At 40.8% G+C, this 125,480-nt stretch overlaps 2 protein-coding genes, 1 non-coding gene and 1 pseudogene across 3 annotated transcripts in view; all 4 read left to right on the top strand.

Moving 5' to 3' along the window:
• Positions 1 to 12,587: 12,587 nt before the first annotated feature.
• LOC116510602 (acyl-CoA (8-3)-desaturase-like) lies at positions 12,588 to 49,017 on the top strand. Its single transcript, XM_032220215.1, has 12 exons — positions 12,588 to 12,809; positions 26,725 to 26,835; positions 28,045 to 28,242; positions 29,618 to 29,719; positions 39,533 to 39,661; positions 40,851 to 40,908; positions 41,584 to 41,660; positions 44,078 to 44,175; positions 45,298 to 45,394; positions 46,871 to 46,950; positions 47,122 to 47,247; positions 47,387 to 49,017. The coding sequence occupies exons 1-12, from the start codon at positions 12,588 to 12,590 to the stop codon at positions 47,475 to 47,477; spliced, it is 1,389 nt and encodes a 462-aa protein (XP_032076106.1). The 3' UTR covers positions 47,478 to 49,017.
• A 9,472-nt stretch (positions 49,018 to 58,489) lies between these two features.
• On the top strand, positions 58,490 to 98,415 carry LOC116505333 (annotated as a pseudogene).
• LOC116523775 lies at positions 94,943 to 95,045 on the top strand. Its single transcript, XR_004257135.1, has one exon. It is a non-coding gene; the product is annotated as a U6 spliceosomal RNA (small nuclear RNA).
• Positions 98,416 to 103,775: 5,360 nt separating the features above from the next.
• LOC116513729 (acyl-CoA (8-3)-desaturase-like) overlaps positions 103,776 to 125,480 on the top strand; it is a 24,345-nt gene continuing 2,640 nt past the window's right edge. Inside the window, exons 1-9 of the mRNA XM_032224915.1 lie at positions 103,776 to 103,997; positions 107,825 to 107,935; positions 111,217 to 111,414; positions 111,931 to 112,032; positions 113,156 to 113,284; positions 116,402 to 116,459; positions 117,054 to 117,130; positions 120,557 to 120,654; positions 121,341 to 121,437. Of these exons, the coding sequence (XP_032080806.1) occupies positions 103,776 to 103,997; positions 107,825 to 107,935; positions 111,217 to 111,414; positions 111,931 to 112,032; positions 113,156 to 113,284; positions 116,402 to 116,459; positions 117,054 to 117,130; positions 120,557 to 120,654; positions 121,341 to 121,437 (1,092 nt within the window). The remainder of the gene's footprint in view (positions 103,998 to 107,824; positions 107,936 to 111,216; positions 111,415 to 111,930; positions 112,033 to 113,155; positions 113,285 to 116,401; positions 116,460 to 117,053; positions 117,131 to 120,556; positions 120,655 to 121,340; positions 121,438 to 125,480) is intronic.

Raw genomic sequence — 125,480 nt, 5'->3', positions numbered from 1 at the left:
CCTTAGTTGGGTGAACATGATATGTCTGCTTAAGGAAAACATTTGATGTACTCAATTTGGGTATTGTAGGAAGTTATCACCCAGCCCTCTCCCATAAAATGAAATATCCTAGGAAATATTGAAAAGGCAGAACATTTCTCTGGATGTGAAAAGGAAGAAACATGTTTTATAAAGAGAGAATAGCTCCCTGCACCTTCCTGCTCCCATCCACTTTGTCAATGGGCCATTAAGAAGGCCAAGCCAGGCCCTTTACATAATAAAGAGTTCTCCCCTTCAGCTCTAGGGGGATGGGATTAAGGCATGATAATATTGGTCCTTTACGGTTTCCGGGTGGTGACGTCACTGTGCCTAATTCTAGAAGGGAAAAAGACATTACTTTCGGGAATTTATGCTCCTAATCAACAGCAAGACGGATTCTATAGAAATCTTCATGCCAAATTAGTACAGTGGGACTATAGGTCCTGTATACTATTGGGTGATTGGAATGGTGTGATCTTATCTCTAAGAGAGATAAGAAGACTTCTCACCCAAATACTAAGATGCGAGCAAAGCTACCCAAACCTTTTTTTGACATGATGGACGACTTTGAATTGAGAGATATTTGGCGAGAAAGAAACGCAGAGGAATATGATTTCACTTTCTTCTCTGATAGACATCAATCCCTTTCAAGGATTGATTTTATACTAATCACTAATGATTTGCTTTCTAGGGTCAAGAAGACAAAGATTGCGGCTAGGGTCCTTTCGGATCATAACCCAGTTTGGATGGAATTGGGAAGGGTAGTGCAGGCAAGAAGGTCTTGGAGATTGAATGAAAACCTATTTAGATATGAAAAGTATATTAATGATTGTAAAAAATTGTTAGGGTTAGGGTTATGAATAAGGGTACATCTATGGAATTCGTATGGGATGCAAGCAAAGCGTATATGAGAGGAGTGCTGATGAATATAAATAAAACACATAGATATAAACAAGGGCTAAAACGAACAGAATTGGAAGAGGAAATTAAGAGAAAAGAGTTGGAGTTAACAATGAATCCAGGCGACACAAAGGTTAAGGAAGCTATCACCATATTAAAATCTCAATTTGACATGTTGATCTCTGACCAGGTAGCCACTAATTTATTATATGCAAAACATAATACCTTTTGTAATGCAAACAAACCTGGCAGATGGTTAGCTTATCAGATTAGGAAAAAAAGGAAAAATCGAAATATATCTAAACCGATTTACAGAGGGAAGGAGGTGTTTCAACAGGAAGAGATTCAAAAGGCATTTCGGGAATTTTTTACAGAATTGTATAAAGGGGATAAAATTAATGGTCTAGATATAGACAAATATTTAGATAAAGAGAAAATACCCTCTGTTAGAGAAGAGCACAGGCAAAAATTGAATCAACCAATAACCTCGGGGGAAATTTTGCAGGTAATTAAGCAATTAAAGTTAGGGAAAGCACCAGGTACAGACGGTTTGACAGCGGTTTACTATAAAAATTTACAGTTAGAAATGGTAGAACCTCTTAGAGAATTATTTAATAAGATTCAAATGGAAGGTAAAGTGCCTCCATCTTGGAAGACAGCGTTTATATCTTTGATACCCAAAGAAGATCAAGATACTACCCAACCAAAAAATTACAGACCTATCTCATTACTTAATGTAGATTATAAAAAATTTACTAAAATACTAGCAAATAGGTTAATGCTGGTTATTCAACAATTGATACACACCGACCAAACAGGTTTTATACAGGGGAGACAGATGAAAAGTAATGTCAGATTAATTATCAATGCATTAGAATATTTGGGAAAGAACAACCAGATTCCTGCTGCGTTTATATTTTTGGATGCTGAGAAGGCCTTTGATCGAGTTAACTGGCAATTTTTGTTGAAGATATTGCAAAAAATGCAGATAGGAGATAATTTTTTACAGTCAATTAAAGCAATATACCAACAGCAAACAGCACAAATCATAGTCAATGGAAGTTTAACAGACTCTTTTTAAATTGGAAAAGGTACAAGACAGGGCTGTCCTTTGTCCCCGCTATTGTTTATTATAACTTTGGAAGTATTGTTGAATAAAATACGGGGCTTGGATGGTCTAAAAGGGATCAAGATTAGGCAGCAAGAATACAGAGTGCGTGCTTTTGCGGATGATTTGGTCATAATATTGGAACAACCGCAGGAATCCAGTATGGTTTTAATGAATACGATTAATCAATATGGTCAAGTATCTGGTTTTAAAATAAATTTAGGAAAAACCAAAATATTAGCTATAAATAGCAATAGCAATAGCAGTAGACTTATATACCGCTTCATAGGGCTTTCAGCCCTCTCTAAGCGGTTTACAGAGAGTCAGCATATTGCCCCCAACAATCCGGGTCCTCATTTTACCCACCTCGGAAGGATGGAAGGCTGAGTCAACCCTGAGCCGGTGAGATTTGAACCGCTGAACTGCTGATCTAGCAGTAGCCTGCAGTGCTGCATTTAACCACTGCGCCACCTCGGCTAAACAAAACAAAAGGAAGAACTAGGAGGGATGCTAGGATGTGAGGTAGTCAAAAAAGTCAAATATCTTGGAGTCAATATTTTAACCTCAAACGGGAAATTATATAAGCATAATTATGAACCACTTTGGCAGAGTATACAGATAGAGATGAAAAAATGGGAGAAATTGCACTTATCTTTGCTGGGCAGGATAGCGGCAGTGAAAATTAACATTTTACCAAAATTTTTATTTCTCTTCCAAATGTTACCTATACTTAAAAAAGATGCGAATCTTTTAGAATGGCAGAAGGGTATCAACAAATTTGTATGGGCAGGAAAGAAGCCGATGCTAAAGATGAAAATAATGCAAGATGTACGTGAGAGAGGAGGCTTGAAATTACCTAACCTAAAACTATATTACAATGCAGTGGCGCTATCTGTAATTAGTGATTGGACTCATTTAACTAATAATAGAATACTGAATATCGAGGGACACGATCTGGTATATGGTTGGCATGCTTACCTGTTATTCAACAAAAAATTGGATAAGAAGTTTAAAAGTCATATTTTAAGAAATGCTTTACTGCGGGTCTGGAAAAAATACCAATATAAATTAAATGACAAGATACCCATGTGGGCAATTCCTAGACATGCAATTGAAAATATGAACATAGCACAAAAACAGGATAAAACTACCTATAGACAGCTTCTCATTTTGGAAAGGGGGGTACTACAACTAAAATCTTTAGAGGTATTAAAAGAGAAGGTAGTTCAAACATGGTTCCAGTATGGGCAATTACAGGCGAGGTGGAAAATAGATCAAAAAATTGGTTTTATCCAAGCTGAAGATAATTTGTTTAAACAAATAAGAGATCAAAGCTTAATGCATATAAAGAGGATATATAATGTATTAATACAGATGGATTCGGAAATAGAATTAGTTAAAGATTGTATGATAAAGTGGGCTCAAAATATTGAAGAACCAATAATGTTGGATACATGGGAAAAAATATGGGTAACAAATGTGAAATTTACACAAGCTCAAAACCTGAGAGAAAATTTTTATAAGATGTTCTATAGATGGCATTTAGATCCTAAAAAGCTGGCTTCTATGTATCCGAATGTACAGCCTAAATGTTGGAGGTGTGGTTCTCTCGATGCTACATATTTTCATATATGGTGGACCTGCCCAAAGGTTAAGGCATTTTGGATAAAAATATGGTGGATTATGCAAAATATCTTTAAAAGAAGGATAAAGCTTACTCCTCAGTTATTCTTACTAGGTATATGTACTGACTTTACAGTGGTAGAGACTAACTTGATTCTGCACCTAATAACAGCAGCAAGACTGTTGGTGGCGCAATACTGGAAGAAGGAAGACTTGCCTACAATTCAAGAATGGACATTGAAAGTTACAAACTTAGCCGAGATGGCTAAAATATCGACATATCTTAAAGATCACTCAAATGAGAGATATAAACGAGACTGGAAAAAATGGATCGACTATATACAAAATAAATACGGGACCAAGAAATTCCAGATAGCCTATGCTTAAGATCAGAAATGATTTAAATTGTTTAAAGTTAGCTCAGCAAGAAGAAGCTAAGATCAATGTAGAGATGTCATTAATTTCTTTATTTCTTTTTTCTCAATAGATTTTAGACTGTGTTTGTTAAAAATCCATACCGTGTACGGGTTCTGGGAAGTCGGGGGTGAAGGAGGAGGGGGGTTGGGGGGGAGGGTGGAGGGAGGGAGGGGTATACATTAGGCTAGACAAGAATTTGGTGGTAAACTAGAACTATTTTGACACACACAAAAATTGTACTCTGATGTCTTAGTGATTGAGGAATGATGAAATGTTTGTTTTAAAAGAAAATAAAACTTTTGAACCCCCCTCCCCCCCAAATAAGAGCTTGGGCAGGTTCAAGAGCCATCCCTTCAAAATGGGCAGCCTGTAACTTAAAGGAAAAGCATGGCAGTGAAGAATTTTGGGACCTCTGTTTGTTTGAAACCTGTCTTGAAGCTCGCAGAAAGTGATATCTTATATTGATTGGCATGGAAAATTGGATACTGTACATTTTTTTCCAGAACTTGTGCCCTGGCTGCTAGATCTTCATGGTTGAAAGCTCTCTGGGAGCCACTGAAGAGCTTCTTCTGCTGTCTCTCTCAATGACTTTCCATCAGGAAAAAAAGTTAAGTCTCCCCATCTGACCAATTTTAATCTTTTGTCAAAAACAGGTGTTTTCCACTCACATGTTTTGAAAAAAAAGGAGGGACTGTAGGAAGTTATCACCCAGCCCTCTCCCAGAAAAATGAAATATCCTAGGAAATATTGAAAAGGCAGAACATTTCTCTGGATGTGAAAAGGAAGAAACATGTTTTATAAAGAGAGAATAGCTCCCTGCAGCTTCTTGCCCCCACCCACTTTGTCAATGGGCCATTAAGAAGGCCAAGCCAGGCCCTTTACATAATAAAGAGTTCTCCCCTTCAGCTCCAAGGGAGTGGGATTAAGGCATGATAATATTGGCCCTTTACCCAACTCACCACATGGCATCTGAGAACTCAACCAAACCTGGATTCAAAATGCAGCCTAGAGAGTTGCCCCTGCATGGCCCCATGGGAGTCTGACAACCAATCAGAATACAAGCTCAAGATCAAAGGCCAGAGAGAGCATAAAACCAGGGACTCAGCTTCTCTTCCCTTCCTTCTCTTTTTTCTCCACCAACATTGAAGCATGTGATCATCTTTTCTGTTCAGGACTCAAGCCATGTGGTCCTGTCCACCATTAAAACCATCTTTCCAAGCAGCCTCCATGTCTCCAGTGTCTTTTTCCCCACTTGAAGTCGAACCCAGAAGGACATTTCTTCCAACATTTAGTAATTAAACTGTACATCCAAATATAGATGCAATATATCTAGCAAAGATATAAGCAGTAAAAGATTATGAGTCCATCGTGAGAATGTTCTTGCAGCATTTTTCAAATCTTACTTTTGTTCAGATCTGGAATGATTAAAATCCTTCTAAAAGATGATGTCCTCCCCTTCTTTTTAAAAAAAATCTCCAAGTCCCCCCGCCAAAAAAATTTATTTTTTCTGGAAACATATAGACAAGGCAAGACAAAAAGTATAAACCAGTGAGAGCATTGAGCTAATGTGGTGTGGCACCTTGGATGTTAAATAGAGCTGTGGTGGTACAGTGGTTAGAATGCAGTACTGTAGACTGCTTCTGCTGACTGCAAGCTGCTAGCAGTTTGGCAGTTCAATTCTCACCAGGCTCAAGGTTGACTCAGCCTTCCCTCCTTTTGAGGTGGGTAAAATGAGGACCCAGTTTGTTGGGGGCAATATGCTGACTCTGTAAACCACTTAGAGGAGGCTATAAAACACTGCAAAGCTGTACATAAGTCTAAATGCTATTGATATTGCTTTGGGGAGGGGGTCGGGTTCAAGTTTAACTCTCAGCCATGGAAACTCACTGGGTGACTTTAGATCAGTCTTTTTTGCTTAGTGTATCTTGCTCACAAGGTAATTCTTGGGGTAAAATTGAAAGTTGAAAAGCTGCTTGGATATCTTGAGCTCTTGCAGAGGTGTGGGTTTCAACCGGTTCGCGGCAGTCCCTGCGAACCGGTTGGTCGCCGAACCCGGAAGTAAGTAACTTCCGGGAACGGCGAAGGGTGCGCCCGCCCGCCCGTGGTCCTTACCCGGTTTTGACGAGTTCTGCGCTTCCACGCATGCGCAGGACGCATACAGCGCCTGCGCAATCGTCCAGGAGCAGCTGGAGCGTCACGCAGATGCTAGTATGCATGCGTGCACCGCGCGCGTGCACGAGGACGCCGCCGGCCCCGTTCCAACCGAACCAGTTGGAACGGGGCGAGAAACCCACCCCTGTCTTGCAGGTACCCTATAAATCTAACAAAATATGTAACGGAATAAAACTCCCCGAAAGAACTGGCGATATTTGAAGAACTAAGAGAACTGAATGTATCAAAAAGTGAAGATCTTCCATAGGCAGTGATATGTTGTGATTTGAGGGGCAGCCCCACTCTTACTACTCTCACCAGACTGAATCCCAATCTATATACAGTCATACGTTGGTACTTAACTACTTTGAAATTCATCAAATTTAGTACATGGTGCATTTTGACATGAAAATTTTGTCTTAGTACTCATTGTTTGTTTAATAGTCAATGCACAAGCTAGAAGTTGGTGTCAGTTGCCTCATGACTCACTACCCTTTCCAGCCAAAACAAAGGGTCACATTTATGGGAAAAATTTGTTTGGTACTTATCATGCTTTCCAGAACCAATTAACAAGTATTGAGATACAACTGTATCTGCATTTAACTTCACCTTGTTTATTCTTGTCCAAGGAATGTTAAATTTGATTGGAATAACATAATCAACTTTCAATTCTTAACAATTTGAGATAAATATTAGGAGCTGCGGTGGTTCAATGATTAGAATGCAGTACTGCGGGCTACTTCTGCTGACTGCCAGCTGCCTGCAATTTGGCAGTTCAAGTCTCACAGGCTCAAGGCTGACTCAGCCTTCCATCCTTCCAAAGTCAGTAAAATGAGGACACAGATTGTTGGGGGTAATATGCTGACTCTGTAAACTGCTTAGAGAGGGCTGTAAAGTACTGTGAAGCGGTATATAATTCTCAGTGCTATTGCTAATATTAAATAGGAAGGAAAATTAAATGGAACCTTATGACTTAACAGCATTGGGCAACACTTGAGATGTCAAAGAGTAGTCCCTCAATTCCACCTTTAGGATCTATAGAAGGAAGAGGGAATGTCAGTTATCATGGTATAAGAACCACTGAGAGTTCCAAGAGAATGAGCACAACCATACTTCACAAGGAAGGACAACCATCATGACAATGCAGGCCAATTTAATCCCATATTCCAGCCTCAAATTCAATTGAAAGCAATCCAGATGGTATCTTCCAGGGTAGAATAGACTTGCATGGACTTGCTCAATCACCATGGGTAACGTGGACAATGGACAATTTACAGGTATCTTTAGCTTTCCCAGGTCAAAGGAATGTTCTTATAGCTTTCCTTCTTAAGAAAGGGAATCATGGCATGGCAAAGAATCATGGATTACTTAACCATGCAGCCAGTCCCAAAGTGGCTTATTTAACCAGCAAGTAGGACAATGCTTCAATATCAAACTGTTATTTGTTATTTAATGTTTCATGACTAGAAGGAATTTAACATAAAAGGACATACAGTTCCCGAAATTATGTCATCATATCTTATTCTGTTGTTGTACTAAAGTTAAATTTTAGATGGATCTGATTGATTTTACCAATAAAAAATGATGCAAATTCTTCACTGCAGGTCACCAACTCTTCTGGTTCTTCCTATCTGGGTGATAAACTCTCAAACAGTATAAAGCAATAACCATGATCTGCTCTATGAAAAGTAGAGGCAGAGAAATAGAGGTTTTGTCCTCATTCTGATTTGTTTTAAGATTTCCTCAAGTAATACTCAAATGATCATTCCGCCCACCTCATTGCTTTCAACTTCCTATTAAATCAAGATGCTGATTTGATTCTGTGAGTGCCAAAGAGGGCATTTAGGAGTAATGGTTTACCATCCAGGTTTGTGATGGTGAACCTATGGCATGTGTGCCACAGGTGGCACCAGAGCCTTCTCAGTGGGCACACGAGCTGTTGCCCAGTTCAGCTCCACCATGCATGCACACGTCCCGCCAGCCAGGTGATTTTCGGGTCTCTGCCGCACATGTGGGAAACATGTGTGCATGCATGAGGGGAGGTGGGAGGTTGTGCGCACATTCATGGGAGGAGCATGTGGGGTGTGTGGCAGCCCCCCTTTTTTGGTCCTGCTAGGTGCAAAATAGGTGGTTCCCCCATGACCCATTTTTGGTCCCAGGAAGCTTCAGGGAGGCCTGCTAGGCCCAAAAAGGGAAGCGGGGGGTTGTGCGCAGGTGTGTGGGGACCGTGAGGGGTTCACATGCATATGTGAGGGGGAGGAGAAGCACGAGGAGTGGGAGAAGCATGGGTGGTTTATGCGAGCATGTGCAGGGGGGCGGGGTGCATACGTGCTGTTGCCGATTTTGGCACGTGAGGAGAAAAAGATTTGCCATCACTTATCTAGGTAGTTTCTGTGTTGCATAATTTGAATATGATTTCAGAAATCTTACCAAAAGTAAGGCAACAGAATTTTTAAGTGTATTATAGAATCCATTCAGTTCTATTAAGAAATTGAGATAGACATTTTAACTGATCTCCCACCCCCACAGAGATTCATATTATCATCCCCATGGCTTATTTAAAGCTGATAAGTCAGTGTGACCTACTACTTGCATAAAGACAAATACTAGTTGGGACAGGTGCGAAATTCTCATCCTGACTAAGTAGTGAATGATGAAAACTTCCCATACAAAAAATTGCACCTAAGAGGAACCCACACTACCAGTGGTGGGTTTCAATTTTTTTTAGAACCTATTCTGTGGATGTGGCCTATTTGGTGGGTGTAGCTTGGCAGTCATGTGACCGGGCAGGTATGGACAACTTGACATCACTCATGCACACTCAGTCACATGACCACCACCCCCAAGCCATGTGGCAATTTTTTGGGGGACTCCTATGAATGGGGGGGGGGAAGAGAGGGAAAAACTTTCCAAAAATAGACAACAGGAGGATTAAGGGCTGAAATTAGGGAGATCAGAGAAGACAGGACAGAGGGGAATCCAGTAGAAAGCTATCACATGCTGGGGAAAGAACTTTGAGAGATTGGAGGAGGCAGGACAGAGGGGAATCCAGTAGAAAGCTATCACAGGCTGGAGAAAGAACTGTGGGAGATCAGAGGTGGTAAGACAGAGGGGAATCCAGGACAAAGCTATCACACGTTGGGGGAAGAACTTTGGGAAATCTGAAAAGGCAGGACAGAGGGGAATCCAGGAAAAAGCTATCACATGCTGGGGAAAGAACTTTGAGAGATTGGAGGAGGCAGGACAGAGGGGAATCCAGTAGAAAGCTATCACATGTTGGGAAAAGAACTTTGGGAGATCTGAGAAGGCAGGACAGAGGGGAATCCAGTAGAAAGCTATCACACACTGGGAAAAGAACTTTGGGAGATCAGAGGCAGCAAGATAGAGGGGAATCCAGGACAAAGCTATCACACGTTGGGGAAAGAACTTTGGGAGATTTGAAAAGGCAGGATAGAGGGGAATCCAGTAGAAAGCTATTGCACGCTGGGAAAAGAACTTTGGGAGATCAGAGGAGGCAGGACAGAGGGGAATCCAGTAAAAAGCTATCACATGCTGGGGAAATAACTTTGGGAGATCAGAGGAGGCAGGACAGAGAGGAATCCAGGAGAAAACTCCTGAGCTTGCCGCTGCTGTCTGGTGGATTGTGCCGCTGGACCTCTACATCCTTCTCCGTTCACCACCTCCACTCCCAGGTATGGAACGTGACACCGAATTGGGCTAGGATAGTGCAGATGGGTGGGGGGAGCAAGCGATGGAGCTGATTCCGGATGGGCAGGGGTGAGTGAGCGAGCAACAGGGCCGGGACAGGCGTTCCAGAAGTTACTTCCGGGTCCACCAGTCGAACCTCCTCTCACCAGATCAGTAAATTTCACCATCTGGTTCTCCCGAGCCAGTGTGAACTGGCAGAAACCCACCACTGCACACTACCATTGCTCCACCTAATTCAGGAAGGAAGATTATGTTAGGTAATATAGCAAGATAATCCCCACTGTTCCAATTACTCACAGTGGAGAGCAAATCTCTGTAATTCAGAACTGGTAGCATGAAACACTGAGGGAGTAGTTCTAGAATGTGGTGGATAACTCATGAAGCCAATCTACTCTGCGGTAGTCTTTTCCCTCATCACCTTTAGTATGCTTGTCAAGTTTTCTTAGGGTTTTCAAAAATAGAAAATTTACAAAACTATCACAGGATCTGTTCCCTACTTAGAGAAATTCCAGATGCAAGAAAAAGCTCTTTCTTCTAAACCTGGATCAAGTAAGATGTGATACATGTGTCTCTCCACATTTTTGTAATGGTTACATATACTTCAGATAGTGTTTAGGAATTTAGATTCCTTTGATCCTACAGTGCCACCTACAGGATCCAGGAAGCCTACCTTCTCTAGTATTGCACCTGCCTTCTGGAATGAAGTTCCCCCTGAGACCTGGTGGTTCCATCTGTGGCATTCCAAAGAGTTATAAAGACCAAGCTTTTGGAGACTACCAATAGAAGATCCTATCTATAAGCTCAAGATTGAATTGTGGAATATTTGGGGCTCAGATTCCACACTTTGGAGATTGCCAGGGATTGCATGTTTGTTTTAATGTTCTTTTATTTTTCAGCAAACCACACTGTTTTTATCAAACCAAATCGCAGGTTGTGAAATACATTTTAAAATCAGATAATATTAAACAATTTTTTGAAGAATTTTATATTTAACCCTTCATTTGTTACTCAGTCTTATAAATCTGAGTATATCTTTTTTGCCATTGCTTAAAAGGTGCATCATTTTTCAAAATGGATATTATTTGAAATAAAAACATCATTCTGTGTAATACAGTTATTTTACCACAGAGATTCTTCCAGCCAGTGATCATTGTAACTTTTTCATCTTAATAAAATTTTCTTAATTTGATCCCATAGTTTAATATAATATTTGAAATAACATATAATTCATATTAGTCATAGCAATAGATATTTTAATTTTTCTCAATCTGAAAATTGGTGCTAATAATTTTTTTAGAAAATAATAATTTCCAAATCGCTAGGGGTGTAAGTGAAATTCCAAGATTTCTAGCTGCTGGCTGTAGTCCAGGTAATTGCAGTACAATATTGTGACTAGTGGTTCTGGATCTATTGCTTCCAAAAGGTTGCAGAAGACCATTTGAATTTGTTCAAACGATTGCACGATGTAGATTTTAACTGGTCATCAATTTCATTGGGAGCTTCATCATCACTGCAGAACTGGAGGCAGCAGAGGTTCCTCATCGGCCATTACAATTTTCATCACAATCCGATTCCACTTCAATCAGATCATTCTCTGCTTCTCCATACCATTTTGGAACAGTTTCTTCTAAGTTTGGATCATCAAATCATACTCTTTTTGGTGGAAAACCTAGCCCCCATTATAAAAAAAACATTAACAAAGATCTGTGATCAAAATGACAGAAACTTAAATTCAAATGCTGCTACAGAAAACACCAAATAACTTATGCAAGCACGATGCTGCATACACTCTTATTGGTGGGAAAACAAAAGCTATTTGCAACCGGAATGGTCCATTTCTAAAAAATAGGGGTGTTCCAAACATATTGGAAAACTGTTGCGGTCACTATGACCGCAGGTCTGTGGTTATGGATTAAGACTGTTAGCAGTAAGAAAAAAAAGTCTAAAGTTGGTTTATTTGATCAAAGTTAAAATACATATGATGTATTCTCTGGTACTTCTTAGTAGACTTGCTGACATCAGGACTGAAATGATGGTGATTTATGGATTTGTTTATAGAAAAGGGATGGGATATGAGAAGAAGACATTATGCACTGTATTTTAAAAGAAGATAATAAGTTACTAAAATTGTTTATACTTTTGATGAAGGTGGGAAGACACTTCTTTGTGTATTTCCTTTATTTCTCTTTACTATATATTTACATTTCTTTTCTATTACTTTTGTTTTCTACTTTCATTTTATTCTATTTTTTTGTTTATATTAGTTTTTAACTGTTGTAATTATACTGTTTCTAATGATGTGTTTTTTGTGGAATGCTACTGTGGCTATATCTGTACTATATCTTACCCAATAAATGGAAATAAGAATAAAGATTTTATATACTGATATATTGTGTTGTTTATTTAAAAACTGCTGAAAACTATGCTTGTTTATGCTGTTTCAAATTTTAATCAAAATACACATTGTGCACAACAAAAGACTGTTATATCATCATGGAGAAATGCAATGGGAGGGAGAAGCAAGAGCTTATCTGGGGCAATAGAAAGATAAGTAAGTGTGGGTGGTTGCTGGAGTCTATATAAAATTGACTGCAACATCTATCAGAATGAAGAGTTAGAGCTGCCTCATCTTTCCACAGGATAAGCCAGCCAGCCAGCCAGGATGCCCCCTCAGTCAGGAGTCAGTGCGGGAAAGTCAGAGAGTCAGCCAGGGGTCCCCAGGCTTTTCACCTGGGAGGAAGTGGGGCTCTGCACAGGCAAGGGAGATTTCAAGGAAAAGAGATGGCTGGTCATCAACCGAAAAGTTTATGATGTTAGTCAGTTCTATTTGCGGCATCCAGGTGGGCCTCGTCTCATCAAACATTATTCTGGACAAGATGCTACGGTGAGTCCTTGCTGAGGGGAAAGACAGCCATGGAAAGACCTGAAGGCTACACAAAACACTCACTTTGCATGCACACATTCCAGATTGAGGTTGTGTCTCCACTAGCAGAATGAGGGGGAAAGTATCCATTTTATCTGAAGCCACAAGAATTTTCTGATATTATAGAATACAGTAGTCCTTGTTTTACAACTATTTGTTTACAATGGTTCTGAAAAAAGTGACTACAATCAGTCCTCACATTTATGACTATTGCAGAATCTCCATGGTCACATGAACAAAATTGGGTGCTTGGCAACTGGCATATATTTATGTTCTCGTTTTGATAACATACATATTAACTTGGCATTTATTTATGATAGTTACAGTGTCCTGAGGTCATGTGATCACCATTTGCAACCTTCCCAGCTGGCTTTCAACAAGCAATGTCAATGGGGGAATTTGGGTTTGCTTAATGACCATGTGATTCACTTAACTGAAGTTATTTGCTTAACAACTCTTCTCCCACCTCCCAAATGGGCATGACTCAACCAACTTAACCATTTTACTTTGCAACAGAAATTCTGGTCCCAATTGTGATTGTTATTTGAGGCTATCTGTAGTTGTTTTGGGTTGGACAGCCCAGTGCTTTGATGTAAGGAAGCTCCAGGTGGAGGCTGTATCACTTGGCAATTTTGTAGTAACAAGTGACAAAATCTGACCAAAATTTAGAAGCATCATTGGAAAGATGACATGGTGGGGATATGATAGCTGATCCCCAGACATACAAGTTGTTGTAATTTGCAGGCTTCCTTTTTTTCCAGTTTTGCATCAATGTTTGCCTGCAGTTAAGTTGTTTAACTTTATTGACTTCTAGACAATATGAACAAAATGCACCTTAGGTTTGAAGGCGTTTGTGCAAAAGCATGGGCCCAGCTTATATTTTGCCTAAGCAAAATTCAGTCAGGAAGACTTTCTCAGTGGAAAATATATGAGTAATATTGATAGAGAAGTGTGACCTCTATCAAGTATTGCAGGATTTTAGCTTTTTTTTTGCTTTTTTTTTTTGTGTAAATGCAGTGGAGACTTCTATGAGTGTACACAATACAATCATTTATATACTCGGAATTTATTTATAAGAAATATTTCTTTTTTTGTGGTTTCTCACTTTTATTTATTTACTGCAATATATTGCCCTCATGGATCACAAATTTCAATGATTTACAAAAAAGAAAATTTCTTTTTTTATATAAATTTTATTTTGTTTGTACAAACTTCACATCTTTGCAACACATTACATTTTTTTACCTTTCTGTTGTATCTGTTTTATCTATATCAATAAATCTTTTTTAACTATGACTTCATATATTTGTGCATTTACATTATTCCATACATTTTTTCATTCTATATATAATATTCTATATGTTCTATGTATAGCAGTTTTTACTACATTTATGTCATTTTGTAAAGTATATAATATATTAAATCTTTTATAACTATGACTATATATTTGTGCATTTACATTATTTCATACATTTTTTTCATTCTATATGTAATATTCTATATATTCTATGTGTAACAGTTTTTACTACATTTACGTCATTTTGTGTAATATTTATTTGCTATACTCTATCTCTTCTCAATCTTTTAATCCTTTTCTGGTTTTGTAGTTGTCTATTGTTTTGCTGATCTTTCTTCCTTTCTTTTTTACTTTCCTGCTTTTCCCCTCCTTTCCTCTAGCCAATTGTACAATAAATCCCATATGAAGTAGTATTCAGATTCTTCTTTCTCTTTTAGTTCTTTCGTGAGCCTATCCATCTCTGCACATTCCAATATTTTTTTAATTACATTTTCTTCTGTTGGTATATAATTATTTTTCCAGTTTTGTGCTAATATAATTCTCGCTGCCATAACGATGTGTAAAATTAAGTATTTAATTTTTTCCCCCATAATTTCCTTTTATAATCCCTAACAAAAATAATTCAGGTTTTAGTGCAATTTGATGTGTAGTAATCTCCTCTAGCCAATCTTTTATTTTTTTCTAATACTTTTGTGCAGCTGTGCACGTTCATAAGAAATATTTCAATTCAATGTTTAAATAAAGCAGTTTGAAGTAATCACATAATAGCAATAGGAGTTTATATACTACAGTTGGAGGGCTGAACTGTAGCTAACTTCATCAGATGTCTTTATTAAAGCCTTCTGAGGTAGCTTGAACCTCTCGATATATGTAGGTTTACTAGTTTCCAAGTAAGTTTAGAATCTGTAGCCTCTATTGTATACATCTAATTTTTAATATATTCTTATTAATATAATACAGAAAAAAAACCAACAAAACAATAACTAACAAGATATGAAAAAAGAGAAAACTATATACAAGAAATATAAGATTAGCCATAAACATAAGACCTCCACCATAGCTGAACGCTGATATCTGAATCTTACACAAATCAAATAGGTTAATCCCCTATATTAAACTTTAAAGCCCTCTGTGTTTATGTTTTTTATGTTTTATTGAACATTTATATGCCGCCCTTTTCCCTGAGGGGACTCAGGGCGGCTTACAACAATAGGGGAAGGGAGTGCAAGACAAGACTTAAGTAAGAAAAGAAACGTGAGTAAAAAAAAAAAAAAAAAAAAAAATTGACCATAAAAACACAACATTCACTCAACATTCGGGCAGGGTGAGAATAAATCCTATCCCCAGGCCTGACGGGATAGCCAGATCTTGAGGGCTGTGCGGAAGGCCTGGACTGTGGTGAGGGTACGGATCTCCACGGGGAGGGTGTTCCATAGCGTCGGAGCTGCAACTGAGAAGGCTCTCCTCTGCATAGTCGCCAGTCGGCACTGACTGGCGGATGGAATTCGGAGGAGGCCTACCCTGTGCGATCTGATGGGACGCAGGGAGGTAATTGGCAGAAGGCGGTCTCTCAGATAGCCAGATCCACTACCATGGAGCGCTTTATAGGTGGTAAGTAGGACCTTGAAGTGCACCCGACGATCAACAGGTAGCCAGCGCAGCTCACGGAGGATCGGTGTTATATGGGCGAACCGTGGTGCGCCCATGATCACTCGCGCGGCCGCGTTCTGGACTAGCTGAAGTCGTCGGATGCTCTTCAAGGGCAGCCCCATGTAGAGCACATTGCAGTATTCCAGCCTAGAGATCACAAGGGCTCGAGTGACTGTTGTGAAAGCCTCCCGGTTCAGGTAGGGCCGCAACTGGCGCACCAGGCGAACCTGGGTAAATGCCCCCCTGGTCACAGCTGACAGATGGTGGTCAAAACTCAGCTGTGGATCCAGGAGGACTCCCAAGTTGCGGACCCTGTCTGAGGGGTATAAATTTTGCCCCCCCAGCCTGATTGATGGAACGTTAGCCGAATTTTTGGGAGGAAAACACAACAGCCACTCGGTCTTTTCCGGGTTGAGCACCAGTTTGTTAGCTCTCATCCAGTCTTTAACAGCCTCAAGGCCCCGGTTCATCACGTCCACCGCTTCATTGAGTTGGCACGGGGCGGACAGATACAACTGTGTATCGTCCGCGTATTGATGGTACTTAATCCCGTGCCTCCGAATGATCTCGCCCAGCGGTTTCATGTAAATGTTAAATAGCAGGGGGGACAGAACCGAGCCCTGCGGCACCCCACAGGTTAGGGGCCTCGGGGACGATCTCTCCCTCCCCACCAACACCGACTGCGACCTGTCCGAGAGGTAGGATGAGAACCACTGTAAAACAGTGCCGCCCACCCCCACCTCCTGCAGTCGTCGCAGAAGGATACCATGGTCGATGGTATCGAAAGCCGCTGAGAGGTCAAGGAGAACCAGGATGGACGCATAGCCTCCATCTCTGGCTCTCCAGAGATCATCGGTCAATGCGACCAAAGCGGTTTCAGTGCTGTAACCGGGCCTGAAGCCAGACTGGAAGGGGTCAAGATAGTTAGCTTCCTCCAAGGTACGCTGAAGCTGTAAGGCCACCACCTTCTCGACAACCTTCCCCACAAAGGGGAGGTTGGAGACTGGACGATAGTTGTTAAGAACTGCTGGATCCAAGGACGGTTTCTTCAGGAGGGGCCTCACCACCGCCGCCTTAAGCGCGGTGGGGAGGTGTCCCTCCCGAAGAGAGGCGGTAACAACCGCCTGGATCCAGCCTCGTGTCACCTCTCTGCTGTTGGCAGTCAGCCAAGAGGGACACGGGTCCAGTATACAGGTGGAGGAACTCACAGCTCGCATAGCCTTGTCCACATCCCCGGAGGCAACATCCTGAAACTCAACCCAGAGATGGTCTACCAAGTCGTTCCCCTGTGTCTCGACTGGATCTGCGAGGGTGGAGTCCAGTTCCGATCGAAACCGAGCAACTTTGTCCGCCAAGAACTGACCATACTCCTCAGCCTTACCCTGCAGGGGGTTCCCCGTCTCCCTCCTATTTAGGAGGGAGCGGGTTATCCTAAACAGGGCGGCTGGGCGGGACTCGGCGGACGCTACCAAGGAGGCAATGTGTGATCTTTTGGCGGTTCTCAATGCCCAAATGTACTCCTTGGTGCAAGCTGTCAACAGTGCTCGGTTCGATACGGACCTATCGGACCTCCACAGGTGCTCTAGGCGTCTCCTCCGGCGCTTTATCTCACGGAGCTCCTCGGTGAACCAAGGCGGTCTCCGCGAGCCGCTGACCCGGAGGGGCCGTAGTGGCGCAATTCGGTCCAGAGACTCTGATGCTGCCGAGTGCCAGGCCGCAGCAAGAGTCTCCGCCGAACTGTGGGCGAGAGCATCTGGAATGACCCCAAGCTCCGTCTGGAACCTAGCAGGGTCCATCAGTCGCCTGGGGCGGAACCACCTGGTCGGTTCCTCCTCCCTACGGTGGGGGTTTGGCCTCCGGAAGTCTAGCCTCAGTAGGTAGTGGTCTGACCACGACAGGGGAATGATCTCATTTCCCCTCAGACCAAGATCATAACTCCACTGCTCCGAGAGGAATACGAGGTCGAGTGTGTGCCCCGCTGAGTGGGTAGGGCCTTGAATTACCTGGGTCAGGCCCATGGCTGTCATGGAAGCCATGAACTCCTGCGCTCCGTCAGAGTGTTCACCGAGCGAAGGCAGATTGAAGTCCCCCAGAACCATTAGTCTAGGGAACTCAATTGCTAGCTCGGCTACTGACTCGAGGAGCGCAGGGAGGGCTGCTGCAACGCAGTTGGGAGGCAGGTACGTTAGCAGCAAACCCGCTTGACCCTTGAGGTCCAACTTCACTAGTAGGGACTCACACCCGGCAAGCTCCGGAGCAGGGATCCTACGAGGAGCTAAAGACTCCCGGACTACAATAGCCACACCGCCACCCCTTCCCTGGGCTCTCGGCTGATGAAGCACCTGAAACCCGTCTGGGCACAGCTCTACGAGGGGGACTCCTCCCTCTGTGCCCAGCCATGTCTCAGTAATACATGCCAGGTCTGCCCCCTCGTCTACAATCAAGTCCCGGACGAGGGGAGCCTTATGAATGACAGACCTGGCATTTAGCGACAGCAGCCTGAGACCAGGGTCCTGATTGCTCACGCCATCTGACCTTGGAGTGGGACTCATAGGGCCGGAAGGAGGGATCTCTGCAATATAGCGAACCCTCCTTCCCCGGTAATGGCCAGCCCTAAAGTCCCCGCCGTATCTGCCCCTCCCTGTTATGACCGCAATGCTCCGACTCTCCCCCGTGGGTATAATTCCCCCGACCACCCCAATGGCCCCCGCTTGCCCCGCCAGGTCCTCCGAATCAGGCATACTCAAACACTCACACAAACAGTCCCCACAATATAATTAAAACACAAAAAAATACAGCAATAATAATACTAAAAGTGGGTCTTTCATACTAACACATTCAATCCCACGCACTCAACATACCCGTTTAAAATTGCGCAACACAGAGTGTAAAATTATGAGTTCCAGAAGAGCCAGTCTCCCTTCCTCCAGTTCCAGAGAGATCTGAGGCCAAAGTCCAAGGTCCGTATTTTGTAAAATAGTTGTAGATGGAGGGGGGGCAAAGCGCAAGCCCCAGGTATCAACAAGCACCAGCTTTGCGATCTCACACCCTCCAAGTCCAGATAAAGCATGGCATAATAAACAATAGCGGTCCATAGGAGATAAAAAGGTAGTATGCAGGGGGGTATCTTATCCTCCCCCTCTCCTAAAGTCCTGGAAAGGCCGGAGTCTGGGTGTCTAAAGTCTGCGAATGGCTGGAACCAGTTAAAAGGGGGAAGGGGGGGGTGCCAGCTTAGTGCCCATTATTATATTTAACTCACAGTGAACAGCCCATTATTATATTTAACTCACAGAAACTCAACAAATGACTTCCAGCCTCATAAGTGTACTCAAACCATTGTTTCTAATCAGCAGAATGAATTTTGCCATCTCTGCCAATTCCGTTGGTTTCAAAATCAATTTTTCACTATTGATATTCTTTTTTCTTTCCAATATTTAGCATATGCAATCTTTGCAGCTGTTATCATATGAAAACAAATAAGGTTACAAAATGTTTGTCTGTCAATTTATCCATAATACCTGGAAAAAAGGCTTTAGATTTGATTATGTTTGCATTTTAAGCATTTTTTGCATAACCATCATATTGATCCAATATCATTTAGCATGTTTACAAGGCCACCATGTGATAACATTGTATATTTTATAATACAGTTTCATTTATTTCATAATACAATAGTTTATAGACCCAGAATATATCTATAAGAATTATTTTGACTAGACTTCTGGATGGGCATGGTCTGAGAGGAGTTGTTGTTCCTTGGCTGCGTTAAGATGTCTAAACAGCATCCATCAACTGTTTGACAGTTTGATTACCACTTCCCTGGGCATAGGAGGAGGAGGCGAGCAAGCTGTGTTTTGGCAGAGTTCCATTTACCCCCCCCCCCCCAAGAACATAAATCTGGAGGTGGAAGGACGGAGCCGCCTGGTAACATAGTGAATCTCCACATCAAGGACTTCTTCTGCCTTTTTTGCAGAACAAAGGCATACGACCACCCTCAGCTCAAGGATTGATTTATTACTGATTCCAACTCGGGTAGACCTGATACTGGAGAACTTCTAATTGTATGTATTAAGTCTTTAACTCCATTTTTTAAAGAATCCCTTCTGACTTCTGAATTCCTTGCTAGAAATACACAGAAAATGGCGCCGAACAGCTTTGTAGGAGGGGTCAGGCTCTGAAGCCACAGATTTCTACGGAGCTCAGAACACTGAAAGATCACTAAATCAGTAGTGATTTATTACTAACTTAAATAGTAATTACTAGACAAGCGGTTTGCCTGGATTTAGTAATTGGGTGGAGAAGATTAAATGTGGAATGGCTTCTAAACAGCAAAAGATTGCCTCAAAGAGCACTGGTAATTCACCTGCTCCCGGAACTAAATTACAGTCACTACTCCCCCCCAATCCCTTCCTACCCCTGTAGGAGAGCCTTTGACCTGAGAAATACTGCAAAAAGATCTAAGCGTGGCCTTAGCTGAGGCCTTAAAAAATCATGCTGCTGCGATGGAAATTAAAATAAAGGAAGAGATATCTGCTGCTCATAAGGAATTATCGGAAGAACTTATGAATTCGGTCCAGATTCGGAATCAACAAATTAGAGACAATATTTTAGAGGCTTTTAAGTGCCTATCTGGTTATGTATCTGGAATTGAAGATAAATTGGAAGCTCTTAGTGATTCCAATATTAATCTGGTAACAAAAAATGGATGTGGTTGAACAAAAAGTTGGTGATGCAGATAATGAAATTCTAATGCTGCAGTATAGACAGATGGAATTTGCCTTAAGGACAAGAGGCCTCAAAGAGAAAAATCAATTTGAAGCAGATTTTCTCAGAAGCCTTTGATCAATTGATGGGACGGTCAGGAGGGAATTTTGATTGGCAGATTGATAAGATATATCATGTTAATTCCTGGCTCACCAGACAAAAGCAACTCCCAAGAGACATTGTGGTGTATTTTGCTACGAGAGATATGAGGAATTTGATAATGCAAGAGTCTTACAAAACTAAGCTTCAAATTGGGGTCAGGAGGTGACTATTTTGAAGGAAATACCACCCAAAATGTTGAGATCAAGGAAAGACTATGCATTCTTAGTCGATGAGCTCAAAAATTTCCAGCTACAGTTCAGATGGGAGGCCCCAGCCAGGCTAGCAGTTACTTACCAGGGGCAAAGATATCATCTTAACTCAGTATGGAAGGCTCAAGATTTTTATAATAATATACTGAAGGCTGGACATCCCCCCCTCCAGGACCCAGAGAAAGAGAACAACAAGGACAGGATAGACAGCAAGTTACGCAAGGATCACCAAGGCTGGACCAACTTCCTCTCTCAGAACTAGAAGGAGCGAAGGAGCAAAGACAAACTCTCATGATTATCAGGCGAATGGAACAAGAGTTAAAAAAGCAACAAACTTTACAACAAACACACGCTACCATCCAAGAATTCACAGGTTTTAGCTCAAAGCAGTGGGTGGAGCCAGGCCGAAAGCCAAATTACAGGATTTTGAGATGGCTCTTAAAAAGCTTCAGGGAGCTAAAGATGACAATTAAGTTTTTAACCTGGAATGTTAATGGTTTAAACTCCCCACAGAAAAGGAAGAAAATAAATCATTATTTGAAACAATTTAAGAATGATATAATTTGCCTGCAAGAGACTCATATTAGTTCAACTGACCAGAAATATTTGATTAATACAAGACTTGGACAACACTTTGTAGCTTCTGCTCCTGAGAAGAAAAATGGTATAGTTATTTACTTAAGAAAGGACATGAAAGCTGAATTAATTGAAGCAGACTCCCAAAGAAGATATATTGCAATAGAACTGGTATTAGAAGGGAAAAAGATACTTCTAATGGGAATATATGCTCCCAATCAACATCAAGATAAATTTTATAAAACGCTCCATACTAAGTTAGTACATTGGGACTATGGATCTTGCATATTATTGGGTGACTGGAACGGTGTTATGGATACCAAGAAAGACAAGAAGGGTCTCCGGCAAAATATCCAAATGCGAGCAAAATTACCCAAGTCCTTTTTCGATATGATGGATGATTTTGAACTGAGAGACATGTGGCGAGAAAGGAACACAGAAGAATATGACTTTATATTTTTTTCCGATAGACATCAATCCTTTTCTAAGATTGACTTTATACTAACAATCAATGATTTGCTTTCTAGGGTAAAGAAGACAAAGATATGCTCCAGAGCTTTATCTGATCATAATCCAGTTTGGATGGAGCTGGAATTTGGGATCCAAGCAAGAAGGACTTGGAGATTGAATGAAAACTTATTTAGATATGAGAAAAATATTAATGAATGTAAAAAATTGTTAAGATAATATTTTGTTTTTAATATGAATAAGGGTACATCTATGGAAATGGTTTGGGACGCAAGTAAAGGGTATATGTGAGGAGTTCTAATAAATTTAAATAGGTTACATAGACATAAGAGCCAAGGTGGCGCAGTGGTTAAATGCAGCACTGCAGGCTACTGCTAGATCAGCAGGTCAGCGGTTCAAATCTCACGGGCTCAGGGTTGACTCAGCCTTTCATCCTTCCGAGGTGGGTAAAATGAGGACCCAGATTGTTGGGGGCAATATGCTGACTCTCTGTAAACCGCTTAGAGAGGCCTGAAAGGCCTATGAAGCGGTATATAAGTCTACTGCTATTGCTATAAACAGGAGGAAAAAAGAATCGAACTAGAGGAAGAAATCAGGAAGAGAGAACAGTAGTTAATACTAAAACCAGGAGATAAGAAGATTAAAGAAGCAATTACCTTATTAAGAGAGCAATTTAATATGCTGATGTCAGACCAGGTGGCTACTAACTTGCTATACGCAAAACATAACACTTTTTGTAATGCAAATAAATCTGGTAGATGGCTAGCATATCTGATTAGGAAGAAACAGAAATCTCGCAATATATCAAAATTACATTATAAAGGGAAGGAAGTGTATCAACAGAATGAGATTCAAAAGATTTTTTGTGAATTTTTCACAGGATTGTACATGAATGACAAAATACAAGGTTTAGATATAGATAGATACCTGGATAAAGAAAAAATACCCATAGTTAAAGATGAGAAGAGGGAAAGATTGAACCAACCAATAACTTTGGGGAAATTCTCCAGGTAATTAAACAGCTAAAGGTAGGGAAAGCACCGGGTACAGACAGCCTGACATCGGCTTATTACAAAAATTTACAATTAGAAATGGTATAACCTCTTAAGGAAATATTTAATAAGATCCAAATGGAAGGGAAGGTACCCCCATCTTGGAAGACAGTTTTCATATCCTTGCTACCAAAAGAGGATCAAGATCTTAGTCAACCAAAAAATTACAGACCTATATCATTACTTAACATAGATTATAAAATTTTTACTAAAATACTAGTAATTTAGTTCCGGGAGCAGTGAAAATGAATATTCTACCTACATTTTTATTTCTTTTTCAAATGATACCAATACTTTAAAAAGATGCAAATTTGCTAGAGTGGCAGAAGGGCATTTATAAATTTGTATGGGCAGGGAAGAAGCTGAGAATAAAACTAAAAATAATGCAAGATGTGCGTGAGAGAGGAGGTTTGAAATTACCAAATTTAAAACTATATTATGAAGCAGTAGTTTTATCGGTAAATAGTGACTGGATTAATTTAACAGATGATAGAATACTTAATATCGAAGGGCATGATTTGGTATATGGTTGGCATGCTTACTTGCTATATGACAAAAAGGTAGATAAGAACTTTAAAAGTCATATTTTAAGGAATGCTCTACTGTGGGTCTGGAAAAAATATCAATACAAACTAAATGATAAGATACCCATGTGGGCAATTTCTAGACAAGCAATAGAAAACATAAATATAGTACAAAAACAGGATGTAATTACATACAGACAACTTCTTACCTTAGAAAGAGATGTATTACAATTAAAGCCCTTGAATGTACTAAAAGAGGAAAAGGCAATTCAAACATGGTTTCAGTATGGGCAGTTACAGGCCAGATGGAAAAAAGATCAAAAAATTGGTTTTATGCAAGACGAGGATAATTTACTAAAACAAATTAGAGATCAAAGTCCAATGCATATAAAGAGACTATATAATGCATTAATAGAAATGGATTCCGAAACAGAATTAGTTAAAGATTGTATGATAAAGTGGGCACAAAATTTTGAAGAACCAATAATGTTGGATACATGGGAAATATCTGTAAGGACTTTCAATCTTAGAAGCATCTGCAGCAGGTGAAAAAGGATAACACTTTCTACAGATATTCTGTCACTTCTAGACATAACTGATAAATAACTGATATTCTGCCCTCAAGTTAACCTCTGACTGAAGGTTCTTTTTAAATTAAGCCATCTATTATGGGACATCCAGGCAGTGATGGCATACTTGAGACCAAAACCAGCACTGAAATGATCAAAACTTCTACCTTGCCATTAAATCATAATGCTTCTGGCTATATGAAAGAGAATTATACTGAATGGAAGAATCCATATGCAGTCACTCTATGAATGTGAATATCTTCTTCAAGGATGAATCCTCCGCCAGTAACATTAATTACAGAAACATCAGAGTAATGCAATTCATATGAAGCAAAGCACATAATAGCAATAGGAGTTTATATGCTACAGTTGAACAATTGAGCTGGATTTATGTGCATGGAATGTGGCAAGGTTGTGGGGGGGAGATAATGGGAAATGAAAGGAGAAACTTGGGAATTAGCAGATGAGGGTTACTTGGGAACCAGGTTACATAATCATGATGGGTTAAAAACTCCACTATTTTTGTTAAGGCCTTCTGAAACCTCTTGATATATGTAAGTTCAGCTGTCTCACATTTTATTTTGCTAGTGAAGGTTTTTGTGTGTCAGTATTTCAGTAGGTCCTCTCTGGGAATCAGTCTGGCTCTATTGATCTCACTGAGTAGGAGTTTAGCCTCCTGAATGCCTGGTTTAACTCCACCAGTTGCGCGTATCTCTGTCTAGTGGGTCAAAACAAATTTACTTATAACATAAAGCCTGGATGTCCCAAAGGTGCTTTTTCAGGGACCAGACCAGAACTGAGGAAGCTTTTTGGATGAGAAGCAAAATGACTTCAAGGGAGAAAAAAGTCCAATTGCCTTTTCAAAAAGCACCTTTGGGGCCACTATGACATGGATGACTGAGAATCTTCATAGACATAAAGCCTGTACATACACTATGCATTTAATGGTATATTCTAGATGGAAACTGGAAGCATGTAGGTATGCATGGAGACTTATAAGCTTTCTGGTGTTTATGTGTCTTATATGTATTTGTGTATCCATCATAGCATGTTATCAGAAAAGTGGACTTGTTCTTGGATACATATTGGCTTAGGTCAGAGGTGGCTTCCTACTGGTTCGGACTAGTTCGGCCAAACTGGTATTGGTATGCCAGCCTGGGTCGCCAGAACTGGCAGCGACCTAGGCCTGCCATGCCTCTGAACTGGTTCCCCAGTCGGCATGTCATGGTTTTTTTTGCAATTTTTTAAGGTTCTGTGCATGCACAGACCTATTTATAGGCAATTGCGCATGCACACGCACCAAACCAGAAGTAATGCTGGCAGTAACCCACCCCTGGCTTGAATTATTGGAATTATTACTGGATTGAAGTATTGGAAGTCTTGAAGCTTTGATGGTATTTAATAAAGGATTGTTTTCATGGGTACAGATTTTGAAAATGTTGTCAATAAATTTCATATAAAGAAAGGTTTTGAAAAGAATTGAGAAGATTTAAAATCTTCCATGAACATGTTGGCATATTGAGAACCGTGTATATGCACATAGGTGTGCCATTGTTGTGCACATATATTTGTTGCCAATGTAACATTGTTTGGTGGGAAACTGAGCTATATTGTCATTGGCTATTGTTTTCTTGATATTTTGAAATCCATGTTTGTGACAGATGTTGTATATGGTGCCTTAGCATCCATGGTAGCTGAATGTGTTTTCAGGGATATTGCCAGTGAATTTCAAATTTGTTATGAAGTGGTCACTCTTGTATAGGTGGGACGGAAGCATTGGTAGCATAAAGTTCCTGAAACATAATCTTTCAGATGAAATGTTTCCAGTGCTTGAAACATGGGACAGAATTGCCTGTTTATGTATTTTGAGAAGAAGGTAGAAGATGCCTGATCAGGGTTACTGCAGGTTCTGAATATAGATTGAATCTTGTATGTCCTTGGGAAATTCTTTCATGTGATTGTGCAATTGTTTCTGATATCTCAGTTTGGTATCTGAGGTCAGAAGTTGGTACAACGTTGAAACATTGCCTTTAGCTTTGTTAATTTAATCACGCTCAGAATGGCAACTGCTCTTCTTTTGTTATCTTGTTCAATTACAAAATAATTGCTGTTTTGAAGGCCTTTGATGGCATCCCTGCTGATATTGTTACATATGGGCAATCAGTAGATGATTGTGGCTCTGATTGTGGCTCTGAGCCAACACTCCAGAAGATAGGCTAAAGATACAGAAGGATCTTGACAAACTTGAACATTGGGCACTATCTAATAAAATGAAATGTAGTAGATTTCATAGTATGTAGTAGTGTAGTATGTAGTAAATGTTGAGCAAGATCTTTCCAGTGGCCATTCAGAGAGGCAGGGTGAATCATGGCAAAGCCAGGAGAGAATCAGACCCAATATTGTAAGGGAGGAAAGTCTCTATCTCTTCCATCCTACAAACCAAAATAAGATTATATCAGCCCTCAAAATGAGTCATTGTTAGGAGCTGGTTTTCTCCAAAGCTTGTTGGGGGAAAATCACCTTTAGTCCCTATGGAGAGATCCTCAGGAAATTTCATCTTTTCACAAAAGAAACGCCACAGTTGGTTTTAAGATGGGTGAGTATACAAATGTCATAAATCAATACATTTTCCTTTATACACCTGCTTTCTTTCTGAATTTCTTAGGATGCCTTTACAGCTTTCCACAAGGATGAGGATCTGGTAAAAAAACACTTGAATTCCCTGTTAATTGGAGAACTAACACCGGATCAACCTAGCTGTGAACCCACCAAAAACGTGAGTATTCCCCAGCATTATCTTTAAACTTAAAGTGTGTCCATATGTGTCTGTCTCTGAGAGGGAATAAAATCAATATTCATACAGGAAAAATCCTGTAATACAATGAGAACATGGGTTAGACAGAACACATCTGCAAGTAGCTGCATTGAAAATTCCCTTAGCGATTTGTTTAGAGTTCTATCTCTTGCAGTACTAATTTCTGCCTGAACAACAACAAGCTATTTCTCTTCTGATAAATTAAACAATTTAAATGAAGAAACTCCTCCAAAATTAGCATTTGAATATCAAAGAAAATGTGCTTACCACAAACTCTAGTTCTGGCACTGAATACAAACTTCTAGGATGAAATGTATTCAGCAGTATTTTGAAGCTGGAATGTATGGAGGAGAAATAAATAAATATTAGCCCTGTGTGACCTATTAGCCTTTAATTTAGCAGCTGATTAGAATTGATGCATCTTGATAGGGCTGAAAATTTGCCAATTTTATATCAGATAAGTCCAAGCACATCAGGGCAACAATGACTTTATATGCAGAATTCCCTTTGTAGGACTAGAACCTTTATTGTTTTAGATAATTAAGACTTATTCTTTGTTTTATTTATTTACTCAATTTATACTTTACTTGTCTAATAAAGTTGAATGCACAAGGAAGTTTAAATCTGAAAATGTATTTGCAAGCATATGTATAGATATATGTTTATGTGTGTGTTAAATATGGCTCTGCATGATTGTTTAGGAGTAAAAAAGAATCATTTTACATTTTCACAAGTCAAACCATGTTCTGAGAATGTATAGCATTGAAGAATGACTAGTTTGTGGTAAGAACAGATGTTTATTATACATTTTAAATATGAGCTAAAACTCCTTTCTTAAACAGAGCAGCTTGACGTATGTCAAAAAATTGCAGTGAGCCTCATTCACCTTGTGATAATTGCTCATTCATCTTGTGCTAATTAGTGCATCTTCACTAATTTCTTTAAACTACCCCTTATACAATATTTGTTCTTGCTAACGTGAAGATAAGGAGGCAGCAGAAAGTATTTTTCAGATGTATCTGCTGAGTCATTGACTGAGATACAAATAAACAGCTAGATATAACTTTATTGCCTTTGTGATTTCATGGAAAGGTGAAAATGCAGCAGCTATTGTACATGCATGGGAAACCAGTTATTGGGGACATAATTACCTGGCATCATTTCTCATAGGAAATTCTGGTACATGATTTTCATGAATTACGGACGACAGTGAAGAAGATGGGACTCTTGAAGTCCAGTGTTCCTTTTTTTGCTTTCATATTTCTGCATGCCTTCTTGCTGGACGTGGCATCCTGGTTCACCATCTGGTACTTTGGAAAATCTTGGTTGCCTTTCCTTATTGCAGTAGCAATGTTCACTGTTGCACAGGTAACTTTTTGTGTTGCGGAGTATAACAGAGTAGTAGAACAGTCTTCAGCACACTTAATTTAGTAGTGTAGTAATATTCACCACAGGTAATCTATTAATGAGTTTCTATCTCTGACCATACAGACCAATTCCCATTGGCTCCATTCATTCAAAGTAAAGAGGGGAAGTCTCATTGTTAACAAAGTTTGTGGGCAGAAATATGCTTCGGCTACCATGGGGAAAGTCGGCAAATAGAATTCCCTCCTGTGTGATACATCTACACCAGTGGTGGGATTCATTTTTTTTTCTACCAGTTCTGTGGGCATGGCTTGGTAGGTGTGACTTGGTGGGTGTGGCAGGGGAAGGATACTGCAAAATCCCCATTTCCTCCCAATCAGCTGGGACTTGGGAGGCAGAGAATAGATGGGGGCAGGGCCAGTCAAAAGTGGTATTTACCGGTTCTCTGAACTACTCAAAATTTCTGCTACCAGTTTTCCTGAACTGGTCAGAACCTGCTAAAACCACCTCTGATCTATACCACACTAAATATTACAGTGCAGCTATTGGGAGATCTTTTTGTATAACTTCAACCTGCCTCACTGCTACAGATTGTAAAAGCTAACAACTATGCAGTGGGGCCAACTACCCCAACATTTATCATAAATGGAGGTCTTACTCTCTTGGAAATGGTTGCATTCATGCTAAAAATTTGAGGATCACATTCTGTTCATATGGCTGGAGCCTGAAATCAATACAGCAGCCCTGTGGGAGCTGATGGGAATTTATTTATTTTACTTTACTTATTTGTTAAACTTTTATGCTGCCCATCTCCCCTACAAGATGACTTTGGACAGAATGTTGCTCCCACCCTGTTCCCATTATGTTAAAAATTTTCATTTAAATGTGTAGTTGTCTTTGAAATGCAAAGCATTCTGCAAGACATGGCCTTACTGAGGAGTATAACTGTTCCTTCTTAAACTTCTAGCAATCAATAATGCTTAGGATAAATGTACTTACATTTCCATTTAACTTTGTTAACATTGGTACATAAACAACTGTTATTGCATTATAAATGTAAGTACTTCCCAAATGAATGCTTAAACAAAGCAACCAGGTCTTAGAAACCAAGATCTTGTTTGGGGGGGGGGGGGGGATCATATATTGGTGTTGCTTCTTGCTTTCCAGAACCAATATGGTTTTCTTCAGTAGGATGAGGATGCTTATATTTCCTTTGCCAATGTCATTATAGCTTCTACTGTGCTTGCCAATTTACCGTAAATTCTTCTCAAATAGATATTTGAGAATATGGTAGCTTATGCTGAGCAATGAGTCCTTAAAAACGGAAAACTTGGCCAAAGAAAAGTCTCATGCAATTCATGTTCTTCTTGCTTTCTAGATCCAATATGGTTTCTTTCAACATGATCTTGGACATGTTTCCGTCTTCCAGAAGCCTAAATGGAACAGATTGGCTCATATTTTTGTGATGGGAATCCTTAAGGTAAGAGTTTAAAACTGAAAGTGGGTTTTCTCAAATCAACTTTGTTGGAGTTAAATTGTTATTGGTCACCCAGAATTGTTAGGAGTGCATACATGTTTAATTCATTACTATGGTTGGTCACACAATCAGTCAGATGTTTAGGACTTGATGGTGTTAAAGATATTGTCACAGGATGTAAGGTGTTCCAAGTAAAGCTGCCTTTTGCAATTGATTGATTTTGTCAAGGATGATGGTGTTCAAATAGTGCTCTAGATGTTTTGGGACTGCATCAAAGGTGCCTGGTACTATTGACACTATTTTTGTTTTCTTTTACCACAATCATTCTCATTTTATTTGCAGGTCTTTGTATTGGGTAATTTCCCCCAAGTTCTTTCTCTTCTCTTCTGCTATTTCAAGGTACTGCAATCTCCACGGTTCAGATTTCTTTTTCTTTCTTTGGACAGTTGCTAAGTCTGAGATGTTATATGGCAGGTGTTTCTCTATTTGAATTCTAAAGTCCCAGAACGCTTTAGCTTCTTAATTTTCTATTACTTTTTCTGTTTCATGGTTCCACTAGTTGCTTTCCATTGCAAGCAAATGGTATTTCTTGTAAATATTCCAATGCACCATTGTTGCTATGTTTTCAGACTGTTCTCTATAGTCAGTCTGTGCAGTCTTCTTGTTGTAGATAACTAAGTGGTCTACTGTTTCTTCAGGTTTTTTTTTTTTTTTTTTTTTGCAGACAGTGGTTGTACTCTGTTGCTGTCTTCTCAATTCTCTCTTCGTATGTATTTGTTCTTAAGGTTTGGTGCAACCAAACTTAGCCATTTTATCTGTTTCTTCAACTTTCATGCTCTTGGAATTTCTAGGGCTTGTTGTCTGCTTTGGCTGCTAGGGTTGTGTGTGTGTGTGTGTGTACTGGCCATTAATACTTCATTTTGCCTCTTTTCTGCTCTTCGCTTGGTCTTTCTTGTAGGCCAGTTTGATCTCTCTGGTACTCAATAAGCCTAGACAGTATACTTGCATCCTCTTTACTAGACTTCAGTTATTCTTCCAATGGCTTTTCTTCTTCTTCAACTATCTACTATACTTGCAATACCCCATGCCCTTCGTAGGTAGAATCTGTCAGCTTTGCTATGTGGATGAAGGGCATGTTTCATTGTTATTATTTTTCTGACCTTCCTATTTTTGTGGTTGGATCCAGTCCATCATTGTTATTATAATTATCTGTTCATTATAATGTGACGTCACAATTGTCAGCTTTTTAGCTAGTGTGGGCTTTCATAAGCATCAAGTTCTTCCCAAGGACCTAGGATATCATAATGTATTGGAAATATGTGGATCCAAGCAGTGTGACCTTTTACAATTGTCAGATGGAAATATTGTCAATGTGCATATTTTCTAAGTGCCATCCAAATTTCACAATATTTTCACATGCTCATTTGCAACTACTTTTTCAATTGTATTATATGCCACCAGTTTTTCATTACTGGCACATGATAATTTTTACAGCTGTTCCAGTGAATCATTTTGGCAACTGTGTGGTTTTTAAAAATATATATATTTATTATATATATACATATATACATACATACATACACACACACACACATATCCATATTGTGTGTAAACAGAGTTGGTTCTGAATACCATTCATATTACTCCAATTCACAATAACAGTATTGGTAATCTCTATCACATTTATCAAATTTATATAATCCTCATTAAACATACATAAAAGGAGAATGTCTAACATCATCTCTTCTCCTCGTTTGTGCCTGAATTCTTATCCATTTTTCATACTAATCCAATTCACAATAACAATATTAGTAATCTCTATCACAGTTATCAAATTTAGGTAATTATCATTATATTGTTCAAACATACATAAACAAAAATGCATAACTTCTCATTTTTGTCTCTATCTTCATCTATATCTTTCTTGTTCACTCTAAACATTTCTATATTACATATGAACAAATTTAACTAGATATCATTTATATTGATTCAATTCTCATTAACATTGTTAATAATCTCTATCACATTAATCAAATAGTAATTCTCATTATATTATTTAAACGTACATAAAAGAAAAATGCCTAACACAGGTAAAAAAATTATGTTCTACTATTTCCCCTAGCTAATTTTATTTCTAACTCCTTAGCTTACACTCAGGCTACTTTAATATTTAAAGGGCAATTTTTCTATCATCTCTTCTTTATTGCTTCAATTTTTATCCATTTTTTAATTTGCCTCCCGCACTTTTCATCTTTATCTCTATTATCATCTATCTCTTTTTTGTTCAATCTAAACTTTCCTCCCAGTACAATCTTGTGTTGCCAATTTTCCCAGTTATCTGCCCATGTCCCAATCTCCTTATCAAAGGTATCTTCCTGTCTCTCCAATTGTTGATTCATCTGTTTTATTTTCTTCCGTCTTTCTTCCTTGGTCAGGTGATTTGTACTTTTTGCTCCAGTCCTTGATTTATTTGTTGATGTGACCAATCCATCTATTCTTTCCACTCCTTTTGCTTATCATTTATTTGGTCCTCCTCTTCGCGGGAACTTCAGGGTGAGCCATTACCGGGGAAGGAGGGTTCCCTACGTCAGAGGGATCCCTCCTTCCGACCCTGTTAGTTCCACTCCAAGGCCAGATGGCGTGAGTAGTCAGGACCCTGGTCTCAGGTTGTTGTTGCTAAATGCCAGGTCTGTGGTTCACAAGGCTCCCCTCGTCCAGGACCTAATTTCAGACGAGGGGACAGACCTGGCATGTATTACTGAAACCGGGCTGGGCCCGGAGGGAGGAGTCCCCCTCACTGAAATGTGCCCAGAGGGTTTTCAGGTGCTTCATCAACCGCGACCTCAGAAAAGGGATGGGGGAGTGGCCATTGTTATTCAAAAGTCTTTAGTTCCTCGTAGGATCCCTGCTCTGGAGCTTGTCGGGTGTGAGTCCTTGCTGGTGAAGATGGACCTTGCGGGTCAGGTGGGCTTGTTGTTAACGTACCTGCCTCCCAACAGCGTGACGACAGCCCTCCCCTCGCTCCTCGAGTCAGTAGCTGAGCTGGCAGTTGAGTTCCCCAGACTTATGATACTGGGGGACTTCAATATGCCTTCGCTTGGCGAACACTCTGATGGAGTGCAGGAGATCATGGCTTCCATGACAGCCATGGGCTTGACCCAAGTAATTCAGGGCCCGACTCACTCAGCGGGTCACACACTCGACCTCGTATTTCTCTTGGAGCAGTGGAGTTGTGATCTTGGTTTGAGGGGTAGTGAGATCTTGCCCCTGTCATGGTCGGACCACTTCCTACTGAGGCTCGACTTTCAGAGACCAATCCCCCGCTGTAGGGAGGAGGAACCGATTAGGTGGTTCCACCCCAGGCGTCTTATGGATCCTCAGGGTTTCCAGACGGCGCTTGGTGTTGTGCCTGATACTCTCACCCGCAGTCCAGTGGAGACTTTAGTTGCTGCTCGGAACTCAGCAGCATCTGAGGCTCTCCACTGGATTGCGCCTTTACAGCCGATCCGCAGCAGTGGATCCAGGAGGGCTCCTTGGTTTACTGAGGACCTCCGGGAGATGAAGCACCAAAAGAGACGCCTAGAACGCTGCTGGAGGTCCAGTAAATCCGAGTCAGACCGAGCACTATTAAAAGCTTGCATCGGAGCATACCTTTTGGCAATACGGACAGCTAAGAACACCTATACTGCCGCTCTGATAGCGTCCGCTGAGTCGCGCCCTGCCGCCTTGTTTAGGGTAACCCGCTCCCTCCTGAATGGGAGGGTTGTGGATAATCCTTTACGAGGTAGAGCGGAGGAGTATATGCAGTTCCTCGCAGACAAAGTTGCTCGGCTTCGGATGGACCTGGACTCCAATTGCGCAGAGCCAGCCGGGGTACCGGGGACTGACTTTCAACTTGTTACTCCTGATGAAGTAGACAAGGCCATGGGAGCGGTGAGTGCCACCACGTGTCCACTGGACCCGTGCCCCTCCTGGCTGGTCATGAACAGCAAGGAGGTGACACGGGGCTGGATCCAGGCCTCCCCTCGGGAGGGCTTCTTTCCTCCGCCATTGAAGACAGCAGTGGTGAGACCCCTCCTGAAGAAGCCATCTCTGGATCCAGCCATTTTGAATAACTACCGTCCAGTCTCCAACCTCCCCTTTGTTGGGAAGGTTGTTGAGAAAGTGATAGCCTTTCAGCTCCGACGGTCCTTGGATGAAGCCGATTATCTGGATCCCTTTTAGTCTGGATTCAGACCTGGCTTCAGCACGGAAATCGCTTTGGTCGCACTGACCGATGATCTCTGGAGAGCCAGGGATGGAGGTCATGCCTCCATCCTAGTGCTTCTTGACCTCTCAGCAGCCTTCGATACCATCGACCATGGTATCCTTCTGCGACGGTTACGAGAGGTGGGGGTGGGAGGCACCGTTCTTCGGTGGTTCTCCTCCTACCTCTCGGACAAGTCGCAGTCGGTGTTGGTCGGGGGGCAGAGGTCGAACCCTAGGCCCCTGAAATATGGGGTCCCACAGGGTTCGGTCCTGTCCCCCCTCCTGTTTAACATCTACATGAAGCCATTGGGTGAGATCATCCGGCGGCACGAGATAAAATACCATCAGTACGTGGACGATACCCAGTTGTATCTGTCCGCCCCGTGCCAACTCAATGAAGCGGTTGACGTGATGTGCCAGTGCCTGGAGGCTGTCAGGGTCTGGATGGGGGTTAACAAGCTTGCGCTCAATCCAGACAAGACCGAGTGGCTGTTGTGTTTCCCTCCCAAAAATTTGGCTAGTACTCCATCACTCAGGCTGGGGGCTGAAATTTTACGCCCCTCAGACAGGGTTCGCAATTTGGGAGTCCTCTTGGACCCACAGCTGACCTTAGAACATCATTTGTCGGCTGTGACCAGGGGGGGCATTTGCTCAGGTTCGCACCAATTGCGTCCCTACCTGAACCGGGAGGCACTCACAACAGTCACTCATGCCCTCGTGACCTCAAGACTGGACTACTGCAATGCGCTCTACATGGGGCAGCCCTTGAAGAGCATTCGGAGACTTCAGCTCGTCCAGAATGCAGCCGCGTGAGCGATTGTGGGTGCACCTTTGTACACCTATGTTACACCTATCCTCCGCAAGCTGCACTGGTTACTGATTGGTCTCCGGATACGCTTCAAGGTGCTAGTCGTCACTTATAAAGCCCTTCATGGTATTGGACCTGGGTACTTGAGAGATCGCCTGCTTCCAATTACCTCCCAAAGACCCATTAGATCACACAGATTAGGCCTCCTCCGGGTTCCGTCTACTAGCCAATGTCATCTGGCCACTACCCAGGGGAGGGCCTTCTCTGTGGCAGCTCCGGCCCTTTGGAACGAGCTCCCTGCAGAGATTCGGACCCTCACCTTTCTCCAGGCCTTCCAAAAAGCCGTTAAAACCTGGCTGTGTCGGCAGGCCTGGGGTCGATGGGTTCCCTTCCCCTCTCGAATTGTGTGGCTGTTGGTTGTTTTAAATGCCTTGTACTTTTTGTAGTTTTTTTTTTGTGTTTTTCCCTTTCTCCTCCTTGGGTTTGTGCGCCACCCTGAGTCCCGCCGGGAATAGGGCGGCATATAAATAAAATGAACCTCGAACCTTGAACCTTCATTGAGCTGTTGCTTCATTTGCTGATTTTTCTGATCCATATTTTTTCCCTGTTCATGTTCCATTTGTTGACTTAAATAGTCCACTACATCCAATCTTTCTGTTGCTTCCACCAGTTCATGGGCAGTTTGGTTTTTGTTCCTTGTTCTTTGCAAAATGCTTTCCACTTTCTGATCCATACCATTGACTAAATTCATAATATCTTGGAATAACAAAGTCATCTCATTAAGAAATTCTCTCATTTCCACAGCTCTTCCTTCAACTCCAGTCATAATAGTGATACAAGTGGAATAAACAATCATGCCTCAATTGAATTCAGAGAGTCCCAAATCCTAGAGAAGAGCTCCCCTCTCAAATGTCCATACTGTCTTTTTTCCAGCAGATATTTGCTTCACTCAATCTCTATTTCGTTCAAAACAAGGTAAATTGTTTAAATGGACACATTCCAGCATTTACTCAATACTCTGATAGTCCAAGATATTTTCCAAGTTCTTTAAGTCTACTCTACTCTGGTTTTGGTCTTTTATTGTAGCTTCCCTTTTATAAAATTTATTTCTTATTTCTGCTTCTGGTAAGCATAAAATAATAAACAGTTAAAAATCACAACCACCAAATGCAAGTATTTTCTCCTCTGTAAGTTTCCAGGAGTCACTTTTTCTTTCATCACTAGATGGCACTCTCAACTTACTTTTCAGCATAAATTGGTTTTAAAATATTTTCTTCCAGTCCTTTAAACAGTTATATTTTTAAAGTCTCTTCTCTAGGATTCCCCCACCCCTTGGGGTAATTTGTAAAGGAAAAAAAAATCTTACTCAGCAACACAGTCTCTGTTCACTGCTCTCTTCGCTTCTGCAATGTCTTAGGTATTCTGGCTGTCACCAACTTCATGGCAGCCATTTTGATTGCTGTCGCTCCTCTTCTTTGGATGGGGGGATTTTCCAAGTCAGGGAGGAGAGATGTAGCTCTGTACTGTAAATCATTTGATGATTTTTCACTTCTGGCCTCAATTGCATTAATTCAAATAGTCTTAAACAGTCAAAATCCAGCCTTCAGTTTCTTTTTTTTAAATGTTCCAGTTGATAAGCCATTGCTAGGTTTTATCTTTAGCCACCTTTCCCTCAATCTTTTGTAGTAATTAACCACGTAATACTTTTCCTTGCCAGCATTACATTTTGTCTTTATTATACTAGCTTGATATTCATGTTTTGTTTCCTGTACTCTCTATATAAGTTCCAATTTTTAACTTGCATCAATGCTTGTTCTTTGCTATCTTTTACATAACCAGCCATTACATAGTTTTCATCTTTGACAATTGTTTTTACTTGAAATAAACTTCTGCTTCCATTTCTGCAGGACAGATATAATATATATACTACGGGGGTATAATGCATAGTGAATAGTAACAGTTTTCTTGTTTTTCAAGCCCAACTGTGCAGTTCAGCTTACATCCAATTAATTCCAGTAGTGTATTGTATCACAGGGATGGCCCAGGTATCGATCGTTTTGATGGTGTTTTCACCATTCAATTTTGTCTTTAGTATTTTTCTCACTCTTTGGATATGATGCTAACTAATCACATTTTTAATTTGTCTGCTTATCCAATTGTAAATATTAAATACTGTGAAGATAGAGGAAGCATGGAACAGCTGAGGTATTTTTATTTTTGATTAAACAGACAAACACAACACAAAAAAAATCATCTTATTGTGGAAGTGTGTTGATTGGTTACAAATAACTTTCGTGCATCTCTTCCACAGTCATTACTTATAGTTCACATCACATTATATATTTTAAATCAAAAATCTTAATATATCTTACTATCAATTTATCACAATTCTCATTTCACTATAGTTGTTTTAACGTCCTTTTGCATGAAATAATCCAAAATTAAAAGCACAACAACATAATGACATTTCATTAATTATTTCTAATATCAGCCAATAACATTGCCATATATATATAGGTCTTTGGTTATTCAGGTTTTCTCCCGCATAAAATTGGAGGTGTCTTGGCGACGTTTCAACGAAGTCTCATTTGTCAACTTCAGACTTCGTGCTTCCAGGAGCAAAGCTTTGGTCGAAACGTCGCCAAGACACCTCCAATTTTACGCGGGAGAAAACCCGAATAACCAAAGACCTACATACTAACACCCGCGAAAACCTCAGAAAACAAATTATGTATGTATGTATGTATGTATGTATGTATGTATGTATGTATGTATACACCTTGTCATTTCATTGTTATTGTTACAATTATTATTTATTAATAGAAATTCATTCACTAATTATATCAGGTTTCCTCTCATCAAACCAATACATGTGTACGTTGTTATCGTTATCAGTTATTTATTTAACATAGCACTCTAAAAATTACTAAATTACTAATCACTAATCATATTATAGAAGTGTGTCGGCTGATTACAAATAGCTTTCATGCATCTCTTCCACAGTCATTACTTATTGTTCATATCACATTGTATATTTTAAATCGAAAATCTTTATATATCTTACTATCAACATACACAATTCTCATTTGACTATAATTATTTTAACATCCTTTTACGTAAAATAGTCCAAAATTAAAAACACAACCACATAATAGCATTTCATTAATTATTTCTACCATCCAATAACATTACCCCTTTATAACATGTTCTAAGTAAACATATGTACCAACACATGTATATACCTTATTATCATTATCAATTATTTATTTAACATAGCACTCTAGAGATTACTAAGAGTTCCTGTCCATCTAATTCCCTTTTCCATACTCCCCTTTTTCCACTTTCAACCACGTTCACTCCACTAGTAAAGTCATCAGTTGTCTTGTCTTTATAATCATTTTTCTCTTCAATTTTTGGGACTCTGACCCCATCATTTTTTGCTGTTATAAACTCTAGTTTTTCCATCTTCTTCTCAATTCTCTCTGTTGCTTCTAATAAATTTTGAATTCAAGCCATAATGTTTTGCAGAGTTAAGGTTTCTTTTGAATAATGTGCCATTTTAACAAACTGGTAGATAGTCCACTCTGGCTTTCAAAGCTTCTTATATTAAATTAGCTTAAACGCAAATTCATTTATGATCTTCAAAAAAGAAGGTTCTGTTTCTTTTTCTCTCCCACTGCCAGTAAGGCTCTCAGAACGCACCTGTATAAACAATTCGTGCTTTTGCTTCTTATCACTTTCTATAAACAAGTTGCAGAACCTTGAGTTACAAAGTCAGTGAGATCAAAAGGAAAAGGGAAAGTTCATTATTTCAAAAGCTCAAGCCTCCAGCCTCCAAGAGGCAGTATTGCTTCCCACTCTCTAATATTATTTCAAATTCAAAAGAAACAAAGTTCTTAAATGGAATTAATAGCAAGAAGTAAAAGTCTTTGTTAAAATAACAAAGAAGATTTTAATCCATAAATTAAGAAATAAAAATAGAAAAATACAAGAAGAAAAACTAATCCATTCTCTTAAAAAAAAAAGTTGCAAGCACTTCAATCCACAAAGTAGAATTACAAAGAAAAAGAAAAGAAAAACACACTATCCAAAGCAATCCAATATAGGTTAATTTCACCGCTTGTTTTCTTCTTTCGGATTTAACTTAAAAAAGATTTTTTGGGCAGTCTTTTCCAAAACAGTAAAGATTCCTCACTAGATGGACACACTTTCTTTTTCCGCTTCCCTTCCATTCCGGAGCTGTCCCAACTTCATCAGCCTGGGGCTGAGGTTTTTGTCACCAGCTTGAACAACTTCTTGGATAGATCAAGGACTTTGCAGTGTCCTTGAGATCAGCAAGATGTATTCTTCCTGTTCACCCTCTCTAAGGGACGGTTTAGGTCCAATTGGACCGTCCAGTGGCAAAAGTTCGCTGGCTGTCTTGGAGCAATTGAGACAGCACGTCCGTATTGTTGTGATGTTGGCTCCTCCTCCCCCTGATTATTTCTAACATAGTTTCATGCTGGAATTTTTAGTGGAAGATGTTGAATAACTGTGACCTTTGTCCCATTAGCCTAATGCCCTTGAAAATGGAAAGGATGGTTCCATCTATTTGCTCAGTTAGTTTTATATTTCTATTTTTTTTTCCTAATGTGCCAGCAAGTGGGGAAATGTGGGCAGGGGAAAGCAGCTAGATTAGGAATAACTTACGTGATAATAGCTCTTCCAAAGAACAAATGAAAACTGGAATGTATGTATGCATTTCAACATTTTCTATGCAGGGTGGGCCAAGGAATTGGTGGACTGACATGCATAACCAACATCATGCCAAACCCAACTGTTTCTTGAAGGATCCTGATCTCAATATGCACCCATTTCTCTTCACCTTAGGGAAGTCTCTCTCTGTGGAGGTGAGTACAGTTTAGGTAACCGTATTCAAAATATTATGACTGCCTGAACATCTTGCAATCAGACATAGGTAGCCAGGGGCTTGTGAGCTGCATGAAGTGCCTGATTCCCCTTACTCATTTACTTTTGAAGTTTCCCAACCTCCAGGTTTCCACCACTAAGATCCAGCAACATAGTGCAGTAGATATGCTGTGCCATTTGCTGCAGATTTTCAAAAGACAAATAAAAACTTCCTAAAGCTGCCTGGTCTGAAATTTCTCTGCTAAATGCAAAAACACTTGGAAAAAAAACCTTGGTTGTTGTAATCTGCATGGTATTATTATGTCATTCACAATATTTATGAGCTTCCAGAAACACAAAAACATTACTGCAAATATTACTGCACCCTTCATCTACTAGACATAATAAAGTTTCCTATCCCTGGTATCCACTTTTGTCCAGATGGGATCAATCAGGTCACTTCATATTTAAGGCCACAGAAACAAGCTAGGTAGAAATTTATAGAGAGAATCCATTTCACAGCAATTCCACAGTATTGCAAATAAGCACTCTTCACCCTCCAGGATAATAAAGCTGCTTATTCTATTTTCATTTTTGCCCAGATGGGATAAATCAGGTCACTTCATATGTAAAGTCATGGACAAAATCTGCCCTTAATGAGGAGAACCAGTCACTTTTTACACTTCTTGAGCTGAACTGTAAAGAAGAGAGGTTATTAAGTATATTGTCAGGGTTCCAAGAAACGACCCCATTTCATAACAGAACTCTGAGGCAGATTCTCAAAGAACAGTTTTTATTTTAGAGACATCATTTTGGCATCAACTGGTGGAAAGCCAACTCTGAGCTTTCCCGGGCTTTACACCTAGATAAAAGTGAAAGTTTCACTTTCTCCCAAAACAATAACTCACACTATCCAATCCGGGCACTGGCTGGTTACCTGGCAACTCCTTCCAACACCTCCAGCCAGCCAGTAGTTGGAATGTCCTTGACCTAGGAATGAACTAGTTTGTTTCAGATACAAATTACCCCACCCCCTCTCAGTTCCAAGCTTCGTCAAGCCTGAAGCTTGACCTTAATGGAATTACAGAAAAGGAAAAGGAAAATCTCCCACAGCTAGAACAGGTTTGGGGTTGACATCTATCCTGTAGAGTGATTTATTTTGTCCTTCACTAAACTGTGTTTTTGTTACAGCTTGGAAAAAAGAAAAAGAAATACATGCCTTACCAGCACCAGCACAAATATTTTAGCTGTGAGTACTTCTGCCATTTTGCACCAAAAATTTAGTCCAACTAGAAATACCAGGACCAGTTCTTCCATCAACCTTGGGGTTGGAGAGCCTTAAAGGAGGTTGTCTGAGATTAAACGGTAGTTATTCTGCTGGTTTGTGGATTTTTTTTTTCATTTTTGGTTTTATTCATATTTAATGTTTCATAAATGGTAATGACTGTGGAAGAGATGCACGAAAGTTATTTGTAATCAGTCAACACACTTCAACAATATGTAACGAAATATGATATTTTGGATTGTTACTATGTTTGTAGGCTACTCAGAATCACCTTTTCTGAGAGGAGCAATTATATAAATTGGCTAAATCAATTAATCAGTGGTAGCTTAGGAGAAAAATGGCTTAGGAGAATATCTGGGATCAAAGACTAAATTGCTTTGATAAAGTATTTAGCTCCCCCCCCCCCACCAAATGAATCACTCCGGATTCAAGACCAAAACTCCCAAAAAACTGGAATTGTAATTGTATGAAGTGTGGCAATGACATAGAGTGAACGGCCTAGCAGATAGAGGAAATCTGTAGTAATAATTCATTAGTCAGTAGGAAATAAGAAATAGGAGAGGAAGAAGGATCTCTCAGAAATGTTTATAATCTTGAGTGATTCACACATATTTGCATTTTTGCTTTTATTTTTTCCAGTATTGGCCCCCTTAACATTCGTCGCTTTTGTGCAGCTTATCATTTTTCGCTATGTTATTCGGAAGAAAATATGGAGTGTAAGTAATTGACGGACATGCAGAGACAATACCTTCTGCAATGGGTCAGTATGTACCCGGCAACAGGAACAGTGATTGCATCATCATTGCTCGCCAAAAGGGAAGATGCATTAAAAAGAATGAAGCATTGCCTTGATGATGGAGATGCCATTCCTATTTTTTCCAGACATTGGAGACACAAGATAGCATTAGAATTTTAGCTGTATACATTTCTACTATGCCCTCAAAACCAGCTCCCATCTGAAACAGCTGTTTCTTGGGCCACTCTGCTGCATAGCAGCTGTTTATGCAGTGAGGCCAAGAACTGGACAAGCCTCTGTGTGTGTGTGTGTGTGTGTGTGTGTGTGTGTGTGTTTGTGTGTGTGTGTGTGTCCGTTGCTCTTGCCTGGAGCAAGAGGGGCTGTCACCAGAACCTCCATTGGCTTTTGAGGGGCTACCACTCCTTAAAGGAGACAAAGTCTCTTAAAGTTGGTGAATGGGGCAGTAACACTACTATAAAGCACCTGGGCTGTGCCCAAGAAACCCTCCATTGAAGGGAACCTAAAAACCACTTCCCATCAGAACCAGATCTGAGACCAGGAAAAGGAGCAGTAGCTCCCTCATTGCCCACCTAGCTGTGGACAAGGGTCAGGAGACCCCAGAGGGAGCTCCCCCTTTGTGTGGGAGAGGGGGCAGGAGAATTTGGGCAGGAGCTGTGCTTGGCACCGGCTTGCAAAAGCTGGCATGGCTTGGCAAGTGGGCGTGGCCAGGGGCTGTGCTGCAGGGGAGGAAGGCACCCACCCAGATGAAAGAGAAGCAGGCAGGGCATGGAGCTTGCTTGGCTTTCCTCACCTGACACCGCTGCTGTCTCTCCATGCTGCTTTATAAAACCTGCTCCGCAAAGTGCTGTGAGCCTTGAATTTGGGAGTGAAGACTGATTCACTTGCACGAGCCTGGCTGGGTGGGTGGGCAAGGTGGGAGATCTGAGCTGGTTCTATGGGAGCTGATTTTGAGGCTCCCTTTAATGGGGAGTTTATTGAGAGGGCTCAACAGGAGTGTTGCTCCTCTGTGGCAGTTTTAAGAGGCATGGACTTCAATGTGGGCAGTGGTGGCTCCTTGAAAACCAATGGAAGTACTGGTAACAGCTCCTCTCACTCCAGACAAGCATCCTTGGAAAGGGTGTGCATACCTTCCGAGTGACCCCCAGCTTCTCCAGTTCCTGGCCTAGTGCCTCTTTGCAGAAGCAACTGCTGCACCATAACAAGAAACATTCCACCTCCCCACCCCACAAAGGAGGGATAGCAACCTTAAGCTCTGCCTTGTCTTGCAGCCGGGGTCATTTGGTGCCGTCAAGTGGGGGCACATGCTCCTGTGAGAGCCTCTGCACTATGCTGAGGGTGGGGCACAGGAAGGCTTTAGTGCAGTTCTCACTCAGCCTTCTTCCGGATGCAATTTGGGGCCTACAGCACTGGAACCTGGAGAAGAAGCAGCTGTGAGGGCAGATAGCCCGTTCCTGAGGCTGCTGCCTGCCCCACCTGGTGATCTCTTTGCATGCAGTGTCCAAAGGGACAGCAGAGGCCCACCCCTCAACATGCAGATTGGCCACCAGGATGTATGTCTAATTGTCCTGTGTTGTGAATTGGCCGTGACAATTTGTCCCTCAGCAAATTGCCTGGGTAAAGGAGGAGAGGAGCAAAAGGGGACAAGTCAGGGGGGATGAACACTGGGGAAGGGGCAGCTTGAAGGGGCGGTGGCATGAAGAAGATGTAGCCGGGCTACTGTGCCCAATTGTCATAGATCACTGCATACTCCCATTTGTAATATTCATTCCAGGACAGAACTGACCAATGGATTGTTCTGCTGTTGTGCTATGTTACAATGCAATGACTTAAATATTTTGACTTTCAGCAAAGCGTTTCCTTATGTGTTAAGCTAAGTCAGCGTTGTCAAAGTGGATATCATTGAGGGCCACATCAGGATTGTGTTTGTCCTTGGGGAGTGGGGGCCATGGCCAGGGTGGGCATGGCCAGTTTGACATCACTCGTGTTGGGGATGCCTGTGGTGGCCTCAGAGCTCTGCCAGCAAAAACAGGCTTCCAACCTCCATTTTCAGCTGCAACAGCCTCTTGCAACCCTCTGCCAGTGAAAATGGACTTTGGAAGGGACGTGTGCCGCCCTCCCAAGCTCCGTTTTTGCTGGCAGAGGCACCACAGGCCAGTCCTTTGCTGTTTCCAGGGCAGCCCCATAGGCCAGATCTAAGCACACTGTGGGCTGGATCTGGCCTGCAGGCCCTGAGCTTGACACCCCCCTAAGCTAAGTAATATGAATCATTAAACATAATGTATTTTAAAACCAACCTATTTGCATAAAGCAGTTAGGAAGCTGACAGAAGCTACATTTTCCCATCCATTTTACTCACTCCTCTCTCTTTTTGGCCAGGATCTTGCTCTTATTTTATTCTACAATCTCCGTATGTGCCTCATGTTCATTCCTTTAATGGGATTCAAGACCTTCATGGCATATTATTGGCTTTCCAGGTAGGAACTGTGGAGAATTCTTAACTGCACTGCTGCCTCCTGTGCATATAATTGATGTACAGAACATGTGCTTGGAATGAGGGAGATTTTATGTGTGGTGCTTCATGTCCCTCATGATCTTTCCAGTCTGAAGAAGGGCAACTGCTGCAATGTCTGAGTCACGAATCACAAGAAAAAGTGGTTAGGTCCTTGATCAGATATGTAATATATTACATATATGACCTTGACACTGCAATATTTTAATGCAACACCAATTACAGCAAAAGGCAGAAACTTATGAGGGCCAAATCCAATTAATAATTGAATGAGAGACCACCAAGAAATATCAGGCCCGAATACTAGAGTAGAAAGTTTTTTTTTAATTTTCTAAAGTGTTTAAAAAAGTATTTCAGAATAAGGTAGTGGGAAACCATGTCTGTATTCCCTCACCCTCCAAAGCACCTTTATGTTTATGGAGTCATCAGGAGTCAAGATTACCTAGAAGAGACTTTACATTCTCCCTTTCTTTTTAAAAAAACCCTGCCTTTCGGCACCAGCAAAATGGTGATCCATAGACTATTTGTCAACGAAGAGCCAGTTTGGGGCAATGGTGAAGGTTTTGGCCTAGAACACAAAAGGAAGTTCCAGGCCTACCTTAAGTATGCAAGCTGGCCAGGACTAGTCACAAACTCTCAATCCAACACACCCCCAAAGTAGTTATGAGGAAAATAGGAGCAAGGAGTATTAGGCAAGTTCTCCATCTTGAATTGAAATATAACAATAATAGAAGACTATAGCTGGTGAAGGGATGTGACATCAGGATTCCCATGGTGCTGATATCCCTGGGAATTATAGTTCTTTGTGCATTGGAAGGCCTTAGATATTTGAAGTATAATTAAATAAATATCTTCCTGGGTAACAGATATAATAAGTTATTCCCTTATCTTTAGTTACTTGCTTTCCACTGAAAGACAAACACTGAAAAAAATGGTGGATTTGTAAGATTGAAATCAATAGATCAAATCAGAAGATAAGAGAGGTTTGCCAGCAAAGACAATAACAATTTTAATGATGATAAAAACAATGAAAAAAATGTAAAAAAATTCTAATTATTTCATTTCTTGAAATTACTTACTTCCACAGGTTCCTAGAAAGCACCTGGTTTCTCTGGGTCTCTCAAATGAATCACATTCCAATGAACATCAATTATGACCAGAATCTGGACTGGGTCTCTTCCCAAGTAAGAACATTTCCATTCTAGTCATAACATTTGGGAAAGAACAGGAACTTAGGTTTTTCTATGTTGTTCTGTTTTTGCTACACTCTGTTTGCAGCTGGACATGCAGCTAAACTAATCTATCCTCCAATAAAACAAACCATGTGTGTAGATTTATTAAAGGGACAGGATGGCTGAAACAGGTAAAAATAGAAATACAAACAATAAGAACCCAAATACAAAATAAGCAGCATTGAGTTGCTGGTGAGCATAATAATTAATAAATAAAAATCTAAATCTCACCAGCAATACTGTGTGTATGGGATGTGGATTTTTGTCCTCAGATGAACATGTGCCACAGATAGGCTGTTTCTTCCTGCTGCTTCTGTTTCCTCTCCATGCTAAAGTCTGGTTTCCCAGGATGCACTTGTTTTTGGAGTGAGGATTGATGGATAGATAATCCTTAAAGGACAGGGTCAGCTTCCAAACAATACAGCCACTAGACGGTGCCAGAGAACAACAACAACATATACACAAATTATATGCCTGGGGCATAACATATGGATTGGCAGATAGGCATATATAGCAGAGATTCACATTGTTGGAGTTTGAGTTGAACAAAATCCATATTAAAGGATGTACTGAGCATATCCAAAATAATAAGTAGCAGACAGCTCCAATTAAAACTGTTCGATGTATTATTTTCTTGGATGTAGCATATAACTTCGACTCAGCTGTCAATACGCTATCAATCAAAATTTGTAATCAAAAAGAAAACCTGACTTGTATCTGAGCTACACCTTGGAGGGGGAGGGGGGAAGGGAGGGGAGAGAGAGAGAGAGAGGGAGAGAGAGAGAACACACAATTTTTAAATTAATCATGGGCCTTGTAACAAACAGACACAGAGGAAGCAGGTGAAAACCTTCTCCTCTATCTGTTGCCCTTTGCATTAACAGGTGGAAATGGAAAGTACAGTTGTCAACAACATTTCTTCAGGCTGAGAGAAAAAGACTGGCCCAAGATCATTCAGCTGGTTTTCTGGCTAAAGCAGGACTAGAACTCACAGTCTTCCAGTTTCTAGTCTGATGTCTTAATCACTACATCAAACTGGCTCTCACTTTCATTTCTATTTACTGTACTTAAAGCTAAAGGTAAATGTCTACTTTCCAGTCTTATATTTTAAAACGTTCTCTCCCTTTTTTTCTATCAAATTAAGATAACAATTGTTCTTGGACCCTCCACTAGTGCATGTCTGACGTGTAAGATTTCAGTGCCAGTCTCTTAGGCACAAGGTTACTGTACAAGGTACATTGTCTATTAGAGCTAGCCTGAGTCAAACATTTACATTCAAATGTTTAGAAAACAAAGAGAAACCAAACAGAAGTCCAGACCCACAAGCCAAGAATAAGAGTTCAGAGTCTCCCTATGATAAGAAGCACCAATGCCTGAAAAGAAAAGGGCCAATTGGAGGGCTTCACCCGCTGTCTCTTCCTCCCTTAGCTCTCAGCAACGTGTAATGTTGACCATTCCTGGTTCAATGACTGGTTCACTGGGCACCTGAACTTCCAGATTGAGCATCAGTGAGTATGAGCTAGAGAAGGAGCAAGGGCATAGAAATGTGTGTTTGTGGGAGTGGGAGACCTTTGGAGCAATCATACAACACACATGGTCAACGTTAAGCAGGGCTGCCATATTTTGGACCTAACAAAAGTTCTGGAATCATCACCTGACACCCTTTTCCCTTCTTGCAGCCTTTTCCCTACCATGCCTCGGCACAATTACTACAAGGTGGCTCCTATGGTGAAATCTCTATGTGCCAAGCATGGTGTTCACTACGAGTGCAAGCCCATCCTCACAGCTTTTGCAGATATATTGCAGTAAGTTCCTGGCTGAGGGAGGCTCCTCTTGGGCACGGGATTATCCAGAAGGGATTGCAGCCAGAAAGAGCACAAAAAAGATTGCCTGGTGAAGATGTTCTCACTGCCATCAATCCTCTTCTCCTTTCTCTTTCTGCAGCCGCCTGAAGGAATATGGGCAGGACTGGCAGAAAGCTTATCTCCATGAATTGGGAGTGGGAGATGTTCAGGCAGCAATAGAAATGCATTAACCTGGTAAGAAAGGATGACTTTTAATTATGGAGAACTTCTGATTTTGATCAACTCTTGGGATAATGAAGAAGCAGGAACAAAACCAGAGTCACTTTTGATAGGTGATGGATAGTATAAATAAATAAATAAAATTAAATTAAAATTAAAATGGTGGCTCAGTCATTTCTTTCATGCCAGCATGCCTAATTCTGCCTTACCCCATTTGCTAAGATGAATAACAGAGCTGTTTCCTTTTGGGGATATTCATCCCATTATTCTAACTCTTAATCATAGTGGAGGACATGAAATCTGCCAGGTGAGGCATTGCTGAGACTCAGAACCCATCCCAGAGAACATGTGCCTACCAGGGGCATCCACAACAGTTGGGGCTGGTGTGAAAACAGTAAAGATAATGCTTATGATCACATGCTCTGATAATTGCACAGACTTCAGCATAGGCACTGCTACCATCATGCTTTTTTAAATCCCATCTTCCCTTGCATTCACCCCTGCTGAAAAGGGTTGTTGAGAGTTGTAATTCAGCATTAGGGGGAGTGGAGAATATGGTCTTCTCAGTTTTATCACTAGTTAACTTCTCATCTTTTTGTTATGAGGAGAGGCAGTATAGCAAATTGTCTTTCTTATTGACCATGCATTGATCTTTCAGGGCTTTTCTCATCATTACCACAACTTTATTCTTCTGCCACATAAATTTCTTCTCTTCCAACAAAATTTGTGCTGTTCTAACAAATGAACCATTTTCTGCTGAGAAATAAAGCCTGTAAATAACTTGCATGCAATTGTTGGATTTTACTGGTTTTCTTCCTTTGTTGTACCAAATATCCCTATCTGGTCATCAAACATGGACAAATCCTTTTCCTTAAGATGGTCTGGAATTGAGGAGGCGGAAACATACAAAGAAAACAGTTTTGACTGGCCTCTATGAGGATGGGTTTTTTTTTAGAGCTGCCTGTTTTATTCAGGGTTTGTTCCATTCTCACTAGAGTAGTCCCCATTCTTTCCTTTTCCAAGAAGTTTGAAACATGAATACTCAATGCCTCCCTCTCCATATTGTCTCCTTACACTAACACAGTCCATTTCTCCACACCTAAACCCAATGAATGAAAGAAAACCAGGGCACTCTTAAGAAAACCTAATTATTTCTGAGACTATTACTTCCCATTCTTCCTGTTCTGTATCAAACCTTTGTGTAGGTTCAATGGATGGTCAATGCTAAAAGATTTTGTACTAGGCCTAGCATCAATCTGCAGCTGCTGTGGTGACTTAAACCTTCTGCTGGGAACACAAAGTGAGCCTTTTGCCCATAAAGGTTCTGTTATAAGATGGTGAGAATGTGCTCCTAAAAACTGGATCATTGTCTTGAAACTTGTCCTGGGAAAACTGTTTTCATTCCCCAAATCCTAAGAAACCATTTCATATCAAATGTGTTGCAGAATAACTGATGGGACAAACATACATTTGAAGTAACATCTGGTTGACCGTTCAACTCTCGAGTTTTTTTTTTACAAGGGGCTTCAATGGGTGAAAGGGCGAGGAACGCAATGGACCTGGAAAGGTAAGAGGCGTGCCTCACTTCTCGCCCCCCCACCTGCCACCCCTTGCTAAAGGGACGGCAGGGAAGGGAACTAGGCAGGCTGCTTTTACCATTGGGGTGGGCAGTGTTTTTTTGCGTGAGAAGGAACAGGCGGGAGGGGGTGATCGCATTGCTGGACTGCTGCTCTTTTTGCGTGGGAGGGAAGGGTGGTGGGTGGTGGAAGTACTTTGCTTTGCTTGCCACTGTTTTTGTGGTGGGCTCTTTTTGCGCGGGAGGGAAGGGGGGGTGGAAGCACTTTGCTTTGCTTGCCGCTGTCTTTGCGGTGGGTTCTTTTTGCGGGGGAGGGAAGAGCGGGAAGTGGAAGCACTTTGCTTCACCTGCCACTGTTTTTGCGGCAAGCCCTCTTTTTGCCCCGCAAGCTGTACCGGTAGGTGATACAGTGGTAATGGTGGGGACCGGTTGTACATGCGCTTAAATAGTTGGGGATGGGCTTATTTTTTGGGGAAGGCTTATTATGGTGCATGCTCTGAAAAGCACGATTGGGCTTATTAGCAGGGCATGTCTTATTTTTGGGAAAACACGGTACTAAGAGATGCTGCTAACCTGTTAAACCAAGAAGTGAATGACTTAGAGCCAAAAGGAAAAATCCTCCATTTTCACAAATAGACTTGGTTGAAATAATTAATTTTTGAACTGCTTCTTTTCTGAACAACTTATTGTTACAAATAAAATAAGATCCCTGTAGATTAAAGAAAAAAATATTGCCACATTTCCCCCTACATAGAATTGCAAAATGGGTGCTGGGGGTGGCAAATATGTTGCAGGTTATGGTTCCCTGGGCATGGATAGGTTAGAGCCTTCCAAGATAGCCTGTGCCTTATCTGAAGGAGGTCTGTAGGGCACACTCAGCATGTTACTTGATTATCTTCCCAGCCTGACATCAATAGCTGGGAAGATTCTGGAAAATATAAGCAATGAATCTGCAAACACCTAGAGGCACACAAATCATAGCTAGATGCCAACATGGGTTTGTCAAAAACAGATCATGCCAAACAAATTTTATTATATTCTTTGACATTGTGATAAAATTAGTGGACCAGAGAAATGCTATGGTTATGATTTACTTGGAGTTTAATAAGACATTTGATAAAGTAAACAAAAAACTACTACTTGGTAAGGTTAGCCAACATCACCACCAGAAAGATTTGTAACTGGTTGGAAACAGAAATCTTCAAATACTGATATAGCTCTCTTCACTTCAGTATCCAAATCCCTTAAAAATTGTATGCCATGTTATCTCTGAGACAACTCTCATAATGGTATGAATTCTGCTTTGGCTGTGGAAAGAGCAACTGAAGTGTATCATAAAATACATTCATCATAAATCATAAGATATAGCACCTACTAATAGTCATAGGATACTAAATAAGCAATCAACATAAATCATACTAGTAAACTAAACAAAACAATATAAATTGTAAAGATACAAGCAAAAAAGTTGTAGTTATAAGGAGAAAAGTAGATATAATATAATAGGAAAGATGAGAAGAATAATAGTAATACAACATCACTAAATTCTAATACTCTATTTACTTTCTTATGTCCCTTGGTCTTTGGTTGTCTCTTTTACATATATCCTTAACAATCTCTTTGATTTAATTCCATAGTTCCACTGGTTTCTATCAATAAGGAGGCTTAGGACTTCCAAGCAGTTTCTGATGTTATCCTTAAAAACGGTGATATATTCTCAAGAGATGACAGCAAATAGCTGTCTCCATTTTTCCTCTTTAACTTGACTTGGAAATTGAATAGAAGCATGAACTTGAAGTTCATGGTCTGTTTACCATTAGCCTCTAGTTATGTCTTTATTCTTATAACTAAGCTCTTCTTTGTGATACTAATTTAATCAATGTTACTTCTGTGTATTTCATCTGGTGATAGGCATGTATATAGGCATTACTTTGATCATTTGGAGATTGAGGAAATCCAGAGAAATAACTGGATTGGAACAAACTGATGAACCATTTTAGGATTTCATTTCTATTTTCTAGATGATATAGTTCAGTTATATTTCCCTCCTTATTGTTACACTTAGGGTTCTAGTTTCTGTCAGGACTGAAGTTCATCACAAAACTTGTCAGACATCTTTTCTGCATCAGGGGTTAGATCACAAACTGGATCTCTGTTAACCCCCTGTGTTGTTCTCATTGGAGGATACGCTGACAGGGGAAGCTGTCAGACCTGGGAGCCATCGTTTACATTTAGTCCTTCAGGCCTGCCACATTGTCTACTGTGGGAAAATGGGAGGAGGGATTGTATGGAGTGTGGGTGAGATATAGTCAAAATAATATTCTTTCTCAGATAGCAATAGCAATAGCAGTTAGACTTATATACCGCTTCATAGGGCTTTCAGCCCTCTCTAAGCGGTTTACAGAGTCAGCATATTGCCCCCAACAACAATCCGGGTCCTCATTTTACCCACCTCGGAAGGATGGAAAGCTGAGTCAACCCTGAGCCGGTGAGATTTGAACAGCCGAACTGCAGAACTGCAGTCAGCTGAAGTAGCCTGCAGTACTGTATTTAACCACTGCGCCACCTCGGCTCTGTGATAGTCAAGGCCATGTTGCGTTGAGGTGACTGGGAAGCATCTCCAGTTTTGGATGGTGCCTGATTGGATCGTGTGACGAACGTGACCCAGTCTACACTGGGTAAACACTTAAACTTTCTTTTAAAGGATGTTATTTTGACTATATCTCACCCACACTCCATACAACCCCCCTCCAATTTTCCTACAGTAGAAAATGTGGCAGGCCTGAAGGACCAAATATAAAAGATGGCTTCCAGGTCTGACAGATGGCTTTCTTTCATATTCCCATTGTAACTATCTTTGCATCTTTGGAATTTCTTCACTGCATGACAACAGTGGAAACTAAATATTTATAATCCTTTAATGTAGTTGCCTCATAAGCACTAAGTAGTCTGCAAGGTGAACACTCTGTCACCATATTATGTTCATTATCTGACTCGAGGTGCCCATTATCTATCATTATTTTCTCAATCACCATATATTATCTATCTATGTGATTTTCCATTGCATTCTCTAAATATGAAGTCATTACTTTTCCCTTGTTACTAAATGATAATCTACCTTCTGTATTTTACACAGTTCCCTGATATAGGTACCTCCTTGTTTAACTGGGCAGCTGAGATGACATTCATAACTTTTGTTGATTTTGGAAGGAGAATTTAATCCTATATACTCCCAGGATTCTTCATTCATTCATTTGAGAAACATTGGAGTCAGGCACCCCATTGTCACAATAAGGCAGCAGAACAGGACTGAGATGGGGAGATTGTGAGGATCTAAAATTAATCTTTCAGACATATTCACAGCATGTTAGCACTCTTCTAGAAATTTTAGACTATAACTCTTTAATCCCTAGCTATTAGCTCTGCTGGTTGGAATAAACATTCATAACACAAAGCTTCAAGGAGGCAGATTGTTGCAGGTTCTCCTCTCATTTGTATCTCTTTTCTACAGTTCGTATCTATGTTGACATAAGTATCATTACCATTTTGAAAATGCATTGATATCGGGAATGAAGTTAGAAGTGGTAACGTGCTTGAAAAAGTGAACGGTTGAAGCGATTCCATGCCTAGAATGATTTAGAGTTTTGGAAGCAGCTGTCAGCCTCTGCTTCGCTGCTGCTTTTCGGCTGCCAGTGAAACGGGGAGGGGGGGCATGGTATTTGGGAAGGGAATCATTCTGTACTGGAGGACTGTTTAATTAGGAAGTTATTCTCGCCATCTCTTTGCGCATGTGGAAGGAAGGGAGTTTCCCGCCAAGGCCAACTGCCCAGCATTCCATCCTGATGATGATTTTTGAAGATGTCTCCCACCTGACAGTTGGGTGAATTATGATTGGACTATGGACTGGGGTACCAAGGGGAGGGGATTGAATCTTGTATTGATATCTTTTATTCAGATTCAGCTTTGCTTTGCTTCTTTTTGTTTGTAGCCAGTAAAAGTACACTTAATTCTGAAATATGGAGTTGAGTGGTTTCTTTCTTGGCTATTAAATGAAGGGGCAGTGACATTAAGCTGAATCTCACCTCACATCCATCCTGGAGTGAAAACCTTCCGAGGGGGGTGCAACCAAAGAAAAAAAAATGTCCCTCCACGACAGTGATCAAGAGGAGGATATGGGAGCAGCTGCAGCTCCTACATTAACGGATTTATTGGCTGACCTGCAAGTGGAAGAACCGACTGTTCGACCCAGGTGGACTTGGGGAGTGGGACAGAAAGAGGAAACTGAAGAACTGTTAACTGGAATTACGGTGAGGAGAAAAACCGAAAAACCAGCAGCTGAATGGCAGGGTCCTGAAGAGGAGGATTTCATGATGGCCCAAGCCATGAAACTTCTCGAAGGAGCGTGGGAAAAATTCCGGACTTGAGAGAGTGGGGGTGACAAAGAACCGGAGGAAGAGCCGAAAAAAAGGTACACATTGCCTAATTTTAAGGAGGCTGGGGGAGCCGAAGGGGGATGTGCACAAGATGACCCAGAGCCGACCCCACCTCTGGCAGCTAGAGACATTCCAAGAAAAGGGGGGGCATTGCCGATGCTGAATGGCTAAGGTCCCTCTTCTAAGTGTGAAATACGCCCGGGACCCTAAAGAACTCAGGTTGTTTTTGATTCAGGTCTGGAATTATATGCAAATATATGGACCAGACCTGAACTCAAATGAAGCTAAAGTAAGAACCATGTTAATGGCTCTGAAGAAGAAGGCAGCTGACTGGATGGTTGAATTGCATAATAATGATTCCCCTCTCCAGAGCTTCTTGGGGTTTGCCAACTTCTATCATCAAATTATTCCTTCTTTTGCTAAGATCGCTCTGCCAATTACAAATCTCCTGAAGTCAAAAGGCGGGGCAAAGCCCAAACCTAGCAAACCTTTAAACTGGACTATGGAATGTCAGGCTGCTTTTGAGAAATTGAAACGTCTGTTCGCAGAGGAACTGGTCCTCAAACACACAGACATGGACACACCTTTTGTGGTCCAAGCTGATGCTAGTGATGTTGCAGTGGGGGTGGTACTGCTTCAAACAAATGCACAGGGGAAATTACAACCCTGTGCTTACACCTCTCGTAAACTAACTGACACTGAGAGATGCTGGGCTATTTGGGAGAAGGAAGCTTTTGCTGTTCGTTGGGGTTTGATGACCTGGCATCATTTTCTAGAGGGCGCAAAACAGCCTTTTGAGGTATGGACTGACCACAAGAACTTGGAGGCGTTAAAGACCCCCAGAAAACTGAAGGGGCACTACAATTAAAATCCTTAGAGGTATTAAAAGAGGAGAAGGCAATTCAAACATGGTTCCAGTATGGGCAATTATAGGCCAGGTGGAAAATAGATCAAAAAATTGGTTTTGTCCAAATTGAGGACAACTTATTTAAACAAATAAGAGATCAAAGTTTAATGCATATAAAGAGGATATATAATGTATTAATACAGATAGATTCGGAAACAGAGCTAGTTAAAGACCGTATGGTAAAGTGGGCTCAAAATATTGAAGAACCAATAATGTTGGATACATGGGAAAAAATTTGGGTAAGAAATGTGAAATTTACGAAAGCTCAAAACCTGAGAGAAAATTTTTACAAGATGTTCTATAGATGGCATTTAGATCCTAAAAAGTTGGCTTCTATGTATCCGAATTAACAACCCAAATGTTGGAGGTGTGGTTCTCTTGATGCTACCTATTTCCATATATGGTGGACTTGCCAAAAGGTTAAAAATTTTGGATAAAAATATGGTGGATTATGCAAAATATCTTTAAAAGAAGGATAAAGTTTACCCCTCAGTTATTTTTGCTAGGTATAAGTACTGACTTTACAGCGGTAGAGACTAACTTGATACTGCACTTAATAACGGCAGCAAGACTGTTGGTGGCGCAATACTGGAAGAAGGAAGACCTGCCTACAATTCAAGAATGGACATTGAAAGTTACAAATTTAGCCGAGATGGCTAAAATATCGGCATATCTTAAAGATCACTCAAATGAGAGATATAAACAAGACTGGAAAAAATGGATTGACTATATACAAAATAAATACAGGACCAAGAAATTCCAGTTAGCCTATGCTTAAGATCAGAATGATTTAAACTGTTTAAAGTTAGCTTAGCAAGAAGAAGCTAAGATCAATGTAGAGATGTTATTAATTTCATTATTTCTTTTTTCTCAATAGATTTTAGACTGTGTTTGTTAAAAATCTATACCGTGTACAGGTTCTGGGAAGTCGGGGGGAGGGGGAAGGAGGAGGGGGGTTGGGGGGAGGGTGGAGGGAGGGAGGGATATACATTAGGCTAGACACGATGTGTTAGATCTCAATGCAATGTGACTTCACATGTATACTGTTTTTCTCTAATTTTTCTTTAAAAATAGGATAAGCCAAATACATTAACATATAGTGGAAATACACCGAGGGGAGGAGGAGTAGGAAAGAAGAAAGATGGGTAGAGAGGGATGGGAGAGAGGGTGGGGGGAAAGGCGAAAGGGAAGGAGGGGAGCGGATCTGGAGAGAGGAGTGGTAGAGGGCGAGGGGAAGTAGGGTAGAGGGGGATGATGGAGGGAAGATAGAAAGTTGGAGGGTGGTGGAAGAAAGAGGTGTATGGAGAATGGAAGAGGTATATTGGGCTTTTATTTTCTGGGGCATTGTCGACAAGAGGAATTGATGCAATTACTGTTTAATACTGTATGGTGTATACATGTGAGTGTATGAAAATGAAAATGAAAATAAAATATACTAAAAGGGAAATAAAGACCTCCAGAAACTATCTACCAAACAAATGCGGTGGGCACAACATTTCAATAGATTCAATTTCACTTTGAAATATATCCCAGGTGGGAAAAGTTTTATGGCTGATGCTTTGTCCAAGCTTCCACAGTACAACAGTTCGAAACTCAGTGTTGTCCAGCCTGTCATACCTATGAGAAGTCTGGCCGCTCCTGTTGTCACCAGAAGTCAGGAAACCTCTAAGTTAGAGGTCACACAAGACCTCGTCACTAACCTCAAGGGGGCTCTTACAAATGATGACTGGTTCCAGCAACATACGAATGAGTGCACCATGAAAGATGGACTTGCTTGGATTGGTGCTAAGTTGTACGTTCCTACTTCCATTAGACCCATGGTGCTTCAACGTGCTCATGACTCTCGCATGGCCAGACACTTTGGGTTTGTTAAAACCCTACACCTCGTCAAGAGGCAGTTTTGGTGGCCTTCATTGAAAAAAGACATTGAATCTTATGTGGCTAGTTGCCCCACTTGTGCTGCAGCAAAATGCCCACCAGGTAAATCCTAGAGGTTGCTCCAGGCGGTAGCCCACCCAGAAGCCCCGTGGAAGGAGATCTCTATGGATTTCATTGTTGAACTTCTGGAGAGTCAGGGGAATACAGTGATTTGGGTTGTCACTGACTTATTCTCCAAGCAGGTTCATTTTATTCCTTGTTCCAAGATCCCGTCCGCCAAATCCCTGGCTAAGTTGTTCAACACGCATATCTATTGCTTGCATGGGGTTCTGGACCACATCATTTTGGATAGGGGGGGTCCAGTTCACCTCACTGTTTTGGAAAGAATTCCTGAAACTGATTGGCTCCATCCAGGGGTTAAGCTCCGCCCACCATCCTCAGACTAATGGCGCCTGCGAGAGGACCAACTCTGTGCTGGAACAATATCTTTGCTGCTTCATCAACTACCAGCAAGATAATTGGGTGGAATTGTTGCCTCATGCTGAGGTGGCATACAACAATTCAGTGCACAGTAGCACAGGTTTTACACCCTTCCGGGTGGTTTACAGACATGATTTTGTGCCTATCCCCGAGATTCCTTGCAAGAAACCACAGGTGTCGTCCGTCTCCGAGTGGAGTGATCGCCTTCGAGAGATGTGGCCTTTAACGCACCAGGCGCTGGAGGCTGCACACCGTGCACACAGAAACAAGCGGATAGGAAAAGGGCAAAATCTAATGACTATAAAGTTGGTGATCATGTCTATTTATCCACTAAGTTTCTTCAGACAACTCAAAAGTCTAAGAAATTGGGTCCCAAATACGTTGGCCCATTTCCAATTATCAAAGTATCAACCCTGTCTCCGTCCATCTCCAATTGCCTAAGTATCTCAACCGGGTTTATCCTGTTTTCCATGTTAATCTCCTGAAGCCGGAACGTGCTTCTCCATTGAGGGCTCCTTTACCGCCTCCACCTGCTCCACTTCTGGTTGAGGGTGAGCAACATTTTGAAGTTCGGGAGATTTTGGACTCTCGTAAATGGAGGAACCGTATTCAGTATCTTGTGGCTTGGAAACATTTTCCCCCTTCTCATACTGAATGGGTTGACAAATCCCATGTGCGGGCTCCTCGTCTGCTCTGCAAGTTCTACTCTACTTACCCAGACAAACCCTGACCTCACTTCGGATTTCTAATTTCCCCCTTCCCCTTTTTCTCTTCTGTGTCATGTTGTTCATTTGTTTGTCTGTGTTCTTTCGTTTCTGCAGGCGTGACCGTCCTTTTCTGGAGGAGGGCTGGATGTCAACCTCTGCTTCGCTGCTGCTTTTCGGCTGCCATTGAAACGGGGAGGAGGGGCATGGTATTTGGAAAGGGAATCATTCTGTACTGGACGGCTGTTTAATTAGGAAGTTATTCTCGCCATCTCTTTGCGCATGTCGAAGGAAGGGAGTTTCCCACCAAGGCCAACTGTCCAGCATTCCATCCTGATGATGATTTTTGAAGATGTCTCCCACCTGACAGTTGGGTGAATTATGATTGGTCTATGGACTGGGGTACCAAGGGGAGGGGATTGAATCTTGTATTGATATATATTGCTTTCACGCCTTTTATTCAGATTCAGCTTTGCTTTGCTTCTTTTCGTTTGTAGCCAGTAAAAGTACACTTAATTCTGAAATATGGAGTTGAGTGGTTTCTTTCTTGGTTATTAAATGAAGGGACAGTGACAGCAGCCTTATGCAATGCTTCTCTTCCTGAATAGGTTTCCCAATTCTGCTTTTCTGCTTTTAGTATTTACAGAAGGAAGCCCTTTAAAAGTAACCATGGTGATGAGGCTGCTAAACTCCTATAGAGAACTGCTATAGAATATTTTACACAGTTCTTTATTATTCTGTTTTTTATTCTTTTTTTAAAACCCTGAACAATAATATCTTCATTAATCTAACTTGATATCTAATACTATCCAGTTTTATGCTCTCTGAAAGAAGAGATGCCTTCTATAGAGGGAGGAGAAGAAAACCTTTCAAGATCTGGGGCGACAGAAGGTTAATGGCAGTGTGGGTGGCTAATAGAGGTGTGTATAACGTTGACTGCAATATTTAACTGAATGAAGAGATAGAGTCACTCCCACTTTCCACAGGTTAAAAAAAAACAGTCCAGGAGTTAATAGAGCAGCATCCCTCAGTGCTTCCAGCCAAGATGCCCACTCAGTTAGGAGCCAGTGCAGGGAAGCCAGAGATTGAGCCAGGGGTCCCCCGGCTCTTCACTTGGGAGGAAGTGGGGCTCTGCACAGGCAATGGAGACTTGAAGGAAGAGAGATGGCTGGTCATCAACTGAAAGGTTTATGATGTTAGTCAGTTCTATTTGCGACATCCAGGTGGCCCGCGTCTCATCAGACACTATTCTGGATAAGATGCCACTGTGAGTCCTTGCTGAGGGGAAAGATGGCTTTGGAATGATCTGAAGGCTGCACTAAACATTTGCTTTGTGTGCACACACTCCAGGCTGAGGCTGTGTCTTCCTCAGTATTTCTCCAAGGGTCTCAAATAACAGAATGAGGGGGAAGAATCTCTCTTGTCTGAAGCCATAGAGAATTCTGACATTACAGAACAGCCATTCCAGGTTGGGTCAATGTTTGACTGCAGTTAAGTTACATAACTTTATTGATTTCTAGACAATGTGAACAAAATGCAGCTTAGGTTTGAGGACCTGATCAGAAGGTGTTTGTGAAAAACGCAGCTTATATTTTGGCTGAGCAAAATTCAGTCAGGAAGACTTTTTCAGTGAAAATATATGAGTAATATTGGTAGCATAGAACTGTGACCTCTACCAGGTATTGAAGGATGTTAGCTTTTTAAAGTAAATACAGTGAGGACTGAATTCTAGGTAAGTTTGGAAGCTGTAGATTCTGTTGTATATTTCACAACACAATAGTTTATAGACCCAGAATGAGAATTATTTTGATACTCAATTTGCTACCAAGGGGCTTGTTTCCTCAAACCGAATAGGGAGAGCAGGCAGTCTGCAGGAGGGTGTCAAAACCTCAAGAGGGGAGGCATTGATGCTTACTTAAAAGGGCCAAAGTTTGAATGGTGATGCTATGCCTACAATCTTGTGGATTCTGACACCCCCACCCCCACAACTGAGCAGGGCAGTGGAAAAAATTATTTTAACTCTGCTAAGTTCACAGCTCATTTCATAGTAATTGTGATTGCAAGTCCTGCTTTGCCTATAGCTCCAGGTCTCCTATGAGCCAGAGAAGTGCTGCTATGGCACCTTTTAAATCTTCTCTTCCTCCTCCTCCTTTTTGGAGGAGAAAGTGAAAAGTGCTGCTTCTTCCAGAAGAAAGAATTCAAGTCTGAAAGGGAGGGTATTCCTCCGTGGGACTGGAGGGAAAAAGTCATTTTCCTTTACCATTTTCTGCATTCTTGCTTCTGATAGACAATCAGGTAGTTCCATTCCTTTTTTTATTCCTCCTCCTTTTTTCTTCTCACAGTCAGCCTTGAACCCCATTCTCTTTTCTTTCCAACCTTTGGACCTTGGAGAGCTCAAGAGGTAACCACACTACCAAACTACACACTACCAAAAACAAAAACTTTGTGTTTTTTTCCTCACACAAATGTTAGGCATGGCTCTGTTCTTTTCAAGGAAAAGGAATAACCATTAAGGGATTATTTGGTGTTGGCTCCCATAGAAAAATGCAGGTCTAGAAAGCAGTTTATGTAGGAGCCTCTTCATCAGGCTGCTTCATATATAACAACATAGCATTGCACCATGCTGAGGGACAAGGGACACAGACAAAGGCAGTAAAAATACACATCTCCACAAGTCCAACCATTGCAGGGGAATGAAGCAGAACACAGCTTCGGTCCTCAAAATAAATCAAGGTCATAGAGTTGACCTCCCAGAGAGTCAGTTGGGAAGCATCACCTACAGCACACTTTTCATTATTTCCAAAAAGAACACCTAGATAACTTAACTGGCATTTCCATCATGTTAGACTGATAGTCTTTTCAATATTCAACTTATTTGTTTGTGTTTGTATATTTAGAATGCCTTTTCAGCTTTCCACAAGGATGAGGATATGGTAAAGAGATATTTGAATTCCCTCCTAATTGGAGAGCTTGCCCCAGATCAACCATGCTGTGAGCCCACCAAAAATGTGAGTATTGGGTGATCTCAGCTGTTGGGTTTCTTTTGCAGAACCTTTATTTTAGATAGTTAGATGTACATGTGTATATGTATGTGTATGTATATATCCCCATCACACTGACCCTGTCAGGTGTGCCTCCATCAATAACCAAGAAAGAAAACTCACAATTCCATTGTTCGTGGAAATTAAAATACTTGTAATGGTTATGAAAAGATAGCAGCAAAAGAAAAGCAAGATCTGAGCCAGAAAGGCATGAACAAATACATATCAAATGATTACCCAGCCCCCTCCCTCCAACGACCCCGCCCCAATGTCCAATCTGCAACTCTCTAAGGTGTCATGTGGGTTGCATCTCCAAAAGGCATCATCAGGTTGGTAAGCAAGACGCTTGGCTTTGACCAGGCCCAAACACCGGCCACCAGCATGTGCAGAAGATGGTGAGAAGAAAACTCCATTTTTCATATCACTCCTGTACCATTTATTCCCATCCCAAATACCATGGCCCCACCCTCCACATTTCTATGGCAGCTGATAGCAAGCAAGCAAAGCAGAGGCTGACATCCAGCCCTTCTTCAGAAAGGATATCATCCCTGGGGAAATATAAAACAAAACAAAACAACAATAACAACCAATAGCATATAATAAAATCAAGGCTTATCAGGATATTTGGTATAGAACATCTGTAAAAGTTTGGGAGCCCTAACGTGGGATTTGTCCACCCATTCAGTCTGGGAAGGGGGAAAATGTTTCCAGGACACCAAATATTGGATGTGTCCTCTATGTTTCCTGGAATCTAAGATTTCTTTAACCTCAAAATGTTACTCTTCTTCAATAAGAAGAGGAACAGGGGGTGAGGGTTGGGGTGGACGAATGGAAGAAGTGTGTTCTGGTTTTAGTAAGTTCACATGAAACACAGGCTAATCCTCCTAAGGGTTTTTGGCAACTCCAATTTTACTGATACAGTATTTATGATTTTAAAAATGGGAAACGGACCTACATATTTCGGGCCCAGCTTCTTCGATTTCTGGGTGGTTTGCAGAAACGTAGTGGACAAAAATATCCTATCCCCAACTTGGTGCTCTCTTGGCTTGACCCTTTTTTTATCCACTTGTTTTTTGTGAGCTTGGTGAGCTGCTTCTAAGGCCTTGTGGGTCATTGGCCAAAACTGTTGAAGTTGATTACTCTACTTGGACAAGGATAAAATTTGCGGTTTCTCCTGATGCAATTCAGGAATTGGCACAAAATCCTGGCCAAACACAACTTTAAAAGGGGTCATTCTGGTACTGCTATGTACTGAATTATTGTATGCCACCTCTGCATGTGGCAAACGTTCAGCCCAAGTATCTTGTTGATAATCGATAAAACACCAGTTCTGCTCCAGAACTGAGTTAACCCATTCACAAGCCCCATTAGTCTGCGGATGATAGGCGGAGCTTAGTCCCTGGGTGAAGCCAATCAATTTCAGGAACTCTTTCCAAAAGTGGGGGGTGAATTGGACCCCCCTGTCCAAAATTATGCATTCGGGCATTCCATGTAATCTATACACGTGTAAAATAAAGGCACAAAATGGACCTGTTGGAGAACAGATTGGTGATCACCAAAATAACAGTATTTCCAAGACTTTCTGGTAACTCGACAATAAAATCCATCAATATCTCCTTCAACGGGGCCCCAGGATGGACAATACTTTGAAGGAGACCTTGGGGCTTCCCTAGTGGTCTCTTTGTGGCAGCACAGACAGGACAACTGGCTATGTAGGACTCTATGTCTTTTTTCAGGGAAGGCCACCAAAATTGCCTCTTAATCAAATGCAAAGTTTTTACAAATCCAAAATGGCCTGGGAGAAGTAAGTGCAGAACCACACAGAGGCAACGATGGGGGAGGAATCAAAATGGGAAACCTCTGTCTGGAGCCTCTGGCAGGTTAAAAAAAAAAGCAGCAGCTTCTCTTTTTGTTCACTCTGTTGCCTCCATGACTGATGAGGAGAGTGCAGTTCTGCTTCTCCCCCCACCCCCCAATGTATGCGTTCCCCTCACAGCCCCTGCGATCACACATTGCACCTGGCTGGTAGAAACCCCATGGCCTAACGGTCCCATTCCATCTCCTTGCCAACTTCTTCCTTCCTCCATGCTCAGGAAGGGATGAGGGCGGGGGGTGGGGTAGATTAGCAACAAGGCTTTCACATGCAGGGGCAGGACAGTCCCAGTGAAAGGCTGGTGAGAGAGGCACTGATCTGCAACCTGATGGTGGCCATCTGGCCAGACCGTGGCCAGTCTTAGATCTCCAGCACTGCCCCACGGGGATGTCCATAGGAGGCAGTGAGAGCATGAGGGCTAGTGCCCTAGATGAAAGGGAAGTGCTCAGCACGCAGTCCCCAGGCAGGGGGACAAGGCAGTGCTGCAGATCTAAAGCTGGATGCGGTCCAGTCCAGATGGCCACCATCAGGTTGCAGATCAGCACCCGGTCAGCCTGGGCCAGGCTCAGGTGCCACGGGTCAGTACTTCACTGTTTCCAGGACGGCCTCACAGACCAAATCTAACCACCGCACAGGCCAATTTGGCCCACGGACCTTGAGTTTGACACCACTGATCTATACTATCCATTTTATCTCTTCATATATTTTATAGAAATTGAAGGTGAGCGGCTACCGTAAATGTGAAAGACAGACAAGAAACATTCTTAAAACTATAATTGCTTCATCTATGTCTGTTTATCATTTCATTCATTATCTATTGCACTTTTAACTTCTCTCTCTCTCATTTTAAGGCTATTCAGTCACATTCTCAGTCTTCCTCTTGGCCAATTCACCTCTTAATAATTTGTTTTACATGTTGATTCTCATTCATTCTTTTTCACTGCCCAAACCACCTCAACGTATTTATTTCATACAATCACTCACTTTTGTATTTAATAAACTTCACTTAGGATCTTTTAACCCTATCTCTTTCTTTTACTGCTTCTTCAGTACCTCATTTCTATTAGAGATTTTTACTATTACTGCTATATTATTAATTCCAAATGTTGATGGCTTGGTTCTTTGTTTTAAGATCTGGATGTCATGTTTAGTGTAATGACAGAAGGGCAGTGGGAAGCATTTTCCAGATGAGACAATAACGTAGTCAGTGACCTAGATAATATTTTCTGGTCATCAAGTAGTACCATTGAAATAAAACTTTGGGTATTGACTTCATTCCCTTTGTTATTTCATTGAAAGGAGAATGCATAGTAATTTTTGAAAGCACTCTGGTTACCATTCTAAGGAGAAAGCATTAGGTCCCACATGTGAGAATCCAAAAACCTTTGGGCTGCGGAACCAAGATGATAAACCATTATTTAATTATGTATTGCATTTACATCATGCATTTTCTTTGAATCTCCAGGTTACATAAATGGAGGTCTCCTTAATTTATCCCAGATAAATTGTTGCAGCTTGGTCTGAGAGAGAGCAACTGGTCCTAAATCACCCAATAAGCTGAATGGTCAAGTGATTCATCCAGGTACAAATCCAACCTTAGGTTTAATACATAAAACTCAAGATGAGCTTTTGGTCTAGTCTACCAAAAGGGTTCTAATGTTCTGAAGCAAGTAAAAAAAACCTGTCATCGCTTCTTGTAAGAAATGCTGGTCAAGGAATTCCATGAACTGCGTGCAACAGTGAAGACGATGGGGCTCTTGAAGTCAAGATTCAGCTTTTTTGCTTTCACGTTTCTGCATGCTTTCATACTAGACATTGCATCTTGGTTTACTATCTGCTATTTTGGAAAATCCTGGATGCCTTTCCTTCTTGGAGTAGCAATGTTCACTGTTGGACAGGTAACCTCTTTGAGTTGCAGAGCCTAGCAGTGTTGTAGAACAGTCTTCAAAATATTTAGAACAATTTAACTACTTTCATTAGTAATTTAACACCTTGTACATTTATCTTGGTTTTCAATTTGAATTTGAATTTCATGAATTTGAATGTAACACACATATTAAGAAAAGTGCTATTCCTGTTGCTTCAGGACCTGAGGATATTATACTGCAGAATATGCATGATATTGCTTCATCTTTTTTGTCTGCTTAAATTAAAATATTTGGAAAGAATTCACTCTTTTCCAAGAATTGTATTTGCTGACTGCATATAGCATATACAGTGCTATGTACGTATGTATGTATGTGTGTATGTACATATACACATACCCCTACACATATAGTATATAAACAAACACTGTGGTTCTTTTTTATTAAGAACTGTGGTTCTTTTCAATTAATTAATGACAATTAATATTGTTCCTTTACCAATTACTCCGTACAGAAAAAAATGTGGAGAAATTACATATGTATGTATCACATTTGTTGATTTTTGCTTCCAGATCCAGTATGGTTTTCTCCAGCATGATCTTGGCCATGTGTCAGTCTTTGAAAAGGTCAAGTGGAACAAAATAGCTCACTTTGTGGTTCTTAGCATTCTTTATGTCAGAATCCATCAGAGAAAGGAAAATTTACCATAGTTTTTGGAGTAAAAGGCACACCAAGATTTTGATAAGGCAATTTTAAAAAAAGTTTTTGCACTCTGCAGACCTCCCCAAAATAGCCTGTTTTTTCAAAAATGGGCCCATTTTTTGCCAAAAAAAGCGCATGAATAGTCTTTAGGAGGCTTATAGAGTGCTCCTGGGGGCTGGGGATCCAAAAATGAGCAAAGAATAGCCCATTTTGTGCTCATTTTTGCCCTTCCCAGCCCTCATGAGCACTCTATTAGCCTCCTAAAGGCTATGCATGGCCATTTTTGCAAAGGGGGCAGAGTTTCAAAATGTCAAAAATGCTGAATTCAGTGTATAAGATGCACCCAGATTTTCCCTCTCTTTTTGAGGCAAAAGGATGCGTCTTATACTCTGAAAAATACAGTAGGCGATGATTTGTGATGATTTATATATTTGAAATTGGATTGTGCCAATCCATTGTTATTTTCTGTCTCCTGGGTTTTGAAAAATAGGATAAGGATAAGGCATTTATATAGCACTCTTTAAGCACTAAAGTGCTGAAAATATAATATCATATTTTTATAACATCTCAATGTTTCCGGCTTTGTAAACTGGCAGGGGTGAGAGTATGGTTCGCACAAGCGGCTGGCAAGTACACATACGCAGCTCCATTTGAGCAAGTGCCATGCACATGCACCTACCACTCACACAAATGGAATATATGCACACATGCTTGCATACTGCTCATGCAAGTGAGGATGTGTGTGCATGCACATATGTTTGCCGGCCATTTCCATGGTCCAGTTGCAAACCCCTCACAATCTACTAGTGGGACACAGTCCACAGATTGGGGACACCTGCTGTAAAGAATGATAGTATTAATAGTGCTTCCTTACAGAAAATGGAGATGACATTAAGAGAAACATAGCCAGTCTTCATTCCATAGCTATGAAGCATTTTTAAAAATACTGCACTATACTTGCTTTGCTTTTTTTTTTTACTACTGAAGAGAAAGTAGTGGAGTGTTTCCTGGTCTATTTTTGTTTCACACAAATGCATTTAGCAACAAAGCTGGAATTTTCAATGGTCAGTCTTGGAATGATACTTTTTCAGATGCTTAATAATAAGAAGAAATGAAGCTAGTTTACACAGAAATGATGGAGGTCAATGTGCTGTCATTATACACAATTCAATTCCGGCTAGAAGGAAGAAAGTGAAAATTAACAGGACTGCAGCTATGTAAGGACCTGCCTCAGCTATCTTCTCAGGAAAGTATGACGTGAAAGAAATTTGCATTTCAGAAGCAACTTTTACTGAAAGAAAGTGATTGCAGAAAAGTTACGCAATGAAACGCCCATGAAACATTAGGCTAACTTTCCCCTTCAAGCCCCGCCCCAAATGCCCCATGTCCTCCGGCAGCCAATAAAATGCTGCAAAGGTATTTTGAAAACTCCAAGGCTACATGGTGAGAAGAGGCTGTCCTTTGAACACTGTGATCTTGAGTAACAGTCTGGAACTAGCAGTGAGGGGGGTCTGTGCAGATGGCCCATCCTCCCCCCTGAAACTCCCAAGCAGTTACAGCAAAAGCAAAATCATGCAAAACGGCTGACCAGACCAGACCCTGTTCTTACAGGGTGAAGCTGGATGACGGCCAGGTATGGAGGCACCATTGCGACCAGATGCGGGCCAGGGGGGGCAATTAACATAGCAGCCTGACCAGTCCCAGTTGGAGGCCAGCACCATGGGCACAAACATAGCCCTCGCAGACGAGCCTGCAGCCTACCCAGAATTGCAGAACGGCGACTTACTGGGGGAGCCAGTCTGACCCCTGTTGTTCCCATGTCCAGTGGCGCTGTCATCCAGCGAGTCTGGGTCCTCGGAGAGTCAGCCATCCATTCTTGACATTGACATCAAGCTGCGCCGTTCAGGCCGGGTTAGGCAGCCCCTGGCCTACTTAGAAGACTATGCTTGCATGAACGTGGTGGGAAGGAGTGTCACATTCTGAGCATGCTCAGCATGTTATGTATTGGCGGGAGACAGCCGACAGCTGATTGGCTTACCATCTGACAGCCCTGAGTATAAAAGGGAGCTGTCAGATGGGAAGTCGCACTGTGCCTGTCTCAGAGCCGGTTTCCACTGTTAGCTTGTTACTGTTAAGGAATAAACTTGTTAGCCTTTATTCCTGTCTCCGCCTCAGTTACTTCGGCAATCACCCACCGTTCTCAGTACAGAACACTTATCTTTTCAGAGGTATTACTAGTATATAAGAACAAAAAGGGAAGGGCTAGCATGTAGTAGAGTTTAAAGTGTGGCTAAAGGAGTGGTGTAAAAGGGAAGGCTTTGGTTTTATTAGTTATGATATCTGCAGCTGGTCCAATGAAAAACTGTACAAAAGAAATGGTTTGGACCCATCCAAGAAAGGGACTGAGTTACTTGACATTAAATTCATAGATTTTCTGGATAAAGATTTAAACTGAACAGCGGGGACAGAGAATTAATTGATATACAGAACATTTCTATCCCAGCAATCTAAAATTCATAATTTTTTCAGTGCATGTAACATGCACGTTTGTGCAGGTAAGACTATCAGTCCTGCTGTCAAGCAAAACCAACATTTAATAATGAATGCCATACCATGTGCACGAATCATACAAATGGCAAGAAAATAGGGGCAGTCAGGCATAACACAGGTTATGTAGACAGTAAACACAGGATCAATCAAAATGGACTCAAATGTCTATACACCAATGCACAGAGTATGAGGAATAAACTAGGTGAATTAGAAATTCAAATAAATGAGGGCAGAAATGATATTGTTGCCATTACAGAAACTTGGTCGGATGAAACCCACAAATGGAACATACAGCTAGAAGGATTTAAATTATTTAAAAGAAATAGATCAAATAAAAGAGGAGGTGGAGTTGCACTATATATAAGAAATAACTACATCTCTACAGAAATAGAGCACAACAATGATGAGAACTATCTTGAATGCATTTGAGTCAATATTAAAGGTTGGGAGGGGGGGAAATGACATTGCCATAGGTCTATACTACAGGCCACCCAACCAAGCAGAGGAAATAGATGAACTTTTTGCTAGTCAGCTAACTAAGGTATGTAGGAAGCACACCACAATAGTAAAGGGAGATTTTAATTACCCTGACATCACCTGGGAAACAAACTCTGCACCAAGTGGAAGATCCAACAGGTTCCTAACAAACCTAACAGACAACTTTGTTTCCCAGAAAGTAGAGAAGGGAAGAAGGGGATCAGCCATATTGGACTTATCTCCCTAACAGAGAGGAAATGATAGAAGGTGTTGAACCTACAGGAATCTAGGGGACAAGTGATCATGAAATATTGGAATTAAATATTATGCAAAGCTTCTTCCAACATGTTTTTTTTTTTTAAGAGAACTTTTTTATTTTTCTTTAAAAAAAAAAAAAACACAAATATGTCATCATTTGTCAATCATTAAGACATTGAAATACAATTTTTTTTTGTTGTGTGTACCCCTCCCTCCCTCCACCCCCCCATCCCCCCTCCTCCTTCCCCCCCCGACTTCCCAGAACCCGTACACGGTATGGATTTTTAACTAACACAATCTAAAATCTATTGAGAAAAAAGAAATAAAGAAATTAATGACATTCTAGATTGAACTTAGCTTCTTCTTACTGAACTAACTTTTAACAGTTTAAATCATTTCTGATCTTAAGCATAGGCTAACTGGAATTTCTTAGTCCCGTATTTATTTTGTATATAGTCAATCCATTTTTTCCAGTCTCGTTTATATCTCTCATTTGAATGATCTTTGAGATATGCCGATATTTTAGCCATTTCAGCTAAGTTTGTTACTTTCAATGTCCATTCTTGGATTGTAGGCAAGTCTTCCTTCTTCCAATATTGCGCCACCAACAGTCTTGCTGCAGTTATCAGGTGCAGAATCAAATTGGTCTCTACCACTGTAAAATCAGTACATATACCTAGTAAAAATAACTGAGGAATAAACTTTATCCTTTTTTTAAAAACATTTTGCATGACCCACCATATTTTTATCCAAAATGCCTTAACCTTTTGGCAGGTCCACCATATATGATAATATGTAGCATCGAGAGAACCACACCTCCAACATTTAGGCTGTACATTCGGATACATAGCAGCCAACTTTTTAGGATCTAAATGCCATCTATAAAACATCTTGTAAAAATTTTCTCTCAGATTTTGAGCTTGTGTAAATTTCAGCTTCTTCCAACATGTTAAAAACAAGAAAAGGGTTAAGGAAATAATTGGTCCATTGCTGGGAGAAAGTGGCAAGAAGGTGACAAGCAACAGTGAGAAAGCAGAACTATTTAACTCATTTTTTGCATCTGTCTTTTCACAAAGAGAAAAGAAAACAGTCCAACCTATCAAAAACAATACCACAAAAATCAGATTAGGAACACAAGTTGAAATAGGGAAGAAAATGGTAAGGGAGCACCTGTCTACCCTAGACGAGTTCAAATCACCAGGACTGGATGGATTACACCCCAGGGTTCTGAAGGAATTGGCAGACGTGATCTCAGAACCACTGAACTATATCTTTCAGAAATCCTGGAAAACCAGGGAACTGCCAGAGGACTGGAAAAAAGCTGATGTGATTCCCATCTTCAAAAAAGGAAAAAAAATAGATCCAGGAAACTACAGACCTGTCAGCCTGACCTCAATATCAGGAAAGATTCTGGAAAAGATAATCAAGCAACAAATCAGCAAACACCTAGAAGTGAACAAAGTAATAACCAAAAGCCAACATGAGTTTGTCAAAAACAGATCATGCCAGACTAATCTTATTGCATTCTTTGATAAAGTGACAAAATTACTGGACCAGAAGAATGCCGTCGATATAATTTACTTGGACTTCAATAAGGCATTTGATAAGATAGACCATAACTTACTACTAGATAAAGTAGAAGAATGTGGGTTAAACAGCATCACCACCAGATGGATTTGTAACTGGCTGACCAACCACACTCAATGTATAGTCCTCAATGGAACTGCATCTACATTGAGGGAAGTATGCAGTGGAGTACCCCAAGGCTCTGTTTTAGGCCCAGTACTCTTCAACATCTTCATCAATGATTTGGATGAGGGAATAAATGGGAAACTCATCAAATTTGCAGATGACACCAAGCTGGCAGGAATAGCCAACACTCCAGAAGATAGGCTTAAGATACAGAAGGATTTTGACAAACTGAAACATTGGGCACTATCTAACAAAATGAAATTTAATGGTGAAAAAAGTAAGATTCTACATTTAGACAAGAAAAACAAAATGCACAGGTACAGTATAGGTAATACTTTGCTCAATAGTTATAACTGTGAGAAGGATCTTAGATTCCTAGTGGACAACCATTTAAATATGAGCCAGCAGTGTGCAGCAGCTGCCAAAAAAGCCAACACAGTTCTAGGCTGCATACACAGAGGGATAGAATCAGGATCACGTGAAGTGTTAATACCACTTTATAATGCCTTGGTAAGGCCACACTTGGAATACTGTATTCAATTTTGGTCACCACGATGTAGAAAAGATGTGGAGGCTCTAGAAAGAGTGCAGAGAAGAGCAACAAAGATGATTAGGGGACTGGAGACTAAAACATAGGAAGAACGGTTGCAGGAACTGGGTATGTCTAGTTTAATAGAAAGAAGAACTAGGGGGGACATGATAACAGTGTTCCAATATTTCAGAGGTTGCCACAAAGAAGAGGGAATCAAACTATTTTCCAAGGCACCCAAGGGTAGAACAAGAAGCAATGGGTGGAAACTAATCAAGGAGAGAAGCAATTTAGAACTGAGGAGGAATTTCCTGACAGTTAGAACAATTAATCAGTGGAACAGCTTGCCTCCAGAAGTTGTGAATGCCCCAACACTGGAAGTCTTTAAGAAGATGTTGGATAGCCATTTGTCTGAAACGGTATAGGGTTTCCTGCCTAAGCAGGGGGTTGGACTAGAAGACCTCCAAGGTCCCTTCCAACTCTGCTATTGTATTGTATTGTATTGTATTGTATTGTATTGTATTGTATTGTATTGTATTGTATTGTATTGTATTGTATTGTATTGTATCAGCATTATAAAGCAGAACAGATTATGAAACCAATGCTCCAAACATCGGGATTACTTTTATTGGAATACCTATACCAGATTCGTCACACTGTCCACACCTACCTCATTTTAGCAAAGGGTGGGAAGTCATGATACGTTACATGCTGATAACATGATGCCGGAAGTTTGACACCCCTGACCTAGAGTAACAGGATCTTGAAAATATGAATGTGTTTCCTCCCTTTATGTGAAGCAGGGAGCTGCCTGAGGCATTTACTCAAATTACTTTCTTGGAAAGGGCTCATTGACTTGATAGCAACTCTTTCTCCTGGCTTTCAAGGCCAATACTTATTCCCTCTACATCTGACTCAATCCCTATAAAAATACCCTGATGAGCATTGGGGCAATAGCAGTGGTAAAATTCAATTTTTTTTTACTACCGGTTCTGTGGGCATGGCTTCGTGGGTGTGGCTTGGTGGGCATGGCAGGGGAAGGATACTGCAAAATCTCCATTCCCACCCCAGTCTGGGGCCAGCCAGAGGTGGCATTTGCTGGTTCTCTGAGCAAAAAATTTCCACTACTGGTTCTTCAAATAACTCAAAATTTCTGCTACCGGTTCTCCGAACTACTCAAAATTTCTGTTGTCAGAACCTGCTGGATTTCACCCCTGGGCAATAGGTCAGGGAATAAGGCAGTTAGTTTAATGCAAAATGGGATTCAGAGACAGATGTTTGTTTCCTCTAGGATATATTCTATCTTTATTTTAATCACACACTCATTTTTGTATTCTTCTTTTGCATTTTTATATTAGTCTCTGCCCCATTGATATTTACAATTGGTATCCAAATGGTTTGCTATCGCTATTTATTTTTTAAAAAATGGTTGGTAAGTCATAGCACCTCTTTATTTTAGGGGATTGGTGTATGGTCAAGTGTAACACATAAAGGTCCTGAATCCTCTTTCTTTCTAATGAGCCACAGGAGATGCATTACAAAATGCAAGTTGCTTTCTTTCGTTAATCCCCCACAACATCATGGGGACATTCCCTGCCATTCATGATTTCATTGGCCTTCCCTCTTGTCAGCACCACTGAACAAAAAATGTACCTTATTTGGGAAGGGAAGGGTGAGCAATAGGCAAATATTACAATCAAAGCCAAGGAATGCTTATCATAGCTGCAAAGAGCTGACCACAGTCTCTTACCCTGATGTTAACAATGAACCTGTTCCACTGGGTTACATCAGGCATTAATGAAGTTATCTGCTAGACTGGGAATCTTTTCCAAGCCAAACTGAAAGCCAGAAAACAACCATATGCTCCTCCAGGCAGAGACAGTGGCAACAGTGAAACAGAAAGGGATGAGGAGCAGAGGAAGAGATTGCCAGGAGATTGCATTTCTAACTGCCATGGATATTGGGGTGCACTTCCAGAGGGATGGGGGAGAGATTATCTGGGCACTGATATGGGAAGTACAGACACATTCTAATAATAATAATAAGAGGAATGCTTTAGTTAAACATACTGTGAGTATGAAGCTTCATTCCTTCCCATGAGTACAGACTCCCTCCATCCCCACTACTCAAATTGAGTCATGCCACTACCCATTGCAATTCTCAGCCACTGGAAAAGACATCGAAACTTTAGCAGCTTCAAGAATTCCATTTCTGCCCTAGAGAAATTCTTTCCATTTTGATGTAGAGCAAGGTTTCTGCACAACTGATGCTAGTATGCTCCATCACCACTCCTTTTTATCATTGTGGGAGTTTTACTAGATACACAAACGAAGAGACCCTGAAAGTCCTTCAGCACTACATTGCAGGCTGCCTATTACTCAACATGTTATTGCATTATAGTCTTTAGTTTGCCACATTGTAGCTAATTAATCTGAAATTGAAAAAGGAACTCATAATAATGATCCACACATTGTTACCATCGTGCTTATTTAATATTTTGTTCTTTGACATACAACATAAAAGAAAACACATATTACAAAAATTAAAAGGGACATTAAATAAAGTAATCAAAAAATGATATTTACAATAAAATTTTAAAAATGAAATTAAAATTAACAACCAAATTAATCCTATATTTTATTCTATTCAGGCCAGGCCAGCTTGCTGGAAAACCCAACTTTCTAGGGTGCATCGGAAGGACCGGAGGGGCCATCATGCCACCCAAAAGAGAGGGGAGGGAAATCTGATCCTGTTGAAGGGAGGAGATGCAAACTGGAGCACAGCCCCCTCCCCCTCCCGATAGAAGGAGAAGGTGCCCAAAACTGCAACCAGTGTCTCTCCCACGCAGCAAGCAGGCTGCCAAGAGCAGGCAACCCCCTCCCTCTCTCTGAACTAGGGGTGAAGAAGATGACCAGCCATATCAGGTGCAAGCATACCAAGGCCCACAGGAGGCTGGGGGATTAGGACTGAATGACGCACCCCAATTCATGGAGAAGTTTGATGGAGACTCAGACCAGCTAGCCCTATTGATTCAGCTGATTCCACCTAGAATGCAATAGGCACCTCTACACATCCCCCAAAGCCATAGTGAATACCATCGCACAGGGTCTAGAGGGAAAAGCAAGGGAATGGCTAGCTGCCCTCCACAAGAGGAGAGCCCCCCAACTGCAAGACATAGATGACTTCCTGCAACTGCTAGAGGCAAGATTTGAGGAGGTGGAGGAGGACTCATATGCGGAAGAGGAACTCAGCAACCTAAAGCAGAGAGACCACCCCATCAAAGAGCACATCCATGAATTTAGGAGGGTCATAGGAAGACAACCCCCTTTACCAGAGTGGCTGCTGATGCATTTTTTTCAGAACAAGCCTGGACAAGCAAATTGCCCAGGTACCTGCATACTGCAACATCCCAAATCAACTCTCTGAGTGGTTCTGAGTAGCAACCAAAGTCAACATTGGGCTGTGCCCAATGACATGACAAAGCAACTGGACACACAAGAGAGAATTCAACCCTACCTGAAACCACCCAGCTGGCAGAGAACCACAGCACCACAGCAGGCTCTGAGACCAGCCCTCCCTCGAAGTCCACTGAAATGCTACAGATGTGAGGGGATGGGGCACATGGCAGCTGCATGCCCAACTCCAGCCCCAAAACCAAGGCAGACCCATCGCCCAGGGCATGACCAGAACGAGGGCCCGAACGGACCACCAACACGTCTGGGAAAGGCCTCCAGGCCGCAAAGCCCCCTTCCTCCTCAGGCAAAAGTGATGGAACCCCAGGCAACTACAACCACTTGCCCAAATCATATGACAGTGAGGACAAGGGAGAAAATGACCCAATGGTGAGTGAATCAATTCACCCTTTCCTTTTTCCAAAACACCTCACAGCCCCAAAAACAGGAAACCAGGGGGATTTTCAAGCCCTAATAGACTCAGGCTGCACAAGGTGCTTGATCAACCTAACCACAGTCCTGAAACTGGGGATCAGAGCAAAAAGACTGGCCCACCCATTCCGGTTTGAGCAGATCGACGGGTCCCTAATGGGAGGAGCCTATGCCACCCAACTAACTAATCCAGTGAGGCTAGAACTAGCGAATCACTGGGAAGTAATTTGATTCATAATAGCCCCCAAAATGACAGATGCAGTCATACTGGGAATTTCCTGGCTAGATAAGTGGGGAACGACCATCTGGTGGCAAGGGGGTACTTAGGATATCAAGGGCCCCCAACCACTCTCACACCAGCAAGCAGAAACACCACCCACACTGGAAACCCCCCAAGAGAGCCCACGAGAACAACTGGCAACCAACAAAACCCCAGAGGCCGAACTGATTCTGATAGAATATCAGGACCTTGCAGAAGAAAGATTGTGCCATCAAAAATATCCCCGGGGCAAAACTACCCAAGCCCAAACTGTATGCCATGACACCCCAGGAAATGCAAGAGATGTGCAAATACATAGACAAAAACCTAGCAAGGGTGTTCATTGAGCCAGCCAAGCCATGGGTCGCAGCACCAGTCCTCTTCAAAGAAAAAAAGGATGGAACCATGAGATTGTGTGTGGACTTTTGAAGGATAAATGGGGTGTGCGTACACAACATACACCCTTCCCCCATGTACCCCTGGTCCGCTAAGTACTGGAGAAACTTCTGGCAGCCAACCTGTATGTCAAGGTATCAAAGTGTGAATTTCACCATGCACGGTTAGACTACCTGGGTTACCGAGTGTCAAATGAGGGAATAGAGATGGACCCAGTGAAGTGAAAGCCACCCTAAGCTGGCATCCCGCTTGCACCCACAGACAGCTACAAAGCTTCCTAGGGTTCACGAACTTCTACAGGCAATTCATCCCCTCATTTGTAAAGATTGCCAAACCCCTGACAGACCTCCTGAAGACAGGGAGCCCAGGAACGAAACCTCATCCGGGACAACCCTTGCCATGGGACCTAACCTGCCAAGAGTGGTTTGAGACACTAAAAGAAATGTTTGCAAAGGAGCCAGTGCTGAAGCATCCTGAACCTAAGCAACCTTTTGTGATCCAGGCAGACACCAGTGATGTGGCAGTGGGAGCGGTGCTACTCCAAAGAAACAACCAATGAAATTTACAACCCTGCACCTACACTTCCCGCAAGCTCACAGACACAGAGAGATGGGCCGCATGGGAAAAGGAGGCTTTCGCAGTGAGATGGGCACTGCTAACCTGGAGACACCTGTTGGAAGGGAGCCAGAAACCATTCGAAGTCTGGACCGACCACAAAAATATGGAGGCACTTAGGACCCCACAGAAACTATCACCCAAACAAGTCCGATGGGCTCAATACTTCAATCATTTTGATTTTATCTTAAAGCACATTCCAGGCAGGAGGAACTTTTAGCTGACGCCCTCTCCTGCATGCCTCAGTACAAATGCGAACGGGAACATGTAGTGGATGCCATCATTTCCTCTACTCAAACAGCTGCCCAAGTAACTACCAGGCAGCAATGCCATGACCGGCAAGACCTACCTGCAAGCGACCTAACGACAAGACTCAAAACTGAACTGCTAGCAGACCCCTGGTTCCAAAACAACCAACACATCTTGATGAAAAGAGATGACCTTGCATGGAAGGGGATGAAACTGTATGTCCCAAAATCCCTACATACCCTAGGTCTCCAGAGGAGTCACGACGCCAAACCGGCAGGCCGCTTTGGGTTCCTAAAGACTTTACACTTAGCCCGGAGGCAATTCTGGTGGAAAGAATTGGATAGTTACGTGAAAAGTTGCACAATCTGTGCCACAATGAAGAGACGACCAGGAAAAAACAGTAACAAACAGTGCTGCAAACAGTAGCAGAGCCAATGAGGGCGTGGGAGGAGATAGCAATTGACTTTATAGTAGAGTTACTAAAAAGTGGGGGAAGCATGGTGATTTGGACTGTAATAGATCTCTTCTCCAAACAGGCACACTTCATACCCTGTAGAGGACTACCCTTGGCTCATAAGCTGGCTAAACTGTTCGTGAAGCATATCTACTGACTGCATGGAGTACCTCAAAGAATTATCTCTGACAGAGAGGTCCAGTTCATGGCTAAGTTATAAAGGGAGTTCCTGCGGTCCATTGGGTCATCTCAGGGTATTAGTTCAGCTTTTCATCTGAGCACCAATGGGACAGCAGAGAGATGAATACCATGATAGAGCAGTACCTGAGGTGTTACGTGAACTATCAGCAGTCCAATTGGGCAGACTTTTATCTTTTGCTGAGGTCGCATACAATAATGCTGTTCACAGTAGCACAGGACTCACGGCGTTCAAAATAGTGAGCGGTATGGACTTCATCCCAATGGCTGAGTATCCAAGGGATCCCCCCTCCTCAGTCAGCTTGACTGATTGGATGTCGATGCTGAAATCAACCTGGGAAAATGTCAAAAAGGCACTGGCTAAAGCGGTAGAAACCTATAAGAAATAGGCAGATAAACACTGGGCTCCGCAATGGCCATTTCGGGTGGGAGAGAAGGTTTACCTCTCCACAAAATATTTGAGATTAAAACTGCCTAGCAAGAAACTGGGGCCGAAGTTAATGGGACCATTCCCCATAGTAAAGATCATCTACCCAGTCACAGTGCAATTGAAACTACCTCTATTGTTGGGGAAGATACACCCAGCATTTCATAGTAGCCTCTTAAAACCTATGATCGGATCCACTCTGAGACCACTACCCCGGAAGCCACTAGGCCCTATGGTCATAGGGAACCAAACCCATTATGAAGTTTAACGAATCCTCGATTCAAGGTGGCACAGGAGATAACTCCAATACTTAATCAAGTAGAAGGGCTACCCATTATCGGAGACATCTTGAGTGAAAAGTAGAAATATCCAGACTGATCGCTTCATAGCAAAATTCCATGCAGAAAATCCAAGCAAGCTTGCGGGAGGGACTCATCCCTAAGTTATATACCTGTACTCAAATTGTCTTTGTGTCACACAGGTCACTTTCGGGAAGTGAGGGGAGCCGGATGTCAACTTCTAAAGTGTTGCCATGACTATTATCAGGCTGGCATGGAAGGGGAAATTCCATGCATGCCTTTGGCCGGAGTTGGATCTCATGTCTACAGCCTAGTTGGAGAATATGAATTATGACGCAGGACAGAAGGGAGGGGATACAGGGGTAAAGTTCAAACACAATTAAGTGAAAGCAGTTTTGGCTCCACAGGAGTCCACACCAGAATATCGATCCTAATAAATGACTGGATTTCTTTTTAACTTTGTCTCGAGGCTCTTAAATTAATTAGGTCATCTTCTGGGAACTTCACACTAGTGCTGGTTATTGCAAGTTTTGCAACAATACAGATAAAGCACTTACAGCACCTTGCTTATCTGTTTGTGTCCTTGATGTCCTTGATGAATGCCAGAACGTGACACTTGAAACTGAACATCTGATTTTGTGAATTAATGAGTCATGGGGAAATTTGGTGAGCCATTCTGGATTACAAATATTATTTGAGAATACTTTCCGAGGTGAAAGAAGGCAAATTAAACAAGACTTACAAATTTGAATAACCCAAAGGGAGCAAAACAGCAGACTTTCAGGATTACAAACACTGTGGGTTGAGAAAATTGTTCTACCATTGATTTTTTGATGTTGTTGAACACTTCTGACCTTGGAACTTGGATAGATTACTGAATAGCTTTTAGCCCATTAAAATAAATTAAAATGTTACAACAAGGAAGAACAAATATACCCTAAATGGAAATATTATTAATGCTTCAAGATATCAAGGAAATTATGATGAGGCAGCATAGGGAGATGATAGAACTGATGCATGATATGGATCTGAGACCAGGAAATTGCCAGCAAATGATAATAGACAATGAACAAATTCAAATAATTCAAGTAATTCAGATAATAGAAAAGAATTCAGAAGGATAGAAGAAAAAGGGAGGATACAAATAGATAAAGATATAGAAGAGATAGTAAAAAGAGAGCAGAGAGATTATCTTTCAAGTGGCCAAATATGGAAGAGAGCAAGAGAGAGATCCCTTAGCCAAGACGAAAGAGGTACTGATGGGTATTTTAGAGAGCAGACAACAAGAGGCAGACGTAGAGTAGAATAGAGTAGATTAAACATGAGTGATGTAGAGGGATACAAGATCTCAAATGAGGACAAAGGGAGATTGATCAAAAAGTCATTAAGAATTGAAATACTAACAAGGACAAGAGATGATGGATAGATATAGAATACATCCTAATATGGGATTTGTTTTATTAAAGATTAGAGAATAGAAAAATTGGGAAAACACATACCATTAAATTATAGGTTACTATAGTTACTATGTATAAGTAAATGTTAGAAGTTAAGACTATTATTATGTATGCTTAATAAGTAAAAATAAGAGATGATGGATAGATACATAATACTTTTAAATATGGGAAATGTACTAAGGGTTAGAAATAAGAGACAGAAAATAGAAATTGGGAAAACACCACTATGTATACTGCTACAAAATATAATACATTATAACTACAATGTATATGTAAATCTTAGAATCTGAAAGACTATTATTATGTATATCTAAATAATATTATTATTGTTACCAATATTTTGTATAGAGTAAATTGACCCAGACAAGGACTGTTCACTAAGTATGTTGAAGAAAAAACAAACAAAAAACCATAAAAATTAAAAAGAAACAATTGCAGGAAGTAATTATCCGCTCTACCCTAACTTTGTCAGATCTCACTTGGAACATTGTGAACAAAGAGCTTTGATGGTGTAGTGCTTAGAATGCAAATTCTGCCCAAAGCCTGGAGTTTGATCCTGATGTGGTTCAAAGGCTGACCTATCCATTCACCCATCTGAGGTTGGTAAAATGAGGACCCAGATTGTTGGGGGCAATAAGATGATGTGGAAATTGCCCAGAGAGTGCTGTAAAGAACTATGGGATGGTATTTAGGTCTAAGTGCTATCACTATTGTATTCAGTTCTGCACACTCTATTTAAAAATGGTAATAAACTGGAGAAAGTGCAGAAAGATCTATGAAGTGTGTGAAAGTATTGGAATCAAGCTCTAAAAGGAACAGTTAAAAGACTTGGGAATGTTTATTTTGCAGAAGAGAAAAGACAGAAGAAGCTTTTGTGAAGTTTCTTCTCCGGTAAGACTGTATTGCTAACTAGGGCATATAAAACCTTTGCCAGACCAATTCTTGAATACAGCTCGTCCCCCTGGAACCCTCCCTGTATATTGGACATTAACATGATTGAGCTGGTTCAAAGGTAATTCACAAGAAAAGTACTCCACTCCTCTACTCACAATAGAATTCCCTATGCTACCAGGCTTGAAATTTTGGGCTTGGTCAATCTGAAATTGCACCGCCTGCAGTTCGATCTAAGCATAGTACACGAAATTGTCTGTTATAACATCTTGCCTGTCAACGACATCTTCAGCTTCAACCATAATAATACATGGGCAAACAATCGATACAAAGTCAAGGTAAAAAAGCTTCGAACTCGATTGCAGAAAATACAACTTCAGCAGCAGAGTGGTCAATGCCTGGAATGCTCTACCTGACTCCATTGTTACATCCTCTAACCCCCACAGCTTCAACTTCACACTGTCTACTGTGGACCTCACTCCATTCCTAAGAAGACCATAAAGGGGGTGTGCATAGCACACCAGTGTGCCTACTGTCCCTGTCCTACTGCTGCCATTTATCTGTATTTACTTCCTTTGTTCATGTTTATGTTCATACATATACTTGTTATCTTGTACATCTTTGATAAATAAATAAATAAATTAAGTAAGTAAGTATCTGAAAGGTTGTCACACTGTAAAAGGTTGTTTCACTTGTTCTGAAGGATAAGACTAGAACTAAAAGGATGACGTTTCAAGATATAGACACAGATAAGATATTAAGGAGAACTTTTTGACAATAAGAACTGTCAGTCAGTGTAATGGTTAACCACATGGAGTAGTATCTTTCTCTTCATTGAAGGTTTTCAAACAGAGACTGGATATACTCTGTTGGGGATGGGATAGTGAATCCTGCAGTGTACAAGGAATTGAATTTGATGGCTTCTTCCTTCCAGCTGTGTGATTCTATGATTCATGTGTTTGACCTTGCCTTAATTGTAAAAGCTGCTTTTGATTTGGTTGTTAAATTGGGTTTACAATTACTTCTTCTAATTATTGTGTCAATGATCTGCACCACACCTTAGCGAAGAAGTGAAGATTAGTGTTGTGATTTATTATGATGATGAAATGGTGATGATATTGTTTCTCATTTTCCCAAAATGTATCTTATAGAGGGAGTGTAATAGTGATTACAGTTTTGATTTACAGCAACACAGTTGCTCCCTAACACAATATCTAGTATGCTGTAACAGTAATGTTTCAGACAGAGGGGCTTTGGGAAATATCATTTCCTGTAGGGATGGGCTTCAAAAGTTCCAGCAATGGGTTTGCTGCCCCGTTGCTGGGTGCACACTCAGGAGGTGACAAGCAAAACCTGGCTCAAAAACCGTAACTGTGAGAGGGACCTTGGAGTCCTAATGGATGATTGCTTCAATATGAGCCAGCAGCGTGCACCAGCAGCCAAAAATGCTAATACAATCCTTGGTTGTATAAACAGAGGCATAGAATCAAAATCACGTGAAGTATTAGTACCACTTTATAAAATCTTAGTAAGGCCACACCTGGAATACTGTATCCAGTTTTGATGACCACATTACAAAAACATGTTGAGACTTTGTAAAAAGTGCAAAAAAGAGCAACTAAGATGATTAAAGGCCTGGAGACTAAAGCATATGAAGAATCGTTGCAGGATTTGGGATTTAGCTAGTCTAAAGAAAAGGGGGACTAGGGGGGACATGATAGAAGTATTCCAGTATTTGAGAGGCTGCCACATTTGTTATAAACAAATACAAGATAAAATGGAAAAAGTAAAGATAAGAAAAAAGAATATTCTAGAAATATTCTTTTTTTCTTACTTTTAATTTCCATTTTATCTTTTATTCATTTATAATCCACGTGAATTGTATGCAATTTTGATAAATTAGGGTAATTTTTCAGTTGTATCAGTTTTAGCTTCTAAGGATTTTAACAATGTTTTAATTGTTCAGTCTGCAGGGATATGTTGTACTTTGGCTGTTTTCTCATGATTGAATACAGGCAGTCCTCAACTTACAACAGTTCATTTAGTGACTGTTCGAAGTTACAACAGCACTGAAAAAAGTGACTTATGACACATTTTCACACTTATGACTGTTGTAGCATCCCCATGGTCATTTGATTTACATTCAGATGCTTGAGAACCGACTCACATTTATGATGGTTGCAGTATCCCATCACTACCAGTTGGAGAGGTCAAGCTTTACAGATACCCCTCGCCACACAGAGCTGGATTTCTTTCACTCTTCTCTGTCCCAGACTTTTCACTTTTCTAGAAAGTGTGTGCATCATCCCTCTGTGGTAAGAACATACAAAATAAATAATAATGACATTCAGGAAAAGCTTAACTTCAGATAGAATCACAGATTGATATGTGATTGAATTGCCTCTGGTGATTGCGGGGCTAAAGAAGTGGGGAGATCTTGTTTCTTAATGAAATCAGTCAGAATAGAGCCTCCACAGAGAAACTCCAAAACTTGTTTGCCAATTTACTGGGAAGAGATCGGGCTGCTCAGAAAGCCTGCCATGAGAGCGCTGGCTGGTGATTGATAGGAAAGTCTATGACATCAGCCTGTTCCACAGGAGGCACCCGGGGGGCTCTCGGACCATCTACTGCTCTGCAGGGCAAGACGCCACAGTAAGGCGTGCAGCAGGTGGCGAGATGAAGATTCCGGTGTCTCCAGTGGCTTGCAGCCATGAAACTTTCACTCTTCCTGTCAAAGCTGGATTCCTTTTTCTTGTTGTTGCCACCTCTTCTTTTTCAGCTTATTTCATTTACATTGCACTAAGACAGTGGTTCTCAAAGTGAGTGGTACCACCCTCTGGGGGGTAGTGGGATGACCTAGGGGTGCGCTAAGAGGCAAGGGGGGAAGCAGGGGGGGGGTGCTAAGAGGCAAGGGGGCAGCAGGGGGCACTAAGAGGGTGAGGAAAAAAGATCATGTATTGTGTTGGCTGCAGAGGGCGTTGCCCCTAGGTTGATCGCTTCCCCTTAGCTAATTCTCAGATAGAAAGGAGAAACTTGCTGAGCAGAAGATGGACTTTTTAAAGCCCATTGGTGAGGGCAGAAGGACGAAATTACCCAAACAAACCTGGAAATAGCTGCAAGTTTCCCTTTAAGCAATGTCACCACCCTCCCCTCCAATCACCGCCTTCCTCGCAGGAAAGGGGCACCCCCTGCTTCAATCGACCACTTCCCAACACCACTGGCATCTTAACCGACCAGCTTGGCTTGTGCAAAGGTTTTTTTTTAAACAGTCAGTGGGTGGGGAGATTGTGCACGCTGTTGTTAGGGGGGGGGAACCCCACCAATCGAATTCTAGTTGAGTTTGCGAGAGAGTTCTTTGCCACTGGTTTAAAAAACGGTCACATGTTTCGTGCCATCCTTTTCCTTTGCATGGAGACACTGCTGGGTAAAAGTAACATTAAGAATTTACTGAACAATGAAGTAGTTACTACATTTTACTGAGTTTACTAAGTTACTATTTACTAAGGTTCTTGATAAATAACTATCAGACTTTGAAAACACTGGATCATGTTCAACTATTTTGTTGAATTAACAGTAACTAAAAAGGTTTTTAAATTGGATTTTGAATAAATGTGCAATTAATTGCTACAGTTTTGAATTTTACTGTTACTATCTTCCTTCTGTTGTGCAAACCGTCCAGTCACATGACCCTCCCAGCCACGCCCACCAAGCCACGCCCACAGAACCAGTAGTAAAAAAAATGAATTCCACCACTGGGTGGGGGGCACTGAGGATCAGTTTGTAGCACCAAGGGAGACTGAAAAAGTTTGGGAACCACTGCACTAAGATATGTGCACGGGTAAATCTATCTATGATGCCAGACATTACTTCTGTCTGGCAGATGGGTGAGGAAGGGATGGCTGGCAGAGAGGCAATGTGGGCACCGTAGCCTCATGCTTCCTGGTTCCTCCGCCTATTGGCAGGAGAGGCCTAGCACCTGTGGAGAATCTGGGCAAGGGGCAAGATGCAGGATGAAGGGACACTAAGTGGTGACAGCTCACCTCTGGCTCGCCTTCCCCTCTGCCACCAGCCATGGGGGGAAGGTAAGGTCACAGGACAAAGAAAGAGGCAGTTGTGGGGGTAGAAGAGGGGAGAATGAGTAAGGGGCCTTTAAAGGAGAGAAAATGGGGTAAGTGAGCCAATCTGGCAAAGGGTGAGACTGTGGTGGAAACATGTGGGATCAAGTGGGGCAGTGGAGGGGAAGGTACTTCTTTAGAAAGGTAAGATGTGGCGTGCCCCCCCCCCCAACCTGATATGGAGGGAAAGTAGACAGCATGTAGGCGGAAGCCTCACAGAAGGTGAGAGGCAGGAGGTCACGCATCCCCTCAACCCGCGGTGAAGAGCAAGTGGGCAGCATGCGGGTGGGCGGAGACCCCATGGAAAGTGAGAGGCAGGAGATGGCATGTCCCCCTGACCTGAAGCGGAGGGCAAGCAAGTGGCATTCGGGCATAGGTCCCACAGAAGGTGAGGTAGGAACTGGCGCATCCCCTGACCCAAGGTGGAGGGCAAGCAGACGGCATGCAGGCAGAAGGATAGCAAGAGCCAGGCCCAAAAGGAAGCCGACCCTCACTATGTCCACCCCAAGGTGGCCCTTCAGCTGAGCACATTATGTTCATAGGCAGCTGTTATTAGCAGAGTGGGCGAGTCATGGAGATCAGCTGGGCCATATGGCTATGGCAAAGGCAGGCAAGTGGGTAAGGTGCAGAGATCAGCAGGTCTGCATGGTCTAGGCAAGCAAGCGAGCAAAGGAGCCAGAGAGCAGCTGGGCATGGGCCTGACTCTAGGTACCAGTCAATGCAAGCAAGGAGAGATAAGGAGTGGCTGGTGGGGCAAGGCCAGCCAGTGGTGGGATCAGCCAGTTCTTCATACTGTACAAAAAGTAAACAACTGGTTTGCCTGAACCAGTCCAAACCAGCTGAAACTCACCTCTGGCTCTCCGTCCATCTGGTGCCATGCAGGGCAGGACGCCACTGTATGTTGCATGTCACATGGTGAGGAAGAGTTGGGTGTTTCCAGTTCCTTGCAGCTGCAAATTTTTCACTTTTTGTGTCAAAACTAGATTCCTTTTTCTTGCTGTTGCTTCTTTTTTAACTTCTTTCATTTACATTGCACTCAGACGGGGTGTCAAACTTGTGTCATCACATTGTTGTTATGTGACGCATCATAATTTTTTCCCCTTTGCTAAACTGGGGGTGGGCGTGGCCAGTGCGTGATGCATCCAGCCCCTGGGCTGCAAGTTTGACACCCCTGCACTAAGATGTGTCTAAGGGTAAAAATGATGCCAGACATGGATTTCTTACTTCCTTTTTAGAATTTTTTTCAATTTCTTCTTCCTAACTTAATGTAACCTAGCCTGGCCTAACCTAACCTAACCTAATTTAATCAAATCTAATCTAATCTAATCACAGATTTCTTCTTGACATTCTTATACTGGTTCTTCAACTTTCATTTCCATAAAGTACCACAGGGAATGCCATGGCTTGCACAATTCTGCTTTTTATAGATATAAACATAGCATTTGAGTATCTTTTCTAAGACCTTCAAGCCTCCTCTACTAAGTGTTGGTTTGTGGAATATTTCTTGACCACTTGTTCCTATACTGTTGATGGTTGATTCTAAAAGACAGAAAATGTCTTCACTATCTTCATTATCAGTTCTAAGACTGGTTCTTCTATCTGTTGCCATTCATTTGGTCTTCTTTATATTGTGTTTTAGTCTAGTTTTTTTTTCCACTTGGACTACTTGGCTTTTATTATTAGAGCTTGCAGATCCTCTGCCTTTTCAGCTGTTAGGACAGCATCATCAGTTTATGCCAGATTATTGATGCTTGTGCCTTCAGTTTTTACAACCACATATTTCTTCTTCCAAATCAGCTTCTTTTAATATACATTTAATATAGATAAGGTGACCAGATTTTCAGATTGGTAAAGAGGGACACCATTAACCCGGGGGGGAGGGGGGGCTTGATTAAAAATTTTATATTTTGTCAAAAGGTCACCCCAGGACACTGAAACCAGCATAAATACGAATCTGTTGCCAAACAAAATTGTGATCACGTGACCATGAGGATGCTGCAATGGTTGCTAAGTGTGAAAAATGGTCGCAACCATTGACTTATAAATAGAACTAATGTTCTGAAAACCTGACCTAAATTACTATATATTTTAAATAGCTGTAAAGTTATGCTGAAAAAGTTGTTCTCAAGGTATTGTGATAAATTCAATAAAAAGAAGGGAATTCTTCATGCGCTTAAGGAGAAATGAGAGTATTGGATAGTAAATGGGCAAATAAAATTACCAATCAAAAAGAATATTTGCACCTCAGGGTTGAAATGAGATGTTCTCTCCTACTCTTTCCTCTTCCTCTCTTCTCTCTCTGTCTCTCTCATCCTCTTTCTCTTTGACTCTCTTCTCTTTCTCCTTCTTTTCCATTCTTCCTTCACTTATTCTTTCTTTCTCCCTTCTTTCTCCTTTGTCTCTTTCTCTCTCTCACCCTCCTTCTCTTTGTCTCTCTTCTCTTTCTCCTCCTTTTCCATTCTTCTATCACTTTCTCTCTCCTTCTCCCTTCTCTCTCCTCTTTGTCTCTTTCTCTCTCTCTCTCTTACCCTCTTTCTCTTTTTCTTTCTTTCTCTCTCCTTCTTTCCCACTCTTCTGTCACTTTCTCTCTCCTTCTCTGTCTCTTTCTGTCTCTCTCCCCTCTTTTTCTTCCTCTCTCCCACTCTTTTATCACTTTCTCTCTACCACCCAACCTGTCCCCATACTTATCTTCGACTGATCATGTTTGCAATAATTTACCTTTTCTAAATAGGCGCAGTTCCCTCGCTCAATCAAACACACACACACACACACACACACACACACACACACAACCATTTTTCTCCAAACTTTGGTCACAGCATGGTTCTGACTTCGGCTGGTGGGAACAGCTTTCTCCTTTCCCCGTCCAGTTTGGCAGCGAGTCTAGCGGAGAGCTGTCCCCATCCCCGGTGACTGGGGCGGAGCGGGGGTAGCGAGAAGGCAGGCCTGGCTCTTCTTGGCTTCTGCCTCTCCTTGCAGCATACAAGAAACGGCTCGTGGTCACAGATAAAAAGAGGAGATCGCGACGGAGAAAGAGCATCCTCCATTAGTGCTGCGCTCCCTCCCTTCCCTACTTCTGCGCCCGGACTAGTTTCCCCTCCCACCTCAGAGGCGCCCCGCTCACCATCTGCCGGTGGGCGTCTCCGGCGATCCCCTGCTGACGGCGAAAAAAAGGCCCAACACCACGCGGAGGGCGGAGAAGAGCAGCGCCATCGTCGCCTTCACTCTTTCTCCTGCCTTTCCCTCCTGTTGGCCGCCAGCCGGAAGAGGTGGAACCGGGGCAGGGGCACAGAAAGGAGGCTGGGAAAGCTGGCCCGGACGGCTTTCTCACACACAGGATGGGCACAACCTGGAAGACACAGGGAAAGGTGCCCGCTCGCCAGTCTGCCCGCCCACCCTTGGGCTCCAGGGGCAGCACCTCTCCAGTGCCTTCCTTCACGCCCTGCGGAGTTTCTCGCACACAGGACGGGCGCGACCTGGGAGACACAGGGAAAACTCCGCAGGGCACGAAGGAAGCAGCATGGCAGCGGCGGAGCTGGGAAGGTGCTGCCCCCGGAGCCCAAGGGTGAGCAGGCTGGCACGGACTGGCGAGCGGGTGCCTTTCTCACACACAGGATGGGCGCAACCTGGGAGACACAGGGAAAGGCGCCCGCTCACCAGTCTGCCCGCCCACCCTTGGGCTCCAGGGGCAGCACCTCTCCAGTGCCTTCCTTCACGCCCTGCGGAGTTTCTCGCACACAGGACGGGCGCGACCTGGGAGACACAGGGAAAACTCCGCAGGGCACGAAGGAAGCAGCATGGCAGCGGCGGAGCTGGGAAGGTGCTGCCCCCGGAGCCCAAGGGTGAGCAGGCTGGCACGGACTGGCGAGCGGGTGCCTTTCTCACACGCAGGATGGGCGCAACCTGGGAGACACAGGGAAAGGCGCCCGCTCACCAGTCTGCCCGCCCACCCTTGGGCTCCGGGGCAGCACCTCCCCAGCGCCTTCCTTCGCGCCCTGCGGAGTTTCTCGCACACAGGACGGGCGCGACCTGGGAGCCACAGGGAAAACTCCGCAGGGCACGAAGGAAGCAGCGTGGCAGTGGCGAAGCTGGGAAGGTCCTGCCCCCAGAGCCCAAGGGTGAGCGGGCTGGCACGGGCTGGCGAGCGGGTGCCTTTCTCACACACAGGACGGGCGCAACCTGGGAGACACAGGGAAAGGTGCCCGCTCACCAGTCTGCCTGCCCACCCTTGGGCTCCAGGGGCAGCACCTCCCCAGCACCTTCCTTCACGCCCTACAGAGTTTCTCGCGCACAGCACACAATTATGGCCATCTTTCAACAGTGCAGCATGTTTGAAGGTGAAAATCTTCTGCATGAAAAGGAATTTTTGTAAGATTTGGGGGGGCGGGGTTACAGTCCAAACTAGGTATGGCTATAAAGCCTCCTTCTTGTAATTTCTTTATTTCCACTCCTAAATAGTTCTTTATTTCTCTAGACTCTTTTACTGAAATTCCTTTTCAAGTTATTTTGCAAATGAGTAAATTTGTGATTGTTCTTTTGTTATGTAACAATTATCATCCACAAATGCTAACAATATAGAACTTTTGCCTTCACAAGTTTTAGTATACAAGCATGGATCAGCTTCATTTCTTCTGAAACCCATTTTTTTTCAAACTGGTACCTAAACATCATTTCCAATTTCTTGTTTTAACCCATATATGGCTTTTTAAAATTTATGCACTGTTCCTGGTTGATCACACTCATAACCAGGACCTTGTGCCTGTAAACCTCAAGTTACAAATGCAATGGATCCAGCTTTCCATTTTTTCTGTTCGCCAGAGGTAAATATAATACTTCTTAGTAATTTTGTGGCTCATAAAAAAATGCTACGTACTTTTACCGCATCAACTGTGAATCTTTCAGGAGCAAAACCTTTGTTTACTCTTTCAGAATTCCTTGGAATAAAATGTTCCTGTTTCACTGGAATCTCACTGTCCAAACATTCCTCTGAGCTGTACTCAGAGCCTGAGCTACTCTAGGATTTCTATCGAATGTGACTGTGAATGTTCATTTATTGGAGATTAACAGGAATAAAAAAATTTGGTATTGGCATGTACCTTTTCCCAATTCTCATCTTCAGAAAAATTTGCATCAAATAATATGTTTGTGTCTATCTGTAAATCTATATGCCTTTGACCCCAATTGATAATCTTTATGTTTTGATTTCCTTGCCTTTGGCTCTCCTTTCCTTCTATTTGTTTTGGGAATGTGCACCCATGCATTACTGCCAAAGCTTCTTAAATGTGCCAAAGATGGTTGTCTTTTACGTAACATTGTTGGAAGAAATGTCCAGCTGGGGAAAAAGACACTGGAAACATGGAGGCTGCTTGGAAAGATGGTTTAATGGTGGACAGGATCACATGGCTTGAGCTCCTGAACAGAAAAGGGGGATCACATGCTTCCAAGATGTTGGGTGAAGAAGAAAAGAGGAAGAAGAGCTAAAAGTTCCTGGCTTTATACTCTCTGTTTGGCCTCAACTTCCTGTTTCCTGTTCCTGTGCAAGAAATGTATTCTGATTGGTTGTCAGACTCCTATGGGGCCATGCAAGGGCAATTCTTTAGGTTGTCCTTTGAGTCCAAGTCTGGTTGAGCATATCTATATTGAAAAGGAACTATAAATACCATCAACATAAAATGGAGCTTGCTCAGAAGCTGAAATACACCAATCAAATGAGATGAAGAGTGGGAAGAAAAGGAGAGAGGTAAGGGAAGGAGAGGGATAGGAGAGAGGGTAGAAGCGGGGAAGAGGAGGAGAGAGATGAAGAGTGGAAAGGGGAGAGTGGAGTAGGAAAGAGGAAGAGGAAGTAGAGAAGGGAAGGAGGACAGAGAGAAGAAAGGAGGTAGGAAGGGGGATGAGAGGGAGAGAAGAAAAAGAAGGGGGTGAGAGAGGGAGAAGAAAGAGAAGAAACCAATAGTACATGGAGAGCAGAAGAGCCAATAACTGTTTTTTTTTTCTTTTTCTTATGGGGACTTGATGGTAAGATGAATTGATATAAACATTTAATAATACAATACGATGTTGGCTATCTAAGAGTATACATGTGATTATATGTTATGAAAATGAAAAATAAAAAGCTTTATGGGGAAAAAAAGAATGAGTCTGTTTCCTGCCTAAAAACATGTTTCCCCATTTCTTATCCAGGGAAATATAATACTCTGCCTTTTCAATATTTCCCAGACTATTACATTTTTCTAGGAGAGGAGTGGGTACTAACTTCCTATTACATGTAATATGGAGTTTCATTAATTGCTGAACACCATTGTTGTCCCCAGTTCAGGTCTGAGCCTGGTGCTCAGACCAATGAAGGACACCAGACACAAGGTGCAGGTTTTGTTTCCTTTTATTGAAGCACTCCAAGAAAAGGGCTTCTGGCCAAAATGCCAAGAGCTCAGAACAAAGGATAAAGAATGCTTTTCACTAAAGCAGAAGGCAGAACAAGGCAGGATAATAATAAATATAATCTAATAAATATTTTAGTAATGGTCTAACAATTTATCCTATTGGTCTCTAGCTGTCCCTATTCCTAAATCTTGGGTAATGAATGTTTCGGGAATTATCTATTACACATTCTATTTGCTTCAGGCCATTAACATTCCTAACTTTTAGCTGAGCTATGCAAGGTGTCTAATTCTTTGTTACTGTTTATCAGTCCCGTAACCACCTACAATTGTTACAAGCTGTACACATGCCTATTCTCTGTGAATAAGCCCTCTTTGTTCTTGCCAGACACATTCCACAATTACAGCCAGTTTTGATTTGTGGAGACAACCTGCTTCAATTTTCTTGACAAGATTTGCAGAGGTGGTTTGTCTTTGCCTCCTTCCTAAGGCTGAGAGGGAGTGACTGGCTCAAGGTCACTCAGCTGGCTTGTGCCTAACATGGACTAGAACTCATGGATTCCAGCTTTCTAGCCTGATACCTTAACTACTACACTAAACTGGCTGTCTTGTTTTCTTTTGGCATTTATTTCTCTTCTCTGACCCTTTTGCTATGTCCTGTGTCTCAACTCCTGAAGTTTTGGAATTAACTTAATAAAAGTACACAAAAAAATACTTTGAAATTTAGTTAAAAAGACTTTGATTAAGGGATGTTTTACATGCTGTTTCATCCTAACTTATTAACAGAGTGCTGCTGTTAGTCTAAAATATTCAAACTTGAGGTGGAGAGGAGGTTTATCAGCTGCAAAGTCTTATACTAAATATAGCTAGGCAAGGTACATTGCCAGAGGTCATTTCTAAAAATTTGTTTTCATGCCATCATCTACCCAAATCAGAGATTCCATTATTTCTAAAGGTGAATCTGTTTGTGAGATTTTTTAAATCTCACTTTTACTGTTTTTTCATAAATAGAGCAGTGAAGATATCTACAACTCTTTCTTCCTCCTATTTCTCCCACAACCACCACCCTGTGAGCTGAGTTGGACTAAAAAAAAGTGACTAGCTCAAAGTCATCCAGCCGGCTTTCCTAAAGTGGGACTAGGAGTCACCACTCCTGGTTTCTGTGCCAACACCTTAACTGTTAGACCAAACATAGTGATTTCACAGTTATTTCACTGAGTGTTTTTTGGGCTGAAAAATAGGAGTAGGGTGTAATAACCAATCAGGAGATCCAAATATGATCAAATCATAACTACCATATTTTTCAGAGTATAAAACTCACTTTTTTCCCTCAAAAAGATGGCTGAAAATCTGGGTGCCCCCCCCCCCCAGCTCCCAGGAGCACTCTATAAACTTCCTAATGCCTTTTTGGGGGGGGGGAAAACTGGGCTCATTTTCATGAAAAACGGGCCTTTTGGGGAGGTTTGCAGACTGCAAAAACTTTTTTTAAAAAATTTGTCTCTTCAAAACCTTGGTGTGCCATATACTCTGGTGCATCTTATACCCCGAATAATACGGTTTTTGTAATCTCCTGGGAGATTAAAAAAATCAGTAATAGCTGTTTTTATCGAGAATTACATCACCCAACTTCTTGTCCTAAAGGTTGTAAAGCAAGTTGTACAAAGCCTCAAGCGTGGGAATGTGTGATAAGTTATAACAGCTCATTCTTTCAAATTGTTTTAGCTTGTACACATAAAGGATAAAGCAGGCTGATTAGCTGACAGATTGAAAGGTCTGTAGACATTATCAGTTGTCAGAAGCTTTTTAAATTTTTAATTGGCATTTTGAAAGTATACCTTAATATGCATTGCAGTTACGACACTTTTTTGTAATTAGTATTATAATAGCCTTTAATTAGTTCCTTGTTATGACCTAGATCATTCATGTTCTACTGGACAGTCACTTGTCTGAAGTGACATAGGGTCTTCTGCTTGAGCAGGGGGCTGGATTGGAAGACCTCCAAAGATCCTTCCAGCTCCATTCTGATTGATTGTGCCATCATTTTTAAATGTTCATTCTCTAATGAGCTTGTAAACATGTTGTTAACCAAGGTTGGTTTGTGGTTATTTTCTAAACAGACATCTACTATAATAACCCATCCTAGGACTAATTTCTGGACGTATGGAGCATTGTGGGAACCATTGATCTGAGTTCTTGCTTTGTGGACTTGTAAAATATCTCTTCCTAGGAGCAAGATTACCTAAGTCTGAGGATTGTGCTCTGATATCAGGTGTGCAGTTCAAATGAGGATGATGAATTGTGCATCTGGTGTAGGGATTTCAGATCTATGGTTAGGAATCTGGTTGCATTCAATAAGAGTTGATAAATTCAGGCATGTTCTCCCATCTACTGATTGACTTAGAAATAAGATACAAAGTCCACGGAAAAAGAGAAGGGGATTAATGGAACATTGTACTTTCTTTTGCATTTGGAGTCCTGTGTGGTCCACTGCTTTTGTAAGTTATGGGGTAATTTTTGTGCAATGGGGTTGACAACTCTGGCTGTTTCAAGGAATGCAAGTCCTGGCAACTCCCCTTCCAATTTGGCTACTTGAAGTTCCATCAGTAAGTCATTAAGTTCCCTAAGTTTCTGATAAGGCCTGTCAGCTATTTTTGGGAAGTCTTCAAGTCTTTTGAATAGTGCATTTTCTACTGCTTCTGATGAATGATAACACTCATCAAGTCTGCCCCAGACCATTTTAAGGCTTGTCACAGGATAGTTTATATTTATTATCCTGATTTGTTTTGCATGCTACGCAGATTCAATTCTGAGCCATTTAATTATTAAGTATCCCTTCACTGCATGACAAATCTAAGCCTCTGATGGCATTTTGAACATTGCTAGGCTCTATAGCTTTCAGGGCAACCATTAAACCTCATAAAACTCATATTGTCCCAAGAACTTGGCCAAGCCTATGGTGGCTTGATTATCTGACTGGGTATTGCTGTGGTGAAAAAGTGTTGTGTAATCATACCTTTTAAGGGTCTTTGGTTTCAGCTGGCCCTTTCTATGCTGCTCTGGCAGGAAGGCAGATCCTGTAGAATAACTTGCAGACTCAGGTACCTTGGGTGTAGGGTGCAGCTTTGCTTGGAGCTCTCTCGTTTCTAAGTGTGAGGTTTGTCATTGGCTTGTAGTGGTACTGTGTAGCATCTCTGGCTTGCTTCTTGAAGGTTGTCTTTTCCATCTAGGTGAGCATTGCTGCTTGGCCTGAAGTGTTGATGGATGCACTCTGAAAGGCATTGCAAAGCATGTTGGAGTTCAGCTTCTGGCCCAAGTGTGTTGCTGCATTTGCTGCATTCATTGTCATAATATACATGTCCTCCTGGGGCTTTGTCTTTGGCTGTGACAGCTGCTATTTCTTTCTCTATGGCAAGCCACTCTAGGTTAGCTTCTAACAGGACTTCCTGCATTTCCAAGGATGCCTCTTGCTGCATTCTTTCAGGTTCTTTCTCTATTCTTTCAGGCCTCTAACCATGCTCCCTCTCTCTTTTTCATTTCCATTTCTTGATCAGTAAAGGCTGCTCCTGCTTTTGCTGCTTCAGCCTTTGCACTGGTGATGGTAAGTGCATTACTTGCTTATGACTGTTTGGAAAAACTACAGATTTGAGACCTTACTTTGTTTGAAAGTAGCTATGTGACATGGTGTCTTCTGGAGGTGCTCAACTGTGTGAAGACTTCTATATTGCCATATGTAGGTGACTGCAGTGACTGGGTAGCAGGCCTCTGTGTAGTCACTATCCCAGATCCCAGTTGCTGGGTAGCCACCATTTCACTATTCTGTCCTTACTACATGTTACTCTGCAGCTTGCTAAACCCATCTATCCTCCAATAAAACAGACCATGTACATATAGTTGGTTGCTTTATTAGAGGAACAGAGGGGGTGAAACTGGGGAAAAATAGAAATATATACAATAAGAACTCAAATACAAAATAAGCAGTGATGAGTTCCTGGTGGGCATAACAATTAACAAATACAGATAAATCTAAATGTCACCAGTGATGCTGTATGTATGGGATGTGGATTTTTATCCTCAGATGAACATGTATCATGGATCAGACTGGATTCTTCCTGGTGCTTCATTTTCTTCAGAATGCTAAAGGAAATGGAGTTTGGCTTCCCAGGATGCATTTGTTTTTGGAGTGAAGGTTGATGGGAAGATGACTATTAAAGGGTCCAGTCAACTTCCAATCAACACAGATTGGTATTTGGCCCCAGCCACTAGATGGGGCCAAAGAAGAACAACAGTTTATATATAAATTAAATACTGAGGGCTTGGCATATGGATTGCCATATAGCAGTGGTGGGTTACAGGCGGTATGCCCCAGTACAAGTGTACTGGTGCCTGCCCGGAGCACCGGGTACCATTCCAGTATGGTGCTCCAGAGGGCTCACCTGCCCAACTGAGCTCCTTACCTGTATTGGAGCTCTTTGGCGCTTCAGCGCATGTGCATGGAGCACATGCCGCCTGTGCAATGCAATATCGAGCAGCTGGAGCGTCGTGGAGGCATCACAAGAGGTAAGGACACTGTGCATGTTCATGTAGTGGACGCTGGTTGCAACGGGATTAAGAACCCATCACTGGCATATAGGTAGTTTTATCAGGGAGTCACATTGAGAGGGAGGGGGAGAAGACCCGTCATTAATTAATCATAGGCCATGTAAGAAACAGGTAAAAACCTTCTCACATTGTTGGAGTTTGAGTTGAACAAGATCCATATTAAAGGATGTGCTGAGCATATGCAAAATAATAAGTAGCAGACAGCTCCAATTAAAAACTGTTTGTGGTATTATTTTCTTGGATGTAGCATATAACTTCAACTCAGCTATCAATAAGCTATCAATAATCATGTGCTCGCTTGGAACAATACAGAGAAATTGGAATGATACAGAGAAGATTAGCATGGCCCCTGCGCAAGGATGACAGGCAAATTCGTGAAGCGTTTCATATTTTTATATGATTAATCAATATGGCCAAGTGTCAGGATTTAAAATAAATTTAGGGAAAACAAAGATGCTAGTTACGAATATGAACACTAAACAAAGGGAAGAATTAGAAGGAATGACAGGATGTGAAATAGTCAAAAATGTCAAATATTTAGGGGTTTAGATCTCAACCTCAAATGGGAAGCTATATAAGAATAATTATGAACCACTATGGCAGAGATGAAAATTTGGGAGAAATTACAATTATCGTTGTTGGGAAGAATAGCAGCTGTGAAAATGAATATTCTACCTAAATTTTTATTTCTTTTTCAAATGATACCAATATTTAAAAAGGATGCGAATTTGCTAGAATGGCAGAAGGGCATTAATAAATTTGTATGGGCAGGAAAGAAGCCGAAAATAAAACTAAAAATAATGCAAGATGTGCGTGAGAGAGGAGGCTTGAAATTACCCAATTTAAAACTATATTATGAAGCAGTAGTTTTATCGGGAATTAGTGATTGGATTAATTTAACAGATGACAGAATACTTAATATTGAAGGGTATGATTTGGTCTATGGATGGCATGCTTATTTGTTATATAACAAAAAGGTAGATAAGAACTTTAAAAATCATATTTTAAGGAATGCTCTATTGCGTGTCTGGAAAAAATATCAATATAAATTATGTGATAAGATACCCATGTGGGCAATTCCTAGACACGCAATAGAAAATATAAATATAGTACAAAAACAGAATGTAATTACATACAGACAGCTTCTTACCTTAGAAAAAGGTGTATTACAGTTAAAACCTTTGAATGTACTAAAAGAAGAAAAGGCAATTCAATGGTGGTTTCAGTATGGGCAGTTACAGGCCAGATGGAAAATAAATCAAAAGGTCGGCTTTATGCAAGTCGAGGATAATTTACTCAAACAAATTAGAGATCAAAGTCCAATGCATATAAAGAGATTATATAATGTATTAATAGAAATGGATTTGGAAACAGAACTAGTTAAAGACTGTATGATAAAATGGGATCAAAATTTTGAAGAACCAATAATGTTGGATACATGGGAAAAGATTTGGGTAAGAAATATAAAATTTACACAAGCCCAAAATATGAGAGAAAACTTTTATAAGATGTTTTATAGATGGCATTTAGATCCTAAAAAACTGGCTTCTATGTATCCGAATTTACAACCTAAATGCTGGAGATGTGACTGTGTTGATGCTGCTTACTTTCACATATAGTGGACTTGCAAAAAGGTTAAAGCATTTTGGATAAAAATATGGTGTATTATGCAAAATGTTCTCAAAAAAAGGATAAGGTTTACCCCTCAGTTATTTTTGTTAGGTATAATTACTGATTGTACAGTTGTAGAGATTAACTTGATTTTGCATTTAATAACCACTGCTAGACTTTTGATGGCGCAATACTGGAAGAAGGAAGATTTGCCTACGATTCAAAAATGGACATTGAAAGTAACAAACCTAGCTGAGATGGCTAAAATATCTGTATATCTTAAGGACCACTCAAACGAGAGATAATTAGAGAAATTAGGAATGATATAAATTGTTTAGAGTTAGCCTAGCAAGGAGGAGTTAAAGCTCAAGTGAAAGATGTTATTAACTTTTTTTCTTTTTAAGCTTATTTAGGCATGTTTTTGTTAAAGATGTATACCTTGTATCAGTTCTGGGAAGTCTGGGGGGAAGGTTGGGGGGCATGGGGGGGGAGGGGGGAGGAGTAAATATTTGTAAAAGCTTGTTTTTTAAAATTTTCAATTAAAAAAAATAAGATCAATAATAAAAAAACCTGACTTCTATTTGAATTATACCTTGAAGACACACGTGCGCGCACACATACACACACACACACACACACACACAGAGAGAGAGAGAGAGAGAGAGAGAGAGAGAGAGAGAGAGAGAGCCACAGACAGACGACCCTTCTTTAATTAATCATAGGCCATGTAAGAAACAAGCACAGAGGCAGCAGGTGAAAACCGTCACCTTATCTGTCACCATTTGCCTTAGTGGTCAACAGACTGTTAGGTGGAAATAGAGAGTACAGTTGCCAATAACATTTTTGAATGGGCTGATACTCACTTTCCTCTGAATGCTATGCAGGACATGACACCTCAAAAACTGTAGGTAGGAATACAATTTATTTCATTCCATTTGTATGTGTGTAACATGTGTTTGGATACTTTCATGTCGTTGTTGACTCCTGGCAATTACTTAGATAAGTCCTCACAGGTTTCTTGGTAAAGGGTTTTTTTTAAGTAGTTTGCCCTTGCCTGCTTCCTACGCCTGAGAGAGAAAGACTGGCCCAAGATCATCCAGCTGTCTTCCAGTTTCTAGCCTGATGCCTTAACCACTACATCAAACTGGCTCTCACTTTCATTTCTATTTACTGTACTTAAAGCTAAAGGTAAATGCCTACTTTCCAGTCTTATATTTTAAAATGTTCTCTTCCTTTTCTTCTGTCAAATTAAGATAACAATTGTTCTTGGACCCTCAAATTGTGCATGTCTGATGTGTAAGATTTCAGTGCCAGTCTCTTAGGCACAAGGTTACTATACAAGGTACATTGTCTATTAGAGCTAGCCTGAGTCAAACATTTACATTCAAATGTTAGAAAACAAAGAGAAACCAAACAGAAGTCCAGACCCACAAGCCAAAAATAAGGGTTTCTTGGTTCAGAGTCTCTCTATGATAGGAAGCACCAATGCCTGAAAAGAAAAGGGCCAATTGGAGGGTTTCACCTGCTGTCTCTTCCTCCCTTAGCTCTCAGCAACGTGTAATGTTGACCATTCCTGGTTCAATGACTGGTTCACTGGGCACCTGAACTTCCAGATTGAGCATCAGTGAGTATGAGCTAGAGAAGGAGCAAGGGCATAGAAACGTGTGTTTGTGGGAGTGGGAGACCTTTGGAGCAATCATACAACACACATGGTCAACGTTAAGCAGGGCTGCCATGTTTTGCACCTAACAAAAGTTCTGGAATCATCACCTGGCACCCTCTTTCCTTCTTGCAGCCTTTTCCCCACCATGCCACGGCACAATTACTACAAGGTGGCTCCTCTCGTGAAATCTCTGTGTGCCAAGCATGGTGTTCACTACGAGTGCAAGCCCATCCTCACAGCTTTTGCAGATATATTGCAGTAAGTTCCCGGCTGAGGGAGGCTCCTTTTGGGCACTGGATTATCCAGAAAAGATTGCAGCTAGAAAGAGCACAAAAAAGATTGCCTGGGGTGAAGTTGTTCTCACTGCCGTCAATCCTCTTCTCCTTTCTCTTTCTGCAGCCATCTGAAAGAATATGGGCAGTACTAGCAGGAAGCTTATCTCCATGAATTGGGAATGGAAGATGTTCAGGCAGCAACAAAAGTGCATTAACTTGGTGAGAAAGGATGACTTTTAATTATGGAGAGAATAGGATATTTCCAATACTGAATTGATCACCTCTATTCTCCTTCTTTAGCAGAGACATCAGGAGTTGATTACCTGCATGTTTCCCCATTTATGAGTGGGAAGAGCCAGGGGGCTGAGTTTTGGTGAACCTCTTTAGCACTCTCACTTTGGTAGCAAGAGCTGCCTGTTTTATTCCAGTTTATTCCATCCTTACTAGAATAGTCCCCATTCTTTCTTTTTCCAAGAAGTTTGAAACATGGATACCCAATGCCTCCCTCTCCATATTGTCTCCTTACACTAACACAGTCCATTTCTCCACACCTAAACCCAATGAATGAAAGAAAACCAAGGCACTCTTAAGAAAACCTAATTATTTCTGAGACTATTACTTCCCATTCTTCCTGTTCTGTATCAAATCTTTGTGCAGGTTCAATGGATGGTCAATGCTGAAAGGTTTTGTACTAGGGCTAGCATCAATCTGCAGCTGCTGTGGTGACTTAAATCTTCTGCTGGGAACACAAAGTGAGGCTTTTGCCTATAAAGATTCTGCTATAAAATGGTGAGAATGTGCTCCTAAAAAATGGTTTGATAGAGATTGCGTACAACTAAAAAGGATATATAATATGGAGTACAGGAAAAGTAAAAATGCCCCTTTTGAGGATCACACTCACTACTTAAAGCAGCTGAAAGCACAATATAAGACCCTTCTAAATGAAAAGAAAACTGCGACTCTGAAGGAGTCTTGGCATAGACTAATTACGTCAGTCAGGAGAAAAAATGCATCCCTTTTTTGGTACATCACCAGAGGATTGGGAAAACCTCCCCTACCCCCAACTATTCAGGTTCTGATTCATGCCTGGGAAGAATATTTTAGAGAGCTTTATACAGATCCTGACTATGTAACCAAGGAGAGCCAAATTAGTTTGGACCAAACTCCTTACTGGCCCCCTGTTACACCAGAAGAGATATCCCGGTTGATCGGAGCCCTAAAGGCTAATATGGCACCTGGGGCTGATAATGTCCTGCCAGAAATAATCAAAAGAATGCCAGTTTGTGGGCTCCACTTTTAGCATCACTTTTTACATTTATAGATAAAGCAGGTCATATGCCAAGAGATTGGGGATAGCAATTATCATTCCAATTTATAAAAAGGTAATAGAAATGACCTAGGCAATTAAACTGTATGCCAAACACCTAACTATAAACATCAGGTTTGGCTAATTTCAGGGGAGATAATCAAAGACAAAAAAGTTGGTTTTAGAGAAGGAAGATCTACAGTGGATCATATCTTGGTACTGCACCATTTAGTACAAAAATACATGTATATTTAAAAAATCCTCTCTTTTTGTGGTCTTCCTTGATTTTAAGCAGGCCTTTGATTCAACATCCAGAATCACCCTCTGGGAGAAATTAAAATGCATCACTATCGATAAATGCCTCGTCTTCCTCTTACAAAAATTGTATGCCAATTCCACCTTGAAAGTGAGATGCAATTCCCAAGGGAGTTTAACCGACCCAGTAAGGGCACAAAAAGGGGTATGGCAGGGTTGCATCTGTCTCCCTCCCTCTTTAACTTCTATATCAATCCTCTGATCGATCTCTTACAGAACCCTGATCTCCATCCTCCTAACCTAGCACAACACAAAATTCTGATTCTCTTATATGCTGCTGCTGCTGCTATTATTTCACAAACTCCTGTAGAAGAGAGCAATTAGGGCAACACTCGGCTATTGTAGACAAAGCAAGCTGGTTCTTAGCTTTGATAAATAAAAAAAATTAGTTTTTGCTAAAAGACCTAGCCAATACTCCTGGAAAATAGAAGGACATAGTTTGGAACAGGTTAGAATATTTAGACACCTTGGGGTGGAAGGCACACCTGAATCATACATTGCTTTTGGCTTCGTAACAATTTCTCTTCTTGATAATTTCTACAATTAATTTGAATATCCCATTTGCTTTCTTTTGTCCCTTGGTTGTTGGCTGTCTCTTTTACATATATTCTTAACAACCTCTTTGATTTAATTCCATAGTTCCTGTTTTCTATCAATGAGGAGCCATCTACTCCCCTTCCCAAGCCTGGTAGAAGATGAAGAAGCAGCAGAAAGGAATGCCAGCTGGGTGCCTGGCTCAAAGAGTTGACGGTCAAGCAGGCCTGAAGGTCCAAATGTAAAAGATGGCTTCCAGGTCTGACAGATGGCTTTCTTTCATGTTCCCACTAACTATCTTTGCATCTTTGGAATTTCTTTCATTGCATAACAACAGTGGAAACTAAATATTTATAATCCTTTAATGTACTTGCTTCATAAACACTACGTAGTCTGCAAGGTATACACTCTCCATATTATATTCATTATCTGACTGGAGGTGCCCATTATCTATCATTATTTTCTCAATCACCTTATCTATCCATGTGATTTTCCATGGCATTCTCTAAGTATTAAATTGTCCTTGTTACTAAATGATAATCTACCTTCTGTATTTTGCACAACTGTTCCCTGATATGTAAGGTGACCAGATTTTCAGATTGGTAAAGAGGGACACCATTCACCGGGAGGGGGGGGGGGCTTGATTAAAAATTTAATATTTTGTCAAACATGACCCCAGGGCACTGAAACCATCATAAATACGAATCTGTTGCCAAACATCAAAATTTTGATCACGTGACCATGAGGATGCTGCAACGGTCACTAAGTGTGAAGATGGTCATTAAGTGTGCAAAATGGTCATCAGTCACTTTTTTCAATGCCATTGTAACTTTGGTCACTAAAGGAACTGTTTGAAAGTTAAGGCTAGCTTGCATTATAATGCCTTATGCTAGCTTACATTTTCAAGAGAGAGAAGCTAAACTCCTTGTTAGAATTGAAATAGAAATGAGTAGAGTAGAGTAGAGTAGAGTAGAGTAGAGTAGAGTAGAGTAGAGTAGAGTAGAGTAGAGTAGAGTAGAATAGTTTATTAGCCAAGTGTGATTGGACACACAAGGAATTTGTCTTTGGTGAATATGCTCTCAGTGTACATAAAGAAAAATAAAATAGTAGGATAGTGGGATCCTTGCTGCACCAAGCTCAGAAAGCAGCAATCCCAACATCTCCCCCACACCTCCTCTTTCTGGAAGAGGAGGTGTGGTGGGGGATCCTTGCTCACCAAGCTCAGAAAGCAGCAATCCCAACATCTCCCCCACATCTCCTCTTTCTGGAAGAGGAGGTGTGGTGGGGGATCCTTACTCACCAAGCTCAGAAAACCTCCTCTTTCTCCCTCTTGTTCTCCGAAAAACCTTCCGATGGTTGAGCCACTTGGCCCGGGACTGAGCCTCCTCCTCCGCCAGAAAACCGTTGCTCTCCCTGCAGAAAAACGCAATGCGTCAGCGCGCGCACGCACAGGAGAGGAGGGAGCTTTGCCCCTCATCGGGCACTGCGAGTGAGCTGAGTGGAGAGAGGGAAACCACTGCCCTCTAAAGGCCACATCGGGAAGGACACTTCAGAGAAATAAAAACTTTTCTTTTAACGGCGTCCTTTTTAAAATTGTTTTCTTTCTTTTGGAAAATCGGGACTTTTTGAACACGCTGTGGGACATGGGACAAATTATTAAAAATCATGACTGTCCCGCTAAAAGCGGTACATCTGGTCACCTTACTGATATGGGCACACCCTTATTGAACTGGGAAGCTGAGACGACATTCAAAACTTTTGTTGATTTTGGTAGGAGAATCTAATCCTATATACTCCCAGGATTCTTCGTTCATTCATTTGAGAAATACTGGAGTTCTACACCCCACCATCACAATGAGGCAGCAGAACAGGACCGAGATGGGGAGCTAGTCAGGATCTAAAATTAAACTTTCAGACAAAAGCATGTTAGCAGTCTACAGCTACAGCTCTTTTAATATCTGTCTATTAGGTCTGCTAGTCGGAATATGCATTCATAACACAAAGCTTCAAGAAGGCAGATAGTTAGGAAGCCAGAAGCGCCACAACGGGAACGGTTGGGAAATAGTGGAGCTCTAATGGGCTCCGCGAAAACCCAACTGGACACCCGCTACCAGGGACCTTTGGATCAAAACCATTCTGGAGGAACAAGTGAAAAAGAAGAAACATCTCAACAACCAAAGAGGAACTGGCAGTTCCTCGAAAGGTCTGAAATAAAATTCTTCAAACTGGCAGTGGCCGCTTTAAAGTCAGGGCACCCGGACCAAGCCATTTGAGCAGGAGAGGTGCTGAAACCTGGGTGAAAGAGTGATCAACCCAAGGTAAATGGGGAAAGATGGGGAGGACTGGAGAGAGGTAGTAAAACAACAGAATTTTAAAAGAAAAGATTGGAAAGAAAAAAATATAGAAATTTCAAGATTAAGAAAAAGAAAAAGTTAGGTATATGGGTGAAGAAAAGAAAGCATAAGAGAAGTGAATTTCCTGAGAGACTAAGAGAAAATGGTTGAAAGGAGAAAAGAAAGAAAAGGATTTACTAGTAAAAAAGAATGAAATTTGGTAAATATAACCAACGGTATATATCCAATACGATGTGAGGGAAACAGATTAATAGTATTACTTGTGGATAACTAAATGAAATGTTTATTATATAAAATTAAATTTGAGGATATATGTTATTAATAGTAAAACAGAAAAAAACATATGGAAATGTGATTAATTTGGAGAGGCAAATATTGATATTGTTTATATATTAAGAAGAAATTAAATTAAGCAGGAAAATATGGAATGAAAATAAGATGACTGAAATGTAAAATGAAAATATGATGTAAAATGAACTATGCATAATAGAAGATATAAATGGAAAAAACCTGGATAACATTTCGTTTAAAAAAGAAGTGCTCATGCCTAGAAGGATTTAGAGTTTTGGAAGCAGTGTAAATGCTCGTGCAATGCTTCTCTTCCTGAATGGGTTTCCCAATTCTCTGCTTTTCTGCTTTTTGATGTTTACAGAAGGAAGCCCCTTAAAAGTAACTATTGGTGAAGAGGTTGCTAAACTCCTATGGAAAACTGTTATGGAACTTATTCAATTCTTACCCAGAATATTTTACACAGTTCTTTATTATTCTTTTAAAAAAAACCTCAATGGCAATATCTTTTTTAATCCAAGTTGATACTCTAGTACTACTCAATTTCATGTTCTCTGAAAGAAGAGATGCCTTCTATAAGGGGAGGAGAAGGAAGCATGGTAAGAATACATCGGGAGCAACAAGAAGTTAATTGCAGTGTGGGTGGCTAATAGAGGTGTATATAAAGTTGGCTGCAACATTTAACCGAATGAAGAAATAGAGTCGCTTTCACTTTCCACAGGCTTAAAAAAAAGTCCAGGAGTTAGTGGAGCAGCATCCCTCAGTGCTTCCAGCCAGGATGCCCCCTCAGTCAGGAGCCATTGCAGAGAAGCCAGAGATTGAGCCAGGGGTCCCCCAGCTCTTCACCTGGGAGGAAGTGGGGCTCCGCACAGGCAATGGAGACTTGAAGGAAGAGAGATGGCTGGTCATCGACCAAAAGGTTTATGATGTTAGTCAGTTCTATTTGCGGCATCCAGGTGGGCCTCGTCTCATCAGACACTATTCTGGACAAGATGCCACGGTGAGTCCTTGTTGAGGGGAAAGACAGCCATGGAATGACCTGAAGGCTGCGCAAAACACTTACTTTGCATGCACAAATTCCGGGTTGAGGTTGTGTCTTTCTCCAAGGGTCTCAAATAGCAGAATGGGTGGAAAGGAATCTCTCTTCTCTGAAGCTGAAGGGAATTCTGACATTACAGAACAGTCATTCTGGGTTGGACAGTCCAATACTTTAACACAATGTAAGGAAGTTCCAGATGGTGGTCATATTGCTTGGCAATTTTGTAGTATTGATTAACAAAATCTGTCCAAAATTTAGAAGTTTGGAAAAAAGACAGGGCAGCAGCTAGGCAGCTAATGTACAGATGTATAAGTTGATGTGATTTGCAGGCTTTCTTTTTTCCAGGTTGGGTCAATGTTTGACTGCAGTTAAATTGCATAACTTTATTGACATCTAGACAATGTGAACAAAGTACAGCTGAGGTTTGAGGACCTGATCAGAAGGTATTTGTGAAAAAGCATGGACAAAGCTTATATTTTGCCTACGCAAAATTCAGTCTGGCAGACTTTCTCAGTGAGAATATATGAGTAATATTGGTAGCATAAAAGTGTGACCTCTATCAAGTATTGCATGATTTGTGCTGCACATGAAGCATGTTCTCATAGAAGTTGTAGGAAAAGATTTGCAATCCCACCACTGGAAAGAAGGAACTGGAAACTTTCTAAGTCAGGGCTCTCCAACCTTGGCAACTTTAAGACTCGTGGACTTCAACCAGCCTCAAGTTCAACCATGCTGGCTGGGGAATTCTACGAGTTGAAGTCCACAAGTCTCTCAGGACTGAGTTCTAGTTAGGTTTAGAATCTGTAGACTCTATTGAATATATCATAATACAATAGTTTATGGACCCAGAATTTGATTAACATTTTGATAAAATGTTTAAATGTACACACACCTGTATACACACACATACATGTATATATAAGTCTATGTCATTATTGCTTCAGTGTATGTAGAAAATATAAATATAAGCTAAATAAAAAATTATCAGAACAGAGATTGACTTTTTCTATGTACCTGTTGTAACTCGCATGTTGTACAAGGATCAGTAGCTGAGGCTCAGAAACATCTTCTGTGTTCTTGAATATCTATCAGGAGTTTCAATCTTGGAAGCAGGTGAAAAAGGACCACACTTTCTAGAGACATTCTGTTACTTCTAAACATTTCTGGTAAATACCTGATATATTCTGCCTTCAAGTTAATCTCTGACTGAAGGCTCTCTTTAAATAACACCATCTATTATGGGACATTCAGGCATTGATGACATACTTGAGACCAAATCTAGCACTGATATTATCAAAATGTCTACATTGCCATTAAATCATAATGCTTGTGGCTACATGACAAATAATTATTCTGAATGGAGGAATCTATATGCAGTCACTGCAGGGATATCTTCTTCAAGGATGAATCTGGGAATTTATGGACATAGGATGTAGTAATGGGAAGGAAAGGGAATGGGAAAGGAAAAGGGAAAACTGGGGTATTAGCAGATGAAGATTCCTTGATTACATAACCATGATGGGTTAAAACCCCAGTGTTTTTGTTAAGGCCTTCTGAGGTAGCCTGATACTTCTTGCTATATGTAGGTTCAGCTGTCTCAAATTTTGATCTGCTGGTGAAAGTTTTTTAGGCGCTATTTCAATATAAACTTTGATGGTATATTCTGAATGGAAATTGGAAGCATGTAGGTATGGTGATTTGTAAGCTTCCTGGCATTTATGTGTTCATTATGTAGTTTATGTGTCCATCATGTGTTTATTTTCAGAAAAGTGGACTTATTGGACTTAGGTTGATAATGGGATTGAAGTATTGGAAGTGTTCAAATCCTGATAGAATTTAATGAGGGATTTTCATGGGTACAGATCATGAAAATGTCATCAGTAAATTTCATATAAATTCAGGAGTTGAGAACATTTGAAATCTTCTGTGAACACATTGGCATATTGCAGAGTGATGTATGTGCACATAAGTCTGCCATTCATGTGCAGTTATAACTGTTGCCAATGTAAAAATAGTAATGGATGAGATAAAAGTCTTTCTCCTTATTTCTAGGTTGAATCTCTCCTTGATCAGTTTCCATCCATTATGCCTTGTCTGGCCTTCAGGTGCTTTAGAAAATAAGTTGACCCCCCACCCTCTATATGTCAGCTCCTCAAATATGGGAACCCTGATATTATGTCTCCCCTGTTCCTTATGTTCACTAGACTAGCCATGCCCAGTTCTTCATATATTTTAGCCTCCAGTCCCCTAATCATCTTTGTTGCTCTTCTCTGCACTCTTTCTAGAGTCTCAACATATTTTTATAGTGTGGTGACCAAAACTGGCTGCAGTATTCTAGGTGTGGTCTTACTAAGGCTTTATTAGTACCTCATTTGATCTTGATTGAATCCCTCTGTTAATGCAATTTAGGATTTCATTGGCACATTATAGGCTCATATTTAATTGGTTGGCCACTAAGACTCCAAGATGCCTCTCCCAGTTACAGCTATTAAGCCTGGTTTCTCCCAATTTTTATGTGTGTACTTTTGGTTTTTCATGCCTAATGGTAAGATTTTATTTTTCTCTACATTGAATTTCATTTTGTTAGTTAGGGCCCAGTGTTCAAATCTATCAAGATCCATCTGGATCTTTAGCCTATCATCTAGGATGTTGGCTATTCCTGCTAGCTTAGTATCATCTGCAAATTTGATAAGTTTCCCTTCTTTTCCTTCATCTAAGTTGTTTATGAAGATATTGAAGAGTACTGGGCCTAAGATGGAACCTTGTTCTACCCCACTGCTTACTTCCCTCCATGTAGACGTAGACCCATTAAGGACTACTCGTTGAGTATGGTTTGTAAGCCAGTTACGAATCCATCTGGTGGTGACACTATCTATCCCACTTTTTTCTAGTTTACCAAAAAGTAGGTTGTGCTCTACCTTGTTGAATGTCTTGCTGAAGTCTAAGTATACTATGTCCGCAACATTTTGCTGGTTTACTAAATTAGTCACTATATAAAAGAATGAAATAAGATTTGTTTGGCCTGATCTGTTTTTAATAAACCTGGGCTGACTTCTACTTACTACTTTACTTGTTTCTAGATGTTCACAGATCTGTTTTTTGATTATCTTTTTCAGTTTCTTCCCAGGTATTGATCTTAGGCCGATTGGTCTGTAATTTCCTGGGTCTGTTTCCTCCCTCTTTTTTGAAGATAGGAATCACATCAGCTTTTTTCCAGTCCTCTAGTAGTTTGCCAGTGCTCCAGGATTTTTGAAAGATATGGTACAATATTCTATTGTTTGTCAAACATGTTTTCGATGGATGGTGGCTGTATGTATTTTTTTTCCTGTCTTGAAAATATTCCTTAAGCAATTAAAAAAAAATCAAGATCTCTATAGAGTTGAGTTGTATAATTTTTGAATGTTTATTCCAGCCCCACTAAGTAGACCAGATCAGTAAATCAATTCCATGGTAAGGATAAAACAAATTTTATTAAGACTGGCTATGATAAGAGAACCTTGCAAGTCTGACTGGGCAGCCAACCAAGTCCAACTATTGCAAGGAAAGATGGTCCTGATGGTCCTGCCTTATTTTCATTTCAAGTAAACTACAGCAGCACAGCTTTAGTCCTCAAAATTAATCAAGGTCATAGAGTTGGCCTCCTAGAGAGTCAGTTGAGAAGCATCACCTACAATACACTTTTCATTATTTCCAAAAATAACATTTAGCCAACTTAACTGGCATTTCCATCATGATAACCAGATATTCTTCTCCATGTTAACCTTATTTGTATGTGTGTGTGTGTTTAGGATGCCTTTGAAGCTTTCCACAAGGATGAGGATCTGGTAAAGAGATATTTGAATTCCCTCCTAATTGGAGAGCTTGCACCAGATCAGCCATGCTGTGAGCCCACAAAAAATGTGAGTATTGGGTGATCTCAGCTGTTGGATTCCCTTTGCAGAACCTTTATTTGAGACACTTATGTTTATATACAATACAATAGCAGAGGTGGAAGGGACCTTGGAGATCTTCTAGTCCAATCCACTGCCTAGGCAGGAAACCCTATACCATTTCAGACAAATGGCTATCAAACATCTTCTTAAAAACTTGCAGTGTTGGGGCATTCACAACTTCTGGAGGCAAGCTGTTCCACTGATTAATTGTTCTAACCATCAGGAAATTTCTCCTCAGTCCTAAGTTGCTTTTCTCCTTATTAGTTTCCGCACATTGCTTTTTGTTCTACCCTCAGGTGCTTTGGAGAATAGTTTGATTCCATCTGGTGGTGATGCTGTCTAACCCACTTTTTTCTACTTTATCTAGTAATAGGTTATGGTCTATTTTAACAAATGTCTTACTGAACTCCAAGTAAATTATATCAACAGTGTTCCTCTGGTCCACGAATTTTGTCAAAGAATGCAATAAGATTAGTCTGGCATGATCTGTTTTTGACAAACCCATGTTGGCTTTTGGTTATTATTTTGTTAGCTTTTGTTGGCTTTTTGTTTGCTGATTGTTGCTTGATTATCTTTTCCAGAATCTTCCCTGGCATTGAGGTCAGGCTGATAGGTCTATAGTTTTCTGGGTCTATTTTTTTCCATTTTTGAAGATGGAAACTATATCAGCTCTTTTCCAGTCCTGTGCTAGTTCCCCGGTGCTCCAGGATCTTTGAAAGATATTGTTCAGTGGGTCTGAGACCTTGTCTGCCAGTTTCTTCAGAAACCTGGGGTGTAATCCACCTGGTCTCAGTGATTTGAACTTGTCTAGGGTAGACAGGTGCTGTCAGGGTAGTTAAAATCCCCCATTACTATTGTGGTGTGCTTCCTACATACCTTAGTTAGCTGGCAAGAAAAAAACTTCATCTACTTCCTCTGCTTGGTTAGGTGGCCTGTAGTATAGACCTATGGCAATGTCATTTCCCCCCCAACTTTTAGGATTGACCCAAATGTATTCAAGAGAGTTCGAATCATTGTTGTGTTCTTTTTCTGTAGAGATGTAGAAATTTCTTATATATAATGCAACTCCACCTCCTCTTTTATTTGGTCTATTTCTTTTAAATACTTTAAATCCTTCTAGCTGTATGTTCCGTTTGTGGGTTTCATCCCACCAAGTTTCTGTAATGGCAACAATATCATTTCTGCCCTCTTTTACTTGAATTTCTAATTCACCCTGTTTATTCCTCATACTCTGCATTGGTGTATAGACATTTGAGTCCATTTTGATTGACCTTGTGTTTACTGTCTACATAACCTGTGTTATGCCTGACTGCCCCTATTTTCTTGCCACTTGTATGATTCATGCACATGGTATGGCATTCACTATTAAATGCTTGGTTTTGTCTATGTGTATGTATATATCCCCATCACACTAATCCCTTTCAGGGCAAATAACATTATACAAAATGCAGTGGCATAAAGAACATTAAATCAAAGGAATTAAAGATATAAGGCAAACAATAAGAAGAACAGTTAAATCTAGGCTACATCCATACTATCCACTTTATCTCTTCATATTTTTCTATTAGAAAGTGAAGACGAGCGGCCACTACAAATGTGATAGACAGACAATCAAGAGATATTCTTACAAACTTTAATTGCTTCGTCTATGTCTATTTATCACTTCATTCATTATCTATTGCACTTTTAACTTCTTCTCTCTCTCGTTTTAAGGATATCCAGTCACAACTTTCTCAGTCTTCCCCTTGGCTTTTACAGGTTGATCCTCATTCTTTCTTTTTCACTGCTCAAACCACCTCAGTGTATTTATTTCATACAGTCACTCACTTTTGTATTTAATAAATTTCATTTAGGATCTTTTAACCCTATCTCTTTCTTTTACTACTTCTTCATTACCTCATTCCTATTAGAGATTTTTACTATTACTGCTTATTATTTGGAGTTACATACAATAACATTTGGAGTTATTATTAACTCCAAATGTTGATGGCTTGGTTCTTTGTTTTAAGATCTGGACGTCCTATTTATGTAACGACAGAAGGGCAGTGGGAAGCATTTTCCAGATGAGACATTGACTTAGTCAATGACCTAGATCAGTGATGACAAACCTTTTTTGATTGCTGTGCCAAAAGCAGGGGGAGCACAGGTGGGGCGTGCGCTGGTGTACCACACTCATAATGCTATGCATGTGACCACACACCCAGCTCGCACACATGCATGCAATCAGCAACACAAACACACATCACTTTGGCCATGGTTTTTTTCGCCTTCCCCAGGTTCCAAAGGCTTTCTAGGAGCCTGAGGAGGGCAAAAACAGCCTCCCCCCGGACACCTTCCTGAGGCCTCAGGAGCTACAGGGAACCTGGAAGTTTGGGAATAATGAGTTCTGGTTTGTATGTAGGGCCGATTTTTGACCTCCAGAGCCTTCAGGAGGCTACCATGAAGGCTCCGGAGGGCGAAAAATGGACCTAAGAGCAAATCAGAACTTCCGGTTTGTCCGTAGGGCCATTTTTCACTCTCCAGAGCCTTCAGAGAAGCCGGTTCCCAAACTTCCGGTTTGCCCATAAAGCCAGTTTTTCACACTTTGGAGGCTTCAGGGAGGCCTCCGGAGGGCGAAAATGGCCTCAAAAGAAGGCCGAAGTCAGCTGGCCAGCACACACATGTGTGCTGGTCATCTGACAGGGCAACGCCTAATGTGGCCTGACAAATGGCTCTGCGTTACACCTGTGACATGTGTGCCATAAGTTTGCCATCACGGACCTAGATAATATTTTCTGGTCATCAAGTGGTACCATTGAAATAAAACTTTGGGTATTGACTTCATTCCCTTTGTTTTTCATTGAAAGAAGAATACATAATAATTTTTGAAAGCACTCTAGTTACCATTCTAAGGAGAAAGCATTAGGTCCCACATGTGAGAATCCAAAATCCTTTGGGCTGCGGAACCAAGATGATAGACCATTATTTAATTATGTATTGCATTTATATCATGTACATTTTTTGAACCTCCAGATGACATAAATGGTGGTGTCCCTAATTTATCCCAGCAAGTCTATGTTGCAGCTTGGTCTGAGAGAGAGCAACTGGTCCTAAGTCACTCAATAAGCTGCATGGTCAAGTGATTCATCCGGGTACAAATCTAACTTAAGGTTTAATACATAAAACTCAAGATGGACTTTTGGTCTAGTCTACCAAAAGGGTTCTAATGTTCTGAAGCAAGTAAAAAAAACTGTCATCACTTCTTGTAGGAAATGCTGGTCAAGGAATTCCATGAACTGCGTGCAACAGTGAAGAAGATGGGGCTCTTGAAGTCAAGATTCAGCTTTTTTGCTTTCATGTTTCTGCATGCTTTAATATTAGACTTTGCATCTTGGTTTACTATCTGGTATTTTGGAAAATCCTGGATGCCTTTCCTTCTTGGAGTAGCAATGTTCACCGTTGGACAGGTAACCTCTTTGAGTTGCAGAGCATAGCAGTGTAGAACAGTATTCAACATATATAGAGCAATTTAATTGTTTTCATTAGTAATTTAACACCTTGTGCACTTATCTCGGTTTTCAATTCTTTGAGCTGTTGAATCTGGACATAGTATTTCAACTACACACAGATTAAGAAAAGTGCTTCAGGATCTGAGCAAGTTATACTGCAGAATTTGCATAACATTGCTTAATCCTTTTTGTCTGCTGAAATTAAAATGTTTGAAAGGAAGGCAGCAAGTAATAGTATTTGCTGGCAGCCTACAGCATATAAAGTCTTATGTATGTATTGTATGTATGTATGTGTATGTATACACACATGTACCTATATATACAGTGTATAATCACACAATATTTGCAATATAATTGTGGTTCTTTTTGATCACCATTAATTAATGATGATTAACGATGCTCCTCTACCAATTAATTCATGCAGGAAAAATGTGGTGAAATTATATACATATGTGTCATGTTTGTTGATTCCAGATCCAGTATAGTTTTCTCCAGCATGATCTTGGCCACGTGTCAGTCTTTGAAAATGTCAAGTGGAACAGAGTAGCTCACTTCGTGGTAATTGGCATTCTTAAGGTCAGAATCCATCCAAGAGAAGGATATTTTAAGTGATGATTTGTGATTATTTATATATTTGAAATTGGGTCTGCCTATCCATCATTATTTTCTGTCTCTAGGGTTTTGAAAATTAGGATAAAGATAACGAACACTGATATAGAACCATTTAAGCACTGAAGGACTAAAAATATAAGATCATCTTTTTGCAATGTCTCTGTAAGATGACAGTATTATTAATGCTTCCTTACAGAAAAGGGAGATGGTGTTAAGAGAAATATAGTCAGTCTGCATTTTATGGCTATGAATCATTTTTTAACAATACTGCACTATACTTGCTTTGATTTTTCACTACTAAAGAGAAAGTAATGGAAGCTGCCATGTAAATATTTTCCAAATGAGGTGCTGTACAAAGAAAGACAGGGCACAGAGTCGCTGAGATTCACGGACAGATCTTCACACTCCTGAAACAAATCTAACGACTAAACAAACAAATTATTTCCTGCAAAAGCCCACCCCCCCTTTCACTCCTCTTTTATTTCCTATGGGAGGAACCAATCACTTTCCACCTGTGACTTTGCTCTCAAGTCTACCCTGACTTTGGAGTTGTTCTTTTCTCCTGGCAGCTCTGCACATGCGCACACTGGGAACAGGCTGTAGCTGTTCCTCTGCCTCACTGCTATCTAGCTCCATAAAAGAGGTGTATGCTGCCAGTTTGCACCAGTTTGGGTGACTCAGACATCATCAAGGATCTTCTGTGCATGCCCAGACATGTGTGCTCCCTCTACATAACTGGTAGTGAAGACTCCTCCGTAGGCACCTGATCTAGTCTATTTCTAGTTTATTTTTGTTTCACACAAACACATTTAGCAGCAAAACTGGAATTTTCAATAGCCAGTCTTGGAATGAAACTTTTTCAGATGCTTAATAAGAAGGAGAGGAAATGAAGCTAGTTTACACAAAAATGATGGAGGTCAGAGCACTGTCACTGTACACAATTCAATTCCTGCTAGATGGAAGGAAGTGTAAACCAACAGAACTGCAGCTAGTTTTTGTTTTATTTTGTTTGTAGTGGGGAATACAAAGGATACAGCATTATTCACAAATAGAGGGAATTCATGTTTGTTCTTCTGTACTTTTCCAGGGAGTACCAATGAGCCTATGGAACCACTTGCATAACCAGCATCATGCCAAACCCAACTGCTACCGCAAAGACCCTGATCTCAACGCGCACCCATTTCTTTTCAGTCTGGGGAAGAAACTTTCTTTGAAGGTAAATAAATAGAAAGTCTTAGGCAGACAAAAGACCATGAAAAAGGATTAGCAGTACTAAAAGAAAAAACCCGACACCACCATAATTCTGATGAGCAATCTAGGAAAGTAGGAAGAAAGATTTCTTTCCATCGCCCATATTTCTTTATAGCAACCCCCACTGCTGTTGGATCGGTTGAGGCATTGCCTTATTTTCTAGTCTCTGCTTCTGTAATAATTCTGTAAAACATATTTTCTTATAGACTGGACTGGACTGGACTGGAATAGAATAGAATAGAATAGAATAACAGAGTTGGACAGGGCCGTGAAGGTTTTCTAGTCCAGCCACCTGCTTAGGCAAGAGACCTATACCATTTCAGACAAATGGTTATCCAATATCTTCTTTAAAACTTCCAGTGTCAGAGCATTCAGAACTTTTGAAGGCCAGTTGTTCCATTGATTAATTGTTCAAACTGTCAGGAAATTTCTCCTTAGTTTTAAGTTGCTTCTCTCCTTGATTAGTTTCCACCCATTGCTTCTTGTCCTGCCCTTGGGTGCTTTGGAGAATAGTTTGACTCCCTCTTTTTTGTGGCTGCCCCTGAGATATAGGAATACTACTATCCTGTCACCCAGAGTCCTTCTTTTCTTTAAACTAGACATACCAAGTTCATGCAATTGTTCTTCATATGTTTTAGCGTCCAATCCCCTAATCATCATTCTTGCTCTTCTCTGCACTCTTTCCAGAGTCTCCACATCTTTTTTACATCGTGGTGACCAAAACTGGATGCAGTATTCCAAGTGTGGCCTTACCAAGGCATTATAAAGTGGTATTAACATTCACGTGATCTTGATTTTATCCCTCTGTTTATGCAGCCTAGAACTGTGTTGGCTTTTTTAACAGCTGCTGCACACTGCTTGCTCATATTTAAATTGTTGTCCACTAAGACTCCAAGATCCCTTTCACAGTTACTACTGTTGAGCAAGATACCACATATACTGTACATGTGCATTTTGTTTTTGTTTTTTCCCTAAATGTAAAACCATACTCTTTTCACCATTGAATTTCATTTTGTAAGATAGTGCCCAATATTCAAGTTTGTCAAGATCCTTCTGTATCTTAAGCCTATCTTTTGGAGTGTTGGCTATTCCTGCCAGCTTGGTGTCATCTGCGAATTTGATAAGTTCCCCATTTATCCCCTCATCCAAATCATTGATGAAGATGTTGAAGTGTACTGGGCCTAAAACAGAGCCCTGGGATACTCCACTGCATACTTCCCTCCATGTAGATGCAGTTCCATTGAGGACTACACCAGTGGTGGGTTCTGGATCCCATTGCAACTAGTACGCAACAGCGGGTCTTGGCGTCTGTGAATGTGAGCAGTACATGGGTAGCACGTGCATGCATACTTACCACCCGCGATGCTCCAGCTGCTTGGCGGAGTGTCGTGCAGGCGTTGTATGCTCTGTGCATGTGCGTGAAAGCCCTGATCAGCTCAAATAGCAGTAAGGAGGGCGGGCGGGCAGTTGGGCCCTCCAGAGCACCATATCGGAATGGTACGCCTGTACCAGGGCGTACTGGTCCTATCCCACCACTGGACTACACGTTGAGTGCGGTTGATCAGCCAGTTATGAATCCATGTGGTGGTGAAGCTGTCTAACCCACATTTTACTACTTTATCTAATAATAGGTTATGGTCTATTTTATCAAATGTCTTACTGAACTCCAAGTAAATTATATCAACAGTATTCCTCCGGTCCACAAATTTTGTCAACGAATGCAATAAGATTAATCTGGCACGATCTGTTTTTGACAAACCCATGTTGGCTTTTGGTTATTATTTTGTTAGCTTTTGTTGGCTTTTTGTTTGCTGATTGTTGCTTGATGATCTTTTCCAGAATCTTCCCTGGCATTGAGGTCAGGCTGATAGGTCTGTAGTTGTTTGATATGTTGGACTATTTTATCCCTTTGTGTAAATACAGATGCAAAAAATGAGTTAAATAGTTGCTTGTCACCTCCTTGCCACTTTCTCCCAGCAATGGACCAATTGTTTGCTTGACTTTTTTCTTCTTTTTAACATGTTGGAAGAAGCTTTTTTTGTTATTTTTTACTTTTGTCCCAAGCCTTTCTTCATTGTGAGCTTTAGCTTTCCTCACTTCATCTTTACAGGCTTGGGCTATTTGCTGATATTCTGCCCTAGCTATGTGCCCCCCTTCCACTTTTTATACTTATCCTTTTTGTCTTTCGATTTATCAGAGAGTTCTTTATGCAGCCGTGCTGGGTTCTTTTGAGAGCTGTTATTTTTCTTCTTCATTGGTATTGTGCTAGACTGGGCTTTTATACTCTCACTTTTCTGGTAGTAAAACTGGCAGCAGCCCATCCCTGCTTAGTAAGCTGACTAGCAAAAAGTTCATCTATTTCCTCTGTTTGGTTGGGTGGCCTATAGTATAGACCTATGTCAATGTCATTCCCCACCCCATTAATATTGACCCAAATGCATTCAAGATAATTAGATCTGTTAATAATTCTGAGCTATATTTAATGACACAAATTTCCACTTCACTTCTGCATTAATCTCTACATTCTCCAAAGAATATGTTTTGATCCACATTTTCCTGTGAAGTGCAGTCTAATAATGCATTCCCCTTCCCAAAAGTTGTGTTTAGATGAATGCAGAGTCAAATAAGTTAACCAATGAATTGTATATATTTAAGGCTGCAGTAAAATGCAGTGTCTCTCCAAAAGTTGACAAACTACCACTTTTAATGTGACAAAAAAGACAAAGTAATGTAACATTGAGAACTCAATGTATGAATTGAAATAAATTGAATTAAATTGAATCAAATTAAAATGAAATCACATTTAATATTGGTATTGTCTTGTCCATGTTTTTCCCCCTGGCCCTGTTTATTTTGGAAAGGTAGCTTCCCTCAAAGATCAGAGGCAACCCTCAGTGCACAAAGGCTGTGTGTACAGCAAAAATTCAAGAGAGACAGATCAAATAATCTGTGATATAATAATATACAAAGATTAATCTTTTCAAGAACCTATATTGTAAAGAATGGGCATGGACAGCATGACCCTGATGTGGAATTTGCATACTTGACAATTTAACTGTTTGTTCTACTTCTCCTTGTGCAGCTTGGAAAGAAGAAAAGGAGGTATATGCCTTACCAGTACCAACATAATTACTTTGCCCGTAAGTGTTTTACCATGTTTACAGGAGCCTAAATTTGGAGGAGAATAACCAATAAAGTCATATATCAGCACTATAAAGCAGACCAGACTAAGAAGCCAATGCCCCACAGGTTGGGATTACTTTTATTGGAACACCTAGAGCAGGTGTGTCACATTGGCCACACCCACCCCATTTTAGCGAAGGGGGGGAAGTCCTGATACGTTAGGTGATGACAACATGACACCGTGAGTTTGACACTCCTGACCTAGAATAACAGGATCTTGGAAATATGAATGTGTTTCCAACCTTAATGTGAAGCAGGGAGCTGCCTGAGACATTTACTCAAATTACTTTCTTGGAAAGGGCTCATTGATTTGATAGCAACTCTTTCTCCTGGCTTTCAAGGCCATTCCTTATTCCCTCTATATCAGGTCTCTGACTCAATCACTATAGAAATACCCTGATGAGCATTGGGGCAATAGGTCAGAGAATAAGGCGGTTAGTTTAATGCAAAAAGGGATTCAGAGACAGATGTTTGTTTCCTCTAGGATGTGTTCTACCTTTATTTTAATCACCCACTCATTTTTATATTCTCGTTTTGCATTTTTATATTAGTCCTTGCCCCATTGATGTTTACAATTGCTGTCCAACTGGTTTCCTATCGCTATTTATTTCAAAGAAAAAAATGGTTGGTAAGTCATAGCACCTCTTTATTTTAGGGGATTGGTGTATGGCCAAGTTTAACACGTAAAGGTCCTGAATCCTCTTTCTTTCTAATGAGCCACAGGAGATGCATTACAAAATGCAAGTTGCTTTCTTTCCTTAATCCCCCACGACATCATGGGAACATTCCCTGCCATTCATGATTTCTTTGGCCTTCCCTCTTGTCAGCACCATTGAACAGAAAATGTACCTTGTTTGCAGTGGTGGGTTTCAAAAATTGTTGGAACCTACTCTGTGGGTGTGGCCTCCTTTGTGGGAGTGGCTTGCCACCCATGTGACTGGATGGGAGTGGCTTGCCACCCATGTGATGGGATGGGAGTGGCTTGCCGCCCATGTGACCAGATATGAAATTTGAATTAGTACTTAGGTCGGTCCAAGTAGCTATTCAGAAGTTAGTGGTTAGAAGCAATCGTAAAGCAAGATATGGAATTAAAACCAGATATATTTTGTTGGGAGTATAATATATATATTTAATTTTACACATGTTAGCAGCTGCTGGAATTGTGTTTGCACAACAGTGGAAAAACAGAGATATGTAAATGAATAAATATTACAATGTGCAGGAATAAATAAATTGACAATTAAAATCAAGAAGGCTCTGAATAGTTTTTCACGTGGGATTGGTTTTAGCAATTGCCAACTAACGGAAACAGAAATTAGAAATCCAAAAGTATGAAAGAAAACACGAATTATGTAAGGAAAGGTCCCTAAAATGTATAAGGAAATATTACTAGATCATTATTAATGCGTAGATAACTGTGGGACATTACACACACACACACACATTCACACACACAAACACATACACACACAAACTATGACAGTGCCAGGAAAACACCAAAAAATAAGAATCCCCCACCAAAAGACTGCCAATGAAACCAGTTTTTTTTTCCTAAGCCTAAGGACAGGAAAGACAAAGTAACTGGATTAAAAACCATCAAGGCATTGTGGAAAATTATAAAGGACAGGCGCTCACAGAACTATCAACCACCTCAGAATTACCTAAACAACGAGGGTGAAACACACTAAATCTGGCAAAGCTGCCTTGCACCAACTGGCCTGCCCATAGAAAAGCAGCCACTTTGAGAAACATGAACTTGGTCTGAATACTTAAAAGCATCACAAAGAAAACATTTGCAAAAAGGAATAACATTTCTTGTAGTAAATATATTTTATAAACAATTAAAAAATAAAATTCCCCCTAAAATAATTTTAAAAAGATATTCTATAAATAAAAGAAATCCTTAAAAACCAATCTTAAGTATTCCACCAGCAATAATTTATAGTATAACTATTTTAAGGTATTATACTAGCCATAGTATACTGTAACCATTATTCCAATCCACCTGCAATAATTTATACTGTAACCATTTCAAACTATAATTTAAAATGAAACCATTAAAAATATTCCATACACAATAAATTACAATAAAACTATTTTAAAAAATTCCATGCACAATACATTTCAAAGTGTTGAGTATAGAATTTTTTAAAATGGTTTATTTTAATTTATTTTGGATAGAATCTTTTTTAAAATAGTCTAAGACAATTTTTTTTAAAATCCACACAGAATAAATTGAAGTAAAATATTTTAAAATATTCTATGTCCAATACTATTAAGTAAAACTATTTTAAAAAATTCTATGCAAAATAAATAAAATATTATTTTAAAATACATTAAAAAAATAAAAGAAAAAAACCGGGGTCACTTACCAGCAGGCAGAATCAGCAGCACTCCGATGCGATGGATCCTCATTGCGATGGATGAAAGCAACAGGGAGCAGGCAGGCAGAGAGGCAGCAGGAACAGATAAGACACTAAGCAGGTCGCCAGGCAGGTTTAGCCAGCCAGACGAGGCTGGAGAAGGGGGGCAGGGGTCTTCCCTTAAGGAAGCTAGGCCGCCTTAGCCGCCAGCCCGCGGCTTTCGCTAGGGAAGACCTGAAGGCCTTCCCTTGCAAAAGCTAGGCCGCCACCGCCCCCCACCCGCCTTCGGCCGCATGGCATACGCCAGCCTGCAGCTTTTGCGAGGGAAGGCCTTCCCTCACGAAAGATAGGCCACTACCGCCACTACCGCCCCCCACCCAGCTTTGACGGTGTGGTGTACACCAGCCCACGGCTTTTGCCTTCCCTCGCAAAAGCTGGGCTGCCGCCGCCCACCCAAAGCCTCTTGAGTCCCATTGCCGGGGCTTAGTTGCTTACCCAAGGGAGAAGCAGCAAGCTCCTGGAAGGTGGAGGGAGTTTTCAAATGGAGGTCAAGCGCGAAGCTTTTAAACGCTTCAACTCCAGCCCGCTCACTGATTTGTTGGACTCCAGCCAATCAGTGAGCAGCAGGCTGGGCTAACTTAGTGCAGACAGGCGGGTTAGCAGGCGAGCGAGCTGTGACGCACCAGCAAGGGCGCTTTGCATAGACAGGGGCCAGGACCGGTACCAGCGTTCCCGAAAATTAATTACTTCCGGGTTCACCAACAAACCGGTTCACAAGGACCGGCAAGGACCGGTAGGAACCCACCCCTGCTTGTTTGAGAAGGGAAGGGAAGGGAAGGGTGAGCAATAGGCAAATATTACAATCAAAGCCATGGAAAGCTTGTCACAGCTGCAAAGAGCTGATCACAGCCTCTACCCTGATGTTAACAATGAGCCTGTTCTACTGGGTTACATCAGGCATTGGGGAAGTTATCTCCTAGACTGGGAATCTTTTCCAAGCCAACCTGAAAGTCAGAAAACAACCATACGCTCCTCCAGGCAGAGACAGTGGCAACAGTGAAACAGAAAGGGATGAGGAGCAGAGGAAGAGATTGCCAGGAGATTGCATTTCTAACTGCCACGGATATTTGGGTGCACTTCCAGAGGGATGGGGGAGAGATTATCTGGGCACTGATATGGGGAGTATAGATACATTCTAATAATAATAAGAGCAATGCTCTATTTAAACATACTGTGGGTATGAAGCTTCATTCCTTCCCATGAGTACAGAACCCCCCCCCCCCATCCCCACTACTCAAATTGAGCCATGCCACTACCCATTGCAATTCTCAGCCACTGGAAATGACATCAAAACCTTTAGCAGCTTCAAGAATTCCATTTCTGCCCTAGAGAAATTCTCTCCATTTTGATGTAGAGCAAGGTTTCTGCATAACTGATGTTAGTATGCTCCACCCTCACTCTTTATTTTAATCATTGTGGGAGTTTTATTAGATACACAAATGAAGAGACCCTGAAAGTCCTTCAGCACTACATTGCAGGCTGCCTATTACTCCACATGTTATTGTATTATAGTCTTTAGCATCTCTATTTGCCACATTGTAGCTAATTAATCTGAAATTGAAAAAGAAACTCATAATATTGATTCACACATTGTTACCATTGTGCTTATTTAACATTCTGTTCTTTGACAGGAACTGTTTACCAATCTTTTCTATAACTTCCGGGTCTGCCTCATGTATGTTCCTTTAATGGGATTTAAGAGCTTTATGGCTTACTACTGGTTAGCAAGGTAATATTATATAAAACGCTACCCTGCTTCTATGACTCAGCTAATGCTTTTAACTGCTGTGAAATCAAAGAGAGACCTTCAATATGTACATTGCTAGATTCTTGGTGTAGCTGTTGGCCGGTTCAAACTGAGCAACAATTGGCTCAGACTGATGTGTGTGAAACCCAAACTCACAAGTATATAATTAGCATTGAGCTACAAGTGTTTTGATTAATTGATAGTGAGGACACAGTGGAGAAATCAGGCTGGTTTTACAGTATATTGCAAATAATTTGCAAATGAGAAGTGATTATGGAAAAGGAGCTGTGAAGGGAAATACAGACAAATCTTAAGCACTTTTTGCCTTCTTTAGGAACTAAGCTGAATTTAAGCACCTTTATCCATCTTTCCTGCCCAATAGGTAATCCAAATGTGGGCCGTTCATCAACTTGTGTAACTGATAATACTATTTACTCAATTGAGAACTCTGAAGAATGTAAGTTTTAGAATACCTGAAACTTCTAACTAGGTATGAGGGATTAAAGTGTGACAGATTGCATAAGATTATTACAGAATGCCATAGCTTTAACTCCCTGCTTTTATCTATAAAAAATATGTTTCTGTATAATCCGTGCAATGATGTGGTAACAGTAATGATTATGTTATGTTTTGTTTGAATCATTATTATTGTTTTTATGTCCACACAGGTACTTAGAATTTGGATGGTTTATTTGGATCTCACAGATGAACCATATTCCAATGAATATTGACTATGATCAGAATTTAGATTGGTTCTCTGCCCAGGTGAGATAGTTTCTATTTAAAGGGGAAATTTCTTTTCTTCAGATAATCTTATTCAGAAATGCTGGGTCCTTAGTTCTGAAACACAGGGCCAGATCATGTTGTTGTTTTCTTAAATATTTCATGCCCTTATCTACATTGAAACATTGTCTTATGAAGAGCAGGTAGTACAAATGGAATGTCTATGCTGACAGCTAGAAATCACTTTCATATTGCAGTTTCTGGGAAAATCACAATTGCAGAGTGATGCCCTTTCTCTTCTCATGGAGAAAAGTTACAGGGGCCAACAATGAACTCATTGTCCATAGTAGATGATGAGATGGTAAAGAATGTAGTACATTGCCTGTTAATCTTCCTTGCTTCTTCAGTAAAGCAGGAACAGCTTTATTGTTACTGCTATTTACTACTCAGTAAAGCAGGAACAGCACCAATGCTATTAATCCTCCATCCAAGTCCCCACATGTGGACCCCAATTCACATTATTGTTCTTTTTTTTTTTAAACATAACTTTTTTATTTTTCTTTAAAAAAAAACACAAATATGTCATCATTTGTCAATCATTAAGACATTGAAGTACAATTTTTTTTGTTGTGTGTGCCCCTCCCTCCCTCCACCCCCCCACCCCCCCTCCTCCTTCCCCCCCCCCCCCCGACTTCCCAGAACCCATACACGGTATGGATTTTTAACTAACACAGTCTAAAATCTATTGAGAAAAAAGAAATAAAGAAATTAATGACATTCTAGATTGACCTTAGCTTCTTCTTACTGAACTGACTTTTAACAGTTTAAATCATTTCTGATCTTAAGCATAGGCTAACTGGAATTTCTTAGTCCCGTATTTATTTTGTATATAGTCAATCCATTTTTTCCAGTCTCGTTTATATATCTCATTTGAATGATCTTTGAGATATGCCGATATTTTAGCCATCTCGGCTAAGTTTGTTACTTTCAATGTCCATTCTTGGATTGTAGGCAAGTCTTCCTTCTTCCAATATTGCGCCACCAACAGTCTTGCTGCAGTTATCAGGTGCAGAATCAAATTGGTCTCTACCACTGTAAAGTCAGTACATATACCTAGTAAAAATAACTGAGGAATAAACTTTATCCTTCTTTTAAAAACATTTTGCATGACCCACCATATTTTTATCCAAAATGCCTTAACCTTTTGGCAGGTCCACCATATATGATAATATGTAGCATCGAGAGAACCACACCTCCAACATTTAGGCTGTACATTCGGATACATAGAAGCCAACTTTTTAGGATCTAAATGCCATCTATAGAACATCTTGTAAAAATTTTCTCTCAGATTTTGAGCTTGTGTAAATTTCACATTTCTTACCCAGATTCTTTCCCATGTATCCAACATTATTGGTTCCTCAATATTTTGAGCCCATTTTATCATACAATCTTTAACTAATTCTGTTTCCGAATCCATCTGTATTAATACATTATATATCCTCTTTATATGCATTAAGCTTTGATCTCTTATTTGTTTAAACAGATTATCCTCAACTTGGATAAAACCAATTTTTTGATCTATTTTCCACCTAGCCTGTAATTGCCCATACTGAAACCATGTTTGAACTACCTTCTCCTCTTTTAATACCTCTAAAGATTTTAATTGTAATACCCCCCTTTCCGAGGTAAGAAGCTGTCTGTAAGTAATTCTGTCCTGTTTTTGTGCTGTATTCATATTTTCAATTGCGTGTCTAGGAATTGCCCACATGGGTATCTTGTCATTTAATTTATATTGGTATTTCTTCCAAACCCGCAATAAAGCATTTCTTAAAATATGACTTTTAAAATTCTTATCCAATTTTTTGTTGAATAACAGGTAAGCATGCCAACCAAATACCAGATCGTGTCCCTCAATATTCAATATTCTATCATTGGTTAAATGAGTCCAATCACTAATTACAGATAATGCCACTGCATCATAATATAGTTTTAAATTAGCTATTAATCCTCCATCCAAGTCCCCACATGTGGACCCCAATTCACATTATTGTTCTTTTTGTGGTCATGAACCAGTTTTTCAATGGCATAGAAATTAACTTTGTGAGATGCATTATCCACAGAATGAGAATATAGATCCATAAGACTAACTGATTCCAGATAGGAATAGCCAAACATTGATAGTGATAGGGGAAATACTGCCATTTTCTCTTTATATTGTAGAGAAGAAAATATCAGAGTGTTGAAATACATTTTGTTGGAATGTATATTTATGCAACAACTACAATAGTATGCAGCCAGTAGATAGTAGTGTTTAAAAGTTAGGATCTATGGTCTATGTTTTTTTGTACTAAGTAGAGTTTCCTGTTACAGTTGAGCAATTAAGCAGTAAAGCACATGGTGATTGTACTCTTTATTTGATCTGTGGTGCTATATATGAACAGAATTTCTAACCTGGAGGAAGTCTTATTTTTGTGATGGTTGTTACAGCAATCTCCCCAGAAAGGGTACAGTGACTGTGTATATGAGGATGTACCCAATGATTCTTTCATTTTTTTAAAGCATGTTTCTTCATGCTTTCTTGGCATCATTTTCCCTTAGGGCTTTTTACCAGGTATTATGGAACTAGAGATTGGCTTGGATACACTCAATTTCAAACTGTGGTTTAGGCAAGATAATTAAGGGATAGGACTAAATGAAAAGATTATGTAACTAGGCCTCCAGCAAGTATTAGGCAATTTAAAGTTGATACCTGAAACCTTACTACAGTGATGCAAGTTAACAAGAGAAACAGCATATAGTTGTTGTGACATTAATAACAGATGGTTTCTGCATAGATAATCTGGTCTATCACAAAAGACAATGAAAGATGATGAGAGACAAGGCAGGTTTTCTCTCTTTTTTTAACAGTAAATCATAAATACAAATGCAAAATGGCTAGTTGTATATCATCTTATAGGTCCTCCAAATGTAAGCTAGTGCCATCTTTTATTATATCTTTACTGTTGGTACATCCCTACCAACCATGTTTATGTTACCCATCTATGTATGTTATTTGGATTCTACCTTTTCTTTATGAGATTTACAGCCTATTTTTAAGGTAACTCTAAAGATTGGTTTATTCATGCACAGTTTTCCTGTTCCAATTTCTCTTTTGTTTTATTTTTGTAATAGCATGATATAATTCCTGGGGATGGGAAATGGTTAACTTCTAATGCATGTTTACCAGTGATGGGATTCAAAAAAATTTACTACCAGTTCTGTGGGTGTGACTTGGTGTGTGTGGCGTGGCTTGGTAGGCATGGTAGGGGAAGGATACTGTAAAATCTTCATTCCCTTCACACTCTGGAGGAAGGTTACTGTAAAATCCCTATTGCCTCCCAATCAGCTGGGACTCGGGAGGCAGAGAAGATGGGGGCGGGGCCCATCAGAGGTGGTATTTACCGGTTCTCTTAACTACTCAAAATTTCTGCTACCGGTTCTCCAGAACTGGCAAGAACCTGCTGAATACCACTTCTGATGTTTATATTATTATTTTTATTAAAATTGGAGGGTACATTAATTCATATGATTTGGTTATATCCAGTTTTGATTTCTGTTTGGAATAAAATTAAAGCCCATAAAAGTAGATTTATGAATAAATGTGTTATATTAAAATGTTATTTTGAATACATTCCAAAATCAGGCAAGCTGCTTTTTAAATTACAGAAATTACATGAATTATGAATTATATAAAATATAATTATGAAACAATTTTTGAGGAATTATTAAGAGAAATTATATTGGATGAAGTAAATGGTATTGAAAGACCTATCTATTTCTGAATATTAATGACTGTATTCAAGAAAATGTAACAATTTTAAAGCTATTTTTTCTAATCAAAACACAATAATAATTCAAAATAATTTTATAATGGTACCTACTTTTGAAAATAGGAGAAAAACAATTGGTCTAAATCTTCTTGCTGATGGCTGAATGGAGATTTGGAGACTGCTCTTCTTGATCCTAACCTAATGCCCTAACTTTCAAAGCAGTAATTACATAATATTTCCATGTCTGCTTCTAAAGAAATAGTTCAATAAGAATGA

The sequence above is a fragment of the Thamnophis elegans genome, chromosome 1, assembly GCF_009769535.1.
Source record: "Thamnophis elegans isolate rThaEle1 chromosome 1, rThaEle1.pri, whole genome shotgun sequence".
Lineage (NCBI taxonomy): Eukaryota > Metazoa > Chordata > Lepidosauria > Squamata > Colubridae > Thamnophis > Thamnophis elegans.
Note: the sequence above shows the minus strand (reverse complement) of the source record. Positions and strands in the feature narration are given on the sequence as shown.

Excerpts from the sequence above, each read along its gene's own strand:
- LOC116510602 (XM_032220215.1), top strand. The coding sequence starts at position 12,588 with ATGCCCCCTCAGTCAGGAGTCAGTGCGGGAAAGTCAGAGAGTCAGCCA. Across the intron at positions 28,243-29,617 it reads CAATGTTCACTGTTGCACAG|ATCCAATATGGTTTCTTTCA; the intron begins GTAACTTTTTGT and ends CTTGCTTTCTAG. Across the intron at positions 47,248-47,386 it reads GCTTTTGCAGATATATTGCA|CCGCCTGAAGGAATATGGGC; the intron begins GTAAGTTCCTGG and ends CTCTTTCTGCAG.